This window comes from Anticarsia gemmatalis, chromosome 24 (assembly GCF_050436995.1).
Source record: "Anticarsia gemmatalis isolate Benzon Research Colony breed Stoneville strain chromosome 24, ilAntGemm2 primary, whole genome shotgun sequence".
In the NCBI taxonomy this organism is placed as follows: Eukaryota; Metazoa; Arthropoda; class Insecta; order Lepidoptera; family Erebidae; genus Anticarsia; species Anticarsia gemmatalis.
In genome coordinates, this window is record NC_134768.1 from 5,001 (window position 1) to 111,451 (window position 106,451).

At 42.3% G+C, this 106,451-nt stretch overlaps 5 protein-coding genes across 8 annotated transcripts; 3 read left to right on the forward strand and 2 right to left on the reverse strand.

The window, feature by feature from the left end:
• The first annotated feature begins 13,916 nt into the window (after positions 1-13,916).
• On the forward strand, positions 13,917-19,702 carry LOC142983645 (uncharacterized). Of its 2 annotated transcripts, none has more exons than XM_076130627.1 (4): positions 13,917-14,173; positions 15,780-17,037; positions 18,758-19,257; positions 19,413-19,702. In XM_076130627.1, exons 2-4 carry the CDS (start codon positions 16,915-16,917, stop codon positions 19,504-19,506), a joined length of 717 nt encoding a protein of 238 aa, XP_075986742.1. In that variant the 5' UTR covers positions 13,917-14,173; positions 15,780-16,914; the 3' UTR covers positions 19,507-19,702. The 2 variants fall into 2 exon arrangements, with proteins under 2 accessions (XP_075986742.1, XP_075986743.1); XM_076130628.1 differs by having other exon boundaries at positions 15,787-17,037.
• Positions 19,703-24,356: 4,654 nt separating this feature from the next.
• m-cup (ankyrin repeat protein mann-cup) lies at positions 24,357-29,568 on the forward strand. Its single transcript, XM_076130782.1, has 4 exons — positions 24,357-24,703; positions 27,508-28,697; positions 28,761-29,029; positions 29,109-29,568. Exons 1-4 carry the CDS (start codon positions 24,534-24,536, stop codon positions 29,460-29,462), a joined length of 1,983 nt encoding a protein of 660 aa, XP_075986897.1. The 5' UTR covers positions 24,357-24,533; the 3' UTR covers positions 29,463-29,568.
• On the reverse strand, positions 29,566-33,967 carry knk (cytochrome and DOMON domain-containing protein knickkopf). The gene is made up of 13 exons (XM_076130781.1): positions 33,789-33,967; positions 33,616-33,689; positions 33,112-33,260; positions 31,885-32,121; positions 31,700-31,807; positions 31,432-31,614; positions 31,271-31,364; positions 31,047-31,193; positions 30,815-30,950; positions 30,563-30,734; positions 30,283-30,493; positions 29,857-30,211; positions 29,566-29,786 (listed from the first exon to the last, which is right to left on the reverse strand). Exons 1-13 carry the CDS (start codon positions 33,829-33,831, stop codon positions 29,644-29,646), a joined length of 2,052 nt encoding a protein of 683 aa, XP_075986896.1. The 5' UTR covers positions 33,832-33,967; the 3' UTR covers positions 29,566-29,643.
• A 1,338-nt stretch (positions 33,968-35,305) lies between these two features.
• On the forward strand, positions 35,306-98,400 carry Skel (DM13 and DOMON_DOH domain-containing protein skeletor). 3 transcript variants are annotated; one of them, XM_076130779.1, is made up of 15 exons: positions 35,325-35,524; positions 60,012-60,155; positions 66,655-66,842; positions 67,985-68,147; positions 74,285-74,412; positions 74,769-74,906; positions 90,415-90,514; positions 90,946-91,130; positions 91,991-92,185; positions 93,161-93,337; positions 93,846-94,005; positions 94,377-94,570; positions 94,768-94,995; positions 95,590-95,721; positions 95,817-95,955. In XM_076130779.1, exons 1-15 carry the CDS (start codon positions 35,485-35,487, stop codon positions 95,817-95,819), a joined length of 2,175 nt encoding a protein of 724 aa, XP_075986894.1. In that variant the 5' UTR covers positions 35,325-35,484; the 3' UTR covers positions 95,820-95,955. The 3 variants fall into 3 exon arrangements, with proteins under 3 accessions (XP_075986895.1, XP_075986894.1, XP_075986893.1); XM_076130778.1 differs by having other exon boundaries at positions 35,327-35,524; positions 95,590-98,400; XM_076130780.1 differs by lacking the exons at positions 90,415-90,514; positions 90,946-91,130; positions 91,991-92,185; ... (4 more) ...; positions 95,590-95,721; positions 95,817-95,955 and adding an exon at positions 81,620-86,459 and having other exon boundaries at positions 35,306-35,524.
• Positions 98,196-104,154, reverse strand: flip (ankyrin repeat and SAM domain-containing protein flippy). The gene is made up of 9 exons (XM_076130219.1): positions 103,831-104,154; positions 103,192-103,500; positions 102,772-102,910; positions 101,214-101,304; positions 100,520-100,668; positions 99,520-99,658; positions 99,161-99,284; positions 98,694-98,843; positions 98,196-98,304 (listed from the first exon to the last, which is right to left on the reverse strand). Exons 1-9 carry the CDS (start codon positions 104,037-104,039, stop codon positions 98,196-98,198), a joined length of 1,419 nt encoding a protein of 472 aa, XP_075986334.1. The 5' UTR covers positions 104,040-104,154.
• Positions 104,155-106,451: the final 2,297 nt, after the last annotated feature.

Genomic DNA, 106,451 nt, shown 5'->3' on the forward strand with positions numbered 1-106,451 from the left:
AACCTAACCTAACCTAACCTAACCTAACCTAACCTAACCTAACCTAACCTAACCTAACCTAACCTAACCTAACCTAACCTAACCTAACCTAACCTAACCTAACCTAACCTAACCTAACCTAACCTAACCTAACCTAACCTAACCTAACCTAACCTAACCTAACCTAACCTAACCTAACCTAACCTAACCTAACCTAACCTAACCTAACCTAACCTAACCTAACCTAACCTAACCTAACCTAACCTAACCTAACCTAACCTAACCTAACCTAACCTAACCTAACCTAACCTAACCTAACCTAACCTAACCTAACCTAACCTAACCTAACCTAACCTAACCTAACCTAACCTAACCTAACCTAACCTAACCTAACCTAACCTAACCTAACCTAACCTAACCTAACCTAACCTAACCTAACCTAACCTAACCTAACCTAACCTAACCTAACCTAACCTAACCTAACCTAACCTAACCTAACCTAACCTAACCTAACCTAACCTAACCTAACCTAACCTAACCTAACCTAACCTAACCTAACCTAACCTAACCTAACCTAACCTAACCTAACCTAACCTAACCTAACCTAACCTAACCTAACCTAACCTAACCTAACCTAACCTAACCTAACCTAACCTAACCTAACCTAACCTAACCTAACCTAACCTAACCTAACCTAACCTAACCTAACCTAACCTAACCTAACCTAACCTAACCTAACCTAACCTAACCTAACCTAACCTAACCTAACCTAACCTAACCTAACCTAACCTAACCTAACCTAACCTAACCTAACCTAACCTAACCTAACCTAACCTAACCTAACCTAACCTAACCTAACCTAACCTAACCTAACCTAACCTAACCTAACCTAACCTAACCTAACCTAACCTAACCTAACCTAACCTAACCTAACCTAACCTAACCTAACCTAACCTAACCTAACCTAACCTAACCTAACCTAACCTAACCTAACCTAACCTAACCTAACCTAACCTAACCTAACCTAACCTAACCTAACCTAACCTAACCTAACCTAACCTAACCTAACCTAACCTAACCTAACCTAACCTAACCTAACCTAACCTAACCTAACCTAACCTAACCTAACCTAACCTAACCTAACCTAACCTAACCTAACCTAACCTAACCTAACCTAACCTAACCTAACCTAACCTAACCTAACCTAACCTAACCTAACCTAACCTAACCTAACCACGTGCTCCCTGGTGCTATGGCGTCATCCAGTGGTGGCTCCCCGGGTCTCCCGGCGACTGTTGCTGATGCCACGACCCAAGAGTCATGCATCAGCACCTTAAATAAGCTCGCCGCGTGCATCACTTCTGCAATTGCTGAGGGGAAAAGCGTCACGGCTGTCAACAAGCGCTTGATTGCTGCTGCAGCTAATGAGATCCGCTGTGTGGCTGCCAAGATACCCACCTTCACTGCCCAGCAGGATATTGGCACGTCCCAGGAAGGAAGCTGGCGTCAGGAAATCGCGACTTGTGTGCGAGAGGAACTCACCAAGCACCTCGCCACTATCGCGACGCCACCGAAACCAGCTCCACGTCCCAAGTCTTACGCGCAGGCGACCAGCGCTCCCGTCCCCCGCCCCGTGTCTAAACCACCCCCCCCCAATAAGCCCGCACTCATTGTTGCGCTGCAGAATGGCAGCGAGTATCAGACGCGCCAGGATGTTGTCAAGTCCTTCAAGAGCGCCGTCAACTTTCGCACCACCTCGTACGCGCCAGCCAGGATACAGGCTGTCTCCAACAACAAATTGCGTGTGGAGTTCGACACCCAGCAGCAGCGCGATGAAACTCTGAAGAAACTGGAGAAGTCCTCGCAGATCACAGCCCAACCGGCCAAGTTACTCAGACCCATGATTGTGCTCAAGGGCATTTCGCTCGACACGCCGTCCGAAGAGCTGATCAACATAATCCAAGGCCAAAACAAGGAGTTGACGGCATTGGTAACTGACGGCGACGACTTGCGTCTTGCTTTTAAGCAGAATAACCGCAACCCGCAGTTATACAATGCCGTCCTCATCACCAAACCCACCATCTGGCGAAAAATGATCGACTTGGGGCGCGTCTGCGTTGATCACCAACGGGTGCACGCCGAAAACTTCTCGACCTTCCTCCAATGCAGGAAGTGTCTGCAGTTCGGACACACAAAGAATAAATGTACAGCGACGCAGACAACCTGCTCATACTGCTCGGAGGAGGGGCACATTACCATCAGTTGCCCCCTGCGGGAGAAGAACGGCGTCCCCAAATGCATTAACTGCCTTCGGCACAATACAAAATTCAACACGAAGCAAGACACCGGACATGTAGCCACTTCCAGCAACTGCCCTCGTGTGAGAGCAGTCAATGCTAAAGTCACCAACCGTACTGATTACGGAACAGAACCCGACTATCATTCCGGCTTAGAAATAGGCTACATAAATTTCAATTAAACACTAAATTTCCCACATATATCCAGGTTCAACTAAATTTTCAAATAAATCACAACATATGAAATTGCAACATTCAAATGGTAACACCTGCCAAACGTATCAAATAGCGTAAGGCTGGTGTTATCAGAACCAATAGCGAAACAAATCTAACAAAACTAAAACATGGCTCAATAAAAAAAAAAAAAAAACCTAACCTAACCTAACCTAACCTAACCTAACCTAACCTAACCTAACCTAACCTAACCTAACCTAACCTAACCTAACCTAACCTAACCTAACCTAACCTAACCTAACCTAACCTAACCTAACCTAACCTAACCTAACCTAACCTAACCTAACCTAACCTAACCTAACCTAACCTAACCTAACCTAACCTAACCTAACCTAACCTAACCTAACCTAACCTAACCTAACCTAACCTAACCTAACCTAACCTAACCTAACCTAACCTAACCTAACCTAACCTAACCTAACCTAACCTAACCTAACCTAACCTAACCTAACCTAACCTAACCTAACCTAACCTAACCTAACCTAACCTAACCTAACCTAACCTAACCTAACCTAACCTAACCTAACCTAACCTAACCTAACCTAACCTAACCTAACCTAACCTAACCTAACCTAACCTAACCTAACCTAACCTAACCTAACCTAACCTAACCTAACCTAACCTAACCTAACCTAACCTAACCTAACCTAACCTAACCTAACCTAACCTAACCTAACCTAACCTAACCTAACCTAACCTAACCTAACCTAACCTAACCTAACCTAACCTAACCTAACCTAACCTAACCTAACCTAACCTAACCTAACCTAACCTAACCTAACCTAACCTAACCTAACCTAACCTAACCTAACCTAACCTAACCTAACCTAACCTAACCTAACCTAACCTAACCTAACCTAACCTAACCTAACCTAACCTAACCTAACCTAACCTAACCTAACCTAACCTAACCTAACCTAACCTAACCTAACCTAACCTAACCTAACCTAACCTAACCTAACCTAACCTAACCTAACCTAACCTAACCTAACCTAACCTAACCTAACCTAACCTAACCTAACCTAACCTAACCTAACCTAACCTAACCTAACCTAACCTAACCTAACCTAACCTAACCTAACCTAACCTAACCTAACCTAACCTAACCTAACCTAACCTAACCTAACCTAACCTAACCTAACCTAACCTAACCTAACCTAACCTAACCTAACCTAACCTAACCTAACCTAACCTAACCTAACCTAACCTAACCTAACCTAACCTAACCTAACCTAACCTAACCTAACCTAACCTAACCTAACCTAACCTAACCTAACCTAACCTAACCTAACCTAACCTAACCTAACCTAACCTAACCTAACCTAACCTAACCTAACCTAACCTAACCTAACCTAACCTAACCTAACCTAACCTAACCTAACCTAACCTAACCTAACCTAACCGCCAATAGAGCCGTACCTCCAGGAAATCAGAAGGGTGGTACTCGCCACGGGGACCAGAAAACTGCTCCTGGGCGGCGACGTAAACGCGAAGAGTATCTGGTGGGGTGGCACAGAGACCGACAGCAGGGGCGAGGAGCTCCTATCAGCTCTCGACGAACTGGGCCTTCACACATTGAACAGAGGCGGAAAACCTACCTTCGAAGTCGTCAGAGGAAACAGGTACCTGAGCAGCCACATCGACGTCACGGCGTGCACGGAAGATGTCCTAGAACTGGTCGAAGACTGGAGCGTAAAGGATGGCGTCACAAGCTCGGACCACAACGCGCTAGAAATACTGCTCAACTTGCAGAAATCGTCTGGTTGCAGAGTACACCGCACCACGAGGACCTACAACACGAGGAAGGCAAACTGGCCTCAGTTTCATGAGAAACTGGGCCAGTATTGGCAAGAAAGTGGCCTCACGAAGGAGGAAGTGGCCAAGGTGAACGATGGAGGAGACCTCGACAACATCGTCGAAAAGTACACCTTGGCCATCAAGGAGGCCTGCAACCAGACGATTCCAAAAGCTGCACAGGCGGAAAAACCGAGCACACCGTGGTGGTCCCAGCACCTAGCGGACCTGAAGAAAGAAGTCGCGACCAGGAAGAGGAGGATCCGCTGCGCCGCGCCAATCCGAAGAACAAAGGTTGTTCAGGAGTACCTCCTGAAAAAGGTAGAGTACCAGGAAGCGGTAGTGAAGGCTCAGGTCGAGAGTTGGAAGGAATTCTGCGGAAAACAGGACACGGAGGGGGTCTGGGAAGGGATCTACCGGGTCCTGAACAGGACCAGCAGGAGGACCGAGGACATTCCGATGGTGAAGAACGGAGTAGCGCTGGATGCAGAGGGATCAGCAAGATGGCTTGCTGAGTCCTTCTACCCAAAGGACGCCACCGAGGAAGACTCCGCCTATCACGAAAATACAAGGACCAAGGCCAGACAGCTGTTGGAAGCAGGGGGCAGCTGCAACGAACCTCCGTTTACCCTGCAGGAATTGGTTAGGGCTTCCTCATCCTTTAATCCCAAGAAGGCACCCGGAGCCGACGGTCTGACCTCCGACATATGTAGCCAGGCGATTGGGAAAGCGCCCGAGCTATTCCTAGGCATCCTAAATAGATGCCTGGCGCTCGGACGCTTTCCCAAAGCCTGGAAGGAGGCAACCGTCGTCATCCTAAGAAAACCCGGCAAGGCGGACTACGCCACCCCCAAATCTCACAGACCAATCGGCCTCTTGCCCGTACTGGGCAAGATATACGAGAAGATGGTGGTTGCCCGCCTTAAATATTATGTACTTCCGCGCATGTCGGCGGTCCAGTTCGGCTTCATGCCGCAGCGCAGCACCGAGGACGCCCTCTATATCCTTCTGAAAAACATCCGTAGCAAAATATCTGAAAAGAAAATCACCACGCTAGTGTCATTGGATATAGAGGGGGCCTTCGATAGCGCTTGGTGGCCCATGATTAGCGTGAGGTTGGCGGAGGAAAAATGCCCTGCCGGCCTCGCGAGAGTCATGGGCGACTACATGAGGGATAGGACCGTCGGGGTGCGATACATGGGTGTGGAGCATAGGCGGGCAACGGAAAAAGGATGTGTGCAGGGATCAATAGGAGGCCCAATCCTGTGGAACCTCTTGCTGGACCCCTTGCTAAAGGGTCTCCAAGATGAGGGGAATTATGTGCAAGCGTTTGCAGATGACGTTGTCCTGCTATTCGAGGGGGACACAGGCCAGGAGGTAGAGAGGCGTGCCAATGCCGCTCTCGAGTATGTTCGGGCGTGGGGTGTCAAAAATAAATTGAAATTTGCACCACATAAGACGTGTGCCATGGTGATCACAAATAAATTGAAGTACGACACCCCACGACTGACCATGGGCGGGATCGGCATTGGTATGTCTCAGTCAATCAAACTTCTAGGACTCACCATTGACCACAGACTCACCTTCAACACTCACATCACAAATGTGTGCGCAAAGGCGGCGGCAGTGTACGGCCAGCTCTCCAGGGCGGCGAAAGTCACTTGGGGACTGCACCCGGAAGTCATCCGCAGAATTTACACGGCAGTGGTGGAGCCCATTGTCCTGTACGCGTCGAGTGCGTGGGCGCCGGCGTCCAAGAAACTAGGCGCGCAAAAGCAGCTTAACGCGCTGCAGCGGAGTTTCGCTCAAAAGCTTTGCCGGGCATATCGAACCACCTCTCTTAACGCAACACTGTTGCTGGCTGGGATACTCCCCCTTGACCTCAGAGTCCGTGAATCGGCTACTCTTTACGAGGCCAAGAGGGGGGTGCCCCAGCCGGCAATAGGCGACCGGGAGGTGGAACGAATGTCCTCGGCACTAGTTAGGCCCCACCCCGCGGAGCAAACCGAGCTAGAGCTGGGAAAACTGGTAGACGAGGAACAACTCAGAAACAACAGCAACTTCGCGGTCCGCATTTTCACGGACGGGAGCAAGATTGAGGGCAAAGTCGGAGCAGCCCTCTCCATTTGGAGGGGGGAGGCCGAGACAAAAACCCTCAAGCTTGCTCTCCCGACGTACTGCACCGTCTACCAGGCTGAGCTTTTGGCTCTTTGCGAAGCGGCAAAGGAAGCGAATAAACGTAAAGAAGCGACTTTTGCTGTCTACAGTGACTCTATGGCGGCCCTCCAAACAGTCGTAAACCCCGCTGCCCTCCACCCCCTCGCGGTGGAAACCAGAGACGCTATTAAAAACTGTAACACCCAGAACAAGAGCGTCTCCTTGTTCTGGGTAAAAGCCCACGCAGGGCTGGAGGGCAACGAGAGAGCGGACACACTCGCGAAGGAGGCCGCCCTGGGGTCCAAGTGTAGGCCTAGATACGACCGGTGTCCGGTCTCATACGTCAAGCGAATAATCCGCTCGGAGTCGCTTGACGAATGGGACCGGAGGTACAGCTTAGGGACAACCGCGAAAATCACTAGGATGTACTTCCCGAGCGCAATCGACGCGTACAGGATAGTGCGAAAAATAAATCTGGACCATGAGGTGACCCAAGCCTTAACGGGGCATGGTGGGTTCTCCGAGTACCTGACTAGGTTCAAGTGCAAGGAGGACCCAACATGCATCTGTGAACCTGGGCAGCTGGAGACACTGCCGCACTTAGTGTCAGAGTGCCCCCAGTTCGAGAAGGAAAGATACGAGGTCGAACAAAAGTTAGAAATAGAATTAAAACCGGAAAACTGGCCTATACTTGTAACGGATAAATTGAAAAGAGAATTGTTCATAATATATCTTAAGAAAATAGTAAAAATTGTTAACAGAAGAAACGAGACCAATAATATAAGACAATAGGGTAAGAAAAAATGTGTATCATATATATTTAAACATATATACTGATAGCATTAAGCCATTTAGTTGTAAAATAGTAAATAAGGAATTTATGTGTAAGTAAAATAGAAATAAAAGTAAATGTGAGTAGAAAATAAGAATAGCATATAAGAATAGCATGTAAGATAAACAAATGTATATGAATAAAATAAATATCCCCAACCTCCCCCAAATCCCCCCCACCCACTCCCCCGAGTTCTGTTAATGTTAGCGTAGAAAAGCATAGGAATGAAAGAATGAAAGAAAGATGGATAAAAGTACGAGAGGCATAAAAGCGAGAAAGTATGGTACTAGAGAACGGAATGAATGTGGTAGAATAGGCCCTTTTAGGGTAGGATAAGAAATAGAAATAAAGAAAACTAAAATAGGAGTAGTTTGTATAAAAGTCCCTGGACGTCCCGCGCCAGGGGTACAGAAAAAAAAAAAAAAAAAAAAAAAAAAAAAAAAACCTAACCTAACCTAACCTAACCTAACCTAACCTAACCTAACCTAACCTAACCTAACCTAACCTAACCTAACCTAACCTAACCTAACCTAACCTAACCTAACCTAACCTAACCTAACCTAACCTAACCTAACCTAACCTAACCTAACCTAACCTAACCTAACCTAACCTAACCTAACCTAACCTAACCTAACCTAACCTAACCTAACCTAACCTAACCTTTTTTTTTTTTTTTTTTAACTCGGTTAATGCATGAAATTGCATCCCCAGCGCCCGGGGGAGCGCTGGGGTATGTGGGGCTCTCCGAACCAGAAGGGCTAGGCCTACCCACTAAACCACCGAGGTGTTGCCTCCTCCTCGCCGCATAGTGCCGAGGCCACGGGAACGCTTTTAAGCACACATCCGCGACCCCGACGCGGCCGTCCACGCGTGGACTCCTCCACAGTGTGGGACGACACCCCAACACACGGATGCCGTCCCCCCACTATGCCCCCTTGTGCAATGGCCAGCAAACTCCCCCGAGTTCACCAGCCAGGGGGCCTTCGGAAGCCGGGACAGGCCACGCGCAGATGCGCAGCATGTCCCGGCCGCCGGCGGCGGAAGATGTGTAGGCCGCCGCCACCTCCTCTCCGGCCACTGAGCCCAAGAGCAGCGGTCCGCCCACTCCAGCTGCCCAGCAGCCAAGGCCACTGACCCAAGAGCGGAGCGTCCCACGCTCCGACTCCAGCTGCCCCGTGACCCTAGCCACCGAACCCAAGAGCGGCAGTCCGCCCGCTACTACTCCAGCTGCCCAGCGGCCCCACCACCAGCCGCCATGGGTTAAGAGCCGGGTCCGACCGCCCGACCCCCGGCTCCCCACGGCAGCCCCCCTGTTGCCGCATCACGCGGTGCGGCCCCGCCCAGTCGCGGAGGATAGGGTTTAGCGACCTCCCTTCCCCCGCGACTAGCCTCTCCTAAACCGGCCAGGCTTACGTCGCCTAGGCCCAGCCGGCCGGCCGCTTTGGTCCCCCGGGTTGGTGCGGTACCACCCAGACAGGGAAGCGGCCTCTCCACTGGGTCCCTCTTGGTTCACCGCAACCGAATCCTCGGACTCAAGGTTGCGGCTACTAAGCCCCCCCACCACAGCAAGGTGGAGACCCGTCGGGGGGGAACCTAACCTAACCTAACCTAACCTAACCTAACCTAACCTAACCTAACCTAACCTAACCTAACCTAACCTAACCTAACCTAACCTAACCTAACCTAACCTAACCTAACCTAACCTAACCTAACCTAACCTAACCATTTTCACGGACGGGAGCAAGATTGAGGGCAAAGTCGGAGCGGCTCTCTCCATATGGAGGGGGGAGGCCGAGACAAAAACCCTCAAGCTTGCTCTCCCGACGTACTGCACCGTCTACCAGGCTGAGCTTTTGGCTCTTTGCGAAGCGGCAAAGGAAGCGAATAAGCGTAAAGAAGCGACTTTTGCGGTCTACAGTGACTCTATGGCGGCCCTCCAAACAGTCGTAAACCCCGCTGCCCTCCACCCCCTCGCGGTGGAAACCAGAGACGCCATTAAAAACTGTAACACCCAGAACAAGAGCGTCTCCTTGTTCTGGGTAAAAGCCCACGCAGGGCTGGAGGGCAACGAGAGAGCGGATATACTCGCGAAGGAGGCCGCCCTGGGGTCCAAGTGTAGGCCTAAATACGACCGGTGTCCGGTCTCATACGTCAAGCGAATAATCCGTTCGGAGTCGCTTGACGAATGGGGCCGGAGGTACAGCCTAGGGACAACCGCGAAAATCACCAAGATGTACTTCCCGAGCGCAATCGACGCGTATAGGATAGTGCGAAAAATAAATCTGGACCATGAGGTGACCCAAGCCTTAACAGGGCATGGTGGGTTCTCCGAGTACCTGACTAGGTTCAAGTGCAAGGAGGACCCAACATGCATCTGTGAACCTGGGCAGCTGGAGACACTGCCGCACCTAGTGTCAGAATGCCCCCAGTTCGAGAAGGAAAGATACGAGGTCGAACAAAAGTTAGAAATAGAATTAAAACCGAAAAACTGGCCTAAACTTGTTATGGATAAATCAAAAAGAGAATTGTTCATAATTTACCTAAGGAAAATAGTAAAAGTTGTTAACAAACGAAATGAGACAAATAATATAAGATAATAGTGTAAGAAAAAATGTTTATCATATATATTTAATCATATATACTGATAGCATTAAGCCATTAAGCTAAGAATAGTAAATAAGGAAATAATGTGTAAGTAGAATACAAATAAAAGTAAATGTTAGTACAAAATAAGAATAGCATATAAGAATAGCATGTAAGATAAACAAATGTATATGAATAAAACAAATATCCCTAACCTCCCCCAATCCCCCCCACCCCCCTCCCCGAGTTGTGTTAATGTTAGAAATAGAAAAGCATAGGAATGAAAGAATGAAAGAAAGATGGATAAAAGTACGAGAGGCATAAAAGCGAGAAAGTATGGTACTAGAGAACGGAATGAATGTGGTAGAATAGGCCCTTTTAGGGTAGGATAAGAAATAGAAGTAAAGAAAAATAAAATAGGAGTAGTTTGTATAAAAGTCCCTGGACGTCCCGCGCCAGGGGTACAGGAAAAAAAAAAAAAAAAAAAAAAAAAAAAAAAAAAAAAAAAAAAAAAAAAAAAAAAAAAAAAAAACCTAACCTAACCTAACCTAACCTAACCTAACCTAACCTAACCTAACCTAACCTAACCTAACCTAACCTAACCTAACCTAACCTAACCTAACCTAACCTAACCATGAAGAGGACACTGGAGAGGAAGTACTAGAGAAGGTAAGAAAGACGATTGATGCTAAGAATGGATGGGTGAAAGTTGAAAGAGTGCGGAAAGCTAGGGATAGGAAAATAGTACTAGGATGCAAGACGAAGGAAGAAAGGGAAAAAGTAATTAGCAAGCTTAAGGACAGCGGGGGTCAACTCGTCGCCGAGGAGGTCAAAAACAAGGACCCGCTCCTGGTCCTGAGGGACGTCCTGACCGTTCACAGCGATGTGGAGGTACTGGGCGCCCTTCGGAGCCAGAACGCGGGTGTTTTTGGCGCCCTCGCCGACGAGGAAGACAGGATGGAAGTCAAGTATAGGAGGAAAGCGCGGAACCCCCACAACGCGAACATCGTCTTGAGGGTGTCTCCGACGATATGGGCAAGGGCAGTGGCTGCAGGGAGACTGAAGGTCGACCTGCAGAACGTGCGAGTTGAGGACCAGTCGCCGCTGGTGCAGTGCACCCGGTGCCTCGCATATGGACACAGCAAGCGCCTCTGCAGGGAGCCGGCCGATCTCTGCAGCCACTGCGGAGGCCCTCACATGAGGGACAAGTGCGCAGACATGGCAGCGGGAGAACCACCAGCGTGTCGCAACTGCGCCCGGGCGGGCGCGGCCCACGTCCAGCACAACGCATTCAGTGCTGAATGCCCAGTGCGAAGGAAGTGGGACGCTCTGGCCCGAGCGTCGGTTGCCTACTGCTAAGGTGGAAAAGGGGACAAAAGGCAACATAACCACACCGGAGAGGAGAAACAAAAAGCAGACGAACACACGCACACACTACACTACAACACAAAACACATACACAAGCACACAAACCTACACGACCAACTTGGTTGCAATGGCCCGCGCGGAGAGTGGCAGCTTTTCCAAAGGTTTAAGTGTCGTTAAACTAGAGGAAAAGAAAACGCACAACAAAAGGTCAGGTCAGTCAACGACTTTCCACCGAGTGGCAGCAGTTTGTTCTCAGCCCATCCTGACAATGTACCCTGAAACAAAACCTGCTAAATCCGCTCACGTCATAAACTGGCCTAGACTGGCTGGGAACCAAACAACCGGCAAAAACTGTATAAAAATTGTAGCTATAACAATAATTGTATTAAAATTAAAAATTAGTGTAAGAAAAATATGATTATTTAATATATTGTCATATATATTAAAATAGCATATAGGTATATAGCATAAGTAAATAAAATGTTAAAATAAGTAAGCAATAAAGAAAAGTGTAATGTAAGTAGTGTTAAGTATATAGGTAGTATATAAGTGCATAGGTAGTATGTATACATAGTAGGTATAAGTAAAAAACACAAATGTAAAAATAAAATAAATGACCCTTCTCCCCCCCCCCCCCCTTTTCCCATCCCACCATCCGACCCTAACCTAAGCCCCCCCCCGTGTGTACTTAATGATAGACTAATAAATAGAATAGGTATGCAAGTATGAAAGATGAGGAAAAGAAGTGCGAGAGGCATAAAAGCGAGAATGGTATGGTAATAGAGGACTAGAATGATTGAGGAGAATAGGCCCATTTCCGGGTAGTTTCAAAATAGATGTTAAGAACCTAGATAGCTTGCCAAGGACCCTGACCTCCATGTTAGGGGTAGCTAGGAAAAAAAAAAAAAAAAAAAAAAAAAAAAAAAAAAAAAAAAAAAAAACCTAACCTAACCTAACCATTTGTTCCTTACACAGGTCGCTTGTCACACCTCGTTGCCGTCGGAATCATACCTCATTCCTTTGGCATTGCAGTAGAATTCATCTGTTCAGATCTTTGCATTAACCGTTTATGCTAGTTCGATTGGGATCGGGATCGGGATCGGGATCGGGATCGGGATCGGGATCGGGATCGGGATCGGCATCGGGATCGGGATCGGGATCGGGATCGGGATCGAGATCGGGATCGGGATCGGGATCGAGATCGAGATCGAGATCGAGATCGAGATCGAGATCGAGATCGAGATCGGGATTTGTTTCATTCGTTTCATTCGTTTAATTTGTTTCATTTGTTTTATTCCTTTCGTTCATTTCGTTCATTTCATTCATTCCGTTCATTTCGTTCATCTCGTTCATCTCGTTCATCTCGTTCATTTCATTCATTTCGTTCATCTCGTTCATCTCGTTCATTTCATTCATTTCGTTCATTTCGTTCATCTCGTTCATCTCGTTCATCTCGTTCATCTCGTTCATCTCGTCCATTATACAGGGTGTAACAGACAGCCTACCAAAAACGAAAAAAAATGACTTTAGACACGATTCTGATGCTTATGGCGTTGAAAATTTTCATCGGTTTTTTCTTGATTTTTCCGATTTTTTATGCGTTTTTTTTAATTTTTTTTGGTATTATTTCGTTAATACTACACAATGCAACATGAATATGAAAAAAAATCCGTCATATTACTGTTTTTCACAAAAAACAGCAATGGATTAAAACAACGTATAAATTCGCTATCAGCTGTTCGGCCAACGACACCGCGCCGGCGGCGGCCGGCCGCGACGGTCGACGTCACGCCGTGTACCTACGCGCGCCACACAGACACGATTACGCACACAGCTGTCAGCCTCACACTCACTAGTATGCACGTTACTTAGTATTTGTTCTATGTTAAAAATGAAAATAACATAATTATCACGCTCGCCGGTAAAAGGTAAATTCACAAGATTTTAAATGTGTGATATCTTATTATTACACGTACAAATACATACAGAACGACAAAAAATCCTATTGATATTCCTTAATGCTATAAAAATCTCTAATAAACAATTTAACATGTATTGTCGCTTTGTTCCATTTGTTCTTGCAAAATTCTATTCGATATTTACACGCTCATTCATACTTCATACAAGCGCGGTGCGACTCGAGAAGTAGATGGCCGTAGTGACGCGTGACGCCGCGACCGCGCGTGGATGTTACATAGATGGGATGCGACAAAATGGATGCTAAGTAATTCTCCGGGGATTATGAATTATGATAAGTTAGTTTCTCTGATAAGAATATTAATGGATATTGATTGTTATCATTGTTATGTACCTACATTTTTTATGGTTTAATTAAATAAACGTTACGTGTTTATTTTATTTACTTTAAGCTGATTTTATGTTATAAATATCAAAGTATTTTAAACTTACATCAATAATGTTTGTAATGTTATTCGGTATTTGAATAAAACTACAATGCAACCAGTAACAACTGTGACAAGTAAAAATAGTAATGCCACATCAATATTTTATTGAATCTAATCTCTCACTGGGATCCTAACTCGTCGCTCGTCACCAAATCGGCGGCGCGCGCGCGGACGGCGCGGAGGGAGCGGGTGGCGCGGGGGAGGGGCGGCACGAGTGAGCGGAGAGGCGCCCGCGCCGGCGGCTCTCTTTGATAGTTCGAGCAATTGGCTCGCGGAAGACGGAAGCTCTTCACCGGTGTCGTTCGTTATGTCCTATTCGTCGTGTCGTGTGTGAACTGTTGTTTATTATTACTTGTTATTGTTCCGGTTTTGAGTTTTTAGTGTTTTTATTGTTATTATTTTTGTTGTTATTGTTTTCGAAGTGCAGTTGTGTTCGTAAATAGGAAGAAATGTTGATGTGTTATGTATGGTGAAGCACGTGGAAGTGCACGGCGTGCTCTGCACCTGTACGTCCGTATCCAAAGGTACTCAAACTCTCGCCATACACCAGGTATTTGCGTGTTGATAGACATTGATAACAATTTGTTTTAGCACTTTCTTATTATTGGTTACATTTTGCTATTATTGTTTGGTTTCACGAAAGCCAAGTAGGTACCTACCTACTTACAATTTTACTATGAGCTATTGTAACATACGGGCCTATTTACGATACCATAAACGATACATAAGATTGTTATCTAATGATAGCGTTGCATACTAGTGAGCGCATAGACGTGGTGGTACGCGTACGTACCTACGACGCGTCGCGACATGTCGTCGCTCAGCGCGCCGCCGCGCCGCCGCCAGAAATCTCGTAGGCATGCGCGGAGATACATCGCGTTGTTCACTATACATTGAACGCTCAAAAATGACTAACTCGGGAACCAATCATTTCCGAGAAATATCGTTGGAGTAAATTTCGCGCATACAGTGTCACAAACTTACCAGTAAAGTTTTCGGTTAGCTGTCATTTACACCCTGTATTCATTTCGTTCATCTCGTTCATTTCATTCATTCCGTTCATTTCGTTCATCTCGTTCATCTCGTTCATCTCGTCCATTTCATTAATTTCGTTCATCTCGTTCATCCCGTTCATTTCATTCATTTCGTTCATCTCGTTTATCTCGTTCATGTCGTTCATCTCGATCATTTCGTTCATTTCGTTCATCTCGTTCATCTCGTTCATCTCGTTCATTTCATTCATTTCGTTCATGTCGTTCATCTCGTTCATTTCATTCATTTCGTTCATCTCGTTCATCTCGTTCATTTCATTCATTTCGTTCATGTCGTTCATCTCGTTCATTTCGTTCATGTCGTTCATCTCGTTTATTTCGTTCATCTCGTTCATTTCATTCATCTCGTTCATCTCTTTCATTTCATTCATTTTGTTCATTTCGTTCATTTCGTTCATTTCATTTGTAAAGTGTAGTAAGATTTACGAATTCATTAAATTATTTAATAATTTCAAGGAGTCAAAATATCATTTCAGAGAGACGTTATAAGATTTCAGGGAGATGTTTTAAGATTTCAGGGAGATGATTTAAGATTTCAGGAAGCTATTATAAGAATTCAGAAAGATATTATAAGATTTCAGGGAGTCATAATATCATTTCAGGGAGATATTATAAGATTTCAGGGAGTTATAATATCTTTTCAGGGAGATATTATAAGATTTCAGGGAGTCATAATATCTTTTCAGGGAGATATTATAAGATTTCAGGGAGTCATAATATCTTTTCAGGAAGCTATTATAAGATTTCAGGGAGTCATTTTATCATTTCAGGGAGATATTATAAGATTTCAGGGAGTCATAATATCATTTCAGGGAGATGTTATAAGATTTCAGGCCGATGTTATAAGATTTCAGGAACATGATATAAGATTTCAGGAAGATGTTATAAGATTTCAGGAAGATGATATAAGATTTCAGGGAGTCGTTATAAGATTTCAGGGAGATGTTATAAGATTTCAGAAAGTTATTATGTTATTTCAGTGAGTCTAAATAGCATTTCAGGAAGAAAAAATAAGATTTCAGTAAGACGTCATAAGATTTCAGGGACATAATATTAAATTTCAGGAAGATATTATTAGATTTCAGATGGATCATAGAAGGTTGGAGACTCCGCCGCACCTGGTGTTGGAGTAGCCAGGTACCCTCAATTCTGCGTAGAACGAGTGGATGTTTAACTTAAACCAGAAACTTACCAAAGTTAGAAGACGAAGATAAAGATAGCAGAAATATTTTTATATGCTAGCCGAGACAAGCTGTAAATAAAAGCAAAAGAAATATCGAGAAAAAACTTGAAACAAGTAAACTGGATATGTATTACCTATATTTAGGCTTGTATAAAGATGTTTTTAAAGATAAATGTAATAATTAAAAAAAAAAAAAAAAAAAAAGTAAGAATACAAACTCCACTGTAAGGGCGCGTTCCCACTATGTTGTGGCGACAGATAGTCGTGTAGTTCGAATGTCGTCTCTGGCTGTCCCCATTATAACGACTGTTTGTCGTCAAAAATTGTTATCGTGTAGTGACGACGACATTTTATCGTTTCACGGCAGTCGCTGTATCGTGTGCACATCATTAGCAAGCTACAAATCTAACGATTTTTTATTGTTTTACGACTGTAGTGCTAGCCGTCCCCACTGTCACGATAATCCGTCGTCACTGCAAAAAATGTCGTAAACGACAGTAAGTCGTATCGTTCTATATGTGAACACCTCCATTTAAATACATGAGCCACGACACTTAAAACTACACGATTATCTGTCGTCACGACATAGTAGAAACGCGCCCTAACTGTACATATAATTAACATAGCAAAGTAACGCATTAAACTCTTTACATATATAAACCAAAATAGATAAGAAATCCTTCTTATTACTGCAATATGTTTCGTACGCAGTGGGCACGTGGGGACAGTATAATTTATTTATCACCTGGCAATTAGCTGCTACTAAATTGTCAGTAGTGTCAGTGTCAATATGAAGGGAATTCTGTCAAATATGTATGCCTTTAAGACAGCTAATCTTTGTTGTTGTTTGTAACTGTTACTGGTCAAGATTTACGTTAGAACAAAACTTTTGTAGGAACTTTTTAAGAGTTGTAACTACATTTAAAATGATATGTAAGGTGTCATGTATAACTTGAATAGAAGTATTATACGTATGTGAATCATCCAGGAAAATTGTAGTGGTTATTGTTGCCGTGAGTGGAACAGGATAATGTCGTGCGAGATTGTGATACGACCGGCGCGCGCAGAGGAGCAGGCGGCGCGCGGCGAGCTGGTGACGCAAGGAATCACCTCGTACGACGTGGAGGCCATCATCACGTTCATCCTGCAAGAGGTAACACACGACGACACGCGCCCGGCGCCGCCACTCAACATTGTGCACAATGTATAATTAGCGATTTACCTATTCTATTCCTGTTTGTACATAGGTATTACTAGTTTTGAACGAGAGACAGGGTCTAGGATTCACCCAACATATCACTCCGACTTTGCTAAAGTTATGGGGGACTAAGAAGCACCTAGTTTGTAATGAGAAACAAATGCCAAGTAACAAAAGAAGTTATTAAATAGTATAAAGTAATTTTTAAATAATTAGTTATCTAAAAATACATAAAATACATACTTAAGTAAGAGTTCCATGGCTTATGAATATAGATTTACAAGTCTGAAAGCCTACATTCACAATCCTGTAGCATACCACAACTATGTTAGGCATTGTAGAAATATTTGTTCTATGACCATTACCTGACCAAATATAATTTTTATACTTGAAAAAGAATTTAATGGATGTGCTCCTGTTGACTTTGTGAAGAACAACAATTTAACACCCAGTCTGTTTAAAACCATTCAGGTTTACTTCTACACTCAGGTACACACAGATATCTAGAGCTATTTTTATTTTCCACAATCCATACTAATATTATAAATGCGAAAGTAACTCTGTCTGTCTGTCTGTCTGTCTGTCTGTCTGTCTGTCTGTCTGTCTGCTACTCAATCACGCCCAAACTACCGAACCAATTTGCATGAAATTTGGTATGGAGATAGTTTGATACCCGAGAAAGGACATAGGCTACTTTTTACCCCGGGAAAATGACGCATTTCCCGGGAAAATACAGGTTTCGCCACCGAAGTCGCGAATAATCAATATTATAATGACATTGAATTAACAAAATTCCGTTGTCATGGCAACAGTTTTAATGGCGGATATGCTTTAGCGCGAGTTATATGAGATATAAATAATTTTGAGAATATTTTTTGTGAAAAAAAGCATATTTTGTTGTTAAGGAATAATTAAGCTTTGTATTAGTAAAAAAAAAACATTCACGCGAGCGGAGCCGCACGGGTCAGCAGAGTACCAGTAATTAATGTCACAAAATTCTCTCACATTCTCTCTTATTGGACGCAAGCGAAGTTGCACGGGTCAGCTAGTTTTAAATAAAATAAGAATGACATAGAAATAAAATTACAAGAATATTTTATTTAGGTATCAATGCATGATTACTATTGATTACCGTCAGTCTCTCCTATAATAGGACAAAACTTATTCTAATCAGATCTATATATTGTTCATTTGGATGAACAGGTAGTAAAAAGATGATATGACCTTTCTAATGATCTATACAAATCACGAAGAAATAGGATGCTATAACACCACAAACATTATGTTAAAAGAATGTATTAACAACTTGAACAAAATAATCAAAAGGTCATGTAAAAATTAATGGAACATAGACCCTCAAATTGATTTATTACAAAAATATAATTTTCTGGTCAGTACTTTGGTTTATATGCTTTTTTTGTGTAAAATTATTATTATTATGCTCTCGCCTGTACATATTCTATTTTTTAACAGAAAAAGAAAGAAAAACAAAACTGGAAATATATTATTATGAAAACTATATATCACTCTTCTGAAAAACAAAAAATAGGTGTTAATGTCCTGTCATCCGGACCAGCGATGATATGCATTCGCTGGAACCGTCGTCGATCCTATATCTCGCGGTGTAACACGTGGGGCGATACGGTAAAGATTCGGTCGGTGCTCGTGTGTGCAGTTGATGCTGCAGCTGACGGTGCTGTGCGGCGCCGTGCTGTTCATCTTCGTGGGCGCGTCGCTGGGCACCTGCTGCCTGGCGCCGCTAGTGCTGGCGGGCGTCGCCGCCGCCGCCGTGCTGCTCACGCACCGCGCCACGGGCGCCGCGCACGCCGCGCGCCTGCGCCGCGAGCTGGCGGGCTTCGTGGCCGAGTACCGCGGGCCGCTGGGCGGGGACCCGCGCGCGCTGCGGCCGCGCGTGCTGGCGGAGCGGGACGCGGGCGGCGCGGCGGGGCGGCACGCGCGCCTCGTGGGCACGGTGAGCGTGGCGGCGTTCCGCGGCGCGCGGCGCAGCGGCTGGCTGCAGGCGCTGGCCGTGGAGCCGGCGTGGCGGCGGCGCGGCGTGGGCGGCGCGCTGGTGGACGCGTGCCGCGCGTGGGCGGCGGGCGCGGGGCTCGAGTCGCTGGAGGCGGCCGCCAGCTCGCTGCAGACCTCCGCGCGGAGCCTGCTGCACGCGCACGGGTGAGAGCCGGCCGTTCCGAGGACTTTTTTTAATTAGCAGATTTTAAACGACGGAGATTTCTATAGAATAAATTTGCGTTTCAAACTTATCGTATGGTCCCACGATAAGTTCGTGACGTCGATTTGTCGCCGACACGTGTTCGTGTGTTCCGCAGGTGGGAGCTGCGCGGCACGTATCACCGGCAGCTGGTGGGCACGGCGCTGACGCTTCCGATGTTGCAGCTCGGCCTGGAGCTGCCGCATGCCTAGAACGCCTTCGCGGAAGACATCGTATTTAACGAATTTACGCATATTAAGGATAAATACTTATAAGAATCTCGACGCGTCGAATTATATAAAATATGAATCTAAAGCGAATAGTAGTTTTATTCGGTCCTCCTCGACGCTCGCCGGGTTAGACGACGCTCACTCGTCGGAGCGGAACAGCAGGCGCAGGCGCGACGTGGCCACCAGCACCTGCACATACGACGAGCGTGTTACCTTCGCGTCGTAATCGAGCGGAAGGACGAGGAACCTCGTTCCTCTCTGTTCGCTCGTCACCTTGAGTCTGTCGGGGCGGAGCGCGTCGCGCTGGCGGTCGGCGGGCGCCAGCGCGGCCAGCGCGCGGCGGCGCAGCGCGGGCCCGGCGCGGGGCAGGCGCCGCCCCAGCAGCTGCACGGCGCAGTAGGCGGCGCCCGGCGCCAGGCGCCGCCAGCCCGCGCCCAGCGCCTCCGCCAGGCGCGCCTCGGCCGCCGCGTCCCCCCCCGCCTCGTCCCCCGCGGGCGGGTCGAGCAGGTCCACGAGCGCCGCGTCCAGCGCCAGGTCGGCGAGGCGGTCGGCGCCGCCGTCCCCGCCGCTGCGCAGCGCGTCGCTCAGCTCCAGGCGCAGGCGCGGGCAGCGCAGCGCGCCCAACAGCACGCGGCCCAGCAGCGCCGCCTGCCACCGTCGGACGTTATCACAAGTTGTCGGTCTCGAGAGCGACGGTGTCGACGTCGTGACGGCTCGTCACCTGCGCGGGCGCGGCGCGCAGGTCCAGCAGCGCGTGCAGCGCGCGGCGGGCGGGGAGGCGCGCGGCACTGTCGGGCGCCAGCACGGCGGCCGCCAGCAGCGCGCCCGTCGCGCACACCTCGTCGTCGGCCCACGTCTCGTCGTCGGCCGCCACCAGCGCGCTCACGCTCGACACCAGCTGTTTCGGCGATACACGTAGGGGCGGTCGTTAGAAAAAGACTTCAAAAATGATTAAGTTATATTAATTTCAGTTTTAGATTTACTTATGTTAAATGTATGCCGAATATTTGCACGTCAGCTTAATAACAAAATATGTTATACTAGCTGACCCACGCAACTTCGCTTGCGTCACATGAGAGAGAATGGGTCATAATTTTCCCCGCTTTTGTTACATTCACCGTTGCTACTGCGCTCCTAATGGCTGTAGCGTGATGTTATATAGACTATAGCCTTCCTCGATAAATGGTCTATTCAATACAAAAAGATTTTGTCAATTCGAACCAGTAGTTCTTGAGATTAGCGCGTTCAAACAAACAAACAAACTCTTCAGCTTTATAATAGTAGTATAGATTATGTTATGTCGTCGAGTTCGGGGTCTCACCTCGGGTAGGTCGGAAGCAGCGGCGGGGTGCGTGAGCAGCGCGCGGTCGGCGGGCGGCAGCGCGGCGGCGAGCGCGGCCAGCAGCGCGGCGGCGCGGGGCGCGGCGGGCGCGGGCGGCGCGGGGGGCGCGGGCGCCACGCTCATGTCGGTGACGGCGGCGGCCAGCGCGGCCTCGGCCTCGGAGCCGCTGGAGTCGCAGCGCGGCGCGGCGAGGCGCTCGTCGTCGTCGCGGTGGCTGGAGCGCAGCAGCTCCAGTTCTCTCTCACACTGTACTTCGCGCGCGCGCTGCGACGCCAACTCCTCCGCGCTCGGCATACTGAATGAACTCTTAACAGATTTGCATGGATATTAGGGTATATCCTGGTACGATGTTTGCAAGTACGACAGTGACGAATCATTCAAACTCGTAGGTATTCTCGCGAAATAGTTTGTTTGAGACTCCCCCCTTATTAGAGAGCAATGGCATTCGGCGACCACTGGCCACTATGCATTATGTGCACAGATAAAGACCGGACAGTCGAGGCAGAAATAAAGTTGATCTCAAATATGCTTAGTACTCATCACACTTAGGAGTTAAACTTAGACCTATGAGATCATCATGATTACCAAAAAGGGTAATTTCCAAGGTAAAAAGTAGAAACTCCTTTTATTCAGTCAGATATGTTAGCACATAGAATATATTTTGGTTATTTGTATAACATCTAGACAGTTCAATATAATATTACTTGCTCCATAGTCAGTACATTGAGAATAGTGACATGTGACATGAATTTTAGATGGTGAGTATTGGAGTGGAGTACTGGTGAATATGAACTTCAGAACATATGCTCATGTACACCGTATATTCCCGGTGTCCACCCCCTGCTTGTCCACCCCGGGTGGACAGAGACACAAATCTTTTAAAAAGATCTCGGTGTCCACCCCTGGGGGACAGTGAGAATTAATTTTAAATTATTCCCGCTGGCCACCCCGGATGGACAAAGATACGAGTTTCATATTACTATTCTAGATCTCCACCGCCGGTGGACAAAGCCACTGCTTAAATAAACATTCTCAATGTCAATTTTATATGGGAAAACACACAATAGATAGTGTACCTACTTCTATTTACCCTAGAGATGTTGATAATATGATTAAACTATGTACCTACTTAATTAATTTTGTTATAATTATTTACACCCAATTCCAGCAAGTGTGGACATTGAGAATGTTTATTTAAGCAGTGGCTTTGTCCACCGGCGGTGGAGATCTAGAGTTGTAATATGAAACTCGTATCTTTGTCCACCCGGGGTGGCCAGCGGGAATAATTTAAAATTAATTCTCACTGTCCCCCAGGGGTGGACACCGAGAACTTTTTAAAAGATTTGTGTCTCTGTCCACCCGGGGTGGACAAGCAGGGGGTGGACACCGGGAATATACCATGTACACTGGTACCTGAGAAAATACTTAGTTCATACTAGATGTGCAAGTCATTGTCAACTATGTACCTAGCTGTGATAATATATTATAGTGCACTACACTTTTAGAAGCAGATATTCTAATTATTACAAGGTAGATCACATTTGTCATTGACATCATTTACTTATAATGATAAGTGTTAATTATTAAAGTTCATTGTGATAACAATGAATTATCACAAAGCATTCAATCTGTCAAGTATAACACAAGACTATATAAATGACTAGCTGACCCGCGCAACTTCGCTTGCGTCACATATTACGTCATATTTTTGTAACACTTTTTACTGTTACCTACTCTGCTCCTATTGGTCGTAGCGTGATGATATAAAATATCCTTTTTTTCACGAAAAATATTCTCAAAATTATTTATATCTCTTAATATAACGAAGTCGCGCTAAAGCCCTTCTCCCATTACGATACGCCCGCGCGACTCTAGTCTCGGAGACTAGTCGCCACGAAGTATCTCACATACATTTGTATGGAGACTCTCACATTACGATACTGGTATTCTACGCGTTCGCGACTAGTCTCGCGATACCCGCCGTGTTGGTCGCTTGTGCGTCGCGTCTCGCGCGTTTCGTCAAGAAGGCGGCGGAGCAAGAAACAAATATTAACTTTGTACAAGAAATTGAAAAATATGCTTGTTTATATAACTACAAATTACCCGAATACATGCGAAAAAATACAATAGACAAGACTTGGGCTGAAATTGGTAACAAATTTCAAATAACAGGTTGGTTTTTTGTACACATAGGTACATGGTTTATTATTATCAATATTACATTGTATTTCGAGCTTCATCGTCACTGGAGTCGCTCGACATAACGTCAGTCTACAAAAAACGAGTTTGCACAAATGATGAATTTAGTAACTTTTAAGTTGCATAATATGCGAGCATCGGGTAGCGAACATGTATCCAACTAGTATTATACTCGAGTATCGTACCCTACAAGTATCGTAATGGGAGAAGGGCCTAAGACATATCCGCCATTAAAACAGTTGCCATGGCAACGTAATTTTGTTAATTCAATGTCATTATAATATTGATACTTCACGACTTCGTTGAATTTTCTGAATTTTCCCGGGAAATGCGTCATTTTCCCGGGGTAAAAAGTAGCCTATGTCCTTTCTCGGGTATCAAAATATCTCCATACCAAATTTCATGCAAATTGGTTCAGTAGTTTAGACGTGATTGAGTAGCAGACAGACAGACAGACAGACAGAGTTACTTTCGCATTTATAATATTAGTATGGATAATCACTCCTTTATCAGATACAGATTACCTAGTGTGGATATCATATAAATAAAGAGTGTTATGAACTAAATAGTAATTATAATACAGACCATGTATAGGAATATAGATATTGCTTACTAGATACAAGGTCTAAGTTATAGCCAGAGTATCTATTAACTGTGCATTTTTAGTAAGTGACAAGATAGTTGAAACTAAACATGACTTGTGTGGGATTGTGTGTCACCAAAGAATATCATGTTTGTTTGGCCACTATACACAACAGCCTCTCATTAAAATAGCAAAACAAAATAAATAGCCAGTGACTATAATTATTAAAAAGTTAACTAACCATGTGAGAATATTTAAAAACAACTAAAACTACCGTGTTGTGTGCGGACGAATTCACCGATATCATTGGCAGTTCTTCGTAATCTTCATCTTCACTCATGTTGGTGAGATTCACTGCACTATGTTATTATGACTTATAAGCTAAATAATTAAAATAATATAAACATAACTTTCCCGGTGTTTGTTGTTTTGACAACTCAATATCCTATTATCAAAGTTAATGTGTGACAGTTGAGGTTGAGACTACCATCCATATTGTCAGATTGACAGCTGTTGACTTGTTTCAGAACGAGTATTACGGTTTGGAATTTAATTTTGTTTTAACTGTTATAAAGGTACTTAAATTGTTTATTTCGAATTTCATTACAGAGTTAACGTGAAACTCTGCTTTATTTTTATATAGGTATGATGAGCCATTAGATTTTATAGCAATTTTACACGGAATATTTTTTACGTCATGAAATAACAATACGCAAAAAGAAAACATAACAAACGTCAATTTTATTGTGATCGGGCAATCGGTCGTACTTGCATTATTTGTCTCCATTTCCGACGGTATTTTCTTTGTTTGATATCAGAGATCGGCTCTCTCGAGCCGAAATTAACTAGGTCGCAGTGGCGGCGCTTCGGCGAGCAGCGCGCGGGATGTGGGAGGAGGGCGGCAGCAGCAGCAGCGGAGGTGGAGGCAGCAATTCTAAAGGCTTCACGGATCCTGCCAAGCTTCACGAGACCGTGTTCCACGAGCTGATGCAGGAATGTAAGCACAGCGCACCCGGGGCGCGGCTCTCCGCTCGCCTCCGCACCGCGCTCGAGAGGTAAGCACCCTCGCATTGGGAATAATACATACGAACACCTACTTCCTGTTCCATATGTATTATAATATGTGAGTTATACATTATCCACAGTAGGTATTGTTTGATGGTTTCAACTGTTGCTGTCATCGTCAAGGAGAGGTGATAACTAATTGGGTTTTCTGTTTAATTTAAGCTGCACAATAATATAATAATGATGTAGGTTCTTGATGTATTGTTCATTGTGAGGTTTCAACTGTTTCTACATTGACTGTACCTGAGTGTTATTTTGTTCATTCTAGTACAAAGACTATTTTATTAATATAATGCAAAATCAGATTAATAGTAATATATCAAATGTATGTGTTGACATTGAATGATGCTATTTATAAATTTAAAAAGAGTTTTTTGAATCATAGTGTACACATAGTTGCTTAATGTCAGATATATCATTCATCAGCATTTTAGCCTTTTTGTTATGGAGGTAGTATAAAGAAATAATAACTGCACATTTTTTACTATAGTGAGGGCTCATTCTGCCATGTTCATGGACATTGTCTGAGTGTTTTTGGGATTGGGGATTAGATAATCATTTGAAACAAAATTTAAATTGAATGCCTGAATATAATATACCTGTAGATATAAACTCTATAATAACAGACAGTTGTGAGTAATGATAAAGATCAACTCATAGTTCCTTATACCATTAATGACTAATTGTTAAGTAATTCACTTGACATTTAAAATGCACTTATTCATAGCCTTTACTCACATGTCAGTAATTGTCCCCGGTGTTACATGCTGAACTAACACCACACTCATTCAGCACGTGTTTGCTTTAACAGTGGTAGTGTCAGTATTGAAACTTATGTTATATGATAGGCGGATCAATCACATACTATTAACTACAAATGTACCTTTATTTTAATAACAGACTGATTACTCGTGAGATACAGGTGTCTGCCTAAAATACTAAGGTAGTAGACACAACTCAAATCGGTGGTGACTCCAAGATTTACTTTAGGGGAGAAAGGGGGTTGTTTAATAAATAAATGTTACATATTCTCCCTGCAGATTAGTGGTTGTCTATATTGCAAATCTCAAAAATATAATAATAATAATATCTTATGCTACCTTTACACTCACTGTCACTGCTGCTCCTGGTTCTGGGAATACTACCAGGGGGGTTCCACTCCGCAGAGTAGGTATGATCGGCCGCCGGGCCGCATATGCGGCCTATCTCAGTAGGTTGCCACTCGGCGCGCTCGCTGATCGCGTCGCGCGATTTAGTGCTAGCTACACTTATCTATTCTCTTAATCTGTTTTCTGTTTAAATTAAAAAAATGTCAACTAAACAACAAAAATCCCGTAAAAAAGCTAAGAGATACTGTAGTGTTTATGGGTGCATGAACAAAGACAATATGGAATCGAAAATATCATAATAATATAATAAATATATAAATATCATTTTTTAATATTATCGTCGGCGCAATCCACGGAATACCTATTAAAAAAGTGGCGGCGGCCAGTCGTTCGTTCTATTCGTTTCTTTGATTTTACCTATAGTAAAGTTATGTAGATTATTGTAGATACCTATATTTATTTAGTGGCCAGACAGCAATACATTTATAATTTTATTTTATAATGGTTAATGGGTTTTCAGACACTATTAGGAACAGATTAACATGTTTTGAAGTATTGTATTTGCATAGGTACACACTGTTCTCTATTGATTTATTTTAATATTTATATCGACTAGCGATAACCCTGTGTTCCGGCGGTGAAACCGGAGACGCGCGGCGATACCCAATGGAGTATGAACGCTCGCGCAGAGCGATAAGTTTCAATTTCGTGTGGCAGTCGTTAGTGTAGGTAATTTTTTATGCCTAAACTTCACTTTTGTTCAGAAGTGGACCTTCTGTACGGTAGTACTATTTCTTATTCTGTGATACTACCCTGAATAGTTCTACTCAAATAAGCACCCAAAGTGTCTTCTCTCTGCCTGCATTATTTTCTACCGTTATAAAATAAATATAGTTGCAAAAATATTTTTTGCAACAACAGCATTGTATACTCATAATGTTACTATATGTGTTTTCTAAAGAAATCTATGGCCTCCTAGCCAATATTCAGTTATTGCAGCGGCCAGTTCCATTGAAAACAATCAGCAGGGAAGAAGGGGTTTATTATAGATTTCAAGTGATGACAGATTCAAGTGAGATGAAGATGACAATACACTTTGTATTCCATTTCTCTCTTAGCCTAAATAGTCTTCATGACAGGTGAGTAGTATTGGTCAGGACAGACGGCTGGCAGCCATAAGGTATAAGTCCTCAATCTTACCACTGCAAGTATAGCATCGGCGTGAGCTGCAGCAGCTAGAGCGACACATTTACATACTCACTCTGCCTCACTTGCCATCCGGCAGGGCTGAGTGTAGAAGTGGTATTAGACAGATCATGTGGGTTTGAATAGGGGCAGTTTATATAATGTTTGATCAGTGTTGATTCGCGTGATGCACGACACACACGCCACAACTGCGTAAAAAATAACATTAACTCTGAGTACGCACTTGGACGACATTCAGACTCGCGATTTTATAACCCGATCGTGTGTGTCTATAATAATAATTATGAAACATTTAATCTGAAAAGTATAATTTTAAGGTCTCACCTTGTGTTTTACAGACGACACAGATTTAATATTTTGATACAGAAAGGGTATTCGCACCGTATATTAGCGAGCGGCAACCTTACAGAAAATGTTAGGCGACAGTAGTAGGGTAGCGTATTTCTCGGCAGCGAACGTAACGTCGGGTACCGTTGCAGGATGTCGCCCCGCGAGCGGCGCGCCGTGTGCGACCGCAAGCGCGACGGCTGCGCGCCGCTGTTCGTGGCGTGCAAGCGCGGCAACGTGGAGATCGTGGAGTACCTCGTGCACGTGTGCGCCGCCGACATCGAGCAGCGCGGCGTGTACGAGGTGCCCGACGACCGCTCCGTGCACACCGTCACGCCGCTGTGGTGCGCCGCCGTCACCGGGCGGCTCGAGGTGCTGCGCGTGCTGGCCGACGCGGGCGCCGACGTCAACGCGGGCTCCGACTCGGGCTCCACGCCCGTGCGCAGCGCCTGCTTCATGACGCACCTGGACGTGGTGCGCTTCCTGGTGGCGCGCGGCGCCGACATCCACCGGCCCAACCACAACGGCGGCACGTGCCTCATCAACTCGGTGCAGTCCGTGCGCCTGTGCGCCTACCTGCTGGAGCACGGCGCCGAGGTGAACGCGCACGACACGCAGCTCAAGACCGTGCTGCACTACGCCATCCAGGAGCACCGCGTGGAGACGGCGCGCCTGCTGCTGGAGCACGGCGCCGACCCGCACCTGGCGTCGCGCGCCGGCGACGACGCGCTGCGCACCGCCTGCCTGAAGGGCGCCGCGCAGATCGTCAGCCTGCTGGCGGGCCGCGTGCGCTACGAGCCCGCGCGCATGGCGGACGCCTACGAGCTGCTGGGCTCCACGCAGCTGGACGAGTTCAACGACGTCACGGCCGCGCTGGCCGCCTGGCGCCGCGCCACGGCCATCCGCCACGGCTGCGGGCCCTACATCCCCAAGCGGCCCGTGCGGGCGCCGCACCGCGCCCTGGGCGGGGCCCGCGAGTGGCGCTCGCTGGCCGAGCTGGAGCAGGCCGCCACCGACATGGACGCGCTGCGCACGCAGAGCCTGCTCGTGGTGTCGCGCGTGCTCGGCGCCGAGCACAAGGACACCGTGTTCCGCCTCATGTACCGCGGCGCGTCCTACGCCGACGCCTTCCGCTACCAGCGCTGCATCGAGCTGTGGTCGTGGGCGCTGCAGATCCGCATCGAGAAGGACTCGCTGCTGGCCACCGACACGTGCCACACGGCGTGCGCGCTCACGCGCCTCATGCTGGACGCGCGCGGCGGCCGGCTGGAGCGCGGCCGCGGCCTGCCCGCGCACTCCGACGTGCTGCGCGTGTTCCGCCTGCTGGCCGACGACCTGCCGGGTGAGTGAGTCACGCCACAGACCCCCCACACTCTCGCACACGCACTGACCGCCTCGCCCGCAGGCTGCCGGCGCGCGCTGGAGGTGCGGCCCGTGCACAAGGCGCAGGCGGACACGTTCGACCGCGCGCTGCGCTGCGTCACGCACGTCATCTACCTGCTGCTGGAGACGGCGCGGGGGGAGGACGAGCGGCGCGCGGCGGGCGCGGCCGTGCGCGCGCTGGTGGCGGCCGACGTGCGCTCGGCGCACACGGGCGACACGCTGCTGCACCTGTGCGTGTCGCGCCTCAACGTCATCCGCTCCACGTACTTCGCCGACGAGATGGACGTGACGGTGAGTACCTACGCGTGTCGAGTGTCCACGTATATGACTTAAGTGTGTCGAGTCGCGTCTGACGCGTGTCGTGTCGCAGCCCATCTTCCCGTGCGTGGCGGTGGTGTCGCTGCTGCTGGAGTGCGGCGCGGACGTGTGCGTGCGCAACGAGGCGCGCTCCACGCCGCTGCACGTGGCCGCCATCCCGTACAACTTCAGCACGGAGCTGGTGGAGGTGCTGCTGGCGGGCGGCGCGCACCTCGACCAGCCGAACAAGTTCGGCGACTCGCCGGCCGAGCTGGTGGCGCTGAACCGCGGCTCGCGCGTGCGCGTGGTGCGCCACGTGTCGCTGGCGTGCCTGGCGGCCCGGGCGCTGCTGGCGGCCCGGCGCCCCGTGCCGCAGCACGCGCTGCCCCGCACGCTGCGCGCCTTCCTCGACCTGCACCGGCCCTAAGCCGCCCGACCCCTCTAGCGAAACTCCTATCTAATTATATTAAATTATATTATAACGATGTATCTCGACCGTTTTATTCGAAATATAATGAAACTAGTTAACGGACGGTTCAGAAGCGTTTTATTGTTTCCTCTTTTATATACAAAAATACAGGGCGCGTCGCCCGCCGGGAAACTCGGGATCACAGCGCCGCGAAGGCGAGGAGCGCGAGGGCGACGGCGAGCGCGGCGGGGAGGCGCGGGGCGCGGGGCGACGACGACGCGGCGCGGGTGCGCGCGATGTTGCGCTTGTGCCGGTCCACCACGAAGATGCGCCCGCCCATACCTGCACACGGACACACGCGGGTATTACGGCGGGCCTCACGATCGATACGGACGAAGCGGGCGATACGTACCCGAGTGCGTGAAGGAGTGGTAGTACACGATGTCGGGCCACGTGGTGTTGGGCGCCACGACGAGGTCGGCGGGCGGGCCGGCGGCGCAGCTCCAGCTCAGCGAGCGGTTGTAGGCGCGGAACGTGGCGTAGTCGTCGTCGCGGCGCCGGTCGGCCCCCGCGGCGTGGCGCGCCTGGCACAGCGGGCCGGCGGCCGTGGGCGCCAGGCGGCCGCGCCGCGTGTAGTGCACGCCCGCCAGCACCCGCGCCGCCCGCTGCGCCGCCTCGCTCAGGCGCTCCAGCCCGCCCACCGGCTCGGCCGTCACGATCAGCGGGTGGTACTCCGTGGCCGAGTGCGGGTCGTTGCCGCCCCACACCTGTAGCACGCGCGCGGCGGTCAGAACGGGCACGATATCGTACGTAGCGTCGGCGCAATCGCGATCGGTACCTTGAAGCTGTAGGTGAGGCCGCGGCGCAACTGCAGGTCCGGGGCGAGTTGGCCGTTGACGTACCAGGCGAGCGGCGGCGCGGCGCCGTGGCCCTGGCGCCCCGCCAGCCCGCGCCGCCCGCCCGCGGGCCCGAGCCGGAACTGGAACACGCGCAGCGCCGGGTCGAACAGCTCCGCCACCTCCCACACCGGCGGCGCCGCCCGCGTGCCTCTACACAGACACACACGCTCAGTGACAGTCGGACACAGCACGCCTGTCGTCGCTCCGCGCTGTACTCACACGGTGAAGGGCACGCAGTCGCTGGCGTGGTCGTTGTCGCCGAGGTGCAGGCGCAGGTCCTGGCGCGGGTACAGGCGGTGGAAGGCGGGCGCGCGCTCGTGGTCCAGCCGCCCTAGCGCCCACACCACGTACGTCGGCGCCGACACCGCCCACTCGCGGTCCATCGGCTCGCCTGCCACACACACACACACACATGACACCGTGCACACGTGCACGCACTGCACACGTGCACGCTCGGCGGCGGCTACTCACTGGGCGCGAGGGAGCGGCGGTAGGAGATGATGGTGAGTCCGTTGCTGCGGCGCGCGTTGAACACCTGGTTGGAGTCGAGGCCGCCGAGCTGCTCGTCGCGACACACGCCGCGCCACGCGCCCAGCACCTGCACGCACTGCACACACACATAGCATTCCGTTATGACAACCGTGCCGTCTCAGCGCAACCGACGAGTGCTCCGAGTACGATAATAGGGAATAGCGTTCGTCACCGGCGCCAGCGCAGTGATGTTGTAGTCGGTGGCGAGGCCGCGCTGCAGCGCCGAGTCGAAGTAGGCGACGGCGACGTCGGCGCCCAGCATGGACGAGTTGGTGGTCGAGCCCGACACGCCGAACGACACGTACTCGTCATCCTCCATCTGCAACACGCACGGACGAACACCGAGGTCAACGACCCTCACAGGAATTTGGATTAAAAAAAATTGACGGAACAGACTTGCGCGGCCAGCTCGAAGGTGATCTGACTGCCGAACACCTCCCACGACACCTGGTAGTCGCGGTGCAGCTGCTTGCAGTGCGGCAGCGAGGACCTGCGGAGCGAGGCACGGGTCAGTGCGGGACTCGGGAGCGCGCTCGGCGCGGGGGACACACACGTACTTGTAGTCGTGCAGCTTGGTGTAGGCGGGCGGCACGTTGAGCGCGTCGGGCACCAGCACGGCGCCCAGCGAGGCGCGCGGGCCCGCGTCCCACACGCTCAGCCACTTGACGTCGAACACCGTGGTGCCGCCCGGCAGCTCCAGGCGCACGTCCTCGCCCGCGTAGGCCCGCAGCGGCTCCAGGCTGTCGAGCACACGCCCACCTCAGTATAGCCGGCACTAGCGCTCGCGTCACCGCTCGGTCGCGTAAAGCGAGGGACGACACTCACTATCCGTACTCGTCGGGTATCTTCATGCCCCTCGAGGACGGCTGCGGTCCCACTCCGGTCCAGAAGTACACCTCCTCGCCGCTGCCGTCGTACCGGAACTCGGGAATCCTGGAACACGTAAGTCGGAGTGAGAAGGCGGTCGACCGCGCGTCCGGTCGGCGGCGACGTATAGGCGGGGCGCGTACAGGAGCGTGGTGGCGTCGAGGAACTGCACGGGCTTGCTGGACACGGCGTTGGAGCCGGCGAGCGGGCCCACGCTGCGCACGGCGGGCGCCTCGAACTCGTCGGGCACGTACACGTCGCCGAACGCGTTCTGCGAGCCGATGTCGTACACGGCCAGCCACTTCACGCGCGAGATGCGCTTGCCCTCCGGCAGCGTCAGCCGCACCTCCGCGTCGTAGTAGCGCTCCAGGATGTTAGTCCTGCCGGTAAACACGCGTTACATACGGTATTCTTTAGTCATATGGTTAGCACTCAACCTAGTGTCGAAGTGGTTTAAGTAATTAGACGTGGCTATGTGACTTTTAACTTAATTGACAACAATTAGCGCCCTCCGAAGCATGTAGATTCTCAGTTCAAATACAGCTTATTATCTAAATCTATCTACATATTAACCATGCCTAAGTTTGCTTAAACCCATAGAACATTAACTGACTGGTGAGCACTACTGTCTATGAGTTCTTCCACCTAAGTGGTAAAGATATTATGAATATTATGATCAGTGACTGAAACCAAACTGTTATAAATATAGATTATCTTAGTGGTAAGGTAATTGTTCAGTCAGGTAGAAAGATGAAAAATGGATGCTTTAACAAATAGGCAAGTTATTTTATTTTTTTTTAATAAAATAAATCCATCTATCTATGTTTATATAATTATATAAATATATAAAAGAAAGTGGTGTAAGTTACACCACATAACTCAAGAAGAGCTGAACTGATTTAGCTGAAAATTGGTGGAGAGGTAGCTTAGAACAGGGAAATTAAATATATATTATAATACATAATTATTTTTTTCTACTAAAATATGTTGCATACTCAGCGCAAAACTCAAGAATGGCTCACCCAGTTCGACTCATTGTTCGATATTCGATTTTGTATGGAAAGAAAGCAAAGCAATGCATGAGCAGAGCTGTGCAGGTCAGCTAGTAATGTATACCTAATATTAATACTGTTTTTACAAACTCTCAACCACTTGCCTGAAACACATGTTTAAGCCACTGCGCTATCACTAGTTGAATTTCATTATAACAACTAATTATTTTACTTTATTGTATGATATAAAAAGTACATACAACTAGTAATGAAATGAACTTTAGGATTTCCTTATCCTTTTGAGTCAAAAATCCTGAATAAGCAGTTATTAGTCAGAAGACACTGCTGCAATGAGTTAAGTGGACATGAAGCACAAACCTTCCATGCTCATTAGGCACAATGAAGCCCTGAGGTCCGGGCCGCCCAGAGTCTCCGGCCCAGAAGAATGTGTCGTCCCCGGTGCCATCATAGTTAAAGTTCACCAACAACAATGTCCAGTCATCTACTGCATACACATCACCCGATACCTACAATATATTAATTTTCATTACTCTTTATTACCCCTGCAACTTAGGTATGAATAAAAAGAATTAAATATTCCCAAAAACTATATATTGAGTAATTTGTAAATAAGTAAAGATAATTTTATAACTTTAGGAATTATTCCTAAGATAAAGTACTACAACTTTTCACAGATGTTAGTAGGTATATTACATCTGGCCTGAATTAAATGTATGAAGCAAAGAAAATTATAATTGCGAGGACACGTTGTCGAATGCGCACTAAGAACTTGTTTGAAACAGCAGGGATAAAAGTTGATAAGTTAATCGCAACTTATGTTGAGACGAGCCACTAGTGGCACTGGCGAGTGTGACACGTTACCTGATGGTGATACGAGTTGAGTTTGCCGATGAACTTGCCGCGGTAGGGGCCCTCCTCGTCCTGTGACACACAGTCTGCAACAATACACCACACAGTTAGTCATCGCGATGACAATTTCATAGAAAGTTTTCACTTTACGCTCAATCATCTCTACGATAACTATTTAACAGTACCTTTTGTGACTACTATCAGTAACAGAAAACATATTGTGTACATTTTACAGTCGCTCTGTTCACTTACAACTAATTTACAAAACTTTCTAACTATTCATTAAAGGTCACAACATTTCAATTCGAGTGTTTCGTTGTTTCGCGTAGCACTAACTTCAAGTAACTTCCGGTAACTTGACAAATCAGTTAGCTGGACCTGTTGTCATTTACACCAAATCACGCCAAGGACACGCGGCTATTGGTCAGCTGAGATACTGACACTTGTGCAGCCAATCACAACACAGTAACTTTCACTTTTTTTGTTCTTGCGCGTGGAAGGCTCTCTCATTAGTATTGCGGAATGTCAAGTAAACGTCACAGGATTCTTATTGCGCTATGTAGGAGCTACCTACCAGGACAAGCAACTTTGAATAAATTAGGCATAGGTATTTATTTGTGCAGTAAAATAACCGAGGAAAATATTAACAGTTTTTAATGTGTATGTGTATTTTATATATAAAAATATAATTATACAAGAAACTCGTGGTCTGTTCGTGGATATGAAAAAAAAACTTCTAGAAATAACTTGCAGGTTGATTAAAAAACGGAATTCATCAAATCATTCAAGTCTAATTAAAATAAATTAATAAAAATAACAGTGAAGTAGCGAAAAAGAGGACTTGTAGTTGTATAAATGTATTTTGCTATGTATCTATCATCAGGAGCTGGAAGTTCAGTGCTACAAAAATTAAATAATTAACTACACTGATGTAGAGCACTACAACATAAAATAAAAAAAGTACTAAAGTATAAAAAGGGGCAAAGAATTTATTTATACCTATTCTTCTAATATTATAAATGCGAAAGTTTGTGAGAATGTACGTAAGTATATAGGGATTTTTGTTACTCCTTCACGCAAATACTAATGGACCAATTGCGATGAAATTTGGTAGCTGAAGAACCAGAATAACACATAGGCTACCAGAGTTCCCGAGGGATCGGGATTTACACGGTCGGGCGGCCTCTAGTGTATATTAAACAAAATAATATTGCCTGACATCTTTTGAAAGTCAAGTCAGTCATAGTTTAAGTTTAGTGCTTATTTGAGACATAACGAATCAAGGTGCGTCCCTAGATAAAATATAAAACGCATATTGATTAATTTCAGATTAATATTGAATTGGTGTACCTAAACAGCGCACTTAAAATAGGTACGTCAGTCAAGAGTAGAGTTGCCAGATGGCCGGGATTACCGAGACTGTGCCAGAATTTTGCGTGTCCAGTAATTTGGCTTTGCTGTTACGGAATGAAAAAATACTACTTTTTACAATCCCGGTGATTCCTACTTAGTAGTCTTCGACCGGAGACCACACTCTGATTCTATTCACGGCCCCAGAAATGTCCAGGAAATGATCAGCTTGGTTCTGGCAACCCTAGTCAAGAGGTAAGGCGAGGCAGGAGGAGCAGCCGAATGTGATCGAGGGTGGTTGTCGGCGGTGTCGGCGGCGGTGTCGGCGGCGCGGGAGGCGGCGGTTGCACAAGGCGGTGGTGAGTGAGGTGAGTGTGGTGACGGGCACGACTGGTGCGCGCGCGCCGCCGCCGCCAGTAGCTGCTCGACCGCGCCGCGCGCTCCACGTACGTCCGCGACACACACTCGCTCACTCGCAGCATCGCGCCGCTCGCTCCGGTTCGTTCCCGACTCACAGTGCATCTCTCCGCGATGCGCCCCGCGCTCGCGCTCGCGCTGCTGACGCTCCTCGGTGAGTCCTCCACATCATCACACGCACCACCTCCTCACACCACTTGTACCACTTTCATCTCCGACGTATTCATCTCTGAAAGCATCAGAATGTAGGTTAATTACGCCTCGTCCACGTAACGTTACTCAAATGCCCTAAACTAAGAATAGTAGGTAAACCCGACCCAATTTTGCCTGAATTAAGGGTCCGTAATGGATGGTCCTGAAGTAATGGTAACCCGATACTCGAAAATCGTTGTCTTATTGCTTCTTCGTTTAAGTTAGATTGTATATCGTTGAAGAATATTTGTGTTTAGTGAGTAGGTCACATTGGAACGTTTTGTGCCGGTCGATGTTGTCCTCTGGCATCTAATATTATTTTGTGTGGAAACGAGCGTAGTAACGGCACCGATGTTCCGAGTGCTCGGTGCTCGGCCAGTGGGTCACACAGACGCACCGCGGACGCACTCAACACTGACACGAACCAGATTATGAGACGAAAACTAGCTGTGGAATGTTGGCGCCGGCGCCGAGCGACGCCGAACACAACAACAAAAACATCATTTAAACATGAATTTAAACGACTGCATGCACCTTACAACCCTGCAGGTCACTCAGAAGACGCAGGCATGTTTACGTAGGGAAGCTCTTCCTTCCAGTTAGTGAAATGCGCGACGTAAGCAAGGAAGAACAGAAATAAAAAAAGAAACTGTCATTTTGCAATTTCAAATTCAGGACGGTATAGACTGTTGAATATGTAAGAGCTCCTGATCTAGAAGATGCTGGGATGTAGGATGTGTTAGCTGTGTACGATGATGGTCATTTTGCTATTGAGAGTGGTTGTGCATTACTTTGGTAAGGCGGCGGCGGGCACGGCGCAGCGGCGGCGTGATAAGTGATTGGCGTCGGGCGGCGACGATGCTGCGGGCCGTGGGAAAGTGAGAGCCGCCGCCGCTGTCCACCACGACCACCACCGACACTGGCCTAGCACATCAATCATACATGGCTTTATTGTTTAATCATACAGATATTCCCTATACGTCCAGCATGACTCGGACGAACTGAATTACGGCAGGAATTATGTTGACAAAGTTTGATCTTATTTTAATGTCATCTCTGCAGAAGATTGTTTCTCTAGTCTTTACTGGGGTTTATTTTATTGGCTATAGAAATTCTAAGGGAAAAATACTATTTAAGCTGTTCAGTGTCTGATGGTGTTTGATAAGGAAAATTTAAATCTATATGCCATAAAGTTTCAGGATTCTAAAAAGGTGTAAAAAGAATCGAAGCTCGTCAGTGCGCGGAGTCAGTGCGCGGTGCTGAGCGGCGGTAGGTGGCGCCGGCGCCTGTTTACCATACGCTGACATTTGCCGGCACTGCGCTATTATTAGGAGCACTTCCACGCGGCCGCGGCTTCGCTGTAGCTCATTAGTGCCTACACCTTTTGACCCTCGGATTTTCTCGCCAAAACACAGTGAAGTCCATTTCTCGGTGTTTTAGTGCAATATTGCAACTATACCTCCCGTATTTTGCGCTTAATTTTGCCTTCCGTTCAATTTTCTCTACCCTTAAGTTCTGGGTCTCTCCCTTTCTAACTGATATCATTGTTTTGTAAACAACATTAATTGCCACGGAATAACCGCGTAAATGTGCACATTTAGTTAGTTATAAAAATAATGTAAAAAGATCATCTGGTAGGTACTCAAATTCATGTATCAAAGGAATGCAGTAGCAATGTTGATTTGTTTGTGTTAGTAAGTGGCGTCGTGTTGTGCTCGTATGTTAGATACAACGACTGCAGTAGGTAGATATAGGATGATATCGGTGGCGCCATCGCGCATGTATTATTTATTTGTGATCGCTTGAACCCTGGCATTTGCAACAATTTGTTGTGGAATGTGAACGATAGCGCACTGTGCGCTGTGGGGTGTGGATACTTCGGTTTGAAGGCGACACGACACGCGCTCAGAAACTGTCTGTATAGAAGCTACATAACAGTAAAACAAACTACACCAACATTATGATTAGAAGATTGTTTTGTAAATCGACATACATTTGCAACTGTACTCTAGCGTGTAATCGGTCTTTCTGATCCATCTGGGAGTCTATGTGACAGTACTGCTCCGATTCCCAGTGGAGATGCGTCTGTTGCAAGAACCAAGGGCCTCTTGGGATCAAAATGTATAAGTACTCTTTCGCTTAGAATTTCTTTTTTAATGTGTATAAAGCTCTGTTCGCATTCTGTAGACCATCGAAAACTAGATTCTTTCTTGAGTAAGTTGTTCAGTGGATTCGTGATCGATGATAGATTGGGTATAAATTTGTTGTAAAAATTTGCCATTCCAAGAAATGTCCTCAATTCTGCGGTGTTGACTGGGCGTTCTGTTTTAATTATTGCGTTAATCTTTTCTCTGTTTTTGTGTAGACCTTCTTTGTCGATAGTGTGTCCCAAATAGTCGATGCTTGTTTTGAAAAAGTGGCACTTATTTTTGTTTACTCGTAGGTTACTTTCTTTTAGTTTGTCTAACACGAGCTTAAGTCTCTGTAGTAATTGTTCTTTGTTGATGCCTTGAATGATGATGTCATCAAAGAAACATTTTACACCTTCGAGATCTTGAAGGAGTTTATCCATAAATTTCTGCCAAAGGCTCGGCGCGACCTTAACGCCGAACATTAGGCGGTTCACCTTAAAAGTGCCTCGATGCGTACTTAGTGTTTGTAGCATTGCGCTTTCTTCATCCATTGTCATGTTGAGATATGCCTGGGTGATGTCGAGTGTACAGAATAGTTTACCTCCGTTCATCTCTGCAAATATATCTTCTATCATAGGTATTGGATATTGTTCATCTTGTATGACTTTATTTAGTGTAACTTTATAATCAGCGCACAATCGGATACTCCCATTCGGTTTGACAACTGGTACCACTGGAGTACCCCAATCAGAGTGGTCGACTTTCGTGATGACACCCTGTTTGCATAGTCGCTCGATCTCTTCATCCACTTTGGTTTTTAAAGCGTACGGTATTCTACGTGGTTTGATAAAAATTGGTCTTGTGTTTTCTTGTAGATTTAGGTGTCCTCTGTAATTGGGTATTTCGCCTAAGTCGGATCGAAATACTGATGTCTTGTAAAGTTCCAAAAGCTGGTCTAATTCTAGATTTTCTGATTGCTGTAAAGTTTTTATATCTGCTAAATTTAGAGTTTCGAGTTCTTTCATCCAACTCCGGCCAAAAACGGGGTCAACGTTGTTGTTGATGAGGTATAATTTACCGTGGAATTCTTTTCCTTGGCATCTGCATTGAACGTATGCAACACCTGCAGGTTCGATTACTTCGCCGGTATATGTTTTGAGTTTTATATTAGTTTTAAAGATTCTTTTGCCGATTTTCAATTTTCTGTAGTCTCGTAATGACATGGAAGTAAGTGTGGCTCCAGTGTCAAATTCCATTTTCATCTTAGCATGTTCAATGTGTACCGTTATCATGTATTTTTCGGATGTTTCACCAGATATAACATTAATATCATTCCATTCATCATCATCGCTTATCGCTGAGTCGTTTAATTGATTTATATCCGGTGTAGTCTTACTGGGCTTCGCATCTGAGCGCCGTTGTAGACACACACTAGCTAAGTGTCCGACCTTCTTGCATTTATAGCATGTTATGTTTATAGCGCTACATTTCTTGGTTTCGTGATTTAAACCACAGCGGAAACATTTCCCTTTTAAATCTCTTGGTGTGATTCCTCTAAAAGGAGATTTTTTTGGATTATTGTAGGAATCAGTGGAAATTTTATTGATATTGTCACTACTTGGTTGTTCATTCGGAAGCATTGATGTATTTTCTGCTTTACTCATTTCAATAGATGTTGCAATCTGTGTCAGGTGTTTAAATGTACATACTGTTCGGTCTTGTAAAATTTTTGTACGTGCGTCGCTATCTTTCAATCCTCTTATGAGTTGAAGAGATAAAAAGCTTTCTGAAATGTTTTTCTGGCAGTGTTGACATTTAAATTCGCAGTTGGTAGTGAGCTTTTTTAAATCTGCGGCGTATTGCGCTACTGTTTCATCCGATTTTTGAGTTCTCGATATAAATTTATGTTGTAGAACCCATTTGCTAGGTTTTGGGTCTAAGTAGTCGTCAAGTGTTTCAGTAATTTCGTTAAATGTCTTATTCAATGGTTCGTCTGGTGCTATTAAATCACATAATTTTTCATGGAGTTCTGGTGATAATGTAGACAGAAGAATATTTGTCTTCATGTGGGGCTCAGTAATTTCATTAAGTCTAAAGTACACTTCCAGACGTTTTTTAAAGTTATTGAACGTTTCTGATTCATGTAAAGGATTAAATTGTATTTTTGGTATAATCTTATGGTATTGGTATATTCTATGTTGGTCTTCCTGTCGCTGACCTTGAATAATGGTTTTTTTTGTTAAAAGTTTTGATACTAAAATAGTGTGAAGTTCTTCGAATTCGTAGCCGTAATTTTGTTCGTGTAAATACGCTGTTTCATCGTTATCATCTATGGTTTTGTTTTCTATCTTCTCTTGTAACTCTCGCAGTGCTGTTATGGTGTCCTTCAAGGCTGCGGAGCGAGCGGTGATGTCCTCGTCAGACATCGTCGCCCTCTGCTCGATGTAGGTATCGAGTCTGGTGAGCATCCCACGTAGGGTGCTCCGTTTTTTACGTAGCTTTTCCATTTAGGTTCAGTTTTTCCTCGTCGCCAATATTATGTATTAATAAAATACGAGCATTACGTGTTTGATATATTTATTGACAGAGAATGCCAAATCGTTATATGATTAATATATGGCATCTACCATAGAGTAGAAGGAGTTTAGGTGGAGTTTAGGTTCACCACAAAGTGGTCAGCTCCACATACTCATATATGTTTAGCTCTACATGTTAGTAAGTTAACTGAGTTAGTTGTGCAGTGTTCAGTTGCTAGGACACGATGTAGATGTGGTGAGCGCAGGAGCGCGAGAAATCGGTTAGAGCGATGTATGGCCAGAGTCAGAGTGCTGAAGATGTAGAGCGGCGCGGGGGCGCTGGCGGCTCGTATGTAGTCGGAGCGCATTCCTCGCACCAGTGGGTCAGCTGACAACGGTACCCGCACCGGTGCGCGCCCCCCGCTCCCCCCGCGCCCCCCGCGCGCCGCCCCCCGCGCACCTCTGTACGCACCCCTGCTCCCCCGAGTGCACGGTACGGTTGGCAAGTGGCGCACCACCCGCCGACCAACACCAGCACACACATGCTAATAAGTCATGATCACACAATCACACCACACTCAACACACAGTTGATAGCATTTACAATACGGCAGCGAACGCCCATTCATTACAAGTCTTTGCATTTTTTTCCTCAATGTTGTTAACTTGGAATTTAATTCAATTTTACAAATCTGTGTGTAGTTCCGTGTTACATCTCCATATGAAGGGTTACAAAACAGTAGAACTGATTTTATACATGTTGGAATATTGGGGAACGTTCCCACAGGAAGGTATGTGAGTGTAAGGCGCGCGTGCGGTGAGACGGAGAGTGCAGCAGTGTGGCGCCCCGGTGAGGCCGGTGACGTCGGCGACGCGTGCACGTAAGGGTCAGCGCACACGTCACACGTCGCACGCCGCACGTTATGTAACTGTACGGACGCATCGCTGCACTCATAACACACCATCCACACATACAGCCAGAGTGTCAGAGTGTCAGGACGTACAGTATACGCTTGCACCGCTTCTGATTGTAAAAGGAGAAGGATAAACTACATAGGAGTGCTTATAAAAAGACAGTATGCATGGCGGCCGCTCGATGTAGCGGGCGCCATCAAGTAATGCACAGAGTGCAGAGAGCGCAGTGCATCGGCTCGCGGTCAAACATCCACTTTCTAACGGCGCGGCGCGGTAGCTGTTACGGCGGTGTTGGCGAGGTGTTGGCGAGGTCGCATCCTTATCGCGTGACATAGTGTTACAGCGAACCTTCACATTTGTTCATCCACTGAACATGCACACGTTGAGACAACAACAGCTTTTACAATCGTGTCATCATCATTAGCGCGTGTGTTACTACGAGATATAATTTCTGTAAAATACAACTACAGCCCCTGTTTCAGTCAACTCCAGCTGAAACAAAAAGTACAAGCGTGTTTCATTATTAGAAATGTAACTGAATATTGAGACTAGTCAATTATAAATTTGTGAATATTACTTAACGGCATGATTACATCACAGATAATAGCAGTGTGTGTAGGTTTTGTGTAGATAATGTAACAAGTAACGTGTAGTACGTGTAGTGTTGCACCGCGGTGGCGTGTCACAGTGTACTCAGAGTACAGAGAGTACAGAGAGTACAGAGAGTACCGAGTGTACTGAGAGGTGCACGGTGATGTGATGATGACATAAGGCGCGCGCACACTTCGCGCTCTCACGGTACAGTTTCCACGCGGTGCGGCGCACGCGCGACCCTACAACCTGCCATTACTTTACTAATCAAATTGTTTTAATACTATTCATAAAACTTTTTGTTAATATTTATAATAGCAAATTCTTTTTCATATAACTTTAAGGCACCGAGTGGTGATCTAAAAATTTGTCGATAATTTGCGATCTTTAGTCAGAGTCAGAGTCGTTGTGACCGTGCCGTGATTCACTATACCGCTGTACTCCTACCGTCACTTCCCATGATCGCAGTGATGAGGTCACCGCCAACACACGCGGGCAGGTGGTCACCGCGGGCAGGTCTTCAGGTGGCGCGCGGATCATCTTACACATTAATTAAACATTAACAATGAATAGTGGCGACACGCGATATGTTTGTGTAAACAAGCACCTGGTTATTAGATCAGCACTCAGCGGGGCGCGAGTGACGCCGGCCGGCGCGCCTCCTACACCTGCCAGCTCGTACACACAACAAAGGCTCACCTCGGGAATATCAATTATCCGCTCGTGGGATACATTCTCACAGATCAAAAGAAGAGCTGATTACTTATTATGTCACGATGATGAAATCCTTGCAGAATCACTTACAACCACCGACGTTCATATAAAACATAATGAAGTAGTATTTGATGACCGTTATGTTGCAAAAACTACTTTCAATCATCGAGTATGCGCGTCATCGATGTGTTTTTGTGTCGGTGTACGCCTGGTGGTCGGTGTGCTGAGCAGTAGAGTGAGTGCGGGACCGACGGGCAGGCGAGAGGAAGGCGGGCAGCTCGCGGTCAGCTGCGGGTGGTTGTGTAACGACCACTTGTAACAAAAACCGTCCATTGTGATGTGATCGCCGGCGGTCGCTCTCTACTCACTGCACCCACTCACCCGTCACTAGTAACACTAATCACTTTACTTACTGTAAATATAATAAAACTGCTCAATCTATAAACACATATAAACAGTAAATAAGATTAGCATCTATATAGTCGTTGCATAGGGTAAGATTTATTCAAGCTACCTCAAACTCGCTACTAGCTAGACGGCTTCTTCATTTATAACTAGTGATCAAGTTAATTAATTGTCCAATAAATTCATAAAACGAAATTAATTTCCTAATAATTAATCAAAAAATTTATGACGCATAAAATTTAAGTCTTAAATAACGTCCACGGTTACAACAAACGGATATAAATTTTACCAAATTAATATAGATTTTTTTGCTATTTTATACCCGATGTTTAATTTATTAGTTTAAACAACAGTATCACTTCCCTCGTATACTACATGAGCCATGTTGGTAGTGATAGATAGTAACAGATGTTTGCACTAATTGGATGTGAAGTAAACAAATATGTGTGAGGTCAGTGAGGGGTTGAGGACAGTGAGTAACTGGTTACAAGCTGGTGTAAGTAACGCGGAACATAACTCTCCGCGCGGGTGCGGTGGCTGGTAGTTAGCGTGAAGCGATGAGACATGCTCGTTAGTACCGCGCTAGAGCAGGACAGAGATACATTAGCATGTCTCGTGCGCTTTCTTGTTAATTAACGCGATTGTTGAGATAGTTCCGATAAATGACAGTTTGATCGTTTCTTTTTTTGTAATGAGACGAGCGTGACACGAGCGCCGCGTGCGGAGCGCGCGTTGATGTCTTTTGTATGGACGGAGAACATTCTACGAAAATCAAGTTACGCGTAAATGCGAATCGTTTGAGAATGACCAAAAACTTCTCCTATCTCTCCTATAATTTTGTTACGTGTGTAATCCTGTTATGTCTCATGTACCAAAACTATGGTTCACGTATTTCATGACACGATCATGCCAAAAAAATATACTTACGTGTATTGTCAAACAAATAATGTATTATAATGCCTTACCTTGTAAATGTTAATAATAAGGAATTGTAAGATATTGTAAACGCTTCATGCTGCACGTGAACGTGCATCTGGTTATCCGTGTAAGCGAAGGCTCTGCGGACGCGCCGTGAGGAATGTCACTTGGTACAGTCAGTGTAGGATACAGCGCGCTGCAGGTCGCGCACGCGCCTGCGCTTCATCTCGCCGGTAGTTCATCACACTCGTGCAAAAATGCGTGGAAAGTGAGAGGAGCCTCCCTCCGCACCCCTCGCGGCACCCCCCTCACCTCCCCCGGGCGGGGCAGTGCGCGACACGCGTGAAAGTGCCGGAGATACGCGTTATGTAGGCATGTAGCTGCACCACCTGCTCGCGTCGTGTGTCAGGCGGCAGGTTCACGTACGTCCTCGTGATGAAACTTGCTCAATTTCCTGATATCTTTCCTCGCCCGTTACTATTGGCTATTCAAAACTGGGTGCCCAATATCATTGAATCATAACGTGACTTTATCTGGAATAGAATAGTGTGAGCAGGCTGTGTTAAGCTATTAGCCATTATGTGATTGCGCAACTAAAGTAATACATTATGGAGAGTGGCTCCTCCTTACAGTTGCAGTAACTAACAGTACTCGTAACGCAATGAATACTGAACACTGAACGTTGATCAGCGCGAGCACACGACTGAGGTGACATTTGAAGTAATAGTCACGACACACTTCCGTGACTCACTCGCGATAGTTGTGATAGTTGTGATAGTCGTGATAGTTGTGATAGTTGTGATAGTCGTGATAGTCGTGATAGTTGTGATAGTCGTGACAGATGCACGCAGTGACTACTCTTTAGCACCGCAAGGGCAGAGAACTGTGCGAGTTTATCTGATGCAACACACTTTACTCGATGTCGAATGCCTGGCAGGAAACATTAGTATGACCTGCTCATAACTTAGCGACCGTTTAGATGTTCCGTATATTTCCGCGTTGAACAAGTCATGTCATATTATAGATGTGTTATTAAGGCGGTTGTAACGGCTAGTCAAAGCTCTTTAGGTAGCAAAAACTTTGACACTAGACTAACTAATCATGTGAAAGAAATAAGTGTGTGTTACGACACATGGCTTATCTAACAACACGTCGCGAAAGAGGTACAATCGTTAGATTTATTGCATATTGTCTGTGTAGTGTGTAGTGTGTGTTGTGTGTCAGTACCCACTAGCGCCGCCGCGCCGCGTCGCGTCGTTGCTAATGTACACAAGTGCGTTATGTACAAGTTTACGCACAAATATCGTAAACGATGAAATAATCAGACATAATAACGTATTGTTCCTTTGTCACTCGTCACATATGAGTACTCTATGTATATGTTGAACATAATATTGAATAAGTTACCTTTGTTACTGTAGTATATTCATTATTTAGTAGTATATATATACATAAACATAACATTGCTATACAAATAAACAGCACGGTGGCGTCTAGTCGACGACGTCTGTGACGTAGTGACGTAGTGGTGCAGTAGTGTGGTGGTGATCATCACGCTTCTGTTCCACTGCGTCTGCCATCAGCGATGTATCACGTGATCTCAGCGCTCCTCTCGTTAAGAGTAGGCTCTCGATATCAACAGGCGCTACGCTCGCAGCGGACAGATAAGGCGACGCTCGACGTATTGTGTATCGACGGAACAGCTGTAAATCACGACATGCTTTACGACATCATTATGTTCCGCCGTACACCACGTATACAATACTGCGTGTAGCTCAGTACAGTACACGCGGGGTGTGAGCCTGCAACAGGTCTCGAGATAAGCAGATGAGAGAGTAATCTGTTCCGTGGTGGCGCAGCACTACGGATGTCATCTGTGTCGCGTGTGTGAGCTCAGTATCGCCGCCTGCATCGTCGGATGTACTGATATCGTCAACAAGACTTCTACACCGCATTGTTAACTTTGTAACGACAGTTTTACAAGTTCTTGTTGGAAGGTGTTGTGTTGATTATCGTTTCGGAAGATACTGTAGTTAGTTGTCAATTTAATTGGAATAAATTTCATTGAGTGCTTGTGATCTGAGTTATATTTGTGGTGAGGCCATAGTTCCAAGTTGCATGAAACAATAATTTACCTCTGTATACCTAGATTTATAATCAGTTATATAAATATTGCGGGGAACGAATGTGATCATAATTTAGCAATTAATCAGTTTGGACGTGTAACGCGGTTTGTTTCACTTTCCCGCGAACATTCATCAATCATCTCTGGCAGCTCTCAGATGACAATTGATTTCAAGCTTTCACCCGGTGTCAGAGGTGACTATGACGTCATTGTTATTATGTTCACTAAATCCTTGTAGTAACGTCACTCGCGTGCTCCTCATTCTAGCCAATCTAGAGTACATGAGGCTGTTCAAACTTAGAGAGCTGTGGAATTAACCTCATTGTATTCTCTAATAAGTGAATTGTTATGTAGTAGTTGTGTGCATCGTTCTCGGACACACGATGTTCGGTTATATTATTTATATCTCGATATGGGTAGCAGGTCATACAGCATGTTGTTCTGTGTCAACGGTCAGAGTACACGTCTGTCATATGATACTCTCTCACTGCATCATATTATTATGTGCGGTTGGTAATTAGTTGATCACCGTTACCTATTACATAACTCCGCCACCGTGCGTTAGTTCGGCGACGCATCATCACTTCCCGCACACACACACACACACATACATACACACACACACACATACACACACATGCTCGCTTCACACTTACACATGTTACATAATGATTGACACGTGCACTAACTACTTCACTGCACAACGCGAGTGCTCTTTATTTACGTTAAATTTTTTGTCAAATCTTTTTGCATTTGTAACAAAATAAGAAACTGTGAGACAATCAATTATACATGGCACGAATGAATTGTAACAACAATTCTAAGTAAATAATCATTTGTAGGCTAACACTATTGAAGAACAGATATTGCTAAGCTATGTTTAGTGCCCCTGAGTTGATTGTAAGCTCTCGCTGCTGCACATTGATACAATGGCCGCAAGCCTTCACGAACAGATCGACACAGAGTTGATGTGGACACTCAGTACACTGATCATATCTAGTCTCTGTTGGCTTCAATAAAAACTTTTGCAATTTGCTGAGTTTACAGTTAACTCAAACAAACATAGTTAAATCATAGCAGACTGGTGTAGAGCAGGCGCGGGTACAAATATATAGTGTTTTGTTTGTGTGAACACATCGGGAGGCTGCGTGATTGTGTCAGATTGACGAGCGCGCGGTCGGAGCCAGCCCCCTCGTGCGAGCGCGCGACGGTGCGAGGGTGGCGCCCTCTCGCGGAGGGCGAGGGTCCCGTGTTTTGCATAAAGTGCGTCCGTGCGATGAATAGTGTGCGCCGAGCTATAGTTGTGTATGCGCGGTGCGAGCGCTGCGGCGCGACGTCGCGTCGTTAGCGGCCATTCAGACGCGCCCCACACACACAACACATACAACACGCGTCCCGCACCGCGCTGTCTGCCGAACAACGCTGTTGTTATGATATAACATACAAACATCTTGTTACTCCCACGTATTGATGCTACGCCTGCTATTTACCAGAGGAAAAAATATTTTTAAAAGAGTAGTATTATAACCTTGACGGCTAGTTCCTAGTTTCGTAGAATACATAAACTTTTACTGCATTTCTCTTAACGAGAGACCGATTAAATAAACGAATCAAAACTTTCATATTAATAGCAGTATCATCTAACTGCCCTAATAGTTCTAATCAGAGAACAGAACTAATAAAAGTAATTTCTCACAGAACTTGACGAGATGTAATAAAAGTGCACGTTATTATGTAGCGAGAGGAACTTTCTACCACTTATCATGTAGTCGGTGGGCAGCGCGGCCACGTGTACCGCCTGTGTCACTAGCTACACGTATGTATGTATGTATGTATGAATGTGGTCATGTGCCGGACTTGCTCCACGAGAGTTTCACTGAGAGCGCGGCGTGTAGTCGGTCTGTCTGTAATCAAGTTAATGGTAAAGAAATCGAGGCACGTTTTACATCCGCCATCAGTTGACGCCGACAGACACCATCGTTCATACTGACGCGTGTGGTGTCGCCGGCGAGGAATATACGATCTCGAACATTTACTGGACAGTGGACTTAGCGCTCAACATTCCTTCAGCTAAATACAATAAACATGTTACACAATTGAAATGAATCAGAAGCGGCTAAAGAATGGATCACAAGCATTCCATTAAATTATAAACACGTTACTGAAAATTGTAATATAATAGAAACATTTATAAATAAGTACAAATGACGACTTCAGTCAGTTTACATAATACATTAATTTGTTTAATTTCATTTATCTTTTGTTGTTCTAACTTCGTTTGTAAATCACTTTGGTTGTAAAATAATAGATTGCATAATTGACGAGGAAATGGGTATTTAAAAACAATCGAAACCAAAACTGATCAAAACAGTCACGTAATGATGTACCCAACTAAATGTCATTGTCACCGAATAAACCATTGTCTAACTAATTACACTCAAAGTTATAAATAAACCTTTTTTATTAGTAGCCATGTAATATACCGTCATCTGCCTATTGCTATATAAGAGCAAAGAGGACTTTTACACTTGCGACACTCAATGAAGTGGTTCATAATGCGTGTTGTATTCTCGTATTTCGTTATGACGTAGCGTTCAAATGTGTGGAACTGTACGTGAAGACGTGCGACCTCCCCGCGATACTCGGTCACCTGGTTACTTATAATTACGCACCCCACAATGTTACCGTTAGTATTTAGCATTAACATTTAAGTTAATTTTATTACCTAAGACATTTCCATGTATAAGGAGCGGTGTGGACGGCACCGTGGCTAATGTTTCGTCTTGTATCAGATTGGAATCGGTTAATGAATTAGTTGCGTCACGTCGCTACGGTTTCACAACCGTGGATTTAGCTCAAAATGTCCATTAATCATGAGATAATGTATCGCAGTGACACAGCATGTGTGTGTGTGTGTATGTATGTGTGGTAACACTGACCGCCGCGACTCGTCGCCACTCTGGCTGGCGAGTCGTAATGTCTGTACACACTACAGAGAGGCTTCGAACCTTTATCGACTCAGACATCAAACCACTATCCTTGTGTGGCATATTGATCACACTTCTTGTGTATTTCTTAAGATCTGTTTTTATTCAAGTCATTCATGCATTGTTAAAGGTTCAATAAAGTGATAGTATCAAAAATCAATAATTGCGCTATTAGTGTGGGAAGCGAAGTACAAGTGTTAGCGAGTACTCGTTACGAGTATACAGCGAGTGTGTACAAGTGAAGTGACACACGGTGCGTGAGTTGTTCACACGTTTTTACTTGTCGCGTAACATGGTGTTGTTCTGAGTCGTAGTGTCGTTAGTTAAGTTTTATTGTTCACTTCTACTTTGACTTTCAACAAACATTATGTCTTTACGCCTCACATCTATGGGCGATTATAAAATGTGTTGTAGTGTTGGATTGTGCCCTTTTTAGATGTAGATGTAGAGAAAGTTAATACACTCTATATTCTGAGAAAAGTAATGACTTGTTTTGAAACGATGATTCATCTGTTTTCAAGAGTTTTGGTAGCGGGGAGTTTACATTAGCTATTAGTAAATAGGTGTAGTCCAAAATGAAAGTAATGTTAACTTTCATTGCTGCTCTTGATTCATATCACATGCGGCAGATAAGAGTAAGTAGAAGGTATCAAGTACAAGTCAACATCTCGCCGGCGCGTGACTGACTGTTTTTGCCTCCTCCTCGGAACTCGGCGCTCGCGGCGGTCGTCAGTTAAAGACGAAAGTGGATTTTGAGGCCGTCCTTGCTCACACCAGATACTACCGCTAGTGCGTTCACCCGCGCATATCTCGCGGACATCACCACCGCGACCTGCACCAACACACGCGAGCTAATCTCGCCCTTATCTCGACCACTTAAAGTCGTATGTGAGTGTAAGCGTGTTGGTAAACTAAATCACTCACTTTTTCTGGGCAGCTGCGGCGCGAGCACTTTCATGAGAGCACTTTCTCGCGTTCCGATGTGTATCACATGTTGTCGAGTGCCCATACTACTCATACCACTCACACTACAGGTACTACTGGTACTACTCATACTGGCCATACTTGCACATACGTTACTTGTTACAAACCTGTCCGCGGTGGCTTCCTACAACATATCACATCTGAAACTGAACCTCGGACGAGGAAACTCGCCACACTTAAATAGAAAGTTAAAATCTCCGGGTGATGTCGTTTGTACACAAATTGGTTGTTGATCAGCAAATATGCCCCGATTTAATAGATATCTGAAAATATCAAGAATGTGCAATTGCGCAAACAGCTAAGCGTAAAGGCAGACAGTTAGCGCGCACTACGCGAGGCTCAGTTCTGCTGAAGTCGTTAAAAGCTCTTAAAATATCATATGTCTTGGTACTTGTAGTGACTAGTGTGAACCGCTCGGTAATTATTATAATCAATATCGTGACATTATAACGTGTGTGCGTGTTGCACCGCGCCCTGCGGCTGCGGTGGTACGAGTTAAGTTCACATAACTCCGGCTCTCAAGGTTGTGTCACACATTACCGCGATGCAATAAACCTTACCGCTAGCCCTTACTACTGCGCCGTGCTTGCAGTGTGTGCCGGCTCTCGGCGGCACGCGTGCTATAACTATTTAGTACATAGATACAGTACGAGGTGCGCCGCGATCTGGCTCAAGGCGAGCTGTGGACATTTGACAGGCGAACAGCCGCACACCCGGCCCGCAGCCGCCACACCAATGTAACTTGCCATTGATATTGCACCGCCGACCGATCTAGATAAATAAATGCCAAACAAACAAACCGGCTTTAAATAACTTTTACGAGTGGCCATTAATAAAGCAAATATTTGGTAGCAACTGTTACAGATGCCTTTTAAGTTTGTTTATTAACCTTGAATCAGACCTTTTGAGTAGTTGGACGTGGATGTTTACGTTAAACACCAATGAGCTTACGGCAGTTTGTTCAAAATGAGTGTTCATGCAATGCAACCACGGCATGTATTTCATAAGCTCTTCATTTGGTTACCGAAGAGCGTAATTAGATAAGACATGATCAGTAAAGAGTGGACGTAGTATCACGTCACTGTACTTAGTGTGTGTGGAGTGCGCTGTGTGCGGCAGCACATGTCGTGCAGAGATGATCACTATTAGAAAGTGAGTGTTCGATCTAATCTATTCGTCTCATAAATACATGAAATGACATGTTTTTGTGTGTGTTGTGCAGGCGCTTACTTTCGTTGACGCATTTCATTCGAGAGTCAATGAAAGTAAAGTTGCGGCGCGACGCGGTGCGACGTGTAACATATAACGTTGCGTGGACGTCTTAAATAAACAATCATAGTTATAAACTGCCTCCTGACACCCACATATATATTACACACGACACAAACACGATCATTAATAATTTCTAGAGATTATAACTTACTTTCGTTGTGGACACCGAGACCAGTGTTATAATAGCATATAAGTCATACATTGTAGTATTACATAAGACATATTAATACATAAATCCTTGTAACCTAGTATATAACTATAAAGTCCTCATATTTTAACATCATCTAAATCAAAACATCTTAATGTATCCTGTTTACTATAATTACTAATCACTTTGTTATTGTCTTTTCTCAGGACTCGCTTATCATATTTACTTTAGCCCTAAAACCATTAGCCAATAAGTTAACGTTTCACATATTGTATTAGTATATAAGCTCGTCCTCGATGTACGAACAGTCAGTTCATAGTTAGTTCTAAACATAGTCAGTTCTAAATCAATTCCAAATCTTAGTCGTAAATCAGTGTTAATTCATAACTCGTGTATTATTTCTAAGTGTAATAAATAAAGTTTTATTCTTTAAAGTGAGTTTGCCATTCGCCTCATAACAAATTTGGCGCAGTCGGTAGGATACTGCAATTGTGAAGACGAAACGCACGTAGGGACAGCATCGCCCAGTCATCGTGTGGTAGCCGACGGCTTTTAACAGTTTTCGCCGAACATGCAGCTCCTGAACATATTGATGTTACTGTGGTAAGTGGCCAAACTCATATGCTCTATTTCCTTGCCTGAAATCCTTAAATCTAACTCCTAGTTCCTAAATCTTATCCAAGTTGTTTTAACCTTTTTATTATTCGTATATTTACCAAAATTTTTTTTTTTACAAAATGTCGATCGAAAGCGAAACTTCAACTTCTCTAGATATAGCGACTCTCCTCAAACTAATTCCCAAATTCGAAACAAATGTACCTGACCAGATCTACGGATTCGTCAGATCCTGCGATTCAGCTTTTAATTTAGCCACAGAGGATCAAAAGCAAATTCTATTAGTGTACGTCCTGAATAACATTTCTGGTGTAGGAGCATCAAATATCCATTGCAGACAATATAATAAATGGGCAGCATTGAAATCTTCTCTTATTAGCCAATTTTCAAACGTAAAAACCATATCGCATCTTAATTTAGAACTTCAATCTATGTTTCAAAAACCAAATGAATCTATAACCCAGTATTTTAATAGAGTAGATCTATGCAGGAGTAAAATAGTCGAAAAGTTAAGCACAGAAATCACTGACAGTACTCTTTACGGTAGATTAGCGGTTACCGAAGAAACAGCTTTAAGCGTCTTCGTTAACGGTATAAGCGCAGAGATAGGAGTAATGTTGCGAACCAAAGGCTTTACAACTCTTTCTGAAGCAGGCCGTTTCGCTATACAAGAGGAGAAAATATGTGCAATGAATCGTGCTCGACAGCAAATGTTTCGGTTAACAAACCCAACTCCACCAACAAATCATAATCATATAAATACCAGTAAAACTTGCAATTACTGTAAAAAACCAGGTCATTTAATTTCAGAGTGCCGAAAAAGGCAATTTAACAATTATAAAAATCTACAGTCGAATCAGGTAAACCAACGTGCGCTTCCAGCTCCTAAGCCTAAAATTCATAATTTAAACTCCAAAGCGGCCCCGGATCTGGACATGTCCGAGGAAACCGCTTCTCGATATTATGTCCAGACAAAAATGATCCAAAATCAAGTCCCGCTGGAGGATCTCCAGCTATAACAAAACAAATTTCTAGACCAGTCCATCGGGGACACATAAAAAACACGCAAGTTTCGCAAAGTCTATCAGTGTATCGGACACAACTTCGCGACGCTTTTACTCAGACTGATTCTCAAACATCGCCAAGTCTACCAGTGTATCGGACACAACTTCGCGATGCATGTATTCAGGCTGAAATCCAAACAATAATTAAATCTAATCCTATATCATTTAATAACTCTAGCTCTAGTATTAAGCAAAAATCTACTCCTAAATCTTGTACTAAATCTGACGCTCAATCTGAAACTAAATCTAATATTAAATCTAATACTAAATCTGATACTAAATCTGACACTAAATCTAATTGTAAATCATATACTAAATCTAATTCTAAATCTCGTCTGAACTCAACAAAATCAAAGATCACGAAATCCATCAGAATATCTTCTTTAAACGTACCTCCTGAAAATCTTCTACACTGCAAATTCCATATTGAAGGCAACCCAGTTACTATGCTAATAGATACCGGCGCAGCCATTTCTGTCCTCAAAAAGGAAAAGATTGGTAACGCACCTCTAGATGTATCGGACATCGTATCTATAGTTGGTATATCTGGAAAAGATTCTTCAATACAAAGCTTTGGCACAGCACAAATTGCTCTAGACAATTTCTCTAAGTTTAAATTTCATGTAGCTAATCTTAACATAGAAGTTGACGGAATTCTTGGTAATGATTTTATGACTAAATTTAATGTTAGTATTCATGTTCAATCTAAAACAATGCGTGTACGAGACCGTTCCTATAAATTGTTCAATATAGGTGAAATCACAAAGGGATCCTCAGATACAAACCAGTTAATAGGGTCAAGGGCCGAAACAGTAATCACATGTCTCACTAATGATGTACAGAATGGTCCCGCAATCATAGACAAACAAATAATTAACAAAGACATAACTATTCCAAACGCACTAGTGACAGTCAAAAATAACAAATTTCTAATTACATGCGTAAACACTAGTGACAAAGACAAATTAATAGATATTCCTATAATTAAAGCAACGAGTTTTCAAACTATTGACTTATCTCAGAATATTCATACAATTAACTCAACAAATATTAAATACAACGTCCATGATAAGAGGTTAAAGGTAAAACAATTAATTCGACAAGATCATTTAAATAACGAAGAGAAACAGTCATTAGATAAAATCATCAACAACTTCTCAGATATATTTTATATAGAAGATGAGCCTCTTACATTCACAAGTCATACAAAACATACAATTCCAACTACCTCAGATGTTCCTATCAACACTAAAACTTATCGGTTTCCTTACGTACATCAGCAAGAAGTCAAATCTCAGGTTCAAAAAATGCTAGACCAAAACATAATTCAACCTAGCACATCGCCTTGGAGCAGCCCCATTTGGGTAGTACCTAAAAAACTAGACGCTTCAGGAAAACAAAAATGGCGTGTGGTGATAGACTACCGCAAATTAAACGAAATCACAATCGGAGACAGTTATCCCTTACCTAACATAACAGACATTCTAGACAAATTAGGTCATTCAGTTTATTTTACTACATTAGATCTTGCTTCTGGTTTTCATCAAGTCGAAATGGACCCTAAAGACATACCTAAAACCGCGTTCAGCACTCCATATGGTCACTATGAGTTTCTTAGGATGCCTTTTGGATTGAAAAATGCACCCGCAACATTCCAAAGAGCCATGGACAATGTTCTCTTAGGTTTACAAGGTGACCGTTGCTTTGTCTATCTTGACGATATTGTGGTATTCGCATCAAGCCTTCAAGAACACGAGCAAAAATTAACCGAAGTTTTTAATCGCCTTAAGCAGCATGGTTTAAAGGTCCAACCAGATAAATGTGAATTTATGAGAAAAGAAGTAGCATATCTCGGTCATATTATATCAAGTGAAGGTGTTAAACCTAATCCGAGTAAAGTAGAAGCAGTTCAAAATTTCCCAATTCCAAAATCATGTAAAGATATCAAATCATTTCTAGGTCTTGCAGGTTATTACCGCAGATTCATTCCAAACTTTAGTAAACTAACTAAACCTTTAACATGTCTTCTTAAAAAGGACACACCATTCATTTGGGGTGAAAGCCAACAAGAAGCCTTTGATAAATGTAAAGAAATTTTAACCACAACTCCCCTTCTTCAATATCCAGATTTTAACAAAGAATTTATTTTAACTACGGATGCTTCATTATATGCTATCGGTGCTATACTTTCTCAAGGAGAAATAGGCAAAGACCTACCTATTGCATACGCATCAAGAACATTAAACAAAGCCGAATCTAATTACTCAGTAATCGAGCGCGAAGCCTTAGCCATCGTATGGGCAGTCAAACATTTCCGCCCATATCTATACGGTCGTAAATTTAAAGTCGTAACTGACCATATGCCTCTTAAATGGCTATTTAGTATCAAAGATCCCGGTAGTCGTTTAGTCCGTTGGAGACTAAAACTTGAAGAATATGACTACGAGATCATTCATAAATCAGGTAAATTTAATACAAATGCAGATGCATTATCCCGACCTCCTATTTTGAATTCTAACGTAATCAATTTAACTCAAGATAGTCCAAGTCCTTCAGACCACGTAGAACGCAATGACAATAAATTCCCATCCGATGAAGATGACTATATGCAAATTAATTATGAACATTTCCTTTCTTTACAAGATCCTGATATTAATTGCTTTGATCCTTCTATTATAAAAATCTCACCGAATCAATTATTAGATCCTAGACATAAAAACATATTTCTACCCATATCTTGTAATCACGCTGACCATAATAATTTACTAAATCAAGCTTTATCTTTATGCGCACCTGTCAACCTAGATAAACCAAAATCACTCTATAGTGTAGATCACATTATTTCTAGTGAAAAGCAAAATTTTTATTTATGTTATACAAGACCCAACCATTTCGATCCTTGGGACAGTGAAAGTTACTTCAAAGCACTTTTGTCCTGTCTACAACACCATAATATAGATACTCTTTATATTCCCGATCTTAAGTATGATACAACTTGTAAATTATTAAATAATGAGCAACTGCGTATTTCAGCATACCTAGGCCAATATTATAATTGCGAAATTATCATTTGCGAAAACAAAGTAAAATATCCTAACCCAGAAGAAATTCCGAAAATTCTTAAAACATTCCACGATGAACCACTTTCAGGACACCGTGGTATTTCTGAAACAACAAAAAAGATTCGCGAAGAATATTATTGGAAAGGAATGACCAATGATATCAAAAATTATATCGACTCTTGTCTCACCTGTCAACGGAATAAAATTCAGAGAAAGAATTTTCAAGCTCCCATGGTTATTACCTCCCAATCCACTGAACCATTTGAACGTGTCTCAATTGATCTTGTTTCATACTCAGAAATAAGTGATAACAGTAACAAGTATATTTTAACTTTGCAAGATGATTTAACGCGTTTTGTACAAGCTTATGCTATCCCAGACAAAGAAGCCGTAACAGTAGCCAAGCAACTACTACATTATTGTCAACATTTCGGGGTTCCCAAACGTTTTCATTCCGATCAAGGCACCGAATTCATGAATAAAGTTATGAAACAATTAGTAAAATTTCTAGGATGCAATCAAACATTCAATACTGCATACCATCCACAAACAAACGGTGCTCTAGAAAGGTTCCATGCAACATTACGCGACCATATTCGTATGTATTATAATCGTCATTTAAAAAACTGGGATCACATAATTCCATTTGCAATCATGTGCCACAATACTTCCACTAATGCTTCTACGGGTTACACTCCCCATGAACTCCTTTTCGGATTTAAACCTCGTCCATTTTATTCGTTAAAACCAATTCCAGAATATAACGCATGTGACTATTTAAAGGACTTAAACGAACGTCTTCGAGTGTCTCGTGATACAGCTCTGATTAACTTAGAAAGAATGAAAGAAAAAGCTAAAGAACGCTATGATAGTCAAATTAAAAACCCAATAGAATATAAAGTAGGTTCAAAGGTATTGTTACGAGTTCCTAATCCTAATAGTTTAGATGCAAAATGGGATGGTCCATACGAAGTGTTACGTGTAGGCTTTAATGAAAATTATTTGATTCGAAAGGCAGGTAAAAATCAATTAGTGCATGCAAACCGTTTGCGACCTTATTTAGATAATAATATGTAGTAGAGATAATTAATGTTAGATATATATTAAGTAAAATTTATTTATAATTTCCAGGGTCTGTCATTTTACAACAGCCCAGAATGACATATCTTTACTCCAATCCCTTTATAGTCCTAGTTATATACTCAATTTTATAATCTGTTCCTTTATTAAACTCGTAGTTGTAATATTATTATACAAAATTTATAAATTTATTAAAATACGAATTCAGAATTATCGTAAAACTAATGGAGACAATGTTGTTTCTATTGCAGGGCAACCAACGGAATCGTTGCCAATATAAATTTCTCCCAACCTCTCACTTCCAACGCTGGAATATTTTATAACGAAGAAGGCCAAATATTAATTAGCGAAGAATCATGGAAATTAATCATATATCGTGATCTGAAGCCCCTATTCATTTCCTATGAGTCCTTACAACGACTTTCAAATAATTTTAATTCTATGTCATTTAAACATTTGAATTTCCCTACTGTTCTTTCAACTAAATCTTATCTTAATGTTAGCTTAAATAAAATCGAAAATAGACTCTCAGAACTAAGTATGTATCTAGGTAAGAATTCACGCCAAAAGAGAGAACTGTTAGATGGTTTGAGTTCTGTTTTAAAATGGCTCATTGGTACTCCTGATGCCAAAGATGCCAAACATTACAACGAATACATAGATCTTCTCGAGAAACAAAATCTAGAAATGTCTGAACTAATGCAAAAACAAATTCAAATTACTAGCTCAACTATAAAAAACTTTAATGAAACCATATTTAAAATATCATTCGATGAACAAATTATCAACGAAAATATACGTCGCTTAAATGACTACTTCAACAAAACCGAAAATCTAGTGTTTAATTTAAAGATAACTGAAGATATTACATCTATTACTATACAAATTCTTGAATTGGCTACAAATCTCGAAAACGATATCAATGACTGCCTTACAAGTATCCTCTTTGCTAAATCAAACATTATCCATCCGTCTATTATATCCTTGAAAAAATTATATAATGAATTACTACTATCTAATAAATTAAGAACGAATAAAAGATTAGTTACTTCCGTCTCTATAGAAAACATCCATACACTTCTAGATTCTTCATATCTATCAGCCTACGTCTTCTCTGATCGACTAGTTTATATTTTAGAATTCCCATTAGTTCAGAATGATCCTTTAACTTTATATCATATATATTCAATTCCTATCCAACATCCTAATTCCTCTTTCCACTCAACTATTATCCCTGAGCATACTTACCTGGCCACTAACCCTAGTGGACAAAGATATGTCTCAACGAGTTTGCTGAACAACTGCAAAGTCTACGCTTCACGAAAAAGCATCTGTAAAGACCTCGTGATCTACGATTCTTCAGCACGACCAATCTGCGAGATGGATATCCTCCTCAGTAAATCGACAACAATCCCTACGACTTGTACAACCACAACATTTCCTGCCGAAATTCAAACGTTTCAACCTCTTGGCAACAATAAGTGGCTCTACATTTTAACAAAGGATACTCACTGTGTATTACAATGTCTGAATGAAATTTCCAACCACAAACTTCAAGGATCCGGAATCATAAATCTACCTGAGGGCTGTAAACTCCACACCGGATACAGCACTCTGTCAGCATATCAGTCATCAGAAGACAATGTCACATATCCAGTCATCGTGCCCGACATCAGAACTGAAGATTGCTTTGAAATACCCGAAGACATCAAGACTCCAACTCTACTTCCTATAGCCATCAATGATGTACCATTAGATGCATTAAAAACTATCAAGAATCATCTAGACACTTACTCTCAAGAACTACAAAACTTACGGTCTAAATCAGCATCTCAAAGGTTCTTAGAGAATAACCGAACTAGTTTTTCATGGTTCTATTTTATATTGGGTATATTCATGTTAACATTTCTCCTGTTGAAACTATTCAGTCGATGGTATAGATTTACCCAATGTACAAACGAAAGAGGATGTATACAAATCTTTAATAACTGCTTTGACAACTCCTCCAGAAGACGATCCAGTCAAATTAGTATCCCAATGAGGACCATCACTCATAATACTTCATGTATCTCAGAAGACGAAGACGAAGAAAATAATGCTACAAGAATACTGCCACCATCTTCTCAAAGTTTAGGCGCCAACGCCCAATCTTTGTTCTAAGGGGGGAGGTGTTATAATAGCATATAAGTCATACATTGTAGTATTACATAAGACATATTAATACATAAATCCTTGTAACCTAGTATATAACTATAAAGTCCTCATATTTTAACATCATCTAAATCAAAACATCTTAATGTATCCTGTTTACTATAATTACTAATCACTTTGTTATTGTCTTTTCTCAGGACTCGCTTATCATATTTACTTTAGCCCTAAAACCATTAGCCAATAAGTTAACGTTTCACATATTGTATTAGTATATAAGCTCGTCCTCGATGTACGAACAGTCAGTTCATAGTTAGTTCTAAACATAGTCAGTTCTAAATCAATTCCAAATCTTAGTCGTAAATCAGTGTTAATTCATAACTCATGTATTATTTCTAAGTGTAATAAATAAAGTTTTATTCTTTAAAGTGAGTTTGCCATTCGCCTCATAACACCAGTTTAGTAACTGTATCTCACTACAATTAGCTAAGTCGCAGTGCGGTGCCACGCTATGATCACTAACTAGTTAATCTATCGGTATGCATCTGATCTGTTATTATAGAGCAATACCCTTCTACTGAGAGCTAGCATTAGATAATTAGTATTTGCGTGGAATTTGGTACATGGTGGTTATTTTTATACATACAAGAGATTTGCATGTAAAGGTAGAAAGGTTTAGTTAGCAATTCATTTTCGCATTACAGGAATGATCTGTTCATAGAGATGTTATATATGTACTATCCTGTATGCTGAGTGTGTGTGTGTTGTGCGCAGGCGCCGGCCGCGCGCAGGTGCGCTACTTCGGCAAGGAGGTGGGCGCGCTGTCGTCGCTGCAGCACGGCGTGCGCGGCGCCGTGTACGCCGTGGACTCGCGCACGCTCTACGTGCACGACTTCCACTACGATGGAGAAGGACCTGGTATGTACTAACACCTATGTTCTAATAAGCTGAGTCACTAACAGCTGAAGTCCCAGGTTTGATTAATGAGCCGCGCGAAAAATGTTCTAGTAAAGATTCTTCAGCAGCCCTGGATTGGGAATGTGCTCGGCTCGGCATAGATAGAAAAACCTTAATTTGATTTTGATCTAATCTTTGTAAAATGCCAATAAGCTTCAGGAGAGGGAGGAGGAAAACATATTGCCTCACAACACTGGCTGACAATTACCTGACGATATTCAACCAAGCTAGAGCTAGTCTAAGAATTTCTATCAAAAATAATTTAGTATCCATACGGAGCATGCTCTCTACAAACTATCTTCGGCGTGGAATTTAATTAGTGGGCGCTACATGGTGGGTGATAGCGCTACTTGTGTGTAGTGATCTAGTGCATCGTGTCGGGGACAAAGTTCCGAGCAGCGAGCCTCCTTGTTCACTACTAGTACCTACTCACTAGTCCACGACACTCGGATTATTGCATTATATAGTTTAGTGAGAGCACTGAATAGAATTCGTTACCATGTAACTTCTTGTTTCGTGTTTAAATCAAATTGTCTGCATTCGAGTAAATGAATCAACGAATAAGCAGTTTAGTGTCGAATCACATGTTTGAAACATCGAATAGGAGGGAATTAATAAATCTTGAGTAGAAAGCTGAAGGAAGTTTTTAATTGCATTGAACCAATCATGGGCGCTACATCAAATACTGTTCGCTTTTATAAGCAGTTTTATGTCTAAAGTTTTGGGCCAGGAACAAAGAGTGCGTTAGGTTTATATTCAAATGCGTAGGTAACAATAACTTCTATATTATGACTCGTGAACGACGTAAATGACATGGTTTACGTGTAATTATTAAGGATATCTTCATTAAGTGTGAGATGATCCTGCAGTTTATATGACTGGTGTAACCGGTCCATTCACGCGATTTATTATCACTACTGCGATTTAGTTCCGTGTAGGATAGTACCTTAGTTCTATATTACTGTTATTGGTCCTTAGTCTATTGTCGAAAATGATTAATACTGTAGTGACTCTTTGAGTTCAGCTGAACATGTTTTAAAGATAGGCAAATTAGGCAGCAGTCATTAAGCTAAGCTGTCTGCCCGAAGGCTTTCGAACAGTTTGAAAAAAATATTTTGCTAATCCCAAACTGGAGAAAGGTCATCTACTTCAATGGACTAGTCAATCACACGTGAAAGTGACTGACAGACTGACACACTGACAGACGATCATTTATATGAACGTTGTTTATTATTGATGTCAGTTCTTACAACACCATGAACCTTACTAGTTAAAACAATAAGAAAGTAGATTTAACTCTGCGAAAGGCTCAGATTCGCGAATTTGGGGCTTAATTTCGGGCTATGCTAGGCATCTCTGTACCTTATTATAAGCATAGTAAGTTTCAATGTACAATGGCAATGTTTAACTAAAGGAATTAAGGAAAAGCTCTTGGTCGGTGTAGTTGGTGGTATTGTGGAGAGCAGCTGTAGTTCGCGCGTTGAACACGGCGCGGCGCCACTGTCTGTGCTCAACCGCGCGACCTCTTACACTTCACAGGGAATAAATACAAGCACGCTACTTCTTTATACTGATACTTGAGAAGCTTTCATTCACTTGACAGATAAGAAACAGACTTATTAATTTACACAACAATAGATCACAACGGCTCGCTGCATCACTTTACCAGACAATGCTGAAATAAACTAATTAGGTATATTTTATATGCATGACTAGGTTTAACTGTTTTGATAGCTAGTTCATTTTATAAAGCAGTAAAATAAATAGAAAGAAGTTTAGTGTCTCAGTCTGTTTCAAATGAATAAATTGTAATTGAGTTGTAATCTAAACTATGCAAATAATGAAATAAATTACGCGGTCTGTTTGTCTTAAGAGATAGCCGTATTTAGTAGTACATATCACTGTAGAAACTTTAAGTAAATAAGTACAATCTAGTTAGTAGAAGGGCGTGTGAATGGCATGTAGTGTATGTACTGTCACACTGTGTGTAGGGCCGCGGTCAATGTCATATGAACTATTATTAACTTATCTGATAATGGAGCACGTATTATTGCACACTTACATGGACATATCAAGGAACTTTGGTAGATCAAGCTTTCGTTATCATGAAACAGTTTTTAAAGTATAGCTAGAACTAAGTAGAACAGGTTTATGTATAGGTATTAGTTCTACTTAGAGTCCACAAACCGAATTAAGTCTTTACACTTTTGGTTTCGATTGTACAGTTAACGCATTAGCAAAATAAACGCGTTGTTTGGTACAGTCAAGCTCGGTGTGGAGGGAAACTTGTGTGTGTGTGTATGTGTGTGTAAAGTGTGAGTTGTGAGCAAGAGACACGGAGCGCAGGGTTAAGTTTATGTTCAGAACTAGGGAACTCGTGAATCACGTGTGTTAGTGGGACTGAGATGTACACGGTTGTTATGTATAGATTCCAGGCTTAGAGTTTGTCGTCATTAGTGATACATGCTGGTTTTGGAATATTTAAATAATGTAATTTCAATAGTCAGAATTCAAATTTTCTTTCACGTGGCGAATGTAATAGGCAATTGAAGACAGAGTGCTTTTGAAATAGAAAGAAAGAATGCTTCTAAAGACAGTTGTCTTCATACTAAGCCATGACTGCAGCAAACTGCAACTAGTACTAAGCAGGATGAGTTACTTACTAGTTTAAGCAGTGGTATCACCCAAACTCTCTCACTTACTGATTATATTTTTGAGCGAAAATGCCACAAAGTAAGTTAGTCGGTGACAGACTGACAACAAGGTCACAATGTCAAGGACCCTCGACGTTTAGTGTTTGTTCTGTTGTTCTGTACGTTTAGTTCACACTCGTACTGTTTACTATTTATTATTGCAAGTGTCTACACTATCTACATACAGAACATATAGTACATATACCGTCGAGTTGAGCCACATTCTAATCACAAACACTACCGTTACTTATTCAAAGGTGAACAGGAAACTAAGTAGCTTAGTTATTAGACAGCCTTTGTAGTGTTTTATGTAGTAAAGCATATAAAAAAACTATGCGCGTTTTTCATTTACATTAGTAGGTTAGTTACTGAACATTTGAACAGAATTTTTCACACATTCGCTGTTATCTTAATTATTAAATAATCTTTTCATAAGTAAATAAGCGCTTATTGTGTCAGTTTCGTTCACATAATTTGTAATTAGTGAGAGATTGTCAAACGGTAGCTGAAGGTGTGTGAACTCAACTAATTAGTGCTCAGAACCTCGCGTGAAGGAATTATAATGATTAGTGCGGCCTTATCCATATCACAGATGATGACGTAGTGAGAACAACAGTAAATATAACAATGTTCATTATAAAGTAGTGTTATGTACATTATGTACATTATGTGCGGTACAGAGCAGGCAGGGGTGTCGCACGGCGCGCACTGAACAAACGATTAGCTCGGCGCATATATCAGTTTAGCTCTCAGTGTCTGCCGCAAGCGTACCCGCCCTGCTGCCAAGTGATAAATACTGCAAGTATGCCGCCCCGCGTCAAGCTGCACCGTGCTGTACCGCGCCGAGTCCTACCTAGCGATAAATACCGCTGCAGGTTCACGGCAGGCGGAGGGCGGGCGGAGGGCAGGCGGAGGGCAGGCGACACAAACACAAAGGTGGCTCGTGACGTCGTAAATGCAAATTGACTTGAGCCTCAGCCTCCTCTTGTATAAGCTCGGTGCTCGTTAGACTGATAGTTTGTGACCGATTGTTTACTATATCACTGTTTACGTTTGGCTATAGAAACGCACACAGCACAGCGATGCTATTTTGTTATTGATGAGCAGATAAGTAGGTATACTTAGATATTGGTGTTGGTCATTGATAGAAAAATAAATTTTACAAAAAGAGTACGAATTGACTCGGGATTCCAGTGGCCGCGGGACATATAAAAAAACTTTATATTTTCTTTTCTTACCCTTTACGTTAAAACATTTGCTCGTTTTTTGAAAGCCAATTTGAAATCTAAAAGAAACGTTTCAATTGGAAGGTACAATGATTACGGTAACTGTTATCAGTACGATGTACCTACGATTTATGATAAGAATTAGTTTCTTACAATTAGTCTACTGTGATGATGGCCTACTTCGCTCTGTCGTGTCGCGGGCGGCGCGGCTGTACTCGCACGGGTCGGGGCGGATTCCTGCGGCGGTATGCTTTGACCCTTTGTCCTGTGGTGCATAGCTCCCTGCCCCTACATACATACATACACATCTTATATCTTGCTGTCTTATCACCATGATTGTACCTTGGACACAGGGATCATGGAATGTCATTCATTCCCATCTCTACATAACCAAACAGAATGTAAACAGCGAACTAATTTACCAAACGAAAGCTTATAAACAGTCTATGAATTTACCAGAGATAACTACGTTGTTTCGATGGCCACCTGGTCCTGTGTCGTCTCATAAGGAGAGAACGTCAATACTAAGTGAAATGTGATTCTAAACATTTTTTGTACAATAGTTTACTATACCTCTAGTTACTGCACTCCAGCTCTCTTGGCTTGAACTTGACTTGTAATCGAATGCCGAGATATTTATCAGTAGAGGTTTTTAATTATATTTTTAGAGAACATTCAAAATACAAACATGTTTTCCTTAACCGCGTTTAAAACTTTTAAAGTATAATTAAAATAATATAATAATTAATATGAGTAGGCAATTAGGTTGCGAGATACTCCAGATTATTATTAAAACTACAGGGTCAGTGACGTTATTGTCATGGTCATTGAATCATTTGGGTCTCGCGTTCATTAGCAAAAATACGTTTAATAATGTCTTTACAAAGTATGTATATTGTATATAGCAGTATATAGCAAAACAAGTTTGAATAAATAGCACGTATCTTATATCTTCAACATTTAATGTTTAATACATAAAAGAAAATTAAAAGCAGAGCATAAACACCATATAGCTTCGTTTCTTTTTTTTCTTTCTTTCTCTTTCTATGTAATGAGTGATGTAGAACAAAGTCGGCACAATTTTCCACATCATGCAAGAAGTGTGTGTGTGTGATAGTGTGTGTGTTTGTTCATCAAAATTAAAAGATTAAAGTGTTACAATTATTTGAGGTAGCGACGTGTGTGTATGTGTGTGACTGAGGTAACGGTGCGCGCGCAGGCGATAACTGTAAGCGATACCGGCGCGGATTACTGATAGTTTTCTACTACTATCTAGGTCTAATCTGTTTATAGTTTAGTTTCAACGTGGCTTTAAAATATTTATCAAATTAAAAACATATTAAGAAAACTCACTGCACAAGCATGTATGAGTGAACGACATCACCGGTGCTCTGCGTGTTTGAAGACACTAAACCGAAAGATATAACAGGAATGTATGCTTTTAAAGAGAAAATTAGGATTGCTTTGCCTCAAGGATGTCATAAAGGATACGGACCACTAAAAAAACTTCATTCAATTTGCAATCCTAAGTGATTGCATTAAAGAACCTTTTTCTTTTGACAGTTGTGACCGGTTACGATAGATATGATAAATGTAAGGCCTTACAGAGTAATTATTGAAACTACTTTCGTTTTTCCCGCGGCTCAGTGAGGTGGAGCGGCGTGGTGGAGTCACGACGTGCCCTCGGACCTCCGTCACCTCCGCCACCTCCGTCACCTCTGGCCCACATCTCACACACAAACTGTGTTAATAGCCGCCGACGTAAACGCTCTTTATGATAATTGTTCCCAACAGATGAACCAACAGATTAAAAACATATTAGCAAAGATTTCACGCATTTCTAACACGCGCACAATAACTGTATACAATTCCGGTTCTGCATTACGTTTTCTAGTTTTAAATACGGATATAAAAATATAAAAATATTAGGTTTAGTGTACCTAGAGTATACACCGTTGACCAAAGAATTAATGGACTTTACAATTTGCCCTTTTTGTTTGACCGGATTCAAACATACTACAAATATAATATTGCACAAGATTGAATCGTAGCGAATAAATGTTTTTCATCGCATCCGTTGATGTTGTACTGTGTGTGTATTATTGTGTATGTTGTATGTGAACGGGAAGCGCAGTGCCGGGAACATGGCAATTTATAGCAACGCGATAAAAACACCTTCCTTTACTTAATGTCGCATATCTCAGCTTTAATCCAAGTAATCGTTAGCGTAGGCTTCTGCACAGCGAATTATTAGATTACTAAATAATTGAGGAAACGTATTATAATTGCTTTAACCGTAGAATTTGTCAAAACAACTTATTTTACCACACAACCTAACAAAATCTAGGTTTTTTTTTTCTTAAGTTTTTATAAAGTAGAAAGCATAGTAACTCTATCATGCTCAAAAATCGAACCTGGGACGTCGCTATCACGTTGATCAGTCGCATACTCTAATGGACTACGAACCAATGAAGTAGTGTCATCATATTTATATGTTATACCTAATTTGTTCTCAATCTAATACCTATGTGTTTTATATAGCTGCATATTTCTACGTGGGCACGGGCGCGTCCCCGCGCTCAGGGGCCGGCGCCGTGCGACTCCGCGACGAGCGCGGCGGCTCGGGCCCGCTGCGCAAGTACAGCGGCGAGCACCTCACGCTGTCGCTGCCCGACGGCAAGACCCTGCGCGACTACCGCTGGTTCAGCGTCTACTGCGATGAATATGAGGTAAAGAATTCATTCTGTTCTTTCATAACGACCAGATTCAACTTCCTCCTCAAGTACGGAGACGCTCAGGACGAAAGCTACTGATTGACCATCTAATGATAAAGATCGCATAAAAACAGCAAACGAGAAAACTACGCAAGTTCGTGGTACTATGAACCTTCAAAATAATATAGAAGCATAACATGGAGTAAACAATGAGCCGCTTACGACGACGAAACGCGTAACCCGTGGAACAAAGATATCGCAGTATTTGTGCGTTGTCAGTTGGTCAGCAGTAAAGTTCCCCGCGAGCCCTTTACTTGAACACAGTGAGGTGGCGGGTGATAGAGGCTTCGAACCGCTGTCTGCTTTGTGCTGCGAGCTCGTGAACTAGCCACGATATGAGGGAGCCGCACATTCAGTGTACAAGTTATATCGCAGCGTAGATTACTCTCTGCGGGGGCTCCGGGTGATTGTTCAATTAGAGTCGTGTTATAATTCACTCGGACACTGTCTATAGCTCGCCTAGTGCTTGTATCTTCTGGTTTAAGAGCACACATGGGTTATGATTGAGAGCTGTGATAGAATAGTACTTGGTAACAGGCTATTATGAATGTTATTGTTATTTTTTCGGCTAGAATTATATTATTTACTTACGACATATTGCCGTTTCTTTGTTGTTAGTGTTTCATTCACTAGTTAAGAGCTGCAGTGGTGGAAAAATAATAAAAGAGTTTAGACCCTGCTCCCGGGACACTGCGCCGGCAGCAATGTTCTAAGCTAAGCGGATATTACAGTTGTGTATTTTGTCGCGAAGCGGTAGCGAAGCGACGTTGGCGTCCACTCGCCTCACACACATCCGACAAACGACATATTGTTCTTATGTGCATTCACTAGGAACACTGCAATGCTCTGCTGAGAAATATAGTCCTTGAGCTTCGTAGTATAAAAGTAAAAACTATGTCGGACTCGAATCACGGTAGAATTAGATCAAGAGACGTGAGGAAGGAGTGTGTGTGATGATACGGAAAGACGGAACGCATAAGTTGTAATGGCACTTATAAATTTACCTGTTACCTGGTTTACAGGATCTTTTCTCAGTACGTGGGATATTTTTCTCGGTACTATGTAACAGTTTGATAATGATCTGTGTATATGTGCAGGTGAACTTCGGCGACGTGTCGATCCCGCGCGCGCTGGAGTACCCGCGCCCGGCCAAGGTGGCGGGGCTGCGCGGCGTGCACGCCGTCTCCTCCGACCCCATCGTCGTCGTCGACGCGCAGACCATCCTCGTGCCCAACTTCTCCTACGACGGAGAGGCGCCAGGTAACAATACACACTACTTTGTATTCAGTACTTACTTATGTTCAGACATGTGACTGTTTCAGGGAAAAGAGAAAATACATTTGCTAGGCTATCTTGCAAGTTAGTTATAAGTTCGTTAATGCAAATATTTTAGTACATAGATTTAAATCGACACAAAAAGTAGTACGGGTGAACAGTGTTGTACAAATCATCGCGTCATCTCAATGTTGATGCGTTACGGTCATTGTACACGGCGTGAGATTAGCTCATCATTCGACATGATGCTCTGTGTTTACACTCCTACGCTAAACTCTGGTCAAGTGAGATTCATTGTTGTCTGAAGAGTAGTTACTACTAGTTAGTTCACTACGATATTCAATCAAACTTCTTTACAATATAGCTATAATCATGTGTCTTAGAACATCGCAATAATATTTGATAACAATCAAGTACGTTATTTAATGTTATGTGTATACAAAAGGCAATTAATGCAATCATGTAGACCGGTGAGACATATACACATTTATCATACAACGCGAAAGTTCTAAAATGTTGACGACCAGTGCATGACCGAGTCCTCTGACACTGGGCCACCGGTCGTGTCCCGTCGTCTCCAACCGTTTGACATCAATTACAAGGTTCACCCCGCCCTACCCTCGTGTCGAGTACGCTCAGAACAGGCAGTACGGGCTCGAACAAAAGTTACAAACATACACAGTAACATAATACCCGACACCCTTGTCTACTAGTACGGGGATTAGCGCCAACATGCATTTTACTTTACATTGTCTTACATTTAGCTGGTTACATAGGTCGTGGTCACAGACTGACTCTTAAAATTGCATGATCACTTGAATTTCCTTTTTATTACCCATTCCTGTCCCACTGCAGAGCAAGGGCCTCCCAAACGAGGAAGGGGTTAGGCCTTGAGTCCACCATACTGGCCAAGTGTGGGTTAGGTACTTTGCTTATAATTTTCTTGTAGTATTCAATAATAAACATGCAACGAAGGTTTAATAGAATGATTCTCCACTCTCTAATACATAGATGTAGGAATAGCTATAGAGGTACATACAGCTCGAGGAGATTACAACCAGAATTAGGCGAACGTTTTAAAACAAAAGTAATGTTAATCTGTGCACTCCGACTGGTATTAACTGTGCTTTAGTGATGCCATTCTGAAAAGTACTAAACATTAGAATGAAACGTGAACTGAAATTCAAAACGTTTCAGCGAAAGATATAAAAAGTAATTTATGAGTTTCAATGCATTTTATAATATTGCGAACCATAGAATACTTTTGCATAGTACGAATTATAAATTTCGATCACTATGGATTTCAGAAATCTAGATACCTTCAGTTTTACTGATCAATAACATCAACTTGCTAGCATTTTTACAAAGTTCAAATTCAAAAGGGCGCATGTATAATAACAAATATCTACAGTCTGTAGTACATTACGCAATACTTTCACCAGTCACCTCGCACACCTGGTCGCGCTCAGAGCCAGTGCTGAAGCAGACCACTCCACATGTGACATGTCACTTGTACATACTTGACGGGAAAGCGAACCTTTTATTGTTATTAAGATCGTTTTAAAACTTGCACACTTGATGCCATTCAGTGGCGGATGTCCGGTAATCGCGTGTGCAACTCATCGTGAGATACGAATTGGGATGTAGAGTATTGTAGAGTGACAATACGCAACGTAGAGTGATAATCAAAATTTGACTCTAAATATATTTTTCAGTGTCCATCGTGACGCTCTTCCTACTTCAAGGCAATTATTTCAAATCTTAAGTGAATTAAAAAATACTCACGCTTTTAATGTCTGTTTTAAGTAGGATTTAACTTTCTATAATTCGTCTTTAAAAGATGGAAGGCAGTACTTAATAGTGGATAATTAGGAACTAATACGTGATGAAGACACAGATCATAATAAAAATCGATAAACTATAAGTAGAATTTATGAAGATAGGCAATTTCGTTGAAATAGCTATAAACGTGTGATTTATCCTCGGAACTGTTTCGTTATGAAGCAATATCTATTCTGTGTGAAATGTGGACGGAATACATTACAGAATAAACTAAACACAATTTCCCTACATGCGGTTTCTATGTGAAATCGTATTATAATGTTTACATACAGCAGCCAATTTCTAATCTATACTAATATAATAAAGCTGAAGAGTTTGTTTGTTTGTTTGTTTGTTTGAACGCGCTAATCTCAGGAACTACTGGTCCAATTTGAAAAATTCTTTCAGTGTTAGATAGCCCATTTATCGAGGAAGGCTATAGGCTATATAACATCACGCTACGGTCATTAGGAGCGGAGTAGCAACGAAAAATGTTACAAAAACGGGGAAAATTTTGACCCATCCTCTTAGGTGACGCAAGCGAAGTTGCGCGGGTCAGCTAGTGTCTTATAAGATCTGTAAATGTAAAGCCAATGTTATTTTTTGCAACCAATTTTAGTTTTAACATCAACTCCATTTTTATTGAAGCACGCCCGACCAACATCCGACAACATAATAATTTTGATACTCATTTTTGTTACTAATGATTGAACGAAATAATAAGTACCATAGAACATGTAGATATATTACTGTCGTCAGTATGTTTGTGTGTATGGTGCGGCGATGATTGCAGTAGGTGGCGGCACCTGCGACCTCAGCCGCGTGGGAGCCTTCCTCATCGACAAATCACTCAGTTAAATGTCACACTCTGTGTAACTCATGCATTACTACGAGTACTGTTCTTTGTATAGTAGTAAGTAAATTGAGTGCAAGTCTGTTATTGCACGTTTCTGGTATAGTCTAATGAAAACTGATAGAAAGCGAGATTCGGACTGCTATTGAGAAAATTCAATCGGTAAAACTGTTATTAAAAAAGTTTGTTCGTTACGATGATTAGACCTGACATTCAGTAATTGCCACTATTGCTTAGACCAGGCAAGATATTATATCATGAAAAAACATAACTACATACATAATCTCTCAGTTTTTTTCGCATAGGGGTAGACAGAGACCAAAGAAAATATACATAATAATCAAAATATACTTGCAAAAACAAGTGAATGACAGTAAAAGCTTAGTTTCGTGTAGCTTAGTTAGTAAGTATTCAGTGATCAGTACTTAGTATGCGAGTAATGTGAAGCGACATCGCGGATGAAGTCGCCGCACTCGCCGCACTCACCATCCACATACATATTCATTTATTGTTCACTCTTCTATCTATTACACCCTGTATTTACAGTATCTACGATACTACATACACTACTGCTCTACCAGGTGATTTTAGAACATCCTTAGCTTATTAATGTAAATGTTAATATACTAAATGTGAAAACAATTATTATTTTGGTTTGTATTGTTATAGACCTTTAAAGTACTAGTAACTATTCTGGGCATAAGGTACAACGATAGCATTTACGTAGGAGGCGGAAATAGACTTTACTATTCCCAGAAAATCGCTGGCTTTGAATTTCTAGTAAAAGTAGTCGATAACGAATAACTGCACACCTTAGTAGTGGTATTAAAATCTTTCTTCTTTCCTTGATTATTATTTGAGTTGACGTGACGCGGTAGCAAATAATGACGTCACGTTACACCTCACGTCAAACGACAGCTCTCTGGCATATTGTTTTAAAGAGAGGATGTGTAGAAAAGATCGTGTGTGTCGGGAACAACGCAGTATAATGTGGCACGGTGGGGCACGGTATGGAGCGGTAGGGAACAAGTGCGATCATCCGGCGGTCGGAAGTAATATCTCTGTGTGAGCGACACAGTACAGGGATCAACTGCAACGCATATTTTAAATGGCGTAAATTAAAAGTGAATGTTTTATGATCAAGACCGACATATAAAAGTAAAATTAGGGGGTCAATTCATCTATATCTGATCTATGAAAGTAGTGCATGTATTCCGGCTATACCGAATTGAGTGTTTTCTATCACCAATATCTAGTAGTGATATTTTTGATTTGATATAATTGAGATATGTAATTTTTAGATTCCGTAAAATATCAATTTTCAATTCATGTATAGTCTTTGAATAAAAAAATTGCATCTTCCTTACAAACCGGAGTTTTGTATAAGAATTGGTCGAGGACGACAGCAGAGTAAGCCGTGCACCTGTGACACAGTCGGTGCCAAAATATGTGTTTGTGGCGTAATATTACAATACACACATACATACATACAACGCATTCTTTCGCGGCTTCATAATGAATCCCTCCCGTGTGTTGTGTACCGTATGTCCTGTGTACTGTGTACCGTGTGTGTGTCGTGTGTTCCGTGTACAGCTGGTTCGTGAATTATGTAGCGTTTTATGAAAATTAAGTACACAGAGTGAAGCGTACGATGTCGCTTGCATTACGTCGCCTGTTATTAGCTAACAAGATCTTCTTTTATTTGACTATTTTGTTCATTATTTTAAAGAGACATGTTATAAATAATGTCATAATTGTGCAACTTTATAAAGAGAATGAAAAATATCACCCACCCAAATAATTTAACTTAAATTATTCTTGGACTTAAGTCAATCGTTTATGTATTACGCAAACTCTATTGGTAAAAGTACTGCTTGATGCTTTGAGTTTACTTTCCAATATCTACGTGGCTTTAAAACTGATTAGTTAAATTAAAACTTGAATTGAACGAGTTTTATTCAAGATTAAAGTAATATTTATTAGCTGTTAGTTAAGTTTCTAATATCGGAACGTCTCCGGAAGTTTTAATGAGGGAAGTGAATAAGAAATTATATGGCGCGGCTATTTAATGGGTTTATGAGAGGTCGTAAATAAAATTATCGTGAACTTTTTTATGAGGTGAACATTAATTAATAGCTAGGTTGGGGCCGCTAGTAAACAGATTGAAGGCACGTATGGTGCAGTAGTTATAGAACACGGCATGCTATAACTCTCAAAGTACTCCTAATTTTTAGGTTCGGTAAAATCTGTGTACTTTACTAATATATGTAGCAGTATTATCACTTTATTGGTCTTGCAATTACATAATTGAAGTGTAATTAACAGACATTAACATTATTAGTCCGTTACAGGGATAGTTTATTTTTGTTTCGTCATACGCATGTCTGTAGCGTACTCTACGATTCACCGGAACTTCTTTAAAATATCTTTATACAAAAGAAAAGCAAGTACCAACAAACGCTGAGTGAAAAATATCGTAACGTGGAAGGTAGTGAACATCCAGAGATTACGCGATGCTTCAATCAAGTTTACGATCTACTCCCTGCAGTACCTACAGTCTCTACTACTATGTTTTGTACCTAGTATACTTACACCCTAACTTTATTACATAACGTGGTCTACTACCAGTCCGAGGGCTAGTTTCACAATCCAGGCGCTCATAGCCAGTTGTGCTCACCGGTCAGTAAACGAGCTGTGGGCTAAACAGCCGTTGGCGTGATCATTCTATAGATGGATGACCGCATAGTGGTATTTGAACGGAGCTACTCCACGCTTTGGAGGGCACGTAAAAGTCGGTTCCGGTTGTTGTCGATTAAGACAACAGTCGTTAAGCCTTGTCAAAGGCTTTCGGGTGGCTTGAACAACTTTTACACTAGGTTGACTACTGACCATACGATAGATAGATAGATCACAATTGCTACAGTCTATCGGCCTCAGGTCCGGGTGTAAAGTATAAACTGTCGGTTCGTAATAAGGGTGTTCGTTTTTATTTCGCCCACACTTGCCAACATTGTGAGGGATAGAAATGAAACTAGTTTGTAGGGTTTTATTTCAGGTTTTATGTTCACGTTCGGTACCTACGTTTTAGCGCTTCACCGTTGATCGTGAAGAGAAAAAGTTTATTTCAATAACTGTATACTGGTTTACTTTTATAGCGCAGAATAAGAATTTATCCGCAGAGCCAAAAGCGGTGAAAAATAAAGTACCTTGATTCGCTGATAGCTATTGTGCTTACGTGAGATTTTAGTCATATTGCTCGTAAAGTTTAGATCACATATAAATGATATGCATAATATAATGATTTTAATACTCATTATCATTGCGTTTGAACTGACACAAATCCTAATAGGGTCTTTACTAAAATCTATTCGTTTCTTTAACCGTCGTCATGTATGTGATCTTGTAGTAATATAGAGCGATGTCTAACACGTGTGTTGTATGTTGTCAGACGCGAAGTTCTGGGTGGGTCGCGGCGACAAGCCCTCGCCGCAGGGCATCCGCATCCCCGACGAGAACGGCAAGGAGGCGCCGCTGCGACGATACGACAAGAAGACCATCGTGCTCACGCTACCAGGGGTAAGAGAACACACGTTATAATATATACATACGTTTGACACCCGCTTGCATATGTCGGGGGGAATAAACTTCAGGTCCACGGGTATTGAGGGGATATACTTTAGGAGCAAGTTTGTTTCCTACTACCTAGTTATGATGCAGGGCACATAATTTTTAACATACTGTTTTTGTGTCCATACAGTAGATTGAAAGAACTTAAGGATTTTGATTAGCCTAACTAACTTTGAAGTTAATTTTATGAAAACAATAAGGCATAACATTTAGCCTTAAGAAGATTAAACAATTTATTACTGCTGAGGATGATGAGGTAGAAGACAATTTTGGTCCACTGTACAAGCTGTGATGTTGTGGTGTAGGAGCTGACAGTGTTCGACATCGGGCACTTCGCGGTGTGGTGCGAGGCGTTCACCGTGAACTTCGGGCACGTGGCGCTGCCGCGCGCCGCGCTCGCCAGCGTGCCGCCCAGCCTCAAGATGCTCGGCGTCTCGCCGCAGGTACGTGCCCACACTGCCCACCCTGTACATACACCACACACTACCACTACCACGGATATTACGTGATGGTAAGGATGTTACCGACTATTGTCGCTCGTTGGAGACGAGAACAAGTTGTCACGAGCTCACCTGGTACTATCGTATAGTTTTATTTGCGGCTAAATAACTTGAATACCCGGTAGAAACTCGGTTGTCGATAGAGTTAAAATCGCCTAGGATAACAAAATTTCTGTTACGGTCGTATCATAGCAACAAGAATATATATTTTAGTGTGTTATTCATATATCTTCAGTAATCCTCACAGTCTAAACCGTATGGTTTCATTACTACTACTTAGTTTATATCAATAGTACATAGATACGCTAGGTAATATAGTAGTGTCGGCGCGACTTGTAATCTTCGTCTCGGAGCACTCAATATTGAAGGCTATGAGAACAAAATGACTATTGACACAAGTGAGCCGACGAATCTGAACACACTCGTATAAATACTTCATTTGAAATTAAAACACAGAAGTGTAGTTGCTGAGAGTTAAATACTGTAGGAAATAATATTTTCACCAATCTCTAAGAATTTTCTATGAATCTACATTATCTTCTTCATTAAATCTTTATGGCAACTTTTAAATAATATGAACCAAGTTCTTAATTTATTCTCATACTTAATCTACGGAGCCATATGAACACTCGAAACAAAAGAACGCTGTTATTACCATCCAGTAAATAGGTGAATTTACAATCTGTAATCGTTTATAACAACCCAGTTTTCAATAATTTTGGTCAAGTACAGACCGTCTAAAGAGGCTTCATATAAATGTTATTTCATTTTATTTGAACGGCAGTAAACAATAACATTTTTGCGCGGAATATATTTACATGTGATGAATATAAAGCAGCCGCAGACCGCGCTTGATGTTTTTATATTCAACTTTGTAGGGAATAAAAAATTATCAAAACTGATTCAATTGGCCGGGAAAGAATGCATTAATAGTGGTCTAGGGCTTGACCCATTTGAAAAAAGCCTTTTCTTGCTATTATATTATTGTAAATTTTTTACCCATTAAAGAGTTTAGTAGCTTGCTTGTCTTATATAAAATTCTAGTGTACGACTAACCTCATCCGTTTTCGAAAAAAGCGATAATAATATAAAAATAACGAATACAATTTGATGAATAGTGTCAATATGTCGGGTATTCGGACGTCAGCGGGGCGGGGTGCGGGAGAGAGGGCACGAGGGAGGGGGTGTGTGTGTGCAATAAACAGCTGTCTTCCCTCGTAGAGCTCCACTCAATAAAGATTAACTTCAGCGCCGCGTGACGTCACGACTCACTCAGTACGTCAGCCTCGCACAATACCGTGATGTGTAGACAATGTGCTACGACACCGCTACGACACTCTACATCACTGCTACGAATTACATTTCGAAAATTCGTCACATATAATTCAAGATGATGTGTACATGTCTTGACATTCTAACTTCTATTACAATTTCAGTTAAAGATTAAATATCGTACGTCGATACCTTAATTTAACCGCATTGTTTGCTACAAATCATTCTGCGTCGAACATATCTAATAGGCTTTACATTTCAATATCAGTCCAATATCAATATTTACTAAACCGTTAAAACGAACAACAGTTTACTAAACCGTTAAAACGAACAACAGTAATCCTGCGGTTACACTTTGCTTTTACAAACCGAGAGAAAGGCTCTACATTCGCTCTATGACTCTACACATTGCTCTACATATTACAAATGTACATGAGCACCGCAAGTATCTCTACACTCTGGTTATTATAGAGTGTATTTATCTGCAGTTAAAGCTTAATGAGCGGTGTAATGGATGGTAGAGCGGCGGTAGAGCGCCGGTAGAGCGTCGGTAGAATCGCGGCTACAGGCGAGTAGAGAGGTGTGATGTAATTAATTGTAGTTGTGCACGAACGAATCATTTAGATAAAGAAAGAACGAAAGATTTAAAGGTATAATAAATGATGAAAATGTGAAATAACATTTTGCTGTTTTGGTAAAACAATCTAAATGATGAACCTCTTTTTATAAATCTTGCATTAGTGATAAAAAAGTAAATTGGAACCTTTGCTAAAACTTGACTTTTCTTAATAAACGTTCAGTTTCAACATAATTGGTCGTTGATAGCAAATATTGTTATTAGTTTAGAAGTTGTTCAATGTTGATCTTATATTATTATCTGTAGTGGTCAACTTCTCACACTTCACACCTAGCAATTTGAAACTGTTCTCAAGTGACGTTTGAGAGTCGCACGACATTGTGCAACATCATGCAACATCACGCAACATCATGCAACATCGCGCAACATCCGCACACTCACTTATGAAACTGATTCAATCCGTTTACGAAACATATTCACTGTTCAAACGATCTCAACTAGCTAATCTTCAAACACAACTGCAAAGTAAATATAATCTTATTGGTATTATAACTAGAGTTGAGATTGTGTTGTTGTTGGTAATTGCAGAGATGTGTTGCAAAAGTAACGGATGCTGTGTTAGGTAAGAGGTGAAAGATTCGCCGGTGAGATTACACGCCACGTACAAATGATAAGTGAATATTATCTCGCCAGATCAGACACTAGTCATTTCACGGTGATTTGTGAAATAATGAAATATGATGTTAAAAAAAGTCCTTGTTTATTTTTTATATAATTTTGACAATAAGTGTTTTAATACGGAACGGAATACTATAATTGTCCATAGTTAAACGGAAAGGATCCAACCCACACTATGGGTAAAATGAGTTATGTATACCAAAACACTCCTTGAAGTTAAAATTTTAATATCACGAAAACAATCCAAGTAAAATTCAAACCCACCATGAAGTTATAGCCCTGAGTTAGTCCCCAAAGTTAGTGATCTGAACTTAAAAGTTAAATATCTCGAAACTACGTCTGTGTGGGTTGGATCGTTTCCGTTTAACTATGGCCAATTGATTGATATTGAACGTAAGTGAGAAAACATTTCATCTTACAAGAACGGTGTCTTAAATAACTTAATCTTGTCTTTTCCTCGTGTTATTGCTATTTTTATTCATATTATACATTAATATTATCTACGTTACATTGTTCTAAAACCCACGGAGTCGTTCAATAAATAATAATCGCGCTCACCCCTTGAAGGCTGTTAAGATAAATAAATAACAGCTGTTTGATTTAATTTTTCATCACTCGATCCCGGGGCCCGGGGAGCAGGGCCGGGACCCGAGGCCGGGAGCCCGGGACGCGGGACGGAGGCGCAGCTGTGTATGACGTCACTCACAATCATACTCAAGATATATGAGCTCGTTGTTTATAGATTTAACTCGATGTATCGCGGCTGAAGCCTTGCTATCAATTATTCTATATCGTATCTTCTTGCTGATGAAAATATATTGCCATTTATTGCGCCTTGAGGAGCTTACAGCCAGTTGCATTCACTTAGCTATTGTTATTTGTTTCTAACTAAAATGGAAAGCCGTATAAGAAACTAGTTATTAGTTTCCTCAGTTCAAAGGGATTATAAAACATGTATAGCACGCTCTTGAAACTATTATAGCGAAATGCATCTTAACAGAGATAGTTACCAGACAGTTGACGTGCTTTCTGAATTAACTAAAAGATGATTGAAAACTAAACTCACATCAAGGAAACAAAGAAGTTATTTCTCCACTAATTTCATATCGTGAAATAACTGAAAGCTATAAAACAGTTATAAAGTGTAAATCAAGTTGCTTGTTCCTACAACATCGCCGCGTGGTGAACGTGTGAGGAGTGAGCTCGTGCTCTCGCGTTGTTTCAGAACCTCGCGTATTACTCGTCCGACGTGAGCTGAGTTACTTACACAAACAACTGATATAATAACTAACGTTTTATTTTATAACATAGCTTTATAGTTTTATCTGTCGAAAGATTTTTCTAGTCTTTGGTCTCCCGGATCAGGCAATACGAATGAGATAAAGATGCCATTCGCCATTGCGTCAGAAGGTCGTAGTTTCGATTCACACTAGGAATTATTATTTGTGCGATACACACTTGTGTACTTTGTGTCCGTTGTTTGTATGTTTGTAAGTCCCCGCGGCACAAGACCATTTTTGTGCGGGAGTTGTCCTTATTTAAATGAGAATTGAGAATGAGTAATAGTATGTGCGGTGAATGGCTATAAGCTTGCGTTTCGAATGACCAAAAACAAAAGAAGAACGTATTATTGCCTACAGTTTGTGGTATAACGTATATGGCAGTGATATCAGATACATTATACGCTTCACTTCTCGTGTTATCACTGAGTGTACAGTCGCGCACCGCGGTGTTGATGAGGCGGTGGCGAGGCGGCTGAAGCGTTGTGCACTCGACAGTACACAGATAGTGACTGACTGATGATGCGCATTCATTACAACTATCGCTCTCACGAGCGGCTACTTCGTGAAAATAACTGATGCCTCTGAATTCATTCAGAAATTATATTGTTTATTTGATATCTAAAAATGCATTTTCTTTTACTAATCGCGTTATCAGGACTATTGAATAAGACGTCAATACAAACAAAAATCTTTTTTTTACGATAGGCAAAGCTTAGTCCAACCTCTTTTAGAATATAAAATAAATTTAATCTCACATACTCTGTCTCCAACACGAATCATAGTAAGGTTACGATAACGTGCTACGACGTAGCGTTGGACGCGTTCCAAACAGTTGTCGTTGAATAAGGTCAGCGTAGAGGGTCTACGAAACCGCTACGAGGTTCAGGAGCTCCGAATAGTAGTGAAACTAGGGCACGGGATTCTTTATATCATAAAGTGTATTTAACTTGACACTATCTCTGAATAAAACACTCTTTTCCTTCAGAATTAATTTTATTTACTTGTATAACGTAAAGCCTGTTTTCTCAGCGAGTGGAAGTGTGTGTAGTAAAGCATCTTAATCTATGTGTACAGGCCATAAAACATAATTTTGTCAAATGTTTTTATGTTTGTAGCGCACTAAATTAAAATCTTTTATCGAATAACGAAATGATCTTCGAAAATTGGGAACGAGTAATGCTTTTTTTTGTTGTAATACTAGGTCTTTTTACATTTTTGTTCCAACTAAGTTTTGTTATAGAGATAAATCCGAATTCCTAGCAGTTAGTTGTTTAAACAATGCATACATCTTGCAAGATGAACGGTGTTGTGTTATGAAATATGAAAGTTAGCAGTAATGTGTGCTGTGTATGCACTGGGTGTGCGTTGGCCGCGTTCCAGGGTTCACGTCCCGGGTCGTTAATGTACTGACAGCAGCCATTAGTGATATCTAGTGCTCGTTAGCTCTCGTGCATTTGTTTTTAAAGTAGTTAGATGAAATTATAATAATATGTAGACAAAGTCATTAAGACTGAAGCATTCGACGCTTATAAGTGTGTTGGGAAAGATAGTGGTCCAAAAAGGTGGACCAGTATATCATGTATATTGGGTTCGATTACCGATTAGCACAATAGCATATTGAAATGCGTGGGAAGAGCAGACGAGTGCAAAATTCGACCATTGCACCACACACTCAGTCAAAGTTTTGAAAATATAAATATAAATCCTTTTCTCATTGCCTCTATATGGTTAACTAGTTGTGTGCAATCATAGTGATCGTCAGTAAGAGTGTAGGCTCTGCCGGCGCGAGGTCAACGACCCCGCTCACGGCTACACACAGAACACACCACACCGCCGCCGCCGTACAGCCTCCGCTGTTTGTACATCATGTTATGTAAAACATGTTGACAACATAACTACTGTGTACATACTGTATATAATATCTAATATTGAATAACAAATGGTCCAAATATTTACCTTAAAACATACGTTTTGTTTATTGACGACGCTATGTTCATTGTTTGAGCAGGTTTTTTTTCTCTCAAGTTCCAAGACTCGATTTCCGTTTCAAACAAAATAGTTTCTTTTGGTTTTTCAGAAAGTAAAATTACTAAGTTTCAAAAGGTGCTATGCAAATAAGGTTTGCCATATAAGCGGTTCCGTCGTAATGTTTTGGTAGTCCAGTCTTTTATAGAAAAATTGAGTAAAGAAAGTACCAAATAAGGGTATAATTACGAAAAATATAAGTACATAATATGTATCGGTAATAAATAAAATTTAAATAAATGTTTATGATGTAAAACTCTAATACATTATATTAATCTATATACATATTATAATTATACGATATAAATAACATCACGTATTACAGTATTAGCCGGTCAGCCTCCATACACGAGAGCCGAGTAATAATTGCAATAACTATGTAATTCGTGCGATTGCAAATCACTTGATTCAGATGAGTGTTTCACACGCACTGCGCAACGTTCTAGCGGTAATCGTTTGTGCTAATACAACACTAATACTTTACGTGTTCAGTTTGAACTAAACGTATTCTACCTCTTACCTTCTTACTGTATAACCAAATGCACCAAAATGTTGAGCTAGGTGCGTGTTTCTCGTGGATTTTTAATTCTTTCAAATTAACAAAAATGACATGCGTCTGTGAGAAGTTTCAGCGTCGAAAAAGTAAGTAACATATTCCCGTCACAGCACGACTTGGTCAACATAAGTTGTGACACAAACACCGCAGCAAGTTAGTTCAGTCGGTCAGTCGTGAGCAAGGTTAACGTTTAAGTAGTTCCCGTAAGTCCCCATCGTCCCGAGCCCTCCCCGCTCCCTTGCTGAGCGCAGTATTCGTGTTGCAGAGCCGCAACAGGGCGCTGGTGAGCAGCTCGGGCGGCTCGAGCCACGGCAGCAGTCCCCCCGCCACCACCGCCCCCCGCACTCGCCCGCGCGTGCCCATAGCGCGCGTCGACGCCACCACGTACCGGCCCGCCGCGCGGCTCCGGCCGGGCGCCTCGCTCCTCGCCTCGCTGCAGCACGAGCCGCACGACCGCACCAACCCGCACCGCAGAGCCAACACCAACACACCACCCGCTGAACAACTCGTTGACATCCAGAGCTCGAAGGAGATCGATTACCATGACGATGACACGCCCAGTCAACAGTACTATCAACAACAACAGCAAAGAGAAAGCGAGCAATACCAGCAACAACAACAACAAAAGGAAATACGACAATATCAGCAACAACAAGAACAGGAGAAAGAAATCCAACAATATCAACAACAACAGAAAGAATTACACCAAGAGAAAGAAGCACAACAATATCAACAACAACAACAGCAGAAAGAATTACAACAATACCAGCAGCAGCAGCAACAGGAGCTGCAACAACAGCAGCGAGTGTATCAACAGCAATCACAAGGGTCGCAGCGACTAACTCCAGAGCAGCACTACGAACAACTGGTGATACAGCAGCGACTACTCGAGCAGGAGCTGCAACAACGACAACAACAGCTGCAGCGGACGCAACAACAGCTGTACTACAGCCAACAGCCGCGACAACAGACCTACTACAACGAGCCGCAAGTAGTGCAGACGCAACAACAGTTGCTGCAGCTGAGTCACAGCGAGGAGCCGCAGCAATACCGACTGTTGCCGTACTCCACATCGTGAGCGCCGGTGACCTTGACCCACTTGTGCGCTCCCACGCGCTCCCGCGCCCTCCCCCCGCGCTCCCCCTCGCTCCCCCGCACTCCCCTGCGCTCCCACCGTGCGGCGATGCGCTCGGTGCAGCGCCTCCGACACGTCTAACTCATCGCTCAAAGCCCATCGCCTTTCACACTCCTCACCACTTCGCTTGTCACTCGAGGTCACGGTTAGGTCATCCTTTCATCCTCCACGCTACTTAAACGTTAACTCATTGCGTCATTGTTTATTAGGAGCGTCTCATAAAACATTCAAAGACCATATCTTAGTCGAGCCGGCAAACTTCGACAACAAACAATATTGACATTTGATTTTAAACCTTGCCTTCATACCACTATCATTCAGCGACTGAGCGCAACATGCATGTGTGCTTGTTTGTAGCTGTGGGTGTGAGAAGTGGTTCGTGTGCATCCACTTAACCCCGGCTGGTGTAACGTTCAGGGCCGATCAAAAGCACGACGTTTCGTCACGTACTCTCAACGACTTAATACTTGTGTATAAGTGTGTAATAACACACATATACACATATATATGTGCGAACACGATTGGGCAATTAGGAGCGTCGCGAGTGGCCGCCCTTCGCGATCCTCTCACCGGCGCAGCCTCCGCGTCTACTATCTAGAGCCTTCTCATAGAGCCTGCAGGCACACACTCATCGTAACCACTTCCACGGCCTTCGATGACCAAAGCTGTCATAAGCGGCCAATCATTTGCCAATTTAACAATTTTATTGGCAAATGTAATTTAGCAGAGAGGAATGTTAATAAGTCACGCAAAAGAAATTAACTTAAACTTAATTACTTAATAACTATCTCGTACCTTTAAAATAGCAATCCATCTTGCAAAAACTGACAAATTGTAACTATTAAGATATTAGATAATTGTCCACAAAAATGTGTAATAAACGGTATTACAATTTCTATCGTTGATTAAAATTCGCATGTCCATTTTTCAATCTCACCACCACTAATAACCTTTTACAACTTTTCTTCAATAACTTCAATAATAACTTCTTTTACAAGTGCTAAGATTGATTTAAATAAGATATCTGGAAACCCGATTTTTCGTGACCGACGGCGGTGTATCTCAGTTTAAACTAGGGTCGGTTGTGTGTGGTTCAAAGTAACATTATAATAGTGTATCGGTCTGCGGCGGAGGATATTTATGTGACAGTTAAGAATACAATGTCGCACAATAACGATCAGTTTCATGTGATTTATCTTACGCGAGCTTTTATACATTCTAGTGCGGAATCGTTTTAACTTGACGCGTTTATGTGAGGGAATATATTGTTGTACAGTACTTTCTTATGGCGTGTTGTAAATTAAGTATTATTATACACATGCCGTTTCGCTCAATTATATTGTACTGTAAATATATCTGACCCTAAGTAATGTATGTACTTAATATTCGTCGCAAAGTAGTTGTGAATTCGATTCTCACTCAGCCATTATTCGAGCTGTCATGACAGTTTTGTTGCTGTGCATCTGCGTAATTTTATTTGTGACTAAGTCGCATAATCCTGCTTAAAAAAAATAACACAGATTTACTTGAAAAAAAAATGAAACTGAAATGTGAACTAGACTCTCACTGGTATATATAATTTCTTAATGTATGATAATCTCTTAAATCTGGTTAAGTCACAATAATCCATAAAGCGGGTTATTCAGTAGCATTGTGTGTGTGTGTTCCCACGTCACACACAATCGTGTGTTGATCACAATAAGTAAATAATCACAATACGTAGGTTTCGGCACCGCGCGCCACTGCCGCTGTACCGAGCACTGTGTACCGTCACTACTGTTGCCACACTCTCACACACTCGGGTAAGGACGACCATTGTTCTACACGATTAGCTAGTTGCAAGCTGGATTGTGTACGGAAATAAACTATTAAGTAATCGAAAGTAGCTTTACGACTTTTCACTGAGAGAGAGTTAGTAGAAGTGTCGCGTAGTTTTCACAAATTACATGCCATTAAATTGGCATGAAATTCGTGAGTAAACGAACTGAATGCAATCAAAACAATAGTATTTTTTGGTAAAAATATAACCTAATTTCTTGCTCACACCGTCAAAATATTCTCAGACTGTTTAATCGTTGCAACGTATGTCTTTATTGGCAAATATCACGTTACAAGCACTAAACAACGGAAGCACAGTATTAAGTCGGTATGACGAAACATTCGTGTATAAACCTGTATGTCATTGTGAAGCCATTAACACGAATGTGAACAAAACTCGTACATCACCTGTGAATCAAATCATCGCGATATTACATAGAGTTGCAATCGGCGGCAACGACGTTCTATTAATTGCACGTTTCATCTCATCTTCAATAACTTTAATAGCCAGTCGTGTTTCTATACTAAATATTTTGATTCACATAAGCTAAAGACGGTAACTATTATTCTTTTGTTCACTCGTCTTCATAGCTTTTGAGCTTAATATTTTTGTAACATTAATGCGATTTGAGAATATAATTAACATGACCCTGCATTACCTTTTGGCCGTATTGAGCTGGTTGTGGTCTGTTTGAAATTGAATGTCTTCAAGGATGAATGTCTTTGCAATTGTTCCATTCCATAATTTGGACAAATATATTGCCCTCTTCTTGCCTTTCCAAGCAAGTCTGACTACTAGTATATTTTTACTTAATCGTGAAATGCCACGAACAAGCGAGCATAGACTGGCATGTTGCCACTTCGCAGTAGCTTTCCTATTTCTAAACTCATTTAGCGCTAGTTCTGACATCGCACAGGTCGTAGGTACTCGACCATTTAGCACCGACGCGACGAAACTATACTCATTAGCGGGAGATTAGGGAACACGCTCATTATAACATCACTGCGTACACTTTGCCATTATAATTACTACTTTAAATCTTACGTTATAAAGTTAACTTTCCAATGATTCAGGAAGTCTGCTTATTTCAAGCTGTCTACTCATCGGAGAGACGAAATTTCACCTTAATGATTTAAAAACTGAACTACAATGTCAAGCTATTAAGTTGGAGTAAAGCTGTGTTTTTATAATGAGCGATGTTCAGTAGACAGGGGCGTATAGCGCGAGACGCGTGGCGAGCGCGTTGAACAAAGCCAGTACATAGTATTAGTGATAATTTAGTGCCTTACATTGTACAAGTTGTTTTACACGATCGAGCAGTGCTGCGAAATTGTGCACGTCCAAGTGATGCAATAAACGAATGTCAATCTTGCCACATTGCTGTAACCGCAAATATGATCGCACTTCAACTGTAAGTGTTAGTATTTTATGCTAATCTTTATGACGAAAACTATCTATTGAGAAACGCGTCTGCAATTTTAGACAGACGAAGTTTATGGACAGACGAATAGCTATAGCTCCTTTAAAGGACTTTATAACCTTTGAACATTTTATAGTTATTTAAGCCAAGGTATTTTTGAATATATTTGGTTATAGATGAAACTTGGTGTGCATAATTTCGTACGACTGTAAATTGGTAGTTATAAACTGTAAATAGAACAATCAGGTTGTAAAATGTTGAAATGATCGCGTAAAACAAACTCTTGCTTTATTTTTACATATTAATAGTTAAGTGTGTGTTTATAACATGTTTATATTGAATCACAGTGATGGGACACATCCACTCATGATTTATTATCGATACTTTCAGTGATTATGAAAATTACTGAAATGACGGACATCTTGTAAAATGATATTTTTATTATATTGTTTTGTTTATTTACGAATATTTTCTTCGGAATATTTTTTGAAACAATGCCTGTTATTTTCGGTATAATTATAATTTGTTATTTCTGTACATAAATACGACGATGTGATAATACTCAGTACAAAGTTCCTGACTGTGATATTTTGGAAAATTCGCAATATTGTGGTATTTCGGTGTGAGAGGCGCCGCGGCATGCACTCACACCGTGTAACAAGATATATTTTGTTTTTATTTTAATATTTTATGATATATGTCAGACGTGTAATAAAGTTTGTCGATTTTTATTATTGTTTTTACATTTATTACTCATCGTACGAAGTATTCATAAAAACTATCGTTGTTATTTTTGACACGTTACAAAAAAATCCCATAAAACAAAACCCGATCCTGACTCGAAATTGATAGAGTGGCAAAGTTTCAAAATAGAATGATGGCTAATAAAACGTAATTTTTCCTTATACAGTATACATAGTAGCTACTAATAATGTAAGTAATCACAGAGCTATTTACTAAGAATTAGCGGTATTTAATAATTTAATCGTCTCGTCCCGCGACTAATCGCACATTTGTTCTAGCACTTTCACTCGCACTCACCGCTGTTTATCTACCTTTTAGTTGTACACTATTATAGCTTTTTATCTAAACAAAAAGTATACAAATTGGTTGCTCAAAACCTTTCGAACTTACTAAATATTTTTGCCCGAGAGATATTGCAATATGGCTGTCAAAACCATGATCATTTAACCCCATACGTTAAAAACTTAGCTTTTCTGAAATAACGAAGATCACAGATTATTAGACTAAAACTGCAGGAGTAAATGAACGCTGTGTTGTGGAAAAAATATTGTGCTTTCTCAATAGAGACACGTGCACAAAATATCAGGATATTGCACGTGTTATATTTTGTACGAGAGCGTATACTCGCGATCAACGACCAACAATATTTACGTACAGACGACAACAACAGTGACTTATTATTATATATTTTTTAAACCTATCACTACGAGTTCCTCCGTGTTTTGGAAGGCACGTTAAATTGTGGGTCTCGACTGTCATTTTCAAAGATTTTTTACTTTTGTTAACAGTAGTCAGAAGCTTGAAAGTCTTATGCGTTTAGCTTGAAAAGTGTGAGCTGTAAACTCAGCCGTTGTTTCAAAATCTGCTGACTGTATTATCACGTGTGCCAGTAGCAAAATATAATGTCGACTGCTGAAGTTGATGTCACGTATGTAGTAGAATGCACTCGACGCCGCGTCGTTGTGTGTTGCGAGCGCGTGTCGCTTACGTCACGGTCGCGTTGTTTATTCAACATGTTTGTCATCAACGCGGAACAACGCGAGCTCAACCACTCACCACGACCCAGCACGACCCGGCGCGGGGCAGCAGAGAGATTGAACTCTTTTTATATTCTACTACGATCTTCGACATACCTTTTTGACATATTGCACTCTTATTGAAGAAAAATATGTACTTTTTGTAGAATAAAATTAACAAAGTAAGGGACAGTTAAAACCATGATGTTATTCGGTTTTTTTAAAGTTACAATGGTGGTTATCATAAATTTGACCATCATTATTTAGTAATAAACTATTCAGCTTATTTTGCTAATCGAAAAATATTTAAGTGACAATATTTTATTTAATGTTTATAACAGTTAAGTGTGCTGTATGTTGTCTGTGCAGTGTCGGCGATGGTTGAATGCCAAGAGGGTACATAGAGGGTAATTATTTGGCGAGACTCGACTTGGCTGAACATCAAATATATTCTATGCTTTATGAAAATGTATGAGAATCCATCATTTTTGGCACGCATTGTGTCTACTTCTTTAAAAAATGGTTATTGTTAGTGGTACAATCAATACCGAAAGGAGTAAAAAAGTCAAGTCTCTGTTGTTTATGAAAGGATCTTGAAACAAATTATACTAGCTAAAAAGATCTTTACAGACTGTATGGCAAAACTACAAACCTTCCACTTATAACCTAACACCTCTCAGAGCTGCGACCGATACTAAAACTATTCTAAACACAAAATATTTACAAATCAAAATAAAAACAATCGAACATCTTCGTTCTTAAGGTGTGCTAGCGCCATCTAGTTGCTCACAGGTAAACTACTTAAATGTAATGTTGAACTAAGCGCCTCTAGTATTAGTAGCGGATATCACATAATAGGAAGCTGTCATGAAATTATTTATAACTATTATTACTAGATAATAACGTGACATCACTTGACACTTTCACTTGAGGCGCGCACCGGGTATGCATAGGATGAGGCGCACTGTTGCCAATTTGATTTGCATCTACAGTGTTGGTAAGACGAGGAATACATTCAGAGTACTTCATTTTCTTACTTTAATGATGAGTAGTTTACCTAGGACCTAGAGTGAATAATGCTTGACATTAAACAGCTCAGAATTGTTTGACAATCTGTTATGTTGTTGGGGATGAACTGCGGAATCAATAACGAGTATGTGACAATGAGATAAGTTAAGACCTGGGGATGAACTTTCTTTTATACAGGGACTGACTTCACAACCACAAGAAATCAAATTAGATTATCGAGCCATTTAAGAGCAAAAGAACTACGTATATAGTCATCAAGTTACAGTGAAATGTTTTCCGTTCATTCGATACTAGTATTATGTTTGACAGTCGATCAAACGCGTTCAGTTTCCAGTGTTATTGTTTGAGGAATGTCGCAGGAGGTCACTGACCCCTCACCCTGCACTGTCAACTGTGTGGCGCAACTCTAGCACACTGGCAGACTCGCAGACTGGCAGACTTGCTGTAACACACAACAATAAAACGACATTGACTCAACGAGGTAGCTGTTTGAGAAAACTGTATGATTCATATTTTAAAATTAAATGTTAAAGCAATTTTGTCTGCTAACTATTAAAACAACTTGGCCTGGAATTTTAAGCCAAGCGACATTCGCTATATTTCTCTAAAATACAACAGTAAGATTATGAAATACACAACATTACGTCTTGTTCCCATGGGGATATGCAAATGCAAAGAACCGAGGATGCAAATATTTTACACAAACCGTATTAAAACCTGCGAGCTAATGAAGTATATCAAATAACACGGATTTAAAGGCAAATGTGTAAATATGGGAATTTTCAAAAACCAAAAACAAAAGTAAATACGCATCGACGCGGGTTGAAACTAGTTGTTTCTATTGAGGCGAGACATTGCGTCAGTTCCGCAGATCCTTGATTGCTGCAACAGAGGAGCAGATTTGTCAACTATCAATATTTCGCAATCACCGCTGTAGGTTTCTATTCTTTTGTTAATACTACGATTTCGAAAATATCATAATCTGGTGCCTTTAGCCAAATCATATTACAACTTATAAATACCATGTCATAATATTATCTAGTCCTCCTGTTTTCAATACGATATAAGTAATATTAAGTTATAGATCGCAATCAATCTCAAATAGTTCTGAAATAAAATGAACGTCATCTATATGTCGCAGTACTGCCATGGTGCCCGCGTTAACTCCAGCGCTATAACTTATTTAGATATTTACTAAACCAACATTTTATCTTCATATTTATTAAATTTTAAAAGTTCTCAAGCTGCCAGCGGCGAGGTCATTATTAGTAATAGTTGTGTCTGAAGTTGCGGCGCAACATTGTCGCGCGACAACTTTTAACGACCGCCGCGAGGACGCAACACGCGCCATTGTTCGACGCAACAAGGCGACAAAGTTGCCGCCACTCTACTGCCCGATATTTGAACTTATTTCTTTGAATAGAATCTTCTGCAATTATGAAATGCAACGTCATTTCGACAAGTAAATCTTGGCTTAAATTACGTAAGTTGTGTGAGTAAAAGTTGTTTGTTATAGAAAGACTTGTTACGACGTAGATGCACATTAATTTTGATTGATAGATCCTGTGTTACGTAATTCTTCTTTAATTTAATTGGGTTTTATGTGTTCGGAAACTATCGATAAATTATAAGGTGCAAAACATTAATTTTTCTTCCGGACGAAAGTTACCGTAAATTGCGGATGTTACTACAACCGTGGTATCGATTAATATCTATCAAAATATTTTAAAAAGTAAATAATATGAACTTCCACGGTGTTTGTATTCTCATGGCAATATCTATTGTTATTCGAGGCTCTAGAATAGAGGATATGAAACAAATCAGCAATATCCGTGAAATATGGCGGTATGTTTGTGTGATCCACAATTAATGTGTTTGTATGTTTGTTTGTCAACAGTCTAAGCTGAACTGTGAAGTGCTGCACGACGAGCTCGCGTTCGAGGTGCGCTGGGCGGTGGCCGGCGACAGCATCGTGCTGCAACTTGTCGCTAAACTTGGTGAGTACACACACATCGCAAGCTGTTATAACTTATTATCATTAGGAGTGTATATAGCAACATAAAATAAACTTTTTGGGCACGGAAAAGTAACGCATATTGCGTATCGTTTTTCATTATTTCGTTTTTATGGCATGCATTCGGAAAAAGTACGATCGCTGCAACGACGGTTTCTTTTTTTAAGTTAGGTACTTGAAGAAAAGCCTTGCCTCTTTTGTTCAGGAAGGAGGCCGTTGCTCAGCAATGGGTCAGCAATGGAATGAATCATTCATGAAATTGAATCCGTCATTGCTTCTTTCATTTCTTGACAAAGTTTGTGACAATTTCGTCAAGTATTTCTCTCTTTATTTAAACAATTTGTACACACCTGCCTACGCAGCTTCTTTGTCTGTGTGTGTTGAATGTGTCTTGAACCGCAATGTTATGTGCAGAGGACGGCGAGTACATGTCGTTCGGCGTGTCGGGGCACCCGCAGCACTCGCAGATGGTGGGCGGCGACCCCACCGTGGCGTGGGTGGACAAGGCCACGCTCAAGGGCTTCGCCGTGGACTACTACCTCGACGCCAAGAGCCAGTGCGCCGGCGTCAGCGGCTCCTGCCCTGATGAGAGACTGGCGGTGAGATATATATCATACTGATTCACTTCTGAACTGTTTTAAGATAAATGTGCTTTTCTTAGGCTGCAGCCGTTAACTTTTATACTGATGGCACCGGATTTTTTTTATACTGAAAGCAAGCTGTTCTGTAATATGACGTAAACAGTTTAATAGCCGGTTCTTAACGTGTGATTATTATAACAACCTCTTTTTAAGGCCCAGGCAACTCCGTTTAGCTAGATATATCAAAATGACTGTTTGACAAAAAGTCGTCTTCAAGTCTCTTTCATTTACTGGCACAAAATTCAATCTTCGTATCAAATAACTTACTTCGGTAGAATAGTGGAATAGTATTTAAGTAATGGTCTAGTGGCCCACTAGCCTACAAAACTTATTTGTGCACAAGAATTAGTTGTCGTGAGGCGGAACATGGCCGAGTGCCAGGAATTAAGCATATCTTTGCGAGCTTAGATATTATTGTGAAGAGTGTTTCCGACACCAGCCAGCCTTGTTACAGATCATACTGTTTAGCTATCTAAAGAATAAAATTACGAGTATAAGCTAGTTCCATTATGAATTCTATTACTTGCACTGGAAGGAAACATTGTGATGGAATCTTTGAACACTCGTTTAAAACAACTAATTGAGTAGAAAATTCACTCTTGAGCTTTAGGCACACTTTTTAGTCGTCATTTTAAACATACATATCACATCAACGACTGCAAAGAAATAAAACCCGCCCCTTTGAATAAATAACAAACGATAACTAGGGGCAATGACTGTGTTACGAAAAAGCTAGCCCAAAACTTCACCACAAATAGGTACTAATTCCACCGTTTACATTTAGGCAGTTATTTTAATCAAAATGTGTTGTTACACAGGAGAACACGAACTCGATCCGCCTGCTGAACGCGGCGCTGGTGAACGGCTACTCCATCGTGACGTACCAGCGCTCGCTGCGCGCCGCCGACCACTTCGACCTGCCCTTCCTCACCAACTCCTCGCAGCCCGTCATCTGGGCCATCGGCCCGCTCAACTCCAGGGACGAGGTCTCCTACCACTCGCACTTCACTAAGGTAACACACCATATGTTATCTAACCTGTCTGCAGAAAGGTGGAAATTAGTTTTTTTTTAAGACAGCTCCCGCACTGTCGCGGGGGCTTTTACAAACATACAAACAACGGACACGAAGTACAACCAGATCCGAAACAATTATTTGTGGATCGTACAAATAATTGTCCACGAATCCACGACCTCCCGACCGAAGCAATGGTAGCGACCTAAACCACTGCTGGCACAAAACAACTCAAGCTAGTCTACGACTTCCATATAGCTCGAGCTCAACAAAACCCTTTTTGTTCAACGGTTTTTGATGTAACGATTTAAGAATGCCGAGTGGCTGAATCAAAGTTTTACTTCAAATATTGAAATGATTAAAAATCATATTTATGTTCTAGAAGTTAGTTATGTTCTAAAAGGTAAGTTTAACGATTCTAGTAAAAATATGAAACATACTCTTTTCATATTAAAACGATTTTTATCTCATAAAAATCGTTAGCCACAGAAACTGTTTTCAAACAATGAAGGGGTAAAATAAAATGGTCTGCTATCTCTCGCAGTTTGCAGAAGAATATGATAGCTTGGAAGCAAAAAGCAGTCCAGTGTCTCCGGTCATTAACCAGCAGTCGTTAAGTCACGGTTTACGATCGTTTGGCACATCTAGCGCAACATGCTCTCTGCTCACACCACCACTGCACTATCTGATTATTTTACGGTTTTAGCAAAATATTATCTTTATTTTCGGATTCCATATTAAAAAATATATTCTATGATCTGGTGCAGAGAGAACCGTAAATGATTTTCCGTATAGAACGATGCAACGAAAACGTTTTAGGTTGTAATTTTCGCCTAGTTTAACAGACCTTAAAGAAATATGTTGAAAAAGAGTGCTTATATGTAATACATAAAACAGTAAAACCTATAAGAGCCCCTCAAACTTTGGGCATATTTACCTAATACTATGATGTACTAATATATTTTGTTCTCTTAGGGTGACAAATTCCTGGAGTTCGGTCGTCCGCCAGTGTGGAACTGTCCGATGCCGGAGGGCGACGAGGAGGCGACGGACGCGCCCTCTCGCGGCCACACGCAACACGACCACAGCCACCACGACCACGCCGACCACGACCACTCACAGCACGACCACTCACAACACAACCATTCACAAGTATACTATATATTTTTTCTTTTAATAAGCTTTTATGTTTTTTCATTGATAAGCAAGAAGTAGGAAGGTTTCACTTATCAATGGAAAAAGTAGAAAAAAAAACATTAACGTGACGGAGAATTTTCAATCGAGTGAAATTGAAACTCAGAATTTGATATCAAACAAACAAATAAAACGTCTGATTTAGTTAAACATTACCCATGCGTTGCAACGTTAGGGGTATTTACATATTGAGTTTAACTTTTTAGACAAACAAAAAAAAAACTTATTTTTAATGTATAATAGAATACGGGAATTAATGCGAACACGCATTTTACCTTAAAATGCCTTTTGAGGTAAAATGAGGCATTTTAAGGTAAAATGCGTGTTCGCGTTAATTGCCGTATTCTATTATACATTAAACATGCAACGCGAGAGTTTAAAAGTTATGAAACTTATTTTTGACGAAAACTTGACAAACTTAATTTTTTTTAAATTATAAATTCTAATAAAAATATTGCATTCCCAGAAGCAGGTGATCAAGCCCAACCCGGTGCCGACGCCAGCGCCCGTGCCGAAGGCGAAGCCGTGGGACATCCCCTCCATCCAGTGCTACGAGCCGCCAGACGGCGTGTTCTACGCGCAGATGGGACCCACCGGCGGCAAGCAAGGATACTCCGCCATCACCGGTGTGTGAACATATCACTCTTATAATACGTAGTACTCCTTTTTGTAAATGTTTGTTCAAGAACATTGGCTTAAAGGGTGGTTTAGTTGAGTCTTGCAGCAAACGATGATTGATCAAGCAAGGATGCGTGGAAAGTATTTCAACTTTCAAGTCTTCACTACTTGGATTTTATGCCGCAGTATTTCATTTATTCATTGTGTTAGAAAAAGGTCTTGACATAATTTGAATATTGGAAATTTGATTGTTAGAATACTGTGATTTCGTTGTGAAGTATCTAGTAAACAAAATTAAGGAACTTGCAGAAAAGTCTGACTACCTCAAAATTGATGCTTAATGACATACTTACATGTAATAATATGTAAACTTGTCCAGGCCACGTGGGCTGGGGTATATCGTGGTACATCAACGGGCTGCTGATCCCGGAGATCAACGTGGTGCGCGGGCGCAAGTACACGTTCGTGGTGGAGGGCGGCTCCGACCCCAGCGTGCCGGCGCGCTACCACCCCTTCTACATCACCAACGACCCCGTCGGGGGGTACTTCCACAAGACCGATGAAGAGAAGAAGGTAAATACTCAACTATTTCATGACATAATATCTTGTGCTTACTTTGCTTGTATTAAAAAGGCGATGAACACGATTTCTTAAAGCAAACATAATAATTTAGACGGGTATTAGATTGCGTATTCTTTGATGTATAAAATAAAGATGTTAGCAGATAGTTCAGCGAAACAGTGATCTAAATAGAATGATTATTTCCTCAGGGTGTTAAGATCTACGCGGGTGTCCGCCACACTCGCGGCGGCGGCATGACTCCCCTCGGCGTGGGTCGCCTGTGCAACTGGACCCCAGACCCCTCAGGACCTGAGGCCGACGAGTACCCCAGCTTCGGCGCCTACCAGCGAGCTCTCACCCTCGTCTGCGAGGAGGGCAACCCAGGAGTCGTGACCTGGACCCCCGACAAAAACACACCCAACACTGTCTACTATCAGGTCAGTTGAAAACTAACTTTCATATAATTTTGGGAATGAAATATTTGCCTCTCTATGGCTGATAAATTGTTTTTATTATTCATTCATGAATTGGAGATCTGAAGGTGTTCATTTATATCTGGGGTGCATGATTGAACCATTATTTTTGATGATATTAAAGTATTATTGTATTTTTTTATTGTAATTATGTGTACTCTTATACAAACCTGAACTGTACCAAAACTCAAATATCACGAGACTTGACTCCTACATACCACGACTCTTCATCTGTTCTGTATCAGTTCATCTAACACCACATCTATATCTACTTCACTTTCACATCGACGCTCTCACCATCTGTCGCTATTGTTCACGTGTCTGAATGTACTGCGCTGGAGGTGAGAGCTCGCTCAATGTTCATACTCGTACATCACATCTCTACTCAAGCGATCACTCGCTCATGTACATAATCTTTACTATCTGTTTTCTGTTTCAGCCTTCCAAGCCTTCTCTGTGCATGAGATATCGTTCACTTGTATATTATCGGACGGTGACATATTCATAATACCAACCGTTGCTCTAGAGAGCCCGCACTAACGAACTATTCTGTTACAGTGTTTCACGCACCGCCACCTCGGCTGGAAGATTAACGTATTAGACGAGTGTGACGTCACGGAGGGCGCCGAGAGTCGCATCGTGGAGCGGCTCGCCCTCCCCGACGACATGCAGCCCGCCGACTCTGTACAGGTACAGACGCGCGTCACGCCAGACAAAAACTTTTTAGATGAACGCAAGAAAGTACAGAAAATAATCAATACGAAAACGACTTATGACAATTTCAGTAGCTTAAAAGGTGACAGCGGCCTCACGGGCGAAGTGTACCCCGAGTCTGAGCCGCAGTACGGACAGGAGTTTGAATTGCCGATATCCAAGGGACAGATCAAGGAAGTGATACAAGCCGTCGAGACCCTCGAGACCAAGATGAAGGACGACATGAAGAAGAACGCGACGCAGTACCAAGTGCACGAGGAGCTCAAGGACATGTTTGTGCCGGAGCGACCCGTCCGGGAGGACGACGAGTACTTCGTAGAGACTGGCAAGAAACCTGAAGTGTACTTCCTGCCACAAAACCAGAAGCCGTTGACGCTACAGTCAGTTCTGAGACCGGCCGGTCCTAATAAGCCGATGGGAAATAAGCGTCCAGTATATCGTCGACCAGCTCCACCTAAAATTAAACTACGCAGACCTCCTCCTCCAGTGATGTTCCAGAAAGCGAGCGGCTATCCTCTAGCCATGCCGAACCACCACAACAACCACGGAGGACAAAAGAAACAGTCGCCGAAGTTCAACGCGAACCGGCAGCAGTCCAATATGAACCGACCACCCATGAACGTAGACCGACCTCCTGTCAACGTGGATCGTCCGCCAATGAACCCAGACCGGCCACTCATGATTATAGACCAAGTACCGATGAACATGGACCGACCGCCGATGAATGTGGACCGACCGCCGATGATGGTAGACCGACGACCCCCAGCCCCGGGCGGTAGAGGCACTCCAGCTCCACTTATGAAGGTCATGCACACCACACATCATCAAACTAAGCCTAATTACAACCAGGTTACGAAACTTATGCCGAAACCAATGAACCAAATGAATCCGTTGCAGACTATAATCATGGGCAAACCTAGTTTAGTACAACCGACCTTACCACAGTCTACACAGAGCCAGACATTGAACTTAGGTCAGACTGACATCATCGCTAATCAAGTAGTAAAGAGTCAGATAATGCTCCCGGGCGGTAACGACGCGGTCGCACAACACAGCTCGGTACAAACATACTTTAACAAACCAGGACAAATAATATTAGGCAAACCAATGGATAACCCAATGCCTTTAGACCAACAGATGATACCGTCGAAACAACATGGAATACAAACACCGTCCACACCATCACCGTCGCACTTCAAGTCCACACCGAGTATCATCATACTACCAGACAATGCACAACAGTCACAGAACGAAATTAAGTCATCAGACTTTATGGGAGAATCGACAGACGCGTCTTCAATAAAACCAGCGATAAACACTGGATTCAAACCTGATTCTATAGTTGTTGAGAGTGGCTTCAAGCCAATTATAAGAGAACCTCTAATGGCCGCAGAAGATAGAATAGCGGATGATTACGACACTCCCGGTAACAACAGACGAGAAGACACTGACATGGTGGACGAGTACGACATCAGTCCGCAGTTAATATCTAACAACCACGCGTACCCCAGCGACAAACTGACGGAGACCTTCGAACCTATGTTCATACCATCACCTGAAGATCACTTACTGCCAACTAACGATAGAACTAAAGAAGTGTTCCCAGTGAACCACGCTAAAGAAGACAGACCACACCCAGTGTATGTGAAAACAGAAAGCGAACTAAACGCATTGTTCGGTAAAAAGAACATGGACAGAGAAGTACCCAGTGACTTGGTGATGGAGTCCGATAGGGTCAGTCCTCACTACCTCCCACCTGATCCAAAACTACCGAAGGAACATTCACAAAAGCTGTCCAGTGATCAAACGTACACGACCTACGATGGTAAGACAGTATCAGGAGCGACGTTGACAAGCGTTATCGACAGTAAACCAGCTAAATTGTTTTCCTCAAAGCTTCCAGCTAACTCCGAGCAACTATTGAAAATGCCACAGTTTGGACCATTCAAGGGAGAAATACCACCGCCTGTTGCCGAACATATCAAAAAAGATTCAAACACAAATATTGATACACGAACGACACATTTAAAACTCGTCAATATTAAAAAGGCTGAAGAAAAAATAAGTGATTTGAAGCCAGAAAGTAGTCAGGTGGTGACTGAGGTAGTCACACAAAACGCGGCAGAGGATAAATTAACGGAGGGTTCAGAAGAATATGAAGATTCAGAGGAATATGATGAAGAATTAGAAGAAGAGAAAGGCAGAAGAGTGAAAAGAGAAACAAAAACGACTCAATTCGAGAAGGGAGAGATACAGGAGGTGGCACAAACGAACGGGCACAGCAAGCCCGTGCACCACGTGGAGTTCGAGACGACGGTGGCCACCGCCGCCGCCACCACCGCTAGGCTGTACTGGACGCACATAGTATTACTAACGTTATGTATGAAGCTGCTATAAGTTATATTAAATTATTAATTTATTTATTGGATATAAATGTATAGGGCTTGCCATTAAATGCATTTCGTGTCGGATGACGTAGATATCGGGTAGAGGCTGCGGGCTCGTGTCTCGCTCTCGAGGGCTTCGTCTTCAGCTCTTCGTATAACGTGAACTATACACCTGTTACCACTTTGTTACACGCATAATGCAATTCAATACTCCGGTAGTGTGTAAGGTTTTGTAAATATTTTCTAATAAAGTTAGTGTTTAATTTAATGTGTTGACTTTTATTTCGACTTGAATGCTTATGTACTTACTTGACTAAATCGATGATTGTTAACTACAATACTGTGAAATTTTTGACTTAATTATGAAAAAAAATTGACTCGAGCTATTATATGACCAGTATTCCACAATCCAAAGACAATATTTTGACTCTTATTTTAGACTGAAGAATTGCGAACCATATTTTTACCATTCTTACAGGAAAACCTCCACCTTACATGCATAATCACTCACATGCTTGTACCACTGGACTGTTAGACTTCTTGGTTACTATCACTCCTCACTTCTTAAGCGTGGGTTTGTTGAGTGAGGGCAGCTTGAACAGCGTGTGTACGTTGTAGATCTTCTTGGTGAGGCGCGTGAAGTTGGCCAGCGCTATCTCGTGCGGGTAGTTCATGTCCACCAGACGGAGCACAGAGTCGCGGCTGCGACCCCTGCAGGCAAACAAAAATATTTTACTACACCATTTAAACCCTTTAATCCAGTAACCCTTTGAGCCGTTTTATTTCTAAACAAAATATAACGTAACGATAAAATCTATTTTTTGCCGTACCGTATATGGGCCCACATGCGGTAGAGAGTTAAGTTCTATCTAGAGATTGGTTCTTTGGCATCTAGTTCGACAGCGACATTTAATATGTTAATACGTTCGGGGTCAAAACATAACCTAAGTTCTTATAATATAAAAATGCCGTCTATCGACTAGATACACAGAAATATAATACGTTAGTATACAAGTATGTATACTTACTGTCTATTAGTCATGATCCTGGCGACGGAGGTGAGCGGTAGACCGGCGTTGTCCGCAAGGTCCACGTCGCTGCCTCGCACTACACACAGCTCTTCTACAATCGCTGTGTTCGCTCCTTGACACACTGCAATATTACATGTCACTGTACGTGCAAATTTTTATTTTCATTGTTTCCTTCACCATATGTTTTATCTTACTAGTGCGATTGTACTGGCTTATCAGTGGAATCGTTCATCTATTATATTAGTTTTTATTTCACTTATTTGACGCTAAACCCTTTGCCACCCTTCTAATCAAACATTGGAAAGCTACGTAAATTTTACCAAAAATATGTAAAACGAATGAGTGCAGTAACTCACGTGCTCTGAACAGTGGCGTCCACCCGTTGTTGTCGGTCACAGTGACATCGCCTCCCTTGTCCATGATGTAGCGCAGTGTCTCCACGTCGCATGAGTCCACCGCGTAGTGCTCCATGCGGAGACCGTTCACATCCCGAGCCTGGAGATCCGACAAGTCTCATAGATGCAAGTGTTTATTTGTAGGATAACTTACAATCCTTCTAATATTATTAATGCGAAAGTTTGTGAGTAGATATGTATGGATGTTTGTTACTCTTCAACGCAAATACTACTAAACCGATTACTATAAAATTTGGGATACAGGTAGCTGAAGACCCAGAAGAACACATAGGCTATTTTTTATCCCAGAGTTCTCGAGGATAGGTTTCCACGCGGGCGAAGTCGCGGGCGGCCTCTAGTACACAATAATTTCAACAATATTTAAGTGGCTGATAAATAACATTGCGTTCAGAATAACATGGGTCGCACAGTAAGTAGGTACTTGTCATATTATAGTCTGTTGTCCAAATCGGTCTCATGCTTAATTAAATAATATACTACCTTCGGTTCAACCGTATTGCCTTCACAAAATATGTATATTCAGCTGACCCACTGAAAAATCTGTTGTAACTGGCTGATATTTTAAGAACGCTAGTGCCTTGATCTATTGGTTAAAATAAAGTTAGCTTTCGAGGCTTCGTCTAGATTCATTTTTAGGTAAACGGAGCGAGGTTTTGAGTTAGTTGTCGACATAGTTTAAAGTTTTATTTTAAAACGAGGTCTGTTCACGAGGACAGAAGACAGTTTCGTAGTTTAGGCGGCACGTTGTATTTTTCGTTGCAAAATTATTAAAGACTGATATTAGAAAACCATCGTTCAAAAATCACTGAAATAGGTTGATAGTATTTTTTTCCAACTATGTAGATATCGTGTCATAGAAACTCTGATCGCTTGCGTACACATGAAAGCAATAAGCTGTGTTAGTGTAAATGTAGCTTGAATTATCATTATGATCTGTGACCTGAAAGTCAGCGCCCTTCTCGAGCAGCAGGTCGATGATGGGTAGGCGCGCGGTGAGCACGGCGAGGTGCAGCGGCGTCTGGCCCGTGGCCGAGCGCTGGTCCACCTCCGCGCCCGCGCACACCAGGAACCTCACTGTGTTTATGTCTCCTGTACAAAAAACCATAACCAAATACATTTTCTTTTCACAGTTATTTGGGTTCAGTGCTGTTCATATTTTTTCTAATAGCTGTCATAACATTATGAAATCTTTTACGGTATATAGTATACTCGTACGTTGAAGTAAAAGTGATAATATCTTGCTGTAAACTACTAAGTGAGGCGTTTGACATTCGAACTAAGCCAGTAAATCTCTAGTCGGAATCATTCTAAAAAATAAAATCTATATCACACACCAGTAGTAACCATCATTACCCAAGTACTCTGCAACTTTTACTCTGTATCAAGAAAAGTTAAGTAATCAAGAACTACTTTATAAATCTACAATTCCCAAACTGCTATATCATATTACACAAGCCCAATCGATCAATACGAGTTAGCATCAATAAAATATGCATCGAGCGAGCTATTACAAGCTCTACGGTAGAGTTGGCCCAGTATCGGCTCATGACTAATTGAAGCGGCTCTATGTAGAGCAGCTATTCTTACAAGCGCGCTGAAGGCTTGGGTCGATAGAGCTGGGAGCTGCACTGTACCTCGTCTGACGGCGGTCGCCAGAGGCGTGTAGCCGTTGCTCGGGTTCAAGATACCGATCAACTCTGGTCTCTCTTCTAGCATGCTTTGTACCTGCGTCATGAAAAATAAGTCATTAAATGAAGTGGGAATAATAGTCCATTGAAATGTTACATGAGATTTACATTTATTAGAGGACGCAATTTTATTTTTGGATCATGTAGGGGGGTCAATAGAAGCTTAACTTGAAGTTTGTGGGGTCGCCACCCTTGTCCCCCGGCCGCCATCTTGGAAAAGGTGGTGGAAACACTTTTTTCGCTATATCTCGGAAACTATGCGTCTTACAATAAAATTGTAAATGCATAATTTGTAGCAAATTATTTTGTCTACAAATATGTTCTACAACTTTTTGCCCTAAATTAACAATTAAAGAAGTTATAAGCAAAAAAGTGCAATTTTTTTTATAATTATTTTCTTTATTGCTCTATTATTTTTTTTAGCGACAGCCGCGCGGATAGATCTCTGAGGTTAACCCACGCTTGCCGAGGTTATTTTGTGGATGGGTGACCATCTTACACATATCGAGTTCCTCCCTGTTTCGGAAGGCACGTTAAATTATGGGTCCCGGCTGTCATTTTCGAAGATATTTGACAGTCGTTTACAGTACTCAGAAGCTTGAAAGTCTGACAACCAGTCTTAACCAGGGGTATCGTTTTATATCCCAGGTAAATGGGTTGTGGAGGTCATAGGCAGTCGCTCCATGTAAAACACTGGTATTCAGCTACATCTAGTGAGACTGGAAGCCGACTCCAACATAGTTTGGAAAAAAGGCTAAGCTGATATGAATAAATTAAAAAAAATTAACTCAAACCAATCTTGTAGAGTATTTTTCGAGGAAAATCTTGCCTAATATATTTTTTTTAATTTAATTAATTAGAAACTCAGTAACAGCGCTCCGAAATAGATCGGATATGGAAAGAATTTTTTTGTAAAAAAAAATTCACTATTTTGCTTATAACTTCTTTAATTGTTAATTTAGGACAAAAAGTTATGAGACATATTTGTAGGCAAAATAATTTGCTACAAATTATGCATTTACAATTTTATTGTAAGACGCATAGTTTCCGAGATATAGCGAAAAAAGTGTTTCTACCCCCTTTTCCAAGATGGCGGCCGGGGGACAAGAGTGGCGACCCCACAAACTTCAAGTTAAGCTTCTATTGACCCCCCCTACATGTTCCAAAAATAAAACTGCGTCCTCTAAGAAATGCAATATTCGGCCCTCAAATTGTAACATTTCAATGGACTATAAATAAATTCCAAAACAATTGAATGCGTCCTATAATGTCAGTTGCTCTACTCATTAGATTATGTATAATATAGCAAAAATTTTGTGCAGTTGGTCACGGTAAAAGTTAAGATTAGGTTGACGATTTAGGTTCTAAGAATTACAGCTGGTTTGTCTAAAAAACAGTTTGTTAGCTTGCCTTTTACAAGAAGTCACAGTTGTATTGGTGTGTCTAATTTCTGGCATTAAAAAACGCGTAGTTTTTATCGAACCTCATGCTGGTCGAATAGTACCTGTTTCATATACCCGCAGCGCACGGCCATACAGAAGCACATGACGGAGGTGCCGTCCGTGTCGGTGCTCGTCCACGTCTCCTCCGACCACCGCGACTCCAACCACTTGTGCTCGCCGCTCTTTACTGATGATGATGGCCTGGAAATAAAGAATCGTTTAAAGATTTTATTTTGAGATTGGTGGTAGGTAAAAAATACTATGACGATTTCAAATACTTGTTAAAAGTTTATGAAATAAAGCATATTTGTCTTTGACTTCCTCATAAATTTTTGAAGCAGTTTTTTTCAATTGCATCTCGGACTTTTTGATACAATATATTCGAAAAAAAAAATGGTTTGGAATGTTCTTTACTTTGATTTTGTACTTAAATTGAAATCACTTCAAAGTTTACTATTTGAGTTACGAAATATACTTTTTACCTTGTAGTTTTCCCAGCATCACCATCGTCTCCGATCTTAGGTTCATCTCCATTGACCTCATCTATTACAAAAGTTGGAACTCCTGGAGCATCTCCCCTGCCTTTAATTTCATCAACTTCATTATCTTTTTGTTCCTGGTCTGTGTTGACTTTTTTCATAGCTTCGTACACAATATCTTCATCCCCGTAGAAAAGCATGGCTCGGGCAGCGAGAGTGTGTACTGCTTCTGCTTTCACTATTACTTTTAGTTTGAATTTGTGAGGACATCTCGGAGCTAGGTTGTCTATTTCTTTCTTTGTTTTACCACCTCTGCAATAAAAAGACTTGATGTACCGAATGAGTAATATAATTTGGCATGTTGATTGAAGATAACTTTAAAATTCTCATGGCGTTTAACACACAACCACCTAAGCAATTTAATATTCTGTGTAGAAGCCATGATAGTTTACTTTGACTTTTAAATGCATTTTTGAAATATATCGAAAATTTTCAGTTGAGCTACTGAAACATTTATGATGTTCACTTTGGCTATTATGAATAGGAATAAGAACAAATGAAGCTTCATTATTGAAATAACTTTTAGAGTAAAATGTTAAGCTTATGCTAGCGCTAACGCAAATCTAGTAAATTAGAACATACCGGTACACCACTACCCAGGGCGGTATCTTATCATTCTTCTCGAGGCGGAACAGCAGCTGGTCCTCGATGAAGTGGAAGGGGTCGAGCTGCCCCCAGTCCAGCGTGATGGAGCGCTTCGTTCTGTTCAGCACCTCGGGCGCTGGCGGGGACCATGCTGTGAACTTGGCCACCAGGTGCTCCTGGAGTTGCTTTGTTGATACTTCTGACATGATCACGTGATGTTGATACTAGTTCATACACGATTAGTGTAGGTTCATCTTGTGTTTGTGGATGAGATAGTTGTGTCTTCATTTTTTAAATTGAGTTTGGTATCACTTTCTTTTGACCGACATCATTACCTTTTGATTTATTATTTAAAACTGAAAAACACCGAGATTTATGTTATGGTAATTGTTTCGGTGTTTAGTTGTAATTTTATATCGACAAGAAGACTTGAAAGGCAACATGAAAATACTGACACACCGATCGTATATTTGTAATCATAAACTTGACCACATTAAAATGTTGGCACCATTTAAACACAGCCAATTTTTATCACATCAATGAGACAAGAATCCTCAAAACCGTGCTACAAATTCACCACTAACTCAAAGATCAACCATTCTAAAGTTGCCCACAAACACGTTCAATAATGAGAGGTATATGTTGTGAACAAAACTGTACAACACTGAACAAGTGAACAACACTGAACAACAGTGAACAACGGTGAGCGATACGGAGCGTCGCCGCGTCGCATTAGTTGCTAGAGCAAGTTTGATCGATGCACCGATGTCGTCGGCCGACTCACTACTTTACCTGTGGTTTGTACCCGCCGGTTACACGTGTATAGCGTAATGGCTGAAAGGATTTGTATTAGATAAATCTTTAACTTCCTTAAATTGATAGGTGGTGGTTTTGTTAAGAAAGGTTTTGTGGGTTGATCAAAAATCTCTTATTCAATAATGACGCTCACCGAGCCCAATTAAACTAATTCGTTTTACATTATGTTAAAAGTGGTTTTCTTGTTATTATAGCAAGCTATTTATTTCATTTCATTTATTTGTCGTATGGTCAGTGGTCAACCTAATGTCAAAGTTGTTCAAGCCGCCAGAAGGCCTTTGACATGGCTTAACGACTGTTATCTTATTGATAACAACCGGGACCGACTTTTTACGTGCCCTCCGAAGCACGGAGACGCTCAGTTCAAATACCACTATGCGGCCACCCATCTATGGAATGACCGCGCCGAGGTTGCTTAACCCACTGATCGTTTACCGACCGGTGAGCACAACTAGCCACGAGCGCCTTGGCTATTTATTAGCATTGTAGGAGATAGACTGCTAAGGGAATATTTTTTTTCGTAACAAAATTCTTGTTCATTACGAAAAGTTTTCACATCTTACCACTAGATGTCACTGCCATTAGTCTCACATGATACATATTCATCGCAACACATTCACCTCGACAACCGAACTGAAAGCAAATGCTTTGTCATAACGAACATGTCTCCACACACTATACGCTGACTATGCACTCACTATATGCATGCCCCAACGAACAACATTCTTCGCAATTTTTTGTTCCACGCACTTTTATATAAAACCAGCATGAAAAGGTTTTAATTAAAACATGTTACGTATTGCAGTGTACAGTGCAGTGCAAAATAGTTGGTCGCTATCAAATATTCTAGGAACGAGAGTGTATGCATGTATGTATGTATGCATGTATGTATGTATATGGCTGCAAGCGTTGTGATATGTCGGTGGATCGAAATAACGCTTTGTCTGCTCCTACTCTCATATATACAGATATTGGGTAGAAATACTTCCAACAACAGGTCAAATTAAATTCTGTGTAAATTCGCAAGCTACAGGCTTGTGTTTCGTACATATTACTTTATTTTACCGTACAGAGTGTTTCAATACTATTGCAACTGAGAATATCTAAATTGTTATACGGATACGAACCAAACTGGTACGTTATTGAAGTATTGATGTTGAGATTATAGAATATGTTCGAATTTCCTTCTTTGTTTACGGATACTGAGCTGTAGAACTGTTATATAACCATTCGTCATATCAACTATATTAAATTTAAAATTTTCACAAAGCATTGAAAAATGTAGGTACACGAACATATCATAACTTTTAAACTCTCGCGTTGCATGTTTAATGTATAATAGAATACGGGAATTAACGCGAACACGCATTTTACCTTAAAATGCCTAACGTTTCGTCGCAGGTTGCACTCGCCGTGGTCGCAGGCTGACTCGTGTTCGCGTTAATTCCCGTATTCTATTATACATTATACACGTACATATGTTTTGTCAAATATACATACAAGAGACACAATGCATAACTTGACCTAAAACAACTAATACGGTAACACACAAATATTTGTTCCGTGTGAAAATAGAACTCATGTCACCCGCGCACTATCGTAGCTCTGTGCTGGCCTCACAGGTGAAAACAATTACTTAAAGTATAAAAATATTCTTAAAATCGCCATGAAATAAAACCCCATAACCCAGTTACCGTTAGTGTTGTGTGAGCAATCTGTGTGTGTTCAGTTGCATCCTCCAAATCCGTGTGTTCGTGTAAGTGGCAACAGAGGGCGCTGTGACGAAGATAAATGTGCGGGCG

Bases quoted from the DNA above. Each gene is read 5' to 3' on its own strand.
- LOC142983645 (XM_076130627.1), top strand. From the start codon at position 16,915: ATGTCGTGCGAGATTGTGATACGACCGGCGCGCGCAGAGGAGCAGGCG. The intron at 17,038-18,757 runs GTAACACACGAC...TCGTGTGTGCAG, and splicing joins TCACGTTCATCCTGCAAGAG to TTGATGCTGCAGCTGACGGT. The intron at 19,258-19,412 runs GTGAGAGCCGGC...TGTGTTCCGCAG, and splicing joins AGCCTGCTGCACGCGCACGG to GTGGGAGCTGCGCGGCACGT.
- m-cup (XM_076130782.1), top strand. From the start codon at position 24,534: ATGTGGGAGGAGGGCGGCAGCAGCAGCAGCGGAGGTGGAGGCAGCAAT. The intron at 24,704-27,507 runs GTAAGCACCCTC...GTACCGTTGCAG, and splicing joins CTCCGCACCGCGCTCGAGAG to GATGTCGCCCCGCGAGCGGC. The intron at 28,698-28,760 runs GTGAGTGAGTCA...CCTCGCCCGCAG, and splicing joins GCTGGCCGACGACCTGCCGG to GCTGCCGGCGCGCGCTGGAG.
- knk (XM_076130781.1), bottom strand. From the start codon at position 33,831: ATGTACACAATATGTTTTCTGTTACTGATAGTAGTCACAAAAG. The intron at 33,690-33,788 runs GTACTGTTAAAT...GTATTGTTGCAG, and splicing joins ACTGATAGTAGTCACAAAAG to ACTGTGTGTCACAGGACGAG. The intron at 30,494-30,562 runs GTGAGTACAGCG...GTGTCTGTGTAG, and splicing joins GACTGCGTGCCCTTCACCGT to AGGCACGCGGGCGGCGCCGC.
- Skel (XM_076130778.1), top strand. From the start codon at position 35,485: ATGCGCCCCGCGCTCGCGCTCGCGCTGCTGACGCTCCTCG. The intron at 74,413-74,768 runs GTAAGAGAACAC...GTTGTGGTGTAG, and splicing joins TCGTGCTCACGCTACCAGGG to GAGCTGACAGTGTTCGACAT. The intron at 92,186-93,160 runs GTAACACACCAT...TTGTTCTCTTAG, and splicing joins ACCACTCGCACTTCACTAAG to GGTGACAAATTCCTGGAGTT.
- flip (XM_076130219.1), bottom strand. From the start codon at position 104,039: ATGTCAGAAGTATCAACAAAGCAACTCCAGGAGCACCTGGTGGCCAAG. The intron at 103,501-103,830 runs GTATGTTCTAAT...TTTTTATTGCAG, and splicing joins CCCTGGGTAGTGGTGTACCG to AGGTGGTAAAACAAAGAAAG. The intron at 100,669-101,213 runs GTACAGTGCAGC...TTTTTTGTACAG, and splicing joins GGCGACCGCCGTCAGACGAG to GAGACATAAACACAGTGAGG.